This window comes from Tenrec ecaudatus, chromosome 3 (genome assembly GCF_050624435.1).
Source record: "Tenrec ecaudatus isolate mTenEca1 chromosome 3, mTenEca1.hap1, whole genome shotgun sequence".
NCBI lineage: Eukaryota > Metazoa > Chordata > Mammalia > Afrosoricida > Tenrecidae > Tenrec > Tenrec ecaudatus.
The window spans coordinates 40,007,415-40,138,181 of NC_134532.1; the positions used below are offsets into that span (position 1 = coordinate 40,007,415).

The following is a 130,767-nucleotide window of genomic DNA, read 5'->3' on the forward strand; positions in this document are numbered from 1 at the left end:
GAATAAAAACCCTGTTTTGCGTTTCAGACATGTTGGAGGGAGCAAGCTTGTTCAAGTAGTCCGAGAAAGTGGCAATTTCCAGGTGGTCCAACACAAGTCCATGATGTACAGTCCCTCACCCAGCACTCTTTTCCCAGGACTGAGAGAGAGAGGTGAGCTCTGTCCTCCATCCACACCCGCTGTGGAGGACAGTGGAACCACTTCCTCTCCTGTTCCCTGAGAGAGAGTCCCCTCACGAAGAGGCAAACCTGGCTGAACATAGCATGAGAAAGGCTGTGATTTGTTACATCCCTGCATCTCTGTTGCTGTTGTTTGGGGCCATTCAGTCTGTTTCCACTCACAGAGATCCTATGTACAACTGAAGAAATGCTGCCTGCGTGTTGTCCTCTCAATTGTTCATATATTTGATTCCACTGTTGCAGCCTCGATGTCAATCCATTTTGTTAAGGGTCTTATTTTTTACTGCCCTTCTCCTATAACGGGAGTGATGACCTTCTTGAAGGACTGATCTCTTCTGACAACATGTCCAACATATGGGACATGAAGTCTCACCAACCTCGTCTCTAAGGAGCATTCTGGTTGTACTGCTTCCAAGATAGCCCTGGAGTCTGTTAATGGGTAAGCCACACAGTAGTTCCCTGGTTTAGAGGGAAGCTTTCCATTGACATGGGCCCTTGCTGTGACATTCATCTGGGGTGAAGATAAAAGCTCCAGTCCCTCCATTGGGACAGAGGTGGATACCAGGTGGGCAGTTTGAATGTCTCGGAAGTTCTTTTCTTCCTTCTTTGAAGACAATTTTGTAGAAGGCACCATTTGTGTCATTCACTTCCACCTCTGGCAACTACAGAATCCAACCTGAGACTGGGGCTCTGAAGGGAGTTAGGGACCATCTTTAGTTTGTTATCAATTCTTTCTCTGAATAAGTGTGAACATGCAACAGCTACAACATTTGAACTTTCCATAACTACAACTAGTACAAAGGGAATACTATCAAGTCCATTTTCATATGACCAGCAAAGGAGACAATCACAGACATGGGAGATTTTCCAGATTAGAGCTCCTCATGAGGGAGTTCAGAAGAATGATGGTCAGATGTTTTAAACAATTATAGGAATGTTTCCCCAAAACAAGCTACATAAAAACAAAAAATGGCGATAGAAGAAAAAAAATTAAAATATCTAACAAAACCAGTAAAATTTAGGAAGAATTCAACAACTCCAAAAACAAATCCAAAAGAGAAACACTAAGATAGTTGAAATAAATAAGTCTGAAAGATAAAAGTTGTAAAATTGAAACCATGGAAACCTGAATCAATGAACTTAGACAAATCTCTAGACACTAAATTAAAAGAAATATCTATTTTTAAGAACCCTAATGTAAGAATTTTGTGGCACACTTTTAAACGGAACCATTTATATTGATGAACACCTTTGAAGAGAATGGAGAATAAAAGGACACAAAGGATATATAGTAGGGGGAAATGATTTTTTTAAAAGAAAATAAATCTGTTTGAGAACTCAGGGGCATGTGGTATTTTCAATAGCCTCATAAAGCCCACAGGAGAGCTGGGAAACGAGAATCTAAACAATACTAGAAAAGATCAATGAGTAAAAAGTATGAGTAACATTCCATATTTGTGAAAATGACAATGACCTATCTGTCTTGAAGGAAGTATAGCCAGAATGCTCTTAAGAAGCCAGAATGGGGAGATGGCCTGCCATATACTTTGCATATGTAATCAGGAGGGTCAGTTCCTGGAGAAGCGTGTTGTACTTTCTTGCTAGGATTTCTGAAACAGGGGTTCAGGTAAAAAGAAAACAAACAACCCTCCACCGTATTGATTTACATGATCTCTGTAAGAACGGGTTCAAACAGAATGGTTGAGGGAATGCCATAGATCAGGATGTGTTCTGTATTGTCAGAATGAGCGAAATCCAACTGGACATCATCGAACAAGAACAGCAGCAATGAGTAATGTGACTTAATATATTTTGGTCTGCATTTGTTGGCAACTGAATGTATTCTTTAGTGAAGTACCTATTCATGTCCTTTGTCCAGTTTGAGTCTCAAAACTGTACCACATGTTCAGTCCCAACTGATGTTTAGTGAGATGTAAGATAAGGGAAAGAGGAGTGAACTCCCCAGAGAATGTGCTGAGAAATGTGAAAATAGGGTAGACTAAATGTCCACTATCAGTCAGGGTTTCTATGAAATCACATTTTATTTTCTCTATGCTCACTGTGGACCAACAGTTTCTCTGATCTTCAGCTTAAAGCTCTTGATTTCTCAATAAATGAAGACCCATCCCAGGGAAGAGGAGGGCATTAGACTGGACACTTTTCTACTTCTCCCATCCTATCCCCAGGGCTTCACACGTCAGATTTCTTATCCAATTTCCAGGTTAAATCTCAAAACTCAAGGAAAAATCATATGGCGGGCAGAGTTCTTTAGCCTCGACAGAACTTGTCCATAAATCCTGTTTTTATTTTGCATATTCTTCCGTCTGAAGATTACTTCTCTCCGGTAGTGTCAAGAAATTCTAAAAATGGGCTGACATTAAAGAGATTTCCATTATTTGCCATTATTGATTGTTTTCCCCTTCTTAGGTGTCCTGTGACAGGTACGGCATTAGGATTTGAGCCCAGGAGTGATGAGCGCTCCTTAAGGTTGGAAATCTTGGTGACTCTATACTTCCAGAGCTGGATCTGCCAAAAGAGGCAGACGAGGCTGGAACAGCTGTTAACAGTATGGTTTTGTAACTGATAACAATCTTCCATGTCAAAGAGTTGACTCTCAAGCTCTAAAAAATGTCCAGACAGCAGTTTTCCTGCAGCTGACTGAATGAGCACTGAGGGAGCAGCTGTCCATTACTGCATGAGACTGACAGTCAGGGGACCCAGTGCCATCCCATCCACAAACTGCACTGCAATAATGGGTTGTACAAGGCAGAGGACCAGGCTTCTCGGGCAAGGGCAATAGCGGAGTCATGGGAGCCAGGAGCTTCCTCTTCAGTTCTAGGGTTTCTTTCCCTCTAAGATATTTTCTCAATGGATGTACTCTACCTTAGTATTTATGACTACATGCAATGTATTTTATAATATTCATTCATTGATACATTATATACATAATTACATGCATTGTGGTGGCATAGTGATTACTTAATTGGCTGAAAAAACAGAAGGTCAGCAGTTTGAAACCACCAGCTGCTTTACAGGAAAAAGCCTGGGCTTTCTGCTCCCATATAGAGTTAGTTTTGGTGCCGAGAACCCGGGGAATTTACGATCATCTAAGGCACGAGCGGAGACCCCCACCAGGGAGGATTCAGAACCACACGGAATTATAGAGGTAAGTTCTGAGAGATATGAGCCTAAACGATTGCTAAAGCTGCAAACTGTTGTATGGATTCTAATACTTTCACTTTGGGTTTCAACGGCGGACAGCCTGCTGCTTCTTATCTTGCCCATAAACCGTGTGAACCTGTGTGTTAAATTCTTGTCTACATAAGTAGGGAATATGGGGAACGTAGCAATAAACACCATGGTTACAGCGCTTGATGCTTTATTAAGGAAGAGAGGATTAAAAATTTCAGAGCCGACGCTGCGTAAGTTTGTAAAAAATGTGGATGAGATAGCACCGTGGTTTGTATCTACAGGTTCTCTAACTTTGGCGAGTTGGAATAAACTGGGCTGGGATGTAGACCGAGCTGCAAAAGAAGGGAAATTGAAATCGGGAACTAGACCCATCTGGAAGTTAATAAAAGCATGTATTGAGGATAAAGAGTGTAGACAGTCATTACAGCAGGGACAGCAGGCTTTGGAGGATGTTCAGGAAAGCATGTCAGAAACAGAACGGGGCGAGTCCAAAGAGGCTCGGGGCGAGTCCAAAGAGGCTCGGGGCGAGTCCAAAGAGGCTCGGGGCGAGTCCAAAGAGGCTCGGGGCGAGCCCAAAGAGGCTCGGGGCGAGTCCAAGGAGGCTCGGGGCGAGTCCAAGGAGACTCGGGAAAGGCATGCCCAAACAGAAGAAACTGCGCAGGTAGAATTAGGGGAGGAAGTTGATCAACAGAAGAAGAACCGTACCCGCCATTTGGAGCCTTTATATCCATGGTGAGAACTAGACCGTGTCCGCCATTCGGAGCCTTTAAATCCGTGGCGAGAACTAGAACTCTTGGAAATATCAGAGGAGGAGGAGGAGCAGTTAGAGGAGATAGCTGCTCGCTATGAGGAAGGTCGGCATGATGCACTAAAAGCGGCCGAAAGAGGGCGGTATAGTGCTCAGCGGAAGTCAGCTGTGAGCCCATCAGCACCACCTCCTTATAAGGAAGAAAAGCAAAAAGGGTGTGGCTATTCCTTTTGCCCACTCAATATCTGTAGAGAAATTCAACAAATGTATCCAGTATTTGAGGATCAGAATAACGCTCGTTATCATACACCCGTAGAACACAAGCAAGTAAAGGACTTAGCTGAAGCTGTGAGAGCTTATGGAGTAAGTGCAAATTATACTCAATCTTTAATTGAAAGGCTTACAAGTCAAGCTATGACTCCTGCCAATTGGACATTTGTAACAAAAGCAGTATTGACTACAGGACAGAACCTGGAATGGAAATCTTTATGGCAGGATTTATTAACAGCCCAGGCTAGGGAAAATGCTGCAGCAGGACAGCCAGCATGGGATTTTGAAATGCTTACAGGCCAAGGAAGATGGGTTAATAATCAGACAGCATATCCATTGCAAGTATATCAGCAAATAAATTCTGCTGCAAGCAAGGCATGGAGAACTTTACCTAATAAAGGAGAGGTTAGGGGCAACTTAACAAAAATTATACAGGGACCTACTGAACCTTTTTCAGATTTTGTGGCATGAATGTTGGAGGCAGCAGGAAAAATCTTTGGAGATCAGGACACAGCCATGCCTCTCATTGAGCAATTAGTTTTTGAGGCAACGTACTAAAGAATGTAGAACAATTATCACGCCCTAGCACCTGTCAGAGAAAAATTTGGCCAGTTAAAAATTTACCATTACATGGATGATATATTAATAACTGGAGAAGAGGAGCTAGATGTGCAGCAGGGATACAGTGAGGTAGTTAAGGAATTAGAATTCCATCAGTTAGCAATAGCACCAGATAAGGTTCAACAATCTTCAATTGGACAGTTTTTAGGAGCCACAATAAGTCCATGTCATATAACACCTCAAAAATTGACTATACGGAAGGATCAGTTAAAGACATTAAATGATTTTCAAAAGTTGCTAGGAGATATCAATTGGCTCCGCCCATATTTAAAGATATCCACTGCTGACCTTAAGCCATTGTTCAATATCTTGGAAGGAGAAAGCCACATTACTTCTCCTCGAGAAATCACTCCTCAAGCTCAAAAAGTATTAGAACAAGTTGAAAAGGCCATTTCTGAAGCGCAGCTAGATAGAATAGACATAAAATCTCCTTTTCAGCTGTGCATTCTAAAAACTGCCTGCGCGCCTACTGCGGTATTGTGGCAGACTGGACCTTTGTTGTGGATCCATGCTCATTCCTCACCTTCAAAAACTATTGAACACTATCCTTCTATGGTAGCCACAATGGCCTTAAAGGGAGTTAAGACAGCTATTATGCATTTTGGAAAAGAGCCTAGCAGTGTCATTGTCCCATATACTAGTGAGCAAGTTGCTATACTGTGTGCCACTACAGATGAGTGGGCAATTTTTAAATGCAGTTTTAATGGACTAATAGACAACCATTATCCTAAACATTCCTTGTTGCAATTTGTGACTGCACATCCAGTAATTTTTCCCCGTGTCACTGTTAACCACCCCATTAAGGAAGCTTTAGACATTTATACAGATGGCTCTAAAACAGGTAAAGGATGTTATGTGATAAATAACCAAGTGACTACATTACAATTTTTAGCTAATGCACCTCAATGAGTAGAATGTTTGGTGGTCTTAGAAGTTTTTAAGAAATTCACGGAACCAATTAACATCATATCTGACTCCCATTACGTAGTCAACGCAGTATCTAAGCTGGAAATTGCTGGCTACATTAAGCAATCTAGCAAGGTAGCAGACATCTTGTCTCAAATTAGAGAATGTATCTTGCAACGAAAACACCCATTTTATATTCAGCATATACATGCTCATAGCTTGCTTCCGGGACCTATGGTGAAAAGTAATGATTTGGCTGATCAAGCTACAAGAGATTTTCCTGTGTTAACTAAATCCAATTTTGAACTTGCTAAAGACTTTCATGAACTGTATCATGTGCCTGCTGCCACTCTACGCATTAAGTTTTCAATTACTCGTGCAGAGGCTCGTACTATTGTGTTGCAGTGCGCCAAGTGTGCAGAATTTATTTCTAAACCTTCAGTTGGAATAAATCCTCGAGGCGTCCGTCCTCTCGACATCTGGCAAATGGACGTTACCCACATATCTGCTTTTGGAAAGTTGCAGTACGTGCATGTGTCAGTGGACACCAGTTCTGGCATTGTACATGCAACACCCCTAATGGGGGAAAAATCCAGCCAAGTAATTCAACATTGCTTAGAGGCTTGGAGTGCATGGGGCAAGCCCACCATATTAAAAACGGATAATGGGCCTGCATACACTTCCACCAAGTTCCGACAGTTTTGCTTGCAAATGCAAGTAAAACACCTCACGGGCTTGCCGTATAATCCCCAAGGGCAAGGAATTGTGGAACGGTGTCATCGTACTTTAAAACAATATCTATTAAAACAAAAAGGGGGAATAGAGGCCGTCACAGTCACTACCCCTAGAATGGCCTTATCTTTAACTCTTTTTACTCTAAATTTTTAAAATCTGGATGAGAAAGGCCAATCAGCTGCAGACAGACATGGACAATGGCCAAAGCCACCAAAGGAAATGGCCCGATGGAAAAATGTATTGGATAATAAATGGTATGGCCCGGACCCCATATTAATCAGGTCCAGGGGAGCAATTTGTGTTTTTCCACAGAAAGAAGAAAACCCCATCTGGGTGCCAGAGAGACTGGTGAGACTAATTAAGGAGGATGAAGATCGTGGGAGCAGGAAGAATGAAGAAGACGATGATCAACCTAATAATGTTGCTGATACTGATGGTAATATGGACCCCAATAGTTAAAGGAGTTTTTTTATGGGCCATAGCTAAAACTTGGCCTGTACCTATTCCCACACACTCGAATGCGTCAATATTACCCTTATTCTTATCAATGCAATGTGATTTGGGAATACCATGTATTACACCTAGAGGGGAGCCTCCTAAGGTATATAATGCAAGCAATTTTACATTGGCATATATTTTGTGTTTTACTATCATTAATACTAGTGCACCTTGTATACATGTAAGAAATGGATCTTTAGTCAATTGGGTGGATCCTTCTGGAGACTCTGCAGTTAATAATATTATATCTACCCTTACAAAGGTTGTACAAGGTGCTACAGGTGGAAATGGTACCTCTGAGAAAAGAAAAGCGATAAATATTACAACACTTATGGTGATTCGTGAAGGATCCAGGCCCTCTGGGCCCATTAATGGATCAGTAGTGTCACCTAATGTAACCAGACGTGCCATATTACCTAGTTGCTTACCTGAAAAAAGTTTTCCGCCTACTTTTACTCAATGTCAGTCTCCAAATTATCGGAACAAACCTATTATACCAGGTTTTGATATGACTCCGGCTTTAGGTAAAGCAAAATGGAATAGTAATACTAATACCACTGGTCCTGATAATACCTGGCCATGGTATGAATGGATGGTATATAATCAACGTGGAGCATCTACAATAGTGACTCCTTTTGCAAAAATGTTTGGAATTAATGATACTTTATACAATGTCACCGGTGTATACAGTACCACTACAAAGAGGCTGAAAGTAAACACTATGGTTAATATATCAAGAGTGCAATTTCAGCCATCACCTGTTTGTGTCCAGCCCCCATTTTTCTTTCTGTTAACATTCAACATTAGTCATGCAAATGATACATTTTGGGAAGCTTCATGTAATAGCTTTAGCAGTCAGTGTTGGCTTGCTGAATGTTGGAATGGCTCTGAGCCATTTGCCTTGATAGTAAAGATTCCCACTATGATACCTGTACCGGTTGAAGCAGATCCCAATACTTTTCCTATTGCTACACTTTATAGATATAAAAGAGATTTTGGCATTACTGCAGCAATTATTACAGCTATTACTATCTCAGCTGCAGCAGCGGTTACAGCAGGATTGGCTATGTCTAATCAAGTAATGACAGCAAATGTCATTAACAATGTTATGCAATCTACATCAGAGGCTTTATCTACAGTCCATAAGTTGGATGCTCGATTAATGTCTGGTTTACTGTTAGTGAACCAGAGAGTTGATTTATTACAACAACAAGTGGATACTCTTACGAGCATGGTGCAATTAAGTTGTGTTTCTTTAACACCTAATTTGTGCATAACACCTTTAAAATTCTTGAATGAGTCTTCTTTTAGCAGCAAGAATATATCCCAGTATCTTACAGGACAATGGACAGCTGAGCTGGAAGAACTTCAAGAACAACTCCAGATGCAGATTACGACTCTTAATGGCACAAGAATGAAACCCATAACTGTTGGAGATTTTACTTCTTGGCTTTCTACTGCCTTTTCCTACTTTAAAGAGTGGGTGGGGGTGTTTACATTTGCTGCAATAATGTGCTGTGGAGGAGTGTTGTTGCTATGGTTGCTCTGCAAGCTTAAAGCCCAGCAGAAACGTGATAAAGTCATCATCACGCAGGCGCTCTTAGCGATTGAGCGCGGTGGTTCCCATGATCTTTGGCTTTCTTTGTTAAGAGAAAATTAACCCCCATAAGTTGTCAGCTCCTGCACCCCAAGGGAATTGTCCCATTGCACTGGGAAGAGTGACAGAAATTGGATCTTGGTCAGCCCTTGCACCATGTGGAGTTTTGCTCATTGCACACATCTGGGTGACCAGATTTGGGTTTTTATATCCATCTTGATCTCCTGGGGCTGCTGGAGGCTCCGGGATGGATCGATGGACTTTATATCCATCTTGATCTTTTGGAGTTGCTGGAGGCTCTGGAGTTGATCGATGGATTAGGTTTAAAATAAAAAAGAAAAGAGGAGATGTGGGAAGCCGCAGCTCTCGTGAGATTTGGGAAGCTGCAGTTCTCGCCGCCATTACTAGATGGCGCCGGGCAGTCAGGGCGGGGGCCAACTAAGTGGTAAACAACCACTTAGCGCATGCGCGATGCTGAGATGACGTAGTCATAACTCCACCCTGGAATATGCAAACGAAGGTTCTGGCGAACTCACCAATCAATGCATGAGGTTTTGGCAAATGCACCAATCAAGGCACAGCACGTCCCCATAGAGCATATATAAGCAGCAGTAGTTTGGGGTTTCGGGGTCTTTTACCGCATTATGAAAAATAAAACGCCTGTGGAAGAATCCTGTTGTGGCGCGTCTTTTCTTGCTGGCGAGACCTGGTGCGCGACAAGTTTCATAAATACTCAGGGGCCGTTCTCCCCTGCCCTACAGGGTCGCCATGAGTCTGCATTGACTCGATGGGTGTGAGTGAGTGTGAGTAATGCACACATTGAGATGTATGACTTATATCTATGACATGTATTTAATGATTTTTACATCCTGCACGGCTGTATTGGGCTGAATAAAAATAAAACCACAACATTATAACCTGTGGGATTCAACCAAAGAGGACTTAGTGAGGAATTCATAGCCACACACATCTGTATCATATAGAAATATAGCTCTCAAATTAATTACCTCAGCTTCCATTTCATGGAACTAGAAGAAAGGAATTGTATGCCCCAGCAGAGGTAGCAGGGGGAAATAAATAAGTATAAGGACTGAAATAAATGAAATAGAAGACACAACTAGTAAGCTGATTAAACGAAAGCGGCCTCTGTGAGAAGACAAAGTAAGGAGACAAACACTCACTTTTCCTGATCATGACAACAAAAGAAAGACCCAAACCTCAACATCGGAAACCAGACAGCAGACACCATGTTGCATATTTATGGATAACTTCAGGCCCACAGTATAAAATTATCACTTCAATGGAGAAATTTCTTGGAAGGCAGAGGGGGAAATATTCTCATGAAAGAAACAAATAATAGAATCGTCCACTTACCTCACACATATCTACATCTTAAAGGGAGTGAGATAATGCATTGTGAGCTCTCATATCACAAAGATACTGTGTATATAATATAAAGTTTATAAACTGAAAACTACTTTCAAAAATATTGATAATACCTGTGTGATCACGTGGCCCTGAAGGGATCAGTTATCAGGCATCAAAGAACAAAAAATCATATCATTGGCTGCACACCTCCATGATACGATCGCCAAGGACAAACGGGTGCATAAGCAAATGTGGTGAAGAAAGCTGATGGTGCCTGGCTATCAAAAGAGATAGTGTCGGGGTCTTAAAGGCTTGAAGGTGAACAAGCAGCCATCCAGCTCAGAAGCAACAAATTCCACATGGAAGAAGCACAGCAGCCTGTGCTATCACGAGGTGTCAAAGGGATCAGGTATAAGGCATCATCAAAAAATGAAGGGGGAAGTGCAGAGTGGAGACCCAAAGCCCATTTGATGGCCACTGAAGATCCCCTCACAGAGGGGTCTAGGGGAGGAGATGAGTCAGTCAGGGTGGGATGTAGCACCAATGAAGAATACAGCTTTCCCGCAGATCCTAAAAGCTCCTTCCCCCCAAACTACCGCGATTCAAATTGAACCTTACAAGTCTGGATAGAGCAGAGGTTGTACACTGGTGCATATAGGAGCTGGAGGCACAGGGAATCCAGGGAGGATGATACCTTCAGGACCAGGGGTATAAGGGGTGATACTGGGAGAGTAGAGGGTGAGTGGGTTGGAGGGGGGGAACCAATTATAAGGATCTACATGTGACCTCCTCCCTGGGGGACGGACAACAGAAAAGTGGGTGAAGGGAGATACCGGATAGGGCAATATATGACAAAATAATAATCTATAAATTATCAAGGGTTCATGAGGGAGGGAGGAGCGGGGAGAGAGGGGGAGAAAAAGAGGACCTGATGCAAAGGGCTTAAGTGTAAAGCAAATGCTTTCAGAATGATTAGGGCAAAGAATGTACTGATGTGCTTTGTACAATTGATGTATGTATTTGTATGTATTGTGATAAGAGTTGTATGAGCCCCTAATAAAATGTTAAAAAATATTGATAATATACAACAACTAAAGGAATGCTTGATTAACAAGCTGTTTAAAAGCTTTGTTTTCCCTTGAGAGTGCTTGTGTTTCTCTGAGACTGAGGGAGAACTCTTGCCCATATTCTCTTCTCATCTCCTTCTAAATATCAGAGGACATGCACATGCAGCTCTCTGCCTGCTGAGTAACTAGCCACAGCCCCTGATGTGGGGGATCTCCGAGGACAGTCCCAGTCTCTGGGATCTCTGCTGTTTCCATTTTGTACCCAGGAGCTAGTACACAGGACACATAATGACTTTTGTACCAATCTTGGCTTTCATTTTGACCATTTTACATGGTAATCATTGTAGACCCTGCTGTGTATGTGTGTAATTGAAAGTACCTTATTATGTATGTGTGTGATGACTGATCACGGGTCTCTGTGTTTGCAGGTGTCAAGTATGAGGTGCAGCTGGTTGAATCTGGGGTGATCTGAGAAAGCCCGGGGGGGTCTCAGACTCACCTCTTGAGCTTCTGGATTCACCTTCAGTAGCTACGAAATGATCTGGATCCGCCAGGCTCCAGGGAAGGGCCTGCAGTGGGTCTCAGGTATTGATACTGGTGGTAGTGCATACTATACAGACTCCGTAAAGGGGAGATTCACCATCTCCAGAGACAATGTCAAGAACATGCTCCATCTTAAATGGACAGTGTGAAAGCCAAGGACATGGCCATGTACTACTGTGCAAGACACACAGCAAGGGGAAGTCAGTGAGAGCCAAGACACAAACCTCCCAGTCAGGGAGGAGAATGGTCTCTAGGGGGCGCTCAGGACCCACAGAGCACAGGACTTAGACCCAGGAGCAGGTGCAGCTGGAGCTTCAAGTCTGGTTTCCTGTGGGGATCTGCGGATTCTTCTAAATCTGTTTCCCTAAAGAATCCCTCTCTAATGAAAAAAGAAAAAGAAACCATGACTAGACCTTTTATATGTGAATTCAAAAGTTATATTGTAACAGGAAAATAGATTCTGTTCTATAGCAACAATCGGCCTGTTTACCCTAAGGAGAGGAAATGACTCTGCCAGGGGTCTCTGCATCAGAGTTCTCATGTCTCTCAGATAAGTACTTCCCAGTCAGGCTCACAGCCAACTGGGGCCTGGGGCAAAGGGAACTATAAATAATAGGTGTTTGACTACTGGCTGAAAAATGTAACAGTATATTCTTCCCTCATACTTTCTGAGGTATTCTGACAACCATTTAATCAAAATCTAGGCGGTCAGCCTATTTTTATTTGGTTGTTTCTTCAAATTACACTGTTTGGTTTGATTTGGTTGGTTTTCCTAACAATGGTGGCCCAGTATTTTATTTTTTTTGTATTTTCTGGAAACCTATCTGCAAATAAATAAATTCACTAATTTCATTCTGTGGATGTTAGTATTTTCTGTCTGTCCTCCAGACGTTCAGCCCAGGAGGGTCAAGACTGATAAGAACTTATCTGTGCAAATTCTGGATTCAGAGAGCTCACCCGCTCAGTCCCACAGAATTTCAGCCCACTATTTCTGGTTTCACGCAGAGGGTTCACATTTGTCCTTTTAGTCAGCTTACCCTACTTCTGCTTTAGGGTGACATTTACTCTTTCCACACTAGAATGACTCTGAAAAGACATAGGAGTATAGTTGTTGAAGAAAAGTTCTTCATTTTTGGTGACTCACAAAAGCCATTCCTATTAACAGTACACATTGAATTGGAGTCACTTTGGGCTGAATTCACTCAGATTGCTAGAGTTAGCTGATCTTCAAACTTCTGAGTATCTAATAACGTTACCATAATCTAATGCAGAAAAGAAAATGAGTATCTGAGCATTTAAATGTCCTTGGATTTGTTATGAGTGGCTTATAAATATATAAGTCACTGACAACAGAGGAACACAGCCTTTATTCCTAGTCATTCTCAATCCTACAGCCACAGGTACCTCCTCAGCCATACTAATCATCACTTTCTGTGGCCTGGAAACTCTGGTCCTGGTGAATGGAGAAGTCATGGACAGGACAGATTCTGTCCATGATGAAACAGCCAACATTCTCATCCCAGATGAAGCCCTTTTTCACTTTATTACAAAGGGACAACTCACATGCAAATCTGCACATAGTCCATCAGATAGTCTCATCATACATTGTTTAATGTAGGGCTGACTCACTCTGGATAATACACCTGAGAATCAGACCTTGTTCCCAAAATTTTCGGCTTCTTCCTTTTCTCAGGGGCAGCTCTCAGAGGTGAGAAGCTCAGGAATTGAAACCTGAAGGTTTGGGAGTGCTTTACCTGCACACTTGGCTCACTGTCTCCAGGTGCAGCTGCAGGGCTTGAACCAAGCTTGTCAAGCTCACAGATGATGTGCTTCACCTCTTCTGTCTCTAGATTCTCTAGAATCAGCTGTAGGTCGGTATGCTATGGAGTGTTGAAAGCACAGACTATTCTCCTACTCTGATGTCTTCAGTACATGACCCCAGTGACCCCTTTCATAGTCAAATTAATTGAAGGCTGAACTCCATTCCTGTGCAGGCCATTGCCAGGCATCACTGTGAAAGGAGGCTGGGAGAAGGCAGCATGACTCCAGAACTCCAGGTGAAGAAAGGGGTCTGAACTGCACTCTGCTCCATTACCTTCTCTTCTGTGTGGGCCAGATTAGTGCTCCTCTTAAACTAATCAGCATGTTAGGCTACTAGAGAAAAACAAAATTTGCTTAATGCACAGTCATCAAGCATACTTTCAATATAAGGCTCACCATACCACCAAATCTTAAGAACAGGCTTCAACTCAGGAGTCTTATTTTGGTCAGTTGCAGAGAAAGGTTGCCTTCCAGACCCCTCAGTGAGCAACATTCTTAATCTAAGCTCGACTAAGTTCTACCTCCTTCCAGAAAACTGTTAGCTTATGCAAAAACAAAAAGCCAAACCAGAATGGTGATAGTCATTCTATCACCAGTCAAGAGATCAATGGATATGTTTTATTGGATACATAAGCCTTTTTAGGCTTGTTTAGAGTGTTGAAGAGCAGGGATCTTACATTGAGAATCAGGTTCACCTCACCCAAACCACCGGATTGTCAATGGCCTCATATGTGGAAGTTGATCACTGAATAAGGAAGTCTGAAGAAGAATAGGTTTGACTGAATTGTAGTGATGCTAAACAATACAGAAATGACATTGGTTTCCTAAAGCACAAACAAGTCTGTCTTCGAAGAAGTGAGCTCCGAATGCAAGTTAGAGGTAAAGAGTGAGAGCTCATATTACATACTTTGGACAATGTTGTCAGAAGGGAGCAGTCCCTGGGGGACAGTATGTCCGGTAAAGTAGAAGGGCAGTGAAAAATAGAAATCCCTCAACAAAATGGATTGACGTAGTGATGGCAACAATGGGTTCATCCTAAATTGCAAGTCTGTTAAAGGAGAACGCAGTGTTTCCTTCTGTTGTGTACTGGGTCCCTACGATGTGGAATCAACTCAATGGCACCTAACATTGACAACCTCAGAAACCACTAATCAATACACAAGACAGGCGCAAAATACTAGTGTGATAGTTATATTTACAAAAGTTATTTCCATGGTAACGGATACCAAACCTTTCATGTGAACTTTGCCGGAACATAAACTCTCTTATTTAAAAGAAGGAATAGGTTGCCTTTGCTAAAAAAAAAAAAAAAAAAGAACAAAGTGATGATAAAATCACTGAGGAATTCCTGTCACTCATTGATTTACATCATTCTCCTGGAGGTGGGCTGAAAGAAATTCTCTATGATCCACCCAGCATGTCTTATGGCAGAGTATTTCTCATCTTGGGCTCAAGTGTGAGGGTAGCACACAGTCACTCAGGTGTGAGTGACTATTTGTCCATCAAGATTACTGTAAATCATTTATCCCTCTACGCAAGTGGTTCTCAACCTGTTGGTCACAACCCCTTTGGTGGTTGAATGACTCTTTCACAGGGATGCCTAAGACCACCGGAAAACACATATTTATGATGGTCGTAGGAACTGAGACCTTATTCGTCTCCAGGCAGGTTTGTCAACACGCAGATACACCCACATATGATTCCCTGACATGAAGACTGTTACCCATGCTACACCAGGCTTCAAGACAAATTTTCATTTATTTATAATTAGAAAGAAATATTTCACAATATATAATTACATGTTGTTTTTGTGATTAATCACTATGCTTTATTTATGCTCAATTTGTAACAATGGAAATATATCCTGCATATGAGATATTTACATTAGGATTCATAACAGTAGCAAAAATTTCTGTTATGAAGTAGCAACAAAAATAATTTTATGGTTAGGGGGTCACCACAACACGAGGAACTATATTAAAGGGTCATAGCATTAGGAATTTTGAGAAACACTGCTCTACACTGAGGGGTCAGCTGCGAGACCTGAGGATCCCTCCAGAACAAGTGATCTATGAGTTGAGTGGGTTTCAAGATGCACATAGGGTTCAGAATCAATTGAATCACAATTAAACTCCATGAGAAACTTCAAGGCTAAATCTAAAGTAGATTAAAGACCAGAGGATTCACACAGTATGAATAAACACTTTTTTTCTTAAGTTCAAGCTATTGGGTGAAAACATAACAATAGTTGTAAGATACACTTACTAATATTTTCTAGGAGACAGTAATAAACTGTTAACAAGGTCGGATAATGATACTTCAAGAAAACTGTAGACCAATATTTGTAATGGATTCACATGAAAAATGCTTGAAAATATTGGGAAGTGAGTCAGAAAACACACTGAAATAATTATATACCATGATTAATTTGAATCTTTCCGAGTTGAGTTAACATAAGAAAATAAGCTCTGTAATATAGCAATTAATTCAAAAAAGGATTAACTATCTAAATAGACAAATGAAACATACTAAACAAAGTCAAAGGCTTTTCATGTAAAAAAAACTACCTCTGCAAATCTAACATGAAATAATATAGTTCAATATGTGAATATGCTAATACACATTCCTATTTTTAAAAAGTCAAAATGTCAGACTTAGAGGAAAAAGAAAAACATCACTCCACCTTAGAAAAAGACAAACATAAATGTTCACTTTCACCCCTGATATTAAACATTGACTGTATGTTCTAACTACAGCAATCAAAATAAGATTTTTTAAGGAAGAAAAGAGGCTTCCAAAATGAAATAAAATTTCCTCTAATCATAAATTAATGTTTATATTCATAAAACACTCAAAATATGCCATAAATAGCTACTAAATAAAAAACATTATAGGGTACATTTCAACCTGCAAAAATAAGTTTTGACACTTAACCCACTATTAATTGCTAATCAACAACTCCCAAACCATTAACCCTTACACCTTAACACGCTGAGCATCCTTACAGCACACCGATAATATCCTAAAGCACTGAACCCCTAGCCACCTGAAAAGCTCTTTACATCCACAATGTCTATTAACACCCTGAGCATTCCCTGATACCCACAGCCAATTGGGTTAAGAAATCCTAACCCCATACACCAGGGGTCCTCTTTCTGCAGCCCTCAGGCCACATGTGGCCTGCCGAGGATATTTATCAGGCCCACCAGTTATTTTTGCCACTGCTGCCTGTCCTGCTTAGCAGCTGACTGGTCCAGTGTGCATATGAATTTGTTCTTAGATTTAAAAAAATCATAGTCTGGCCCTCCAACGGCCTGAGGGACAGTGAACTGACCCCCTGCATAAAAAGTTTGAAGACCCCTGCCATACACGCTCAAACTAACCTAATTCAATTACCGTAATTGTTTGAATCACAACACAACTTTGAATATATTCTATAACCTTAATCCTAACTTTATGACACAATGTCTCAATATTAGAAACCACCTTCTAAAACTATACTGTTTAAACCATAACTCTATATCTTTTTACCACAACACATAAGCCCCTAAGCAACTCCAAAAATAAGTTGGTAGGCACGACACATTCTAAACATAAAGCCCTTTAATCTGTTCACCAACATCTGAGTCATAAGTCATGACACTTAAATTCTATTTCTATCCAGTGATTCTTGTGAACCAGGAACATTAATCCCAGAACCTAGATTCCAATCTTACGTAGACTCTGATTCTAGCACTCTACAACCCTAAATTGAACCCAAATCTAACCCATCAAGAAACTATAATTGCTAATTATGTATGTGGAACTGTCTGCTCTTTCAGACTTTACCTAAATGTAAGGAACTAAGGTAGGTAGCCAGGCAAAATCAGGAATTACAAGCACATTTTCAGTAAACTTTTAAGGCATTTGCATCTGATTCATGGAAGGTGGCAAAATAAGGTGGTTTATACATGTTTTTATATGAATATTCTATATATGAAATGAAAAGCTCATTAGCAATAAGTATACACGGGAATTCCCACACTGGAAAAATAAATGGATCATGAAGAAACATTAGCAAAAAAGTAAAACAAAAGAGGCAATAGTTAGAAGAAATGCAATTGAGGACTTTCAGGTTTATGACCAATATGTGAAGAGCCCAAAGTCACCACTCAAGTCCCCAGGAAAAAAGGTGACCAGATTGAACTCAGAATACTGAGGTCACAGGGCATGGTTTTGTTCCATTCCCCATTTAAAAAAAAATGAACTGCCAGTGAGTCATTTCTGACTTATAAAGTCTCTACAGGGCAGAGTACAAAAGGCCCTGTGTGTTTCTGAAACTGCAACTCTTTAAGGGACTAGAACGCGTCACCAGAAAATGGTTTTGAATTGCTGAACGTGTGGTTAGCAATCCAACACATAACCCACTACATCCCCACGGGTACATCGTGTTCTTATAAATTGGAGAAAACTAGATGGCAGCTAACAATAAGAAAGGTATTCTTTTCAATGTCTCTAATTAATTAATCTAGTTAGGACCCAGAATAAACATCTGTCCTCAAAACAGGGGGAGGTACACATAGGTACACTCTCAGTTGATTTCTACTGTGAAATCATTCTATGTTCCTGCCTATGGGGCAATTTTGTTTATTGGTGGTTTTCACCCTATACCCTGAATACTCTAATTAATATATTTCATTGAAAACTTTGATTTGAAGGATGTGATGGAATTAACTAAGTGATAGACCAAAAGAATTTGTTCCAGGAGAAAATACCTTCTGAAGTTATCCAGAAAATTCTTACAGAATATAGATTTATTCTGAAACCACATATAGTCACCATACAGAATCAAATGGTGGGCCAAATGATTGCTATTTATCAAATTATTATCTAATTTAAATAAAAGGAGCTCATTGGTAGTTAATCTTTCATGCCATGAATGCACAAGTGGGTTTCAAAAAGATCATGGAAAAATGGAATAAAGATAATGGGATTTATACATGATCCTTTTGAAGCCTCTGCATATCTGTTCCTAATAGATAATGCTAAAGACTGTATTATTATTATGTTAAATAGAATAATGTTATGAATATTTTATAATTCCTCAATTATACATATTAAAAATCTTTTTTTTTCATCTTAAAAATCTTTAAGAAACCTGTTCATCTTCCATGAAAACTCAGAAATTTACATAGAGTGTCTCTCTTGAAGATCTATTAAAGTTGATATTAAATTTATTCTCTAGTTTTGGCAAAGAGACCAGTTAGGTTACAGTATATCTGTATGATTCAAATAGAAAATTGTGAGAGCTGAAAATTAACAGGATGGCTTAATTTTTCTGAGTTCTGCAAATTTTGCATATTCAGAAAGGTGGTTTCTCATGTTATAGTTAAAAATTCAACCTCATTGTATAGTTTTGAGTTTTCCTCTTTGAAAGATTGCCAGGTTCCATAGGTTCTGGCATGTGTGTACATGCACGGATGTGTGCCTGGCTTAGTTTTGATGTCCCTGAGCATTATAATGGTCACCATTGATAGGTGTTCATGGAGAGATTCAAAGTTTCTGTCTACTCAGAGTCTCCAGGAAGAAATCTTGGGTGATGCACTTTGAGAAACCAGTCACTGAAACCCCTCTGCAACATCCCTGTGCAATGAGACACATGGAATCTGCAGGAGGTGGTGTGAGTTTGATGGCATCTGTTTGGCTGGGTTCATTTCTAGGGGTCGGGGAGAATCCTGGCTTCATTTGCTACCCTCAAAGCTGGCAGTTCAACTCCACCAGCAGATCTGTATAAGGAAAACAAGGCTGGTGGTTCCTGTATAGATTTTGAATCTCTGACACCTACATAGGGACACTATGAGTGAGAATTGACTTTGTGGCAGTGAGTTTGCTTTTTGGGGTTAAGGACAATGAAGGTTTGTAGGTGGCACAAACAGCTTGAACTAGACTATTCCACTGAGGGTTGACGGGTTAAATTCAGCCTGCATTACTGTGAAGACAGGACTGCAGACCTGTTTCCACAAATGATACTCCAGAAACGCTATGTAGCTGTTCTGCTCTATAACACATGAAGTTGCCATGAGATGGAATTAACATGACTTGGCACCTAACAAAAGGGAAAACTAAACATGATGAAAGCATATTCACGTCTATGGACACACATTGGTTTTATGTTGAAAACATGGCTAAATCAGAAACACAAAAACAATTTTCATTAAGAATCAATATAGTGAAAAACATGTAAGCCTACTGAGAATTTGCATATCTAAATTACTTAGTGAAGAAGTCCTACTGCTACAGTAAATGTATGGCAGCTCCACGAAATATAAACAGGTGTATCCCATGATGTGGCAATCTGGTTACATTAATTATAGCCTAGAAACCCCAAGAAAGAATTTAAGGTCCTATGGCATCAATGAGTGCACCAGAGTGCACCTGAGAACAATAAAGCAATGAATAAAACAAGTCTTTTATCAAGAATACTTGGATAAAAGGTTTGAAAAATTAAGGATTCCCATGCAGTAGGAGATAGAAAATGGTAACTTTATTTTAAATAAGATGATATCTTACTATATATAAGAATGAAATATCTGACTGTTACCTTGTATTAGGAATAATTGTGACCCATTTTTTTAAAAATGAGGAGCTAACATTAGTAGGACACAGTTCTTACACAGTCAAATCAAACAAATTGAAGAAGAAACAGTTAACAAATGAAATAAATCAAAAGGATTAAATGAATTTGCATCATTAGAATTGGGTTCTATGAAACATTTTCTGTATCCACTAGGATAACTGATAAGTGAACGCTGTAAATATTATGTCACTGTAAAAATAACTCAATAACAACCAAAAAAGTGCTTACCTTGAAGGCATGAGTCAGTAAAAGATAATATTAATGCACAAAACCAAAACACACTGCCATCCTGTCAATTCTGACTCATAGTGACCTTATAGGGCAGTGTAGAACTGCCCTCTGGATTTTCAAAACTGAAATTCTTTACAGTTGAAGAAAAGCTCTTCTTTCTCCAGATTGATACACAAAAGGACCTGAAAACAATAAAATATTTGTTGGATTCTGCAAATCAAAAGGATGATAAAGGAAACCAAAATTCCCTATTAATAAAATGAGTGGACATTAAATCTCAGCCTGAAATTCTCTGAGTCACGAGGGATGATAAGGTGTGTGTGTGTGTGGGGGGTGGCATGGGTGGAAGAGCACAGTGATAAAGAAAGATGAGCCATCAACACATCCAATCTCTGAGCTGAGGTGGTTCTCCACACTCCAAGTAGAAAGGTACAGCATCGGCAGAGACAAAACCCAGGAGCTGTATTAGAGATTAAAGTCTTAGCACCCTAGTTATTAAAGGGCTGTGGATAGCAGTGCATGCCTAAAGTCCATTTGAAGGGTGTCCCCATAAAGTAAATCCTCCACTGAATTCTTTCTGATCATTAATAAATGTCCTTAAATTATATTTGAGATTGGAGTCCCCTTTGGCAATCTAAAACAGAAGCACAAACTAGTTTCTGATGGGCAGAAAGACATAAACAAATCATCTATCTGGATGAGGGAAGCCACCAACAGGAGGTGGAAATGGTTTCCCAGGTTCACAATTGAGATGTGAATTAAAGAGGTTGTGGGAGTGGGGTAGGGCAAAGGAAACTGCCACAAAAGCATGATTGGTAATCAATGAATACATCACAATGACAGACACTTCCATTCTTAGATAACAGGCTTACAAGATGGGTCCAGGGCCTCCTGACCAATGCAGTCAGGGAAAGGCTGATAGGACATGGCTCCTGTCTAGGAGACCCCCTATACTGTTTGGTGACCTCCATCAAGGACACACATGCAGGCAAACCTCCAAGAGAGACTGCCCCTCCCTGGGCTGCCCGGAGAGGTTAAAGTAATCCACTCTCCAAAGTCCTCTGGCTGAGGGCCATATTACCTACAGCCTTGGTTCCTGGGCAGAAAGCACTCAGTCGAGGTTGACTCTATGCGAGGACTTAAACTGTGCCCGTGTTTGGGGCTGTGACTGCTATGGCACCCTTTTGCAAAGCAAGGTGCTGGGAAGTTAAGCTCTAATACAGACCTCAGTCATCAGTGGGGTGGCCTGATGACTGCAAGGCTGGCCTCTCCTTTCAGTAAAGTCTACTCTGGGATCCACATGCTCTCATGCTCAAGACCTGACTTGGAAGGGAAAGGCCCCAGGCAAGAACACCCCACCCCCAACACCCTTTCTGGCTTGAGGGGTGTGGGTGCATGAGGGGTTCTGGGCAAGATAAAGGAGGCAGAGTATTCCGCTGAGTGAATGCACTGAGGCCTGTACCCAGATCAGAAAGGATTTAAATGGAAATATCCCAGGGGATCATGGCGTCCAGGAACAGGGGCAGACAGGGTGCGGGAATTGTAACATCATCAGGAACCAAGATACAGCTGGGGACGTCACCCTGCAGGGGACTCCGCACACGGGATCCACATGGAAACATAGAGACTCACCTACCCTTTTGGGAAACTCACTCGGAACCTTCTCAGCAGAGGAAGTAGATTCAACAGGAAATTGTACCACCTAGGTAAGGGTGGAGTGGTTTCTGTCTGAGGGGGTGTGTTGGATATTGCCATTAGTCTTTTCTGCATCTATTAACATGATCAGAGGGTTCTTATTCTTTGTCCTGTTTATGTAGTTGGTTACATTAATAGTTTTTCTAATGTTGAAACATCCTTGCATCCCTGGTAATAATCCCACTCAGTCAAGGTGAAATATGAGCTCAAAGGCAGGGATAGCTGCTCTCTAATTCAATCCATCCCATTTCCACAAATCTGTACATAAACTGTTAGGGTTTATCATGTAATCATTCTCCTCAATTAATTAGAGCCATGAAATCATCAAATTTGGTACTATGTTGTTAAAACACCAGTATAATATATCCCGTTGTAGAGTGTATTTTTAAAATGATTTTACCACACATTCTCTGAAATTGTTAAATTGTGCATTAAAGTTTCTCATGCGTTGAAATAAAAAAATTAAGTTCTCATGTAAATCTATAGTTTTTCAATATTGTCCTTAACTCTTGATTCATCTTGAGGTTGTATATTTTAAAAGCATGATTATATGTTTTCAACAATTGTTCTTGAATGATTTTACTTTAATGCATATTTTAAAAAAAATCTAACATTTTAGTACTTATACTCAGAGCAAATGTACAATGGAAGTTGTTATTGTTTGGTGTCATTAAGTGAGTTCTAAATCATAGTGACTCTGTGTACCATAGGAAGAAACACTGGCCTGTCCTATACCATCTTCATAATTGTTCTTATATTTGAGCCCATTGTTTCAGCCTTTGTCAATCTAAAAAGTTTTCATCTTGTTTGCTGCCCCTCTACTCTACCAAGCACCAGTTTTAATGTGATATTACTATTTTATTTACCTCCAGTTTTCAAATACACAAACACACTAAGGTTTTACATATATTAATAAGAACATACATTTAAAAGAACAATGAAGTCAGACCTGTCATGTGAATTCTTGACTCATAGAATCTCAGCGAGCAGAGTAAAAGCTTCTTAGGCTTTTGGGTTGTTTTTGTTTTTTTCTTTCCATTTTATAGAACATACTATTTCATCTTTACCACAGCACGTAGCATCCTGATAAACAACAGTCCAAAACTAGACTGGTGATGTTCTGGTTTCTTTTCTCAGTCTCAGACATGAATAAGCACCACATGGAAGTTTAAGTGTACTTCAGTATTCAAGAGATGAAGAAAATATTTAGTTTGTTTTGTATAACATTAATATTGGGTTGATATGGTAGACGTATATTGTTAATTGTTTTACGTGGCCCTGAGCACAGCTGTGAGATTCTGGTTGTAAGAGAATGACATCCTGACCCACTATCACAGTGACTCAGGCGTCACCTTTTACCCTGTGGATACCGTGTCACATAGGGTGGTTGGTGCCTTTAACTCAGTCAGTGCTGTCTATGAGGGATGTCTTTGATCATACATCTGATAATAATCTAACCGTATGTCGGGATAAGAATCTGGGTGTTCGGGGTTTTCTTCCCCACTAAGACCTACACATTTTACATTTTATTATTTCCAATTCATCGCAATCTCTTCCTGTATGGTCAGTGTTATGAAGAACGAACTTTCAAATAATGTTAGTGGGAATGATGTTATATTAATCTCTGCCACATGAAGTAAGATTCTTATTTTCCTGAATGTCTACGCACCTTAATGAAATCTTAACTCCTGCCTGATTTTTCACTTACGTATTTTCAGATAACATTTATGACTAGTCTCCTTCCATTCCTGGTCACGCTGCGACGGGCCGGAAGTGGCGGTGTCCTAGCCGGAAGTGAGGGTCATACCGTGGTCCCAACTTGCTGTGCCTGGGGCGTGGTGCCAGAGAAGCGCCAACAGCCTGAGCACTGTGTAGTCCGCGCCCAGGTAAGGGGTCGCACGGTAACCAGTTTTGGGGTACCCTGGTGCACATAGCAGCCTGCCTGGGGTGCAAGCTCCCTTCTTCCCCCTCCCCGCCCCGTGCAGCGCCCCTTGCGTGGTGAGATGTGGGAGGATGTCCCAGGGGCTGGTTCCATCCCCCATTTGGAGATTGGTTGGGGTTCGTGGGGGAGAATTCCTGTTGGAGAAAGGGGGATCCCGACTGGGGCTTTGGGCGTCTGGGTTCCGGATTCAGTGCGGGAACTTTGCGTGTCTCCCCCCCTCCACTGTTTCCTTTCACACAGCGGTGCCTCCTCCTTGAGACTCCTAGAACGTCTTCCGCTCACAGTTGAGTTCCGGGTCTGTGGCTTCTCTCACCACGAAGTGACTGCTATTCAGTACGCGAGTGGCTGCAGCTGGAACACAAAACGTTAGGGCTTCCTCCTGAGGTTTGCTAAGTATTGTCACCTGTCCTGAGCTGAGAGAGGAAGGGGGAGGGGGAGGGGTGAATTAGGTCCTGAAACTCCCTGGCTCATTCTTGACAGCCAGTAGGGCTGCTGCGGGGAACAGGCTCAGCCTTGAGGGTGTTGAAGTGATATTCCAGCACACCCACCGCGCATTGAGACATGATTGCATTCCCAGGTTGTTAGGGTAAGTCCAAGACTGGGACCTCAAGGGAGGTGACCCAGGTTGGTGTCTATCAGTCAGCAGTCTGGCAGGTGGCAAGTGAAAGGAGAAAGAGACAGGCCCAGCTGTACAAAGATGGGGTTCTGTGTGCAGGAACGCAGCCAAAGAGAGGACCAGTCTTTCTTTGGGAAAGCGTGTAAGTCTCTAAAGAAGGCAAGACCCCTGAAGTACGGAAGATCCCCCGTTCCCACATACACTCTTCAAAAATTTTGCATGTTGTTTCTTTAATTTTTACAAAACCCTGTTTCTGTTTAACAGTAGAAAGAAGCTGGAGGAAAGCTTCTTAGTGGAGGACAGACAGCTGGAGGGAAGGTTTCTTTAAGAGGGACAGGAGAAAATTGCCATCAATAATGAATTGCTTTTCATGCAGAGAAAGTAGCCAGTAAAAGACATCCAGGCAGTTGAACTGGATCCATATTTCTGCAAATTTGTCAGTGTGGGAGCTGCTCCTGCTTGTTGCCCAAAGGGAAATTTCTGTTTCTGTTGCCTCTGAAGAAGTTTCTAGTACCGTGTCCTATGTTTAGATGTATGCTGACTCCATTGTAACTGTGTATTCCCACCTGGAGTCATTTCATCTGTATTCTAATGATTTCCCTGCGTGTGTTGCTTGGTTTGGGGGGTTCTTTTTGGTTTGGTTTTGAATAAGCGATTTTAGTTAAAGTTCCAGCTTTAACGAAGCCATGAACCAGACCCGGGAGCTGAAGGAGGCCGTAGAGTTGCTCAAGGAGACCATCCAGGTGGGTTTTGGCCCTGCCAGTGAGGGACTGAGGGGCTAGCCTGGTGCTCCATGCCATTCCTTGAACACGTGCTGGCATGACAAGAGGCAGCACTCCCCTTAAAACTCACTGCCAGCGATTCTGACCCAAGGACCCTATGGACAGGGTAGAGCTGCCCCTGTCGGTTTCCCAGAGAGTAACTCTTCACAGGAGTAGAATGCCTCATCTTTTTCCAGCCAGTGGTTTCCAGCTGATGGCTTTGTGGTTAGAAGCCCGGCATGCAACCCACCAGACACCAGGACACCTGCTCTCTACTGTAGTCTTCATTCTCCACCTCCCAATCTAGCGGTTCTAGGAAAGCTCATCCCCATGCCACATGGGACTTCCTACAGTCCCCTGGCCAGGGGGGAGTTCTGCTCCAGTCCCTGCCTGAGTGTGGAGGGTGGTTCATGTGCAGAGACCTGCTCTTGTTGATTCCATGAAGGTTCACACTGTACTTTCTAGATGCCATCTCCTGTGTAGAGACCAAAGCCCTCCAGCATGTCTGTGTAGGGTGATAGGCCTTACAGTCAGATTCAGATCAAATTCTAGTCTTCTATTCATTAACTGATTTCCTTGGGAAAGTCTTTGAGCCTCACTGGGCCTCTAGTGGTTTGTCTCTAAAGTGGGCCGGATGTTTGCACTTGAGGGTTAAGTGACTCAGTGAAGGTCTGGCAGGCAGTCACTGGCTGCTGCTGTGATCCGTGCTGCAGAGGCATGCACACACACCCTAATGACTGGACTGAGTGGAAATGAAGGTCATGGGACACGTACAGCTGAGGAGGAAGGTCCAGGAAAATTGCTGGGACCTGTCCTTTTCAAATGCCTCAGAGGCACAGGCATTTGAAAGGACAAGAAGAAGGAGCTGGCACAGGCCTACCAGGTCCTGCTGCTAACCGGCCTCCCAGAACTCATATCTGGCTTCCCGATGGGGGCAAGGAGCATTTGAAGGGAGTTGAGCAGAGCAGTGACATGGCCATGGCAGCATGAGGTAGATCACTGGGGCTTCAGTGTGGAGCCTGGTGCAGGTACTTGGAGAAGGGGGCAGGTGTGGATTCAGGGAGAGCAGTGGGGAGGTTGCTGGGATTGTTCAAGAAGGAGATGTGGCCGTGGCATAGGTATTGTAGTGGGGGGTAGCTGGCAAGATTTGTTAATATACAGGGTCAAGAAATAAAGCTGCCACTCAGCTTTGTGATGTAGCTAAAGCTTGGGGACCTCCTGGATGAGGATCAGGAGGCAGGATGTGGGCATCTTATGCAGGTATTTGCATTCCTTACCTGAGTCAGGACCCCAGGAATAACTTGCTAAGTTGGCTGGCCGTTAATTAATTGGCTGGGTCTTTTCCCTGTGTTGCAGCAAGGGGCAACCTGACTTAAGCTCTCCCAAGATGGCCAAGCAGCCAGACTCCAACCTGGAGAAAATTGACAACAAAGCAGGACCCACTGTAGACATGTTTCCCAATTACCTGCAAGGTGGGGTTGGTTGCAACGTGGTGTGGGTTGTCAGGGCTGGGGAGTGGGTGGGGGTTCTGCAGGCTCCTGAACAAATACAGGTGTTGACAGCAGTGCCTTGAGTTAGTATGGGACCTGGGGGACACCACTCACCCCAGTGTACCATGTCATTCCAGCTTTCAAGAAGGCCCTGGACCTGGTCATGCAGGTGCAAAAGCAGACCAACAAAGGAACCAGAAGCAAGAAAAAGGCCCAGTGATGACTCCAAACAAATCTGAAAATAATGGAAGTTTCCCACAAACTTTTTGAAGCCCCCTTGTATCTATCTCACAACTTCTGTCTGTTCAGTTATTTACAGGTTTAAGCCTTATTGACAGCAATTATAAAAATCTGTTTGAAAGCTAACATTCCATGATCCTTGTAGTTTTTCCACCATCCCTGCCCTCCACTCCCCACTTTCTGCATACTGACCCTATTAACCACCATTAAACTTTGATATCTCAATAGGGGGACGTTCTGTTCCAGTCCCTGCCTGAGTTCGGAGGGTGGTTCATGTGCAGAGACCTGCTCTTGTTCATTCCATGAAGGTTCACACTACTTTCTAGATGCCAGTTCCTGTGTAGAGACCAAAGCCCTCAACATGTTTGTGTTGGCCGATAGGCCCTACAGTCAGAATTGAGATCAAATTCTGGTGCTTCTATTCATTAGCTGATTTCCTAGGGAAAGTCTTTGAGCCTCACTGAGCCCCTCGTGGTTCATCACTAAAGTGGGTCTGGTGTTTGTGGGTTAAGCGACTCAGTGCAGGTCTGGCAGGCAGTCAGTGGCTGCTGCTGTGATCCGTGCTGCAGAGGCATGCACACACATCCTAATGATGCTGGACCGAGTGGAAATGAGGCCATGGGACACTTACAGCTGAGGATGAAGGTCCAGGAAAATTGCTGGGGCCTGTCCTCCCTTTCAAATGCCTCAGGGACACAGGCATTTGAAAGGACAAGAAGAAGTTGGGCACAGGTCAGCCAGGTCCTGGTGCTAACTGACCTCCCAGTACTCATATCCAGCTTCCTGATAAGGACAGGGAACCTTTGGAGGGAGTTGAGCAGAGCAGTGACATGGCCATGGCAGCATGACGTAGATCACTGGGGCTTCAGTGTGGAGCCTGGTGCAGGTACTTGGAGAAAGGATACAGGTGTGGATTCAGAGAGAGCAGTGGGGAGGTTGTTGGGATAGTTCAAGAATGTGGCTGTGGCATAAGGATTGTAGTGAGGGCTGATTGGAGATATCAGAGCCATTTTGGGTTGGGGCAGATGGGGGTGGAGGTGGCTGGCAGGACTTCGTAGCATATAAGGTGAAAGAATGACGAATTCTTTAATACTTTGTCTTCCTGAGATTATCTGTTCAGCTCTTTAACTCCATCATTTCTTCCATTTCCCTTAGCTAAGTAATGAGCAATTTCAATATCTCTTCTGATATCCACTTTGATTTTTTTAATGACCTTTTGCTTCCTTCACATATGATGTTCTTAATATCACTCCCCCCCCCCCACCCCAGCTCATCAGGTCATTAGTGTTCATTCCATTAAGTCTGTTCTTTAAATGTTACCTAAATTCAGAGTGTATAGTCTCAAAATATTATTTTAGCTCTTGTAAACTCATTTTAATATTTTTCAGTTTCAAGCAACTTATAGAAATTTTAGACTAAATCTATAATAGAGATATATAGTTTATGTTTAACATACTTATATCTTTAGAGTAATGATTAACTTCTTGACTAATTTTTAGTTTGTTGAGTTATAGTTGTTGACTTATAACATTTCTTTATATATTCTGAATACAAGATTATTAGGTATCTCATGAATAGTTACTGATGTAGGTTGCCTTTTTCAAATTCTTGATTGTGTTTTTCCAATTATAAGGGACTTTAATTTTGATGAAGTTCTACTTATGTTGAACTTGGGCTGCTTATGTTTAAGATGTCATAATTGCTTAAAATGCAAGATATCTTTTTTTAAACAATTTATTAGGGGCTCATACAACTCTTATCACAGTTCATACATATACATACATCCATCAGTTGTATAAAGCACATCCATACATTCCCTGCCCCAATCATTCTCAAAGCATTTGCTCTCCACTTAAGCCCTTTGCATCAGGTCCTCTTTTTTTTCCCCTCCTTCCCCTCTCCCCCCTCCCTCATGTGCCCTTGGTAATTTATACATCGTTATTTTGTCATATCTTAAAATGCAAGATATCTTAAGAAACCATTTCCTAATCCAGGGTCACAAATATTTATGTATGTTTTCTATTAAGGGTTTTATAGATTTGGCTCTTACATTTAGGTCTTAGATCTATTTTGAGTTAGTGTTTGCCTATGGTGCAAGGTAGGAGTCAAAACCCATTATTTTTTCCTGTATTTAGTTGTATCAACAGCATTTGCTGAAATCACAGTGACTTCTCTGTGCAATCTTTTTGAATCAATTAGCTATGGATGTATGAGGTTGAATTTTTAGACTCAATTATATTCCATCAATATGTCTACCTTTATGTCACTATTACACAGTATTAATTACCACAGCTTTTTAGTAAGTTTTCATATCAGGCAATGCACATTCTCCACCTACATTTTATTGCTTCTCAAGATTATTTTGGCTATACTAAAACTGTCACATATCCATAGAAATTTAAGAATCAGCTTGTCATTATCTGGAAAAACAGACCTTGAGAGGTATTAGGTTGAATCTGTAGATGAGTTGTAGAATATTGTCTCTGGATAATAATCAGTCTACCAATCCATGAAAATGTCAGCTTTGTACATGACTCATTTTTTGCTCAGATCTCAGTTTAAATGTTTAGCCTTCTCACATCTTATGCAAAGTTCACTCCTCTGCTCCACTATAGTACATTATTTATTAACTTGACATTTATTACAGTCTAAATAGTTTGTCTTGCTCAGTAGAGTTTATGTTTCAAGTAAGTCTTTTATTATAAAGATTTTCTAGGGCCAAACACAATGCCTCCTAACAATAATTGTTCTTAATTTTTGTCAGCCCCAGTCTGTGCTGAGAGTGGGCGGATGGAGTGTTGTGGAGTGGGAATACCGCAAAAAGTATGCTTGAGGGAAGGGGGTTTTCGGCACCCCCATAGAAGCATGCACTTAGTGCATGATGGTTCCAGAGGGGTCCAGTCCCCCAGAGTATCTCTCTGGTGGGAGAGCAACTTTCTGGAGAGGTCTCAGATACACCAGAAAATTTTTCTGGCAGTTCCCGGACTCCTAGAGCATCGTTCTGGTTTGACCCGGACCCCAAATAGCATCATTCTGGCGGGGTCATTGATCCCTTAGAGCATCATTCCAGCAGGGTCCCAGAACCCCAAAACATCATTCCACTGATGCTTCCCGTGCTTCATCAATTTGTTGAAACTTTTTTATTGAATTCAGTCAATGCTTGGCAACTGGTTTTGGCATTCCGTCAGGGCAGCTTGAATATCTTCCATTAGTACTGTTGGTTCTTGTTTATATCCTTCCTCTTGAAATGGTGGAATGCAAACTAGTTCTTCTTGGTACAATAATGTGTATTCTTTCCCTCTTCACTTCATGCTTCCTGGATCATTCAATATTTCCCCATAGAATATTTCAGTATAGCACCTTAAAGCTTGGATTTGTTTTTCTTTAGTTATTTTAAGATACAGTGAACATGTTCTTCCATTTTGGTGTTCTCACTCTAGGTCTTTGCACATTTCGTTATAGTACTTCTCCGGCTGCTTTCTGAAAGTTTCTGTTCAGCTCTTTGGCTCCATTTCATATGAAGTGCCTTAGCTACTCCATGATTAAAAGCACATTTCAGAGTCTCTTCTGACATCCAGTTTGATCCTTTCTTTCCTGTCTCTTCAATGACCTTTTGCTTTCTTCGTGTTCTCGGTGATATCTCACGGCTCATCAGCTGTCCTGTCCTTAGTGCTTAGTGAGTCAAATCTGCTCCTGACATCTTAATATTCAGGTGAGATAGACTCAAGGTTGTATTTGGCTCCGGTGGGCTTGTTTTCATTTTCGTCAGCTTGAATCTGAACTTAGCTATGATCAATTGATGGCATGTTCCACAGTTGACTCCTGGACGGATTTTTGCTGCTGACATTGAGCTTCTCCATCTTCTCTTCCCACATATGTAGTTAATTTGATTCCTGTGTATGCCCACTCGGGTATTTGCTATGAAGAAGTTGTTAGCCTTGTAAAATTCTATCATGAGATCTCCAGATTTATTTCTATCACCAAGACCATATTTTCCAATTATTGTTCCTTCCTCTTTGTTTCCAACTTTTAAATTCCAATCACCAAATAACTATCCATGCATTCAGATAGTGTGTTTGATCAATTTCTGACTGAAGATGATGGTCAAATTCATCAGTTTCTTCATCATCAGCTGTAGTGGTTGGTGCATCAATTTAAATAACCGTATTGACTGGATTTTCTTGTATTCAGATAGATAGTATTTTATCACAATACCATTGTACTTCAAGTAGATCTTGAAACGTTCTTTAGGAAGATGAATGTGATTCCTCTTGCATGTGTCATTCCCAGCATAGCAAACTGTTTGACTGTCTGATTCAAAATGGCAGATATCAGTCCGTTTCAGGTCACTAATACCTAGCTTATTGATCTTTATGAGTTCCATGTAATATTTTATGACTTCTAGTTTTTCTCTATTAATACTTAATAATTCTGAGTTTCAATGATTAGATAATTGTCGCTGTTTCTTCTCATATTGAGACATCCTCTATCAGCAAATGAAGGTCTCAACGGACTTATTCCATCCACGTCATTATGATCAACTCTGCTTTGAGCTGGTAGTTCTTCCTTGACCATATTTTGAGTGCCTTCTCTCCTGAGAAAGAGCCCTGGTGGCGTACTAGTTATGCATTGGTCTATGAACTACTATTTTAGCATTTCAAAGCCACCAATGTTCCTTGGGAGAAAGACGGCTTTCTACTCCCTTAAAGAGCTACAGTCTGGGAAACACAGAGGGACATTTCTATCTTGTCGTATAGGGTCACTAAGAGTTGACATTGGCTCACTGGCAGTGAGTTGAGTTCTGGACTGAGGTCTTATTTTTGGCACTATATATGACAGAGTACTGTTGCTATTCATGAGGTTGCAGTGATTAATATTCCATAAGTGGAAAACCTAGTTCTTCATATGAACTGCTTTCAGGAATCACCTTGCTCTCACCTCAGAAGTTTAATTGATTGGACTGTGGTATGATCCACTAGGGTATTTTTTAAAGCTTCATTATAAGTGATTATGCTGTGTAACCAGGCTTGAGAACCACTCCAATATGAGTCAGTTCTCCCAACCCCAATATTCACCAAAAACAAAGAGAACATATCACATGCACCCAAATATTCAAACAGGAGACAGCATTACCTCCCTCAGAAGCCCACTGTGGTGGCTAAATGGTCTCATTTCCAGACTCCCCCCAACCCACCCACACAAAAAATGTTTCATAAGCCCCTTCTTTGGCAAAATTACTTTTGTTGGATCATTTCTCTATATTTGAATAGAGACCAAGATCATTCACCACCTTATTTGTTAGACATCCAGGAAACACAGAACTTCTGTTACAATCCCTGGAGATAGTTCTCACAGAGGCAAGAATGAAACATTGTACCTGTGTTCCCATGTTTTAAAGATTGTGTATCAGGACACGATGACACACTTAGCATTGCAATTTCAGACTACAGTACATTATTCCATTAAAAATAAACAACTACAATCATATTGTGTCAGTCTGGGTACATTAGAGAAACAAATCCACAGAAACATGCATAAGAGAGTTTTATATAAAAAGTAAGTACACATCAAGAAAATATCCAAACCCAGTGCTGGCCAAGCCAACAAGTCCAACATTAGCCCATACATCCAACACCAATCCATAAAGTCCTCCTCCATCTCACAAAACACACGCAATAATGCTGACTACAGGAGGAAAGCCGAATCAGTGAGCATGTAAGCATCTCAGCGCTGGCAGGAGTCTCCACAGAGCCTCTCCAGCACCCAGGGGTGCACCAGGGTAGGTCCATGTGGCTTCTCCTCAGGAATGTCTTTCAGGAATAAGCCTTGCCAGCTGAAGAAGGGAACTGGCTAAGGCAATTGCATCCTGGTCCATCCATCAGAAAGCAAGAAACCCGAGAATTAGAATGGCGAGGCTCACCGAGCCTTTTATCCCTCCATGCTTCAATTAACCCCACACGTGTCAGCCACGTTGGCACAATAAACTATCTCACATGCCAACTAGAAATTTTTCAGAAGTAATTTTTATGTGAGGTAAAATGATACCAGCAAGGGATTCTTTTTATAACTGAATTATCAATAAAATAAGTCAAAACCTATATGCTTTTCTCAAGACAAGATTGCCAAGAAGAAGGAAGCATATGTGGGAACTGGCCACGTGTTAGGAAAACTTGAAAGGGACGGAATCCTTTAATCATAACAGTAAGGACACTTAGGTGAACTTTCCCAGACTTATACAGTCAATAAATACCAAGGCTGAGATTTCATCCTCAGTGTGACTCCAGATGAACCAACCTTGCCGCTGAGACCTGCAGGAGTAGGAGTGAAAACCACACCACCATCAAGTCAATTCTGACTATCAGGACCCTCTAAGACTTAGAAATGCCCCCTGGTGTTTCCGGAGCCTGCAAGTCAGTGTTCCCCAAAGTGGGCAAAAGCGCTCCCCTGAGGGTGAGGTGGGGATCACTGGATTGATGCAGGGAGGTTTCAACAGCAGATAACTATACTTTATCCCAGGTTATGGACTACCCTACAGAAGTTTTCCATTGCCAGAGAAGTGATGAGTGATTATTATTTTATGTAAAGGGCTAGTTAGCCAAATAAGTTTGGGAACCTATGAGATTCTTTTTGTCAAAAGATAGTCTCATTGTTCTCCCATAGAGCAGCTGGTGGCATTGAACTGGTGACCTTGTGTTTATCAGCCCAATACATAACGCACTGTGCCATCAAGGTTCCTTAACTAGCAGCTAGTTAGTCCAAAGTCAAACAACCAGCTGCCGTCCAGGGGATTCCAAATCTCAGAGACCCACGTGTGTCAGAGGAAAGGTGCACTTCTTGGGGTTTTCAATGGTTGTTATATTTTTGAAGCACGGTGCCAGGACTTTCTTCAGGGTGTTGTTGCTTGTGAATTTAAACTGTCAATCTCTTGATCAGTCATGTGCATTGATTGTTCCATCCAAGGACTCCATTTAGGAGAAAAATAAGAACAAAACTCAAACAAATTCACTGCCATGGACTCAAGGCTGACTCACAGCGACCCTTTAGAACAGGCTAGAACTTCCCCTGTGGGTTTCTGGGACTGGGACTTTTCACTGGATTAGAAAGCCTCATCTTTCTCCTGAGAAGCAACTGATGATCTGACCTGTATTTATCAGCACAACACATAGCCACTCTGCCACCAAGGCTTTTCAGGACGATTATGAGGTAGGTAAGAGCCTGGCAATTTTGAGGGAATTAAAGGAGATCATTGTGACTGGAGCTTTGATTCTGAGATGGAGAGGGAAGACTTATGCCTGCATCTTGCAGAAAGATAGACCATTCCCAAAGACAGTGGGAGCACTTGGAACATTTTAGACTGAAGATTGACACAAAATGGTTTTCTCTTTCAAATGAATGTGTCCTAGATATAGCATGGGGAGTAGGTCATGGGAAGCCAGAGTATGTGTGGAGGACGCCCTGATGGCACTACAGTTAAGCAGTTCTCAGCAGCTAACTTAAAGCAGCGCTGTGGAAGAAAGACCTGGCCATTCATTCCTGCAGAGACAATAGCCTGAGAAACCCTGTGGAGCAGTTTTACCCTGCCTCATGGCTCTGCCGTGAGTTGGAATCTGGCTGATGGCACCTACTATGCATGAAGGACTATGCATGGAGACTATGCATGGAGGAGAGGTAATAGCTTGATCTTTTACTTTGTGTTTTAACTATCTTATTGACATTATTTTCATATCATACACACTCCTTTATTGTACTCATATTTTTAGCTTCCTATTTCCCCCAAACCTCCCTGTCATTGTGTGAATAACCAGTATTCCAAATGTATGATGAAGTTTTGAACACAAGGATGTGTCTCATTGTACCCCAGCACAGCTAAAGACATAGAGTCTCCATAATTTACTTCTACGCCTCTATTTATTTATGTTTTCTCTGTTTGTACTATTTATGTTTCTCTAGTGCAGACCTACTACTGCACTGTTCTCAGAGTCCTAGTGATCAGAGTTCTGTGGTAAAAGTATTTTTAATGGGTTATATGACCAAGGAAACACCGTACCTGCTCCCATTGAGTACACCTGTCCCCCTAGGATGTTATTCCCCAAGCCTCACTGGCCCTGCTGAGGGCAGGCAAGCTAGGACGCAGCCAGGAAGGTGGTTTTCTGGCTTGTTTGCTTGCCATCAGCATGGAGGCAGCCATTGGAAAAGCAGGGAGAGGCTCACAGTGTGTGATGTGAGTGGCCAATAAATCAGTCACAGAGAAAATTATTAAGAGGGGTATTTCCAGACTCAATTAACATAAATTTAGAATGCCCAAAATATGTTATTCCTGTGAACCCTGTAAATTCCCCACGTTGCCCCATGAACCAGGCCAAAGGATATGAGACATGTTTAAATTTACATATACAGCATGCATTGCCCACAATTAAATTGTAGTTTACTTCCTGAGTTCTGTTTGTTTAGTGGTTTACATGTATGTTTCTAACTACAGGCTTGACAGTCTACATCAACCAGTCATTTCTTTGGAGAAAGATGAGGCTTCCTGCTCTTTTAAACATTTACTAGTTGGGAGCCTATGGGGGTATGTCTGAAACAAACACACAAACAAAAGCGCTCCACAATCTGCCTTATCTATTTAAATTAGGTTATGCAGTCAAGGTGATTTGGACAGCCTGTCCCCAACTAAAACAGTTAACAAAACAGAACAAATATTTATTTAAGAGTAGAACACAGGATGACATTGTTCATCAAAATCTCTCTCGAGCAACATGGCCGGGGTATTTATAGACACTGCTGAAGGATGATGATGCTCTTGAGCAAGCCAACTTAAAATGGAGTTTTTATTTTCAGATTTTTCTCCTTGTTCGTAGGGGTCTTTCCACATCCCAGTTAAAAAAGTTAGCAACTTCTGTCCTTCAAATCGAAGCGGGCTTAAGTTTTTATTTCAAAGGAGGAATAGCACTGGTGCATCAACACCCTGTGTGCTCTAACAAATTTTCAAATTTGAAATGAGATTAGGAAAGTACATGAAGCCCCAGTGAGGTCCTGTGATGTGTTGCAGCATCAGGAGTATACAGTGCGGACAGCAAATTAAGAAATTTTGTATTCTTGCATTAACTTATAATAAACTGCTATTAAATTGAGTGTAACTTAGGGATTGAATTCTGAGGCCTATGTTTGTGGAAGGCTGAGGTTTGCACAAGTTTCTGTTAGTTGCTTGTGATAGTTAAGGTTTATTGTGCTAACCTGGCCGATAAATATGTGGGATTAATTAAAGGGCAGGGATAAATGGCTTGGTGAGCCTCGCCTTTCTTAGTCTCTGGTCTCTTGTTCTCTGATGGTCTGACCAGTGTGCGGCTGCTTTAGCTAGTTATTTGCCTCAGCTAGCAAAGCTCACTTCCTGGGAGACATCCCTGAGGAGAAGCCACATGGACCTGCCTAGATGCAGACCTGAGTCGGGAGAATAGCGTGGAGACTCCTGCCAGCTCTGAGATGCTTATACACTCACTGATTTGACTTTCCTCCTGCATTCGGCATTATTGCATGTGCTTTGTGAGTTTGAGGAGGACTTTGTAGATCTGTGTTGGATATATGGGCTAATGTCTGATTTATGGGCTTAGACTGGCCTGGGTTGGGATGGTTTCTTAATGTACACTTAACTCTTACATAAAACTCTCTCTTATATACATATGCGTTTTTGTGGATTTGTTTCTCTAATCTACCCAGACTAACACAGTGCTCTCCTGTCAGGTCTGAATCAGTGACCTTATGCTCACAGATTGAAACACTGCCAAGTCCTGCATCATCCTGAACATTGTGGCTACGTCTGAGCCTATTGTTGTAGCCAATGTGTCCATTCATCATCTTGAGCGTTTTCCTCTTTGAGTTGTTGTACAACTTTTCCATCCATGTTGTCCTTTTCCAGGGACTCTCTCACCTGATAACATGTTCAAGGTACATGAGACAAAGTCTTGCCATCCTTGAACCCAAAGAACATCTGGCTGTACTTTTGTCAAGGCAGATTGGTTTGTTCTTCTGGCAATCCATATTACTAGCAGCACCCTTTACTAGTACCTTAATTAAAATGAGCACAACGAGACCACCAAATTCAGTTTGAATCTCACATACTATCAGTCTCAATTGCTTATTTCTGACCACTGACCTGCAATTTCAAAAAAGGCAATGTAAAGGAATTCTGAAGAATGTTGGTAAGTCTCTTCTGGATAGGAGAGGAGAGACTTACTCACTTTAGCACTTTCTCAGGAGCTTACGTATCCTGGATTGCCTTTGACAAGTATTGGAGTATTCACCTAATATTTTGTGAATCACACCTGGAAAACAGAGAGGGCTGTGATCCAATCTTGTAAGGTTTTAAACTGTCATTGCTGTCCCTATCCTAATCATGGTCCTTCTCTTCCTCCTGAAGTCAGAACTGAGGCTGTGTTTACTCAATCTTTCACCAGCCATGATTTTGTGAGTCTCGCCCACCCCCACCTTATTTTTTCCCCTGTGAAGAGGACAAAAGAGCTCTCTTCAAACAAGGATGGGCATCTACAAAAGATGCAGGCCAGATTCCAACTTTTTTTATTTGTATATGATTACTCTTTATTTTGAACTGACTTTTAAAATCAGCAAAGCTCAGGAAACCTCCAGACATCCTCCTTCCTTCTTCCCAGTTACTCTCACAACAGCTATGAAGGAGAACATTCATTCTCACCCCCAATATTTAACAACAAACGAATAAGACTCTTTTAAATTACTCAGTCTTTACAAAGTGACCTCGATATTGCCTTGTCTATTTGAGACAAAAGTAATAAAGATCAAATAAGTGGGATTTTCTTGTATGTTCCAGGATCTTTTTGAATTTATATCTGAAAATATTCTTCACCACAGTACTCTGTGCATCCTTACAATTATTATTGTCCATTCCAGAACTGCTTGGTTCATTAGTAAACTCTTTGATTATTAACTCAAATTTCAGTTTGGTCTTTGGAAGGAGGAGCAGAAAAAGGAAATACCATATACATTACTTGAGAAATTATGTCTACCAATTACTTCCAAATTCCTTTAAAAAGACAGATAGAAAAAACAAACAATAAAGAACAATAGACTTACCATCTCTGGGAAACGTTACCTTTATGCCTTCAATAACATCTTTTGTGTCAAGATTCTATTTGTTGTAAGTATAATAAATAGAATCTGACAACAGAATATGAACAACCGTGAACATTGAGCATTCTGTTTGAGCCCATTCCCCAACTTGCTTAACTTTGTGTCACAATGCAGATCCCACAGCATGTCCAACTTCCCCTTGGATATGGGATGTTGCCACAGGATGTTGAAATACCTCATTTAATGCCTCTACTTATTCTGTATTTTCCTTCCTGAGACCCTGCCTCTGTTGAGCCCTTTCCTCAGAAAAATATCCCATTACACCACATGTGTATCTGTTTTGACTAACCTGGACAGGCTAACATGTACACAATAGACATCCCAACCTTCTGGTCACAGATCATGTAGAACAGAATAACTTTGTTCAAAGGACCAAAAGTCAACATAGATAAGTCACCAGACCAAATAAGACAACATTTGGAATCAAGAACTGTAATGAGCCTTATCTTGTTAAGAATTGCAACCTCACTCTAATTTGTAATCATGACCAGCCCTATGAAATGTGTTAAACATTCATCATCCTATGCTTTGGTATACCAATTTATGGGAATAGTTGTCTACAACTGTTAACTTGGTCCACTATTTTGCTCAGGAGCTTCCCTTGGGGAATCTTCCAGCTCAGTCCTTGTTTGCTCCAAGGAGATCGGACCCCATTCACTTTCATGCAGCTCCTGTCTTTGTTTCTCAGCAAGAGTCGTGTCGGTAACATGTCACACATTTCTTTTTGCTGAGTGTTTTTCAGCATAAAATTATATACTCTGTCTTCTAGAGTCACTATCAGTCAGAATCAGTTCAATGTCAATGAGTTTCACTTTGGTCTTATCCCAAAGAAGATGACGGGGCCATAATTTATTTTCAGCTTCTGAGAAAACTATGAACATCTCCATTTTATTTCACAGGCTCCTAATATGCTGAGCACCTCATCCATTTCCAGGTGAAATTTCAAATTAGTGAAAACGTTGCATCATGGCCAGGGTTCTGTAGGATCCACAAACCTTGTCCATAAGTCATGAAATTCCTGTGGAGAGTCTTCTGGCTAGTGAGTACTTCTCACTAGTCATGTCAAGATTCCAAAAATAGTTTGACATAATTAGGGTTCCATTACTTGTCATCAGTGATTATTTTTCCTGTTACCAGTTGTCCAAGATTTGGGTCCAGGAGTGATGAACCCTTCATAGATCTTCTCCCTAGGCTTCACTGTCTCTTAAGACTCCATATTGCCAGAGCTAGAACTGCCAAAACCTTCAGAAGAGATTAGAGTAGTTGTGAGCAATATATTCTAGTAGAAGAAACCCCGCCCATTCATAAGGAACTGATGCTCAAGCCCCAGAAGAATATCCGCCAAGCAGTTCTTGCTGCAGCTGAGCACAATGACCCTGAGGGCATAGCTGTCCATTACTGTGTGAGAGGAACAGTGAGAGGACTCAGTGCCATCACAAACACAATGTCCCTGCCATAATGACAGTGGTCTATCAGGATCACATGGGTTTTATAGAACACAGGGAAAAGACTTCTGGGGCCATAGCAGTGGGGAAGCACAGGATCATCCTGTTAATATCTAGGGTTTCTGTTCCCTCCAAAATAGTTGCAAAACGCCATAGATATTATAATATTCACTAATTTGTAGATTTTATTCATACACTAAATTATATGTGTACATGTATAACCTTTTTATATATGAATGTTATTTGTAAAATTGTTAGCTATGACATGTATTTAAGCATTTTATATCTTGGATGGGTGGGTGTATAGGACCGAATGAAAATGAAAACACAACAGAAAAAAGTGTTGGATTTAACTGAATAGCATTTCGTGGGCTATTTGTAGCAACAAACATCTATATCATGTAGAAATAAAGTTCTGAAACTAATAACCTCAGTTTTCAACTAATGGAACCAGAAAAAGGTGATTATGCCATAGCATAGGTTAGCAGGGCAGTAGGGCAGGCAGGAATGAATAAATATAAACACTCAAATAAATGAAATAAAAGAAACACAATTAGTGAGCCAATTAAACTAAAGCTGACTCTTTGAGAAGATGAGGACAAGTGATAAACAGCCAATTTTCTTGATCTGACAAAAGAAGGAGAACTGGAATCCGCCAGATCAGAAACCAGAGGAGACACTGCTCTTCAGGTTTGTTGGGCATGTTTTATGAAGAACTTCATGCCCACAGTTTTAAAATATCATTGGACTGGGGAAATTCCTTGGAAGGAAGGAAAGCCAGTAATGTTCGCACACAAGAAACAGGTAAAGAGTCATCCACTATCATCATGTGTATTCACATCTTAAGAGGGAAGGAGAGAGGATGCATTGTGAGCTCTCATAAAGGTTGTTGTGTATGTAATATAAAGTTTATAAATTGAAAACTTTTTGAAAGAATTGGTAATATGTAACAAATAAATGTTTGACAAGCAATGCTTGTTTTCTTTTGAGGGTGCTTGTGTTTCTCTCAGTCTGAGGGAAAACTCTGGCCCATGGTCTCTACTCATCTGTTTCTAAACATCAGGGCACATGCAAATGCAGCCCTCTGCTTGCTGATAAACCGGCCACAACCCCTGATGTGAGAGATATCAGACAACAGTCCCAGTCTCTGGGTCTCTGCTGTTTCCATTTCATGCCCAGGAGCTAGTACACAGGACACTCGTGAACTTTGCACCAACCTTGGCTTTCATTTTGGCCCTTCTACATGGTAGTTGACCTTACTCTGTGTGTGTGTGTAATCGTGAGTGTATTTGTTTATATGTGTGTTGTGTAATCATGCAGCCTCTGTGTTTTCAGGGGTCCAGGGTGAGGTAAAGCTGGTGGAGTCTGGGGGCGATCTTAGAAAGCCTAGGGGGTCTCTGAGACTCTACTCTGCAGCCTCTGGAGTCACCTTCAGTGACTGTTACATGAACGGAATCCCGCCAGGCTCCAGAGAAGGGCCTGCAGTGGGTGCAGACATAACTATGGTGGTAATGAGACAAGCTGCACAGACTTTGTGAAGGGTTGATTCACCATCTCCAGAGACAAGTCCAAGAATACACTGTGTCTTCAGATGAACAGCCTAAAAGCTAAGGAAGCTGCCATGTATTACTGTACAAGTGACACATTGAGGGAACATCAGTTAGAGCCCAAACACAAACTTCCCCTGCAGGGAGGAGACTGGTCTCCAGGGGAAGCTTGGGACTCACAGAGCACAGGAACAGACCCAGGGGCAGGTGCAGATGGTCTCAGTTTGGCGACTCTGCTTCATCTCACAGTTCCCCAGGGAATCTCTCTTATTTTTATTTCATGATTATGTATCCACCCGTGCTATTTCATAATTCAAAAATTGTATTGTAAAAGTAAGGAACATTTTCACACGCAGAAAAAGCATCTGTCCCTTATGCAGGGAAAAAGACCCTGCCAGGCGTCCCAAGCATCAAAGTTCTAATGAAGCTCAAGAGCAGATTTTACATAAGACTCAGGCGAATGAAGTCCCAATAAAGGGATAATTGTGAAGTGTGCACTCATGTCTGAATGGGTGGTGGTTTGAACCCACCCAGTGATGCCTTAGGATGCAAGACTCATGATCTGCTTCTTGTTGACGTTAGCTGCCATCGCATTGCCTCAGGCACAATGGGATCATATGCACAACTGAATCAAACAGTGCACAGTCCCGTGCCATCCTCACAATTATTCCTATGCCTGAGCCCATTGATGGAGCCCCTGGGTCAATTAGCCTCTTTGAGAGCCTTCTTCTTTTTCTCCACCCCACAACTTTCTTGAACATGATTTCTTCTCCAGGACTGGGTCACTCCTGACAATATGTCCAGAATATGTAAGACAACGTCTTGTCTCCTTCTAAGAAGAAATCTGGACTTCCGCTAATACAGGTCTGTTTGTCCTTTTAGCAGTGCATGGTAATTACAATATTCTTCTCTAGCACTACAATTCAAATGCATCTATTGAAATACATGGGCATGTCACCAGCAGTAGCAGAACTCAGCTTTAAATAATCATGACTTTTGAAGGGGTCTCTGGTGACCTGTACTCAAGATATCAGGGTGGAATTACAATTCCACCCCTCCATATTGTAATGACAACTTTCCATCTCTTTAATGGAACCTGGACAATTCTACCTCACAGAAAAGCTGATTGAAGAGCCGCTAAAGAATTCACAAGTGAAAAAAAATTCACAAGTGAAGGACAAGGTCTGTAAATCTCACCACATGTATTAGAAGAGATTCTATAGAGGAACAAAACCAGAACACTTAGGATTAGATAGATAGATGATGATGATGATGATAGATAGATAGATGGAGCACAAAGGAACACAACAGCTAATTAGTCCACATAGCAGTATAGAGGGCTCAGATCAACTCACTTCTGTGGAAGTTAATATACTGGAAGTCCTTCTTCAGCTCATGAGGGCTGCTGGGTCAATGAAGCAGACAACTGAGTCTTCCCTATGGCAATGCAGGGAGTCAGGCCACAAGCAGCAAACAGCAGCAGAGATGGGAGATTGGGTGGGGTGATGTCATCAACAGTCAGCAGCTCAGTAGTTTAGTCAGCAGCTCAGGCCCAGAGGGGATAGTGAACTCAAGCGATGGAAGACAACAGGATCCGACAGCCTCATGATCAAGCGATGTGTACATCAGCAGCATGGAAAAGCAGATCTTGAAAGAACAGCAAGTTCTAGCGACATGATCTACAAATTGCTGCCCCAAGGGTAGTGGAGCTCTCTGCCTTTAGCTAGGCAGAGAACTATCTAAAGCAGCTGCACGCTGGTCCAATCACCAGAAAGCAAGAGAGAAGGGTGGGGGGGGGGGGGCTGAGACATTTATCTCTTTTCCCTCCAAGCATACTGTGATGTTATTACTCCCACATGTTCCTATTGGCCAGGTTGGCACAATAAACCTACATATCACATCAGATCTCGGCCAAATTCTGCATCTGCAGCTGGGACAGGAGACCTCAGGACAATGGAGAATCCAGTGAACCATTGGGAAGGGTGAGACATTTCCAGAACTTTGTGGCTGAATCCCTAAGCTACTTGGATCTGTGTGCTGCCACCAAGAACAAAATGACAAAAACACGTGCCATGCTGTTGTGAATAAAGTCCAACATTGCCATAGTATGACACCGACTTTTAAAGAGCATAAATATAAATGTATCATGAGGTTTCACCTGACGAAGTAAGTGGAGATGTGTCAGTGGCACCTTTGTAATAGAGGTGAGAAGAGGCTCCTCTGTGTGTTGAATGTTGACTGTACCCTCAGGAGAACACAATCCTCCACCTGTGTTTTCCATTCACCAAGTCTGGGGTCCTCTTCATCTAGGCCAAGCTTGATGCTAAAAGAATTGCTCAAAGATGTAGAAAAATCCAAGGGGCAGGATAGCATTAGGAATAAGGTCCATGATGCTCAACTCCTAGGGATTTACAGACTTATAAAACATCCATCATTTCCATGTTTCTATTATCTCATGGTATATTGAATATGTATTCTAAAGTTTGAGGATATTTAAATCCAGAAATTACACTGAATTCTATAGTTTGGGGATCTTTAAAATCTATTAATCACATTGCACTAGGTCCAATTCAAGTCTGCTATATAGCCAAATGACTTTGAGTGAGTCACTAACATGGAAAAATATCACTTCACCTAATATAAATTTATTGTACATATTTGTTGTAGATATTTAACATTTACTGTGGAGTATGAAGGATTCATATCACTAGAAAGCAATTGAATTATTTAGAAAGTTGCCATTAATAAATTTTGGGGATAGTTGTCACCCCTGTTCCTACTTTTTCTCTGCACACAGTGGGATATCTACAGCAGCATCCTTGACCTTCAGACTCTTTCCTTGAAGGAAAATGTGAGGAACATAAACTCTCCTAGGCACACACATGATGACAACTTATATACACAATTTAGTTTAAATTTTCATTAAATGGATTTTGTGCGATTATTACTATTGTCCTGGCTTCTTGGGTCTTTTTCAATGGAATTTGGACAGACAGAAGTAAAAAGGGTAAGATTGCATGAAGGGAAATTAACAATTTGGGGCAGTAGAGTCCCTTCTGAATGTCAGAAGAGGTAAGACCACTGCAGAAATGAACGCTCTGCAGAGGGAGGCGGAAGAAGCTATGGTGGCTGTCTGCTCTTATGAAGATATAAGTCCTGAGAAAAGCAAAGGGTGTTTCAACTCTGCTCTATAGGGACACCATGAGGCAACATCAACTCCATGCAGTGGTTGATTTTAGGGGCTGAGCCAGGAGGCTGATTATACTGAAAAATCATCTGAGCATTCAACAATGATGGTTATGTGTCACTGAATACTGACAGTGTGACTGAGATCAAAGCAGATAAATAAAATATTTCCCTGTCCCTACTCCCAGTGAAATCATGAGGATTTGGGTTACTCCCCTAAGCTCCAGTATGAAAAGAGATACATTGGGACAAATGGAAGTGACACAAGGTATTAATTTTCTAGAGACTATCCTGACTTGAATTAATTGTATAATCACCTTCTAGACCCAAATAAAACTTTCTCTGACAATCAAGATTTACAAGAAACACCTGTGTTAGCCTGGCTCAAATTTGAAGCCATACCTAGGGTTATTGCTTCATCATATATTGAACATCCAGTGTTTAGCACCTAAACTTGACTCACACACTCTTATGTGAATCAAAGGGTGAGAAGTCAACCTCATCCTGCTCAGATATTACTGCCCTTGAAGGGCCCACACTCTTGGTTTTAAACTGGATCCCAGAGAGTTCCATATTGAAGGAATTGAACTCTGTGTCAATCCCTGTGATTAACCCTTCCCAAGCAGATCATGATTCCTGCATTCATCAATGAATGATGTAGGCAGCATCAAAAGAAAGGGGGAAAGAATACACAGAGTCATTATACCAAATATGATTAGTCTATATTCCACCTATCATGAGGTAGCATATGAGCTAGAACCAATGATGCTGAAGGAAGGAGTTGAAACTACACTGCGTGCTTTAGCCAAAAACAAGACTCCAGGACTTGGCGGAATCTCCAGCAAAATGTTTCAGAAGAATCACTGGAAGCACTCACTCAACTATGTAAGGAAATGTTGAAGACAACTTTTTGGCCAGCACACTGGAAGAGATACATTTTTGTACCCATTCCAAAGAAAGGGGATCCAGCAGAATGCTGAAACTATAGAATGATATCATAGATATCATACACAAGGAAAACTTTACTTAAGATGAAAAACACTAGTTGCAGTACTGCACTGACAGAGAACTGCCAGAAGTTCATGCTGGATTCAAAAGAGGATTTGGAACAAGGGACATCATTGCTGATGCCAGATGGATCTTGGTTTGAAGCAGAGAGTATCTGAAAGATGTTTACTTATGTTTTATTGACTACATCGAGGCATTTGACTAAGTGTACCATAATCAACTGCGGATAACCTTGAGAAGAATGGGAATTCCAGAGCATTTCACTGTGCCCATGAGGAACTTTCAAATGGAACTAGAGGCAGCTGTATGAATAGAACAAGGGGATTCTGCATGCCATACAGTCAGGAAAGGGGTGTGTCAGGGCTTTATTTTCTCACCATACTTGTTCAATTTCGATGTTGAGCAAATCATCAGAGAAACTGGCATATATGAAGAAGTGTGGGCCTTGGGATTGGAGAAAGGCTAATTAACAACTTGGGGTATGTGATGCCTCAAATTTACCTGATGAAATTGAGGGATTGAAGCACTTGCTGATGAAGATCAAGGATTTCAGCCTTCAGTATGGATTACAACTCAATGTAAGGAAGACCAAAATGTTCACAACTGATTCAATAAGAAACATCATGGTAAATGGAGAGAAGGTTGAAGTTGTCTTAATTCAGATCCAAAATCAATGCTCATGGAAGCAACAGTCAAGAGATCAAAGCATGGATTGCATACTGATGCACAAGAACTCAAGTACTGAAGAGCAAGGATGATCCCTTGAGGACTAATGTGTTCCTGACCCAAACGATGATATTCTCCATTGCATCATATGCATGTGAAAACTGGACACTGAATAAGGAAGAATGAAAATGAATCAATGCATTTTAATTGTGGTGCCGGAGAAGAATATTCTAAGTACCGTGGGCTGCTTAAAGGACAAACATATCTGTATTGAAAGAAGTATGGTCAGAATGCTCCACAGAGGCAAGGATGGCAAGACTCTGGCCATATTGTCATCAGAGACCACTCCCTGGAAAAAGTCATCGTGTTGAATAAAGTTGAGGGCTGGCAAAAAGAGGAAGGCTCTTGATGAGCTTGATGGACACATGCCTCCATCATGACATGGGAATAATTGTGACGATGGCACAGGATTGTGCAGTGTTTGTTACAGTTGTGATTAGGATCACTATGGGCTGGAGGCAATTTGATGACACCTAATGACAACAAGAAGCAGATCATGAGTTCTGCATCCTAAGGCGTGACTGGATGGGTTCAAACTACCATCCTTTCAGACATGAGTGTATAATGCCCAATTATCCATTCTAGGGACTTCATTTGCCCTGAGTCTCATTGGAAAATCTATTCTTGAGATTTATTAGATCTGTGATGCTGGGGAGGCCTGGTATAGTCTTTCCCCCTCCATAAAGGACAGATACTTTTTTTTTTGGCATGTGAGAATATTTCCTACTTTTACAATAAAACTTGAATTATGAGATATCAGGGTTGGGCACATAATCATGAAAAAAAAAAACCAGAGAGATTCCCTGGTTCACTGTGAGATGAGCAAAATCCCCAAACTGAAATTGTCTGCACCTGCTTTTGGGTTTGATCCTGTACACTGTGTGCCCTGGAGACCAGTCTCCTCCCTGCAGGGGAGGTTTGTGTCTGGGCTCTCATTGACTTCAAATCACTGTGTCTCTTGCACAGGAATACATGGCTGTGTTGTCAGCTTTCAGGCTGTCCCTTGAAGATAGATGGAGTTCTTGGCATTGTCTCTGGAAATGGTGAATTGGCCCTTTACAGAGTTTGTGTAGTATGTGCTACCACCAGCACTACTAATGCATGTGACCCACTGCATCTGACGGACCCAGTTAATTCCATAGCTACTGACGGTGAATCCAGACACAGGAGCGGCTCAGAGATCCTCCAGGCTTTCTCAGATCTCCCCCAGACTCCACCAACTGCACCTCACACTGGACACCTGCAAACACAGAGGTACCATGATTACATGACACACATACAAAGAAATGTACTCACAATTATACACACACACAGCAGGGTCTACAATTATAACCATGTAAAATGGCCAAAATGAAAGTCACGTTTGTAAAATTCATTTTGTGTCATTTATAGCTATGGTATGTATTTAACAATTTTTATATCCTGGATGGCTGTATTGAACTGAATAAAAATAAAGCCACAATAGAACAAACTGTTGGATTCCACCGAAGAGAACCTAGTGAGCTACTTGCAGCAACAAACACCTGTGTAATGTAGAAATGAAACTCTGAAATAACGACCTCAATTCCATCTAATGTAATTAGAGAAGGATGAGTGTGCCATATCACAGGTTAGCAGGGCAGAGGGTGGGTGCTTAACTAATATATATATATATATATATGCTCATATAAATGAAATAGAAGGAACACTCTTAGTAAGGTAATTAAACTAAAACTGGCCCTTTTAGAAGATGAACTCAACTGATACATATCCAGTTTTCCTGATCATGACAAACCAAGAAAGGCCCAGATCTCCCAGATCAGAAACCAGAGAGTAGACACCATTCCATGTGTTTTCTATACATGCTTTATGAACAACTTCATGCACACAGTTTAAAATATTACTAAATGTGAAAATTCTTTGGAGAGAAAAAAAGCACCTTAGTCTTGTCCCCACAAAAGAAACAAAAAAAGTGCTGTCCACTATCATTATGTGTATCCACATTTTTAAAGGGACAAGAGAGGATGCATTATATTACTATCTCTGCATGTCTATCTAGACAAGATTGGAGGGATAAACAATCTGGAGGAGAAAAAAACAGGACTGATGGTTTCAAGGGGAAATGGGAGAGGGGTAGGCAGTGGAGGAAGTGAGTGTTAACAAATCAAGGGAGAAGGGGAAAAGAAGTAATCTAAAATCAGTGGCAAGGAGGGCACTAGCAGGGCTTTATCAAGGGCAATGTAGCTGAGAGGAATTATCGAAACCCAAATGAATACTGAGCATGATATTGAGAGAAGAGGAAATTAAAAGGAAATAGAGGAAAAAACTAGGAGGCAAAAGGCATTTATAGAGGTGGAAATACAGGCATGTACATATGTAAACATTTATATATGAGGATGGGGTGATAGATCTATATACAAACATTTATGGGTTTAGTATTAAAGTAGCTGATGGACATTGAGCCCTCTACTCAAGTACTCCCTCAACACAAGAACAATTTGTTCTATTAACCTGGCATTCCATGATGCTTACCTTCCCAACATGATCACCGAAGACATAGAGAGTGCACAAGAAAATGTGATGAAGAAAGCTGATAGTGCCTGGCCATCAAAAGATACAACTTCTCTGGTCTTAAATGCTTGAAGATACACAAGTGGCCATCTAGCTCAGAAGCAACAAAGCCCACATGGAAGTAGCATACCAGCCTTTGTCATGATGAAGTGTTGAAGGGATCAGGTGTCTGGCATCAAAGAACAGAAGAATCATAACATTGTGAATGAGGGGGAGTGCGGGTTGGAGATCCAAAGCCCATTTGTAGGCAACTGGACATCCCCTGACAGAGGGTCGTGGGGAGGAGATGAGTAAGTCAGGGTTCAGTATGTACCAATGAAAGATACAAATTTCCTTTAGTTCTTTAATGCTTCCTCCTCCATCCCACGATTAAGACCCCCAATTCTACCTTACAAATCCGGCTAGACCAGATTTGAGCTGGAAACACTGGAACTCCAGGACAGATAAACCCCTTAGGATCAATATTGAGAGTAGCAATACCAGGAGGGGAAGGGGAAGATGGGAGAACCAATAACAATGATCTATCTCTAACGCCCTCCCAGGAGTGATGTACAACAGAAAAGTGGGTGAAGGGAGGCATTGATCAGTGTAAGAGATGACAAAATAATAATAATAATTTATAAATGATCAAGGGTTCATGAAAGAGGGAGGGTGGGTTAGGGAGGTAAAAAATGAGAAGCAGACACCAAGGACTAAGCAGAGAGAAAATGTACAAATATGCTTGACATGGATTGATGTATGGATTGTGATAAGAGTTTTACTAGCTCCCAATAAAATGATTTTTTTTAAAGAGAGAGAGGATTCATTATGAGCTCTCATACCACAAAGTTATTTGCATATACAATATAAAGTTTATAAATTAAAAACCACTTTTAAAAAACTGGTAATACACAACAATTAAATAACTTGTTTAAGAGCTCTGTTTTACTTTGAGAGTGCTCGTGTTTGTCTGAGTCTGAGGGAGAACTCTTGCCCATATTCTGTACTCATCTGCTTCTAAACATCAGGGGACATGCAAATGCAGCTCTTTTCCTGCAGATAAACTGGCCATAGCCCCTGACCTAGGAGCTCTTAGAGGACAGTCCCAGTCTCTGGAGTCTCTGCTATTTCCATTTTGTGCCCAGGAGCTAGTCCACAGGACACATAATGAATTTTGCACCAACGTTGGCATTTATTTGCACCAATGTTGGCATATTAATGTAGACCTTACTGTGTATGTGTGTATAATTGTGAGTGCATTTGTTTGTACATGTGTCTGTCTAATCACGGTGCCTCTGTGTTTGCACGTGTCCAAGCCTGGGGGGTCCCTGAGACTCTCCTGTGCTGCCTCTGGATTCGCCTTCAGTAGCTATGCTCTAGGTGAATTGCTCTAGCATGACATGTACTCTTTCCACAGTAGAATGACCCTGAGAAGACATCGGGGTGTAGTTGTTGAAGAAAAGCTCTTCCTTTTTAGTGACTCACAAAAACCATTCCTATTTACAGCACACATTGAATGGGAGCCACTTTGGACTGAATTCACTGAGATTGCTAGAGTTAGCTGACCTTCAAACTTTTTATATTTAATAATGTTACTGTAATCTAATGCAGAAGAGAAAATATATATCTGACCATTTAAATGTTCTTGGATATGTTACGAGTGTCTTATAAATATATAAGGAGAGAATCGCTGCCTGTATTCCTAGTCATTCTCCATCCTAAGCCACATCTACCTCTCAACCATCTCATCTGCCTCATCCCTTTCTGTAGCCTGGAAACACTGGTCCTGGTGAATGGAGAAGTCATGGAAATGACTGAGTTCTCTGAAGAAACAGCCAACATTCTCATCCCAGATGAACCCCGTTTTAACTTTATTACAAAGGGACCACTCACATGCTAATTTCCACGTTGCCCATCAGATAGAGTCTCATTATGCATTGTTTAATGTAGGGTTCAATCACTCTGGATAATACACCTCAGAATCATGGACCTTGTTCCCAAGAAGATTTCGGTTCTTCCTCTTCTTGGGGACAGCTCTCAGAGGTGAGAAGCTCAGGTATTGAAACATGAAGGTTTGTGGGTGCTTTATTTGTGCACCTGACTCACTGTCTCCAGGTGCAGCTGCAGGACTTGAACCAGGCTTGTAAAACCCACAGATGTTGTGCTTCACCTCTTCTGTGTCTAGATTCTCTTAAATCAGCAGTGGGTCGGTGTGCTATGGCGTGGTGAGAGCACAGACTACGCTCTTACTCTGATGTCCTGAGTGCACATCCCCATTAACCCCTTTCATAGTCAAGTTCATTGAACGCTGAGCTCCATTGCTGCATAGGCTGTTTTACTACGTATCACTGTGAAAGGAGGTGGGGAGAAAGCAGTGCGATTCCAGAAATCCAGTAAAAATAAGCAATCTCATCTGCAGTATCTTCCATTATGTTCTCATCTGTGTATTCTTTGTTTTCCTTATGTTAAGTATGATGCTTTCATTTATGAACTGATTATGACCTGGCTCCCATTAGACATATTTTCAATATTGGTGAATAAATATATAGTCAGGGCTCCATGTGTTTTTAACTGTATGCAATCTCCATCACAGATAAAATTAGTGTTTATTAAAAATCCAAAAGGTATCAGATTCCTCTATAAAACATCTTTTAAAAAAATTATGTTTGGGTGTGTCTTCCCTTGAGCTAAATATTGATTTTAACTTCCCTGATGCACTTGATGTTATTTTTACTGGATGATGGTTACATTGTGGGAGGGTTTGGGCCATGGGGCATTTCTCTGGTCTTTTGACTGAGCCTCTTTGTGAGGCAGGCATCATGAACTGGAATCTGAAAAGGTACTGGACTAGAAGCTCTGCCTGCCCTTTCCTGTGGAATAGAGCACCCTTTCTTCCAGGTTATTCATTCCCTTGCTACAGAAGGTTTCTACAGTATCTTCAGCTACAACGTTTTATGTTCTTCCTCTTCAAATTGAAGATTGTATGCCTAAACAAAGCAAAGAGCATTGGTTCTGGACACGATGTCAGACTTGTTCTGTTATATGTAGATTTTGATTAATTTATGCCTAGTCTTTTTGTCATTTTGAGTCAGGAGAGGGAGGTCGGTTTGCATTTGAGCACTGATGACTCTCATCCTACCCTAGCCACTCAAGGAAGAGAAGGAAATCTAGTTTTGTTATCGGCATCTTAAGGGAATGCTCTGCTATAAAACAAGTATTATTTTAAGTCGGTGCTCCTGCGAAATCCTATTCTCTTTAACACAAGAAAGTTCAAACTATTTATTAAATGTTTCAGGCTAACTTTTATAAAGTTTAAATGTCAATCAAAGTTAAGACCATGGTCTTTTTCCTTCTTAATGGCAATTCTCTTTCTCAGAATATGATGTTTGTTGTTGTTGTTTTTAATGCTACTAAGTTTACCATTGTTTGAAGAAAATTTTATAGAATGGCCATGTTTGTTATTGTGAATTAAATATAAGAATGTGAATGCCCTTTCCTCTTCTCTCTTTTTGTTTTTCAATCTGAATAGTAGTTTCATTATAAAACACCCTGAATTTTAAAAAAAAGAATAACACTCTGAATATCCAAAAACAGATAAATAAATTGCGGCATACATGCATTCATGTTCTAAGATGTTGAGCATTAAAATAAATTCACGCTGGTTAGATATTAATTTATAGGTCTATGCCCACATAAACAAAATTAGTTAAGAGACCTAAGCTAAGCAAATGAGCATACATACTGTCTGAAATCATTTAAATAATAAATAACTTATGATATATGAAATATATGAACAGGACTGTGTTCTGCATATCATGATCACATACCAAGAAATCATTCTCAAATATTATTCCCATCAAATCTTTCTAGGATTTCACTTATGCGTACACTCCACATGTCTAAAAACACTGGAGAAATCAAAAAGCTCATCATGACATAGACCTAGAAACATTATGCTGAGTGAAGCGGACAATCTGAAAAGGGCAAATATTGTATGACATCACTATCAACAAAGACAAAAAGGCATACGCTGACAGCTGTTCTCAGACTATGTAATCATTTATTATGAAACCCCAGGCAATGTTGTGACATGACTTGTTAGTGCTAATGTACTGGTTATCACTTGCTCAGTTGTACATCTTAAAAGAAATACACCTCGTATGGGGACATTTTGTCACTTAGCAGGAAATAGAAAAGACCAAATAACTCCTGTCACTCAACAGCATCTCCAGGTTACCCCAACTTAAAAGACTCCCCTAAAATGCTATTATTAAAGGAACTGAACTATTTTGTTAAATTTAAAGCTGAAACTCCCTGGTAGGGGAGGCATAGATGACTGCTACACCAAACTCATGTCCTTCAGAGTATGATCCACGGATTCCAAATGATAAAGCCAAGATCAATGGAGAGATGGTATTAGAGGTTCAATTCTGTGACTATCAGTGTTGAAGTTCTCTCTTTGCATTTCTTGGCTTTGGACTCCACTCTACCACCACCCCCCATCCCCCAAGACACAAACTCCAAAACCCTTCCCCTGATGTTTGAGCACTCTCAGGTGAAATCCAGGGATTATGATATTCGATTATTGTTTGTTATGAAATGGGACTTTCCTAAAGGGAGGAGTGATTAATCTAATTTTCTGACTTTGCATCCTTTTTACGGGGACATTTTGAACCTATTTCTGGGGTGTGGCCTTAAAAGCATCCATGTTTCTCCCTAAGAGGAAATCATGGACCCGCGAGAAATGTCTGACCCTCTTCTAGGATATGGCTTTTCTCTCCCTCTCTTTTATATTTTTAAACCTCATCTGTTTTAAACCTCATCTCTCTCCCTCTCTTTATATGTTTAAATCTCAGCTGCAGTAGTTAACCACGTGTGACCATAACTTGCTGTCTATCTATATATGATAAGCAAGACAAACAACCCTGAGGAGAAAACAATGGGACTGACAGTTCCTGGGGGAAGGAGAAAGTTGGGGGAAAAAAAGTGGGGGCAGGAGTCAACAAACCAAAATCAAGGGAACAACAAGAAATCTAAAAAATTGATGGCGCTGATGGTGTGGAATACCTGGTGGGGTTTGATCAAGTGCAATGTAGCAAAGAGGAATTACCGAGAGCCAGATAAAGGTTGAGCATGATAGTGGGATAGGAGTAAAGTATAAGGAAGTAGAGGAAAGAAATAGGAGGACAAAGACAATTATAAAGGTTAAATATAGGCAGGTAGATATATAAATATATAATGATAGGGATACAGGTCTATTCATATATTTATATGCAACATATATTTATATGTTAAGTACTAAGAAAGCAGACAGACATTGGTCCTTTACTCAAGTCCTTCCTCAAAGCAAGAACACTTTGTTCCAATAACCTGGCATTCTACAATGCCCACCTTCCTGACTCAATCGCTGAAGACAAAATGGATGCATAAGCTAATGTGCTGAAGAAAGCTGATGGTGTGTGACTATTACAAGATATAGCATCTGGGGTCATAAAGGCTTAAAGTTCAACAAGTGGCTATCCAGCAGGGAAGAAACAAGGCCCACATGGAAGAAGCACACAAGCATGTGTGATTATGAAGTGGTGACAGCATCAAATATTAGACACCGAAAGACCCCCAAACAAACAATCATACCTATGAAAACAAGGGGGTTTGGAGTGAAGAGTCAAAGCCCATCTGTAGACAATTGGACATCCCCTCAGAGAAGAGTCACAAGGATGGGACGAGTAAGGCAGGGTGCAGTATAGCACCAATAAAATACACAACACTCCTCTAGTTCTTTAATGCTTCCTCCCCTCCACTATCATGACCCTAGTTCTACCTTACAAATCTTGCTTAGACAGGAGCATGTACACTGATACAGATAAGAGCTCTCAACACACAGAATCCAGGACAGATAAATCCCTCGGGAACAATAATCGAAGTAGGGATACCATAAGGGTAGAGGGAAAGTAGGGGGAGAAAGAAGAGAAAGGGGGAACCTATCACAATGTTTGATGCATAACACACACACACACAAACTGAAACGTGGGTGAAGGGAGACAGCGGACATTGTAAGAGATGAAGATAATAATTTATGATTTATCAAGTGGTCATAGGGATGGGAGGTTGGAAGAGGTATGGTTAAAAAAGGAGCTGATAACAAGGGCTTCTGTAGAAAGAAAATATTTTGAAAATGATGATGGCAACATATATATAAATGTGCTTGCTACAATTAATGTGTGGATTGTTAAAAGAGTTGTAAGAGGCCCTGCTATAGTTTATTGTGCCAGCCTGGCTGATAAACACAAGTGGGATTAACTGAAGGGCAGAAGGATACATGGCTCGGTGAACCTCACCTTGGTTGTTCTGTGCCTCAGTTTAAAGGGGTACACTACCTGTGGGATGCCTAGCCTGTGGAATGTGTCGCTGTAAGTTGAGGTCCCTTTAAGCCCACACGATTGGAATGTTCATCTCTGGAGCTGGGGACTGACAGTTGATGACAGTTGGGGACCTGCCTTGCTGTTTGCTGCCTGGGTATATATAGCCCAGTTCTCTCTACAGAAGGGGACTGGCAAGTGGGAGCTCTCAAAACTTGAAGGTCTGCTAGTGTCTCAGTGCTTTATAATTTAACTGTTAGTTTCTTGTATTATCTATCTGTATATTAATTAACGGTTTATTTCTTGAATTATATATCTATCTTTATAAATATATTTATATATAATTACTAGCAATCTGGTTTGTCTCTCTAGAGAACCCTGTCCAATACATTTTGGTACCAGGAGTGCTTCTAGAGGAATAATCTATAAATATGGGTTTCTTAAATTGATTTTCCAACCTATTTAGTCTTGACGGGGATATGTCTACTACCCGTACTAATCCATGGTGTGAAATACAAATATAATACCTAAAGTAGCACCTAAAGTAGATGACATGCTGGATAAAGGAGATGCTCTAGGCAATCGCATATTTGATATTTTCCAGGAGTTTTGTGATAATGACAAGTATAGGGAAGTTGGTTGGCTGGTCCTTCATACAATGGAAAGTGTTACTAAGGAGAGGGATGATCTCAGAGCCTCAAAAGCACGCCTCAGGCGCAGACTAACAGATTTGAAAACTTCCATCTGTGCTACAAAGGAAAGCCTTCTCTCCTCTAGTAAAAGAGCTGACATTGCTGAGAACCAGGTCCAGAGTCTCATTATATGAGTGGCTGAATTACAACGGCAGCTGAAATGCAGATCTAGAGTAGTATCTGAAACCAAAGTAAGTGCATTAATTGGGAAAAGTTGGGACCTTGAAACATGGGATGGGAACATATGGGCTGATGATCCAGAAGAAGAGGATATTGAGCCCTTAGAAACACCTGGGCAGATTAGCCAAACTATTCAAGTTGATAGGCCAGGTGGGGCTGCATCAGTAGCATTACCTGAGGAAGATGCCTCGCAATATATTGCTGAGAGCACCCAGGAAACACCCTCACCACCCATTATTTCCGCTAGACCTGTCACTAAAATTAAGTCTCAGAAACCTCCTAAAGATGAGGTTGAGAGGATTATCCAAGAAGAAGTGTGCTACACACATAAAGACCTGCTCGAGTTCTCAAATACGTACAAGCAAAAGCCTGGAGAATACCCCTGGGAATGGTTACTAAGGGTGTGGGATACTGGTGCACGAAATGTAATATTAGACCTGTCTGAGTTTCTGGATATGGGACCCCTAAGCACAGACTCTTCTCTCAATGTCTCTGCGAGACAGGCTAAAAACGGATCTAAGTCTTCATTTGGCTGGTTCAATGAAGCATGGACTGCCAGATGGACTAGATTAGACCAACTTGAAGTACCTGACCTACCTTGGTACACGGTAGAGGAAGGCATCCAAAAGCTTAGAGAAATTGGTATGTTAGAATGGATCTATCAAGTTAGTCCCATATATCCAAAAAGGGGGTGTCCTGAAGACATACCCTTTACCACAATCATAAGGAACAAGTTTGTGAAGTGGGCCCCAGCATCTCTTAAGACTCCTGTAATTGCTATTTTGTGTGCATCAGGATTAACAGTGGGCATTTCCCTAAGCGAACTCTGACATTTGCCCACAATGGGGCTGATTGGTCCCCGTGATGGTAGAGGGCAGGTGTCAGCACTGAATCAACAGAGACAGGGTGGGCATGGTTATAATAGACAATTTTTCAGTAATAATCAAAACAACCTGTCTCGTGTGGAATTATGGCATTGGCTACTTAGCCACGGTGTCCCTAGGAATGAAATAGATGGGAAGCCTACTAAATATTTACGTGATCTGTACAGGCAAAAGAATGGTACATCAGGTGAACAGCAGAATAGACAGTCACGATCACTCAATCAATTCCCAGACCTGAGCCAGTTTACAGACCCACAACCCCTTGAATGAAGGGGAGGCCGGGTGCCTTGTAAGGAGGACCCTGCTATGTCACTGAAGGTTTATACTGTTAGTCTTTCTTCTAGCCTTCCCCAAAGGGACCTGCGGCCTTTCACAAGAGTGACTGTTCATTGGGGGAAAGGAAATAATCAAACTTTTCGGGGATTACTAGACACCGGCTCAGAACTGAAACTAATTCCAGGAGACCCAAAATGTTTCAAAGGCCCACCAATCAGAGTGGGGGCTTATGGAGGTCAAGTTATCAATGGAGTTTAGCTCAAGTACGCCTCACTGTGGGTCCTGTGGGCCCCCGGACCCATCCTGTGGTTTTTTTCCCCCAGTTCCAGAATGCATCATTGGAATAGACATACTTAGTAAATGCAGAACCCCCATATAGGATCCCTAAAATGTGGAATAAGGGCTATCATGGTAGGAAAGGCCAAGTGGACACCATTAGAATTGCCGTTACCTAGGAAAATAGTAAACCAAAAGCAATACCGCATTCCTGGAGGGATTGCAGAGATCAGTGCCACCATCAAAGACTTGAAAGATGCAGGGGTGGTGATTCCTACTACATCCCCATTTAATTCACCAATTTGGCCTGTAAAGAAGACAGATGGATCCTGGAGAATGACAGTGGATTATCATAAACTTAACCAGGTGGTGACTCCAATTGCAGCTGCTGTCCCAGATGCGATTACATTGCTTGAGCAAATTAACACTTCTCCTGGTACATGGTATGCAGCTATTGATCTGGCTAATGCCTTCTTCTCCATACCAGTCTCAAAGGATCACCAGAAGCAGTTTGCCTTCACCTGGCAGGGGCAACAATATACTTTCACAACTCTCCCCCAGGGGTACATCAACTCTTCTGTCCTGTGCCATAATTTAGTCCGAAGGGACCTTGACCACCTGTCTATTCCACAAATGTCACACTGGTCCATTATATTGATGACATTATGCTGATTGGACCCACTAAGGAGGATGTATCAAAGACTCTAGATTCATTGGTACAATATCTGCGTACAAGGGGTTGGGAAATTAACCCAACAAAGATTCAGGTACCCTCAACATCAGTAAAATTTCTAGGGGTCCAGTGGTGTGGGGCATGTCGAGATATTCCTACCAAAGTGAAGGATAAGCTATTACATTTGGCTCCCCCAACGACTAAAAAAGAGGCACAAGGCCTCGTGGGCCACTTCGGATTTTGGAGGCAACATAATCCTCACTTGGGTGCTCTACTTCGTCCTATTTATCAAGTGACACGAAAAGCCTCCATTTTTGAGTGGGGCCCAGAACAAGAAAAGGCTCTTCAGCAAGTTCAGGCTGCCGTGCAAACTGCTTTGCCACTGGGACCATATGATCCAGCTGACCCAATGGTGCTAGAGGTGTCAGTTGTAGATAAAGAGGCAGTGTGGATTCTTTGGCAGACCCCTATTGGTGAATCACAGCGTAGACCATTGGGATTTTGGAGTAAAGTCTTGCCATCCTCTGCAAACAACTACTCCCCATTTGAAAAACAGCTGTTGGCCTGTTACTGGGCCTTGGTGGAGACTGAACGCCTCACCATGGGCCACCAAGTCACCATGAGGCCTGAATTACCTATCATGAACTGGGTATTTTCTGACCCACGTAATCATAAAGTTGGACGTGTGCAGCAACACTCCATTGTTAAATGGAAGTGGTATAATCGAGATTGGGCCAAAGCAGGACCTGAAAGAACAAGTAAGCTGCATGAAGAAGTGGCCCAAATTCAAGCAGTCTCCACTCCTGTCACATCACCTTCTTTCTCCCAGTCTGCACCTATGGCCTCCTGGTGAGTTCCTTACCATATTTTAAGTAAAGATCAAAAAAGTCAGGCTTGGTTTACGAATGGCTCTGCACGATATGCAGGTGCCACTCATAAGTGGACAGCAGCAGCACTGCAGCCCCTTGCTGGGATCTCCCTAAAGGACAGTGGTGAAGGGAAATCTTCCCAATGGGCAGAACTTCGAGCAGTGCACCTGTCCGTTCAGTTTGCATATAAGGAAAAATGGTCAGATGTGAGATTATATACTGATTCATGGGCTGTGGCTAATGGCTTGGCTGGATGGTCAGGGAATTGGAAGGACCATGATTGGAAAATAGGTGACAAGGAGGTGTGGGGAAGAGGTATGTGGATATACTCTCTGAATGGGCCAAGAAAGTAAAGTTAATTGTATCTCACGTGAATGCTCACCAAAGGATTACCTCTGAAGAGGAGGACTTTAATAATCAACTGGATAAGATGACACGTGCTGTGGAGACTGGTCCTCCTCTTTCCTCTGCCACCCCTGTTATCGCCCAATGGGCACATGAACAAAGTGGACATGGTGGCAGGAATGGAGGTTATGCATGGGCACAGCAACATGGACTTCCACTCACCAAGGCTGACTTGGCCACTGCCACTGCTGAGTGTCCCATTTGCCAGCAACAGAAACCAACATTATGTCCAAGATATGGGCCAATTCCTCGGGGAGATCAACCAGCAACTTGGTGGCGGGTTGATTACATAGGACCACTTCCATCATGGAGGGGACAGCGTTTTCTTCTTATTGGAATAGACACCTACTCTGGATATGGATTTACCTTCCCTGCATGTGATGCTTCTGCCAAAACTACTATTCGTGGATTTATAGATGCCTCATCCACCGGCATGGCATCCCACATAGCATGGCTTCAGATCAAGGAACTCACTTCACAGCAAATACAGTGTGGCAATGGTCCCATTCCCATGGAATCCACTGGTTGTATCATGTTTCTCATAATCCTGAAGCTGCCGGCTTGATAGAATGATGGAATGGGCTCCTAAAGACACAATTACGGCGCCAAATAGGTGCAACAACTTGCGGGGCAGGGGCAATGTTCTCCAGGAAGCTGCATATACTCTAAACCAGTGGCCAATATATGGTGCTGTGTCTCTAATAGCCAGAATCCATGGGTCCAGGAAGCAAGGGGTGGAAGCTGGAGTGGCAGCACTCACTATTCCTCTTAGTGATCCCCTTGCAGCATTTTTGCTTCCTGTCCCAGCAACCCTGTGTTCCTCAGGCCTGGAGGTCCTGGTCCCGAAAAAGGAACTCTCCCACCTGGAAACACAGCATGGATTCAACTGAAATAGCAGCTGAGAATGCCCCCTGGGCACTTTGGGGTTCTCAGGCCTTTGGATCAACAGGTCAGGAAGAGTGTCACTGTACTGAGTGGTGTGATTGATCCTGATTACCAAGGAGAAATTGGACTGGTACTACATAATGGAGGTAAAGAAGAATATGTCTGGAATCCAGGAGATCCCATAGGCCGACTCTTACTGTTACCATGCCCTCTTATTAAAGTAAGTGGTAAGTTGCAGCAACCCAATCCTAAATGGACTTATAATGACCTAGACCCCTCAGGAATGAAGTTTTGGGTCACCCCGCCAGGCCAAAAACCACAGCCAGCTGAGGTGCTTGCTGAGGGCAAAGGTAATACAGAATGGGTAGCAGTAGAAGGAAGTTCTACCTATCAATTACGACCACATGATCAATTGCAAAAGCGAGGCTTGTAATTGTCAATGTATTTTCTTTGTATGTGATTATTGCGTATATTTCCTTTGTTCAAATATGTTATAACAGATATAATTTGACTCAGTGTGTTTTCATTTATATGTATGATAAATGATTGATGATAAGTATAAGTGTGATTTCATTAATATCTGGAAATTACATAAGTATGTATTGGTAAAGAATTGTGTAGAGGTGCCCGGCTGGCAAGGGGTAGATTGCTATAGTTTATTGTGCCAGCCTGGCAGATAAACACAAGTAGGATTAACTGAAGGACAGAGGGATAAATGGCTCGGTGAGCCTCACCTTGGTTGTTCTGTGCCTCAGTTTAAAGGGGTACACTACCTGTGGGATGCCTAGCCTGTGGAATGTGTCGCTGTAAGTTGAGGTCCCTTTAAGCCCACACGATTGGAATGTTCATCTCTGGAGCTGGGGACTGACAGTTGATGACAGTTGGGGACCTGCCTTGCTGTTTGCTGCCTGGGTATATATAGCCCAGTTCTCTCTACAGAAGGGGACTGGCAAGTGGGAGCTCTCAAAACTTGAAGGTCTGCTAGTGTCTCAGTGCTTTATAATTTAACTGTTAGTTTCTTGTATTATCTATCTGTATATTAATTAACGGTTTATTTCTTGAATTATATATCTATCTTTATAAATATATTTATATATAATTACTAGCAATCTGGTTTGTCTCTCTAGAGAACCCTGTCCAATACAGGCCCCAATAAAATGATTAATAAATATTAAAAAAGAACTTAAAGAGATACACTTGAAGAGTGTGAAGAGTAGGTTATAAATACTTAAAATATTTTCAAAAACTACAAATTTATCTTTAAAAAAAGAAGAGAAAGAAGATTTACTGTTTTTGAAGATTAAGTCAGTTTGTAAATATCCAGGTTTCCTGATCATGACAAAGAAGGAGGACCAGAATCCCCCCCAAACAGAAACCACGTAGGAGGCACCATTCCACAGGGTTTCTGGGCAAGTTTTCTGATCAGCTTCATGCACACTGTTTAAAAATATCCCTGAAATATGGAAATTCCTTGGAAAACAACAACAAACTCTAACAATGGCTCCACATAAGAAACAGGTAACAGATTCGTCTACTATCACCATGTGTATTTACATCTTCAGGGGAATGAGGGAGGATGCACTGTGAGCTCTCATATGACAAAGATTTTTGTGTATATAATATAAAGTATATAAATTAAAAACTCCATTAAAATATTGATAGTATGTAACAATTAAAGCAATGCTTGACAATAACCTGTTTAAGAGCTCGGTTTTCCTTTGACAGTGCTTGTGTTTCTCTGAGTCTGAGGGAGAACTCTTGCCCATGTTCTCTACTTACCTGCTTCTAAATATCAGGGGACATGCAAATGAACCTCTCTGCCTGCTGATAAACTGGCCACAGCCCATGATGTGGGAGATCTCAGGAAAGTCCCAGTCTCTGGGGTGTCTGCTGTGTCCATTTGTTCTCAGGAGCTAGTCCACAGGACATAGTATGAATTTTGCAACAACCTTGGCTTTCATTTTGTCCATTTTACATTGTAATCATTATAGATCCTCCTGTGTGTGAGTATAATTGTGAGTGCAAGTGTTTGTATATGTGTCATCTAATCATGGTGCCTCTATGTTTGCAGGTGTCCAGTGTGAGGTGCAGCTGGTGGAGTCTGGGGTGATCTGAGAAAGCCTGAGGGGTCTCTGAGACTTTCCTGTGCAGCCTCTGGATTCACTGTCAGTGACTACTGGATGATCTGGGTCTGCCAGGCTCCAGGGAAGGGCCTGCAGTGGGTCTCAACTATTAATCCTGATAGTGATGCATACTACACAGGCTCAGTAAAAGGCTGATTTACTATTTCTAAAGGCAACACCAACAACAGACTCTATCTTCAAATGAACTGCCTGAAACCTGAGGACACAGCTGTGTATTACTGTAGGAGAGACACTTTGAGGGGAAATCAGTGAGAGCCAAGACTCAAACCTCTCCTGCAGAGAGGAGACTGGTCTCCAGAGGGCGCTCAAGCCCACGGAGCACAGGAATCAGCCCTAGGAGCAGGTGCAGCTGGAGTTTCAAGGCTGGTTTCCTTTGATGATCAGAGGATGCTTCTACATATGTTTCCCTAAGGAATCTCTCACTAATTTAGAAAATGATTCTGAGCCTGCTCTTGAGATCTGTGAATACAAAAGTTATATTGTAACAGGAGAATATAGTCTGTTACAAAAACAAACAGACTGTGCCTTAAGGACAAGAGGTAATTCTTCCATGGATCCCTGCGGAGTTCTCATGACGCTCAGATAAATACTTCCCAATCAGATTCAGGGGAAATGGGGGCTGGGTAAACATAACTATTAAGTTTTTGACCCTTGGCTCAAGGTTTGAGAGTGTATTTTTCCACCACACTTTGTTAGGTTCTCTGACAATGATTTAGTTACAATCTAAGCAGTCAACCTATTTTTTATTGAATTGTTTCTTCAAATGACACAGATGTTGGTTTTGTCGTTGTTTGTTTGTTTTTTTGTTGTTGTTGGTTTATTTAACCATGGTGGCCATGGTTGTATCTGTCTATGCTGCAGAAACGGTAGCCCATGATTGCCAAGACAGACACACACTTATCTGTGTGAATTCAGGATTCAGGGAGATCTCTAGACCCAAACGGGATAATTCAGTTATTCATGCCAGATGTTGTATCTTCACCTTCACAATCCCACAGAAAGTTATCCCACTGATTTCATCTAGGGGTCCTCATTTGTCCTGTTTCCCTGATTATTTGTCATGATGACCTCACCGTATTTCTGCTGGCTTTGCTACTAATTTATTGTATGATATTGGTAACATTTCCAGTATCTAGTGACACACAACCTTATGTGATGAATTACAGATATTTCAGTATAAGGTTTAAGATTGGATGTGAATGACATTATTATTGACAACTTTCTAGATAAGAAATATCTCTCTGTGTCAAAGGTAAATTGCTCTAGTGTGACATATACTCTTTCCACACTGGAATGACTCTTGAGTAGACATAGCAGTGCAGCTGTTGAAGAAAAGTTCTTCCTTTATATTGGCTCACAAAATCCATTCCAATTTACAACAAACATTGAACTGGAGTCACTTTTGGCTGAATTCAGTGAGATTGCTAGATTTAGCTGATTTTCAAACTTTTGAATATGTAATGTTACCATAATCAAATGCAGAAGAGAAAATGTGAGTCTGACATTTTAAATGTCCTTGGATTGTTGTGAAACTCTTATAAATATACAAATCCATGAGAGTACATGATCACTGCCTTTATTTGTGAAGTCATCCTCCATCCTAATCCATGTCTGCCTCCTCAACCATCTTCCTCATCGCTTTCTGTGGCATGGGAAAACTGGAGCTCGGTCTTGATGAATGGAGAAGTCATGGAGAGGATTGTGTTTTCAGAGGAGACAGTCAACATTCTCATCCAAGATGAACCCCTTTTTAACTTTATTACAAAAGTACCACTCACATCCAATGTTCACATAATAATCAGATAGAGTCTCATGAAGTATTTATTTAAGTTTAGATCTTACTCACTCTGGATAATTCACCTGGGAATCATGGACCTCGTTCCCAAGGCATGTCAGTTTCTTCCTCTTCTTGGGAGTAGTTCTCAGAGGTGAGCAGCTCAGGGATTGAAACATGAAATTTTGATAATGCTTTATCTGAGCACCTGCCTTACTGTCTCCATGTGCAGTTTGCAGGGGTTGATCAAGGACTTGTAGAACTCACAGACATTGTGCCTCACCTTTCTGTCTCTCAATTCTCTTTAACCAGCAGTGGGTATGTATACTATGGAGTGGTGAGAACACAGACTACACTCCTACTCTGATGTTCTGAGTGCACATCCCCAGTGACCGCTTTAGAGTCAAATTCATTGAACACTGAGCTCCATTGCTGCACAGGCCATTGCCATGCATCCCTGTGAAAGGAGGTGGAGAGAAGGCAGTGTGACTCTGAACTCCAGGTGAAGAAAGAGGTCTGAGCTGCAGTCTGCTCCATTATGTTCTCTTCAGTGTATTCTTTGTTTTCCTTAAACATATTTTACAGGATTTTTTAGAAGTGTTCTTCAGGAGGAAAAAAAAGGAAACCGAGCTGATTCCAGGAACCCAAGTGGAAGGCGAATTTTGAGAAGGACGAGGTCAACGAATGTATAAGGGTGCTTTGCTCAATTGATGTATGTATGGATTGTGATAAGAGTTGTATGAGTCCCAATAAAAAGATTTATTCATTTAAAAAAAAAAGAAGTGTTCTTTATTTTTCAATTATAATTGTCTCACCAAAATAAATACCCACTTTATGTTTTTCTTTTCATTAGGTCATCTTGTGACCTTGATTTATGACACATTTATTGGCAATTTCCTTTAGATTTTTTTATATAACACTATTTTAGTTCGTTTCATATTTAACCTTATGTTACCCATCTCTGTGTCAAGTGTCAATCTCATATTGATGTTGTATCAGTTACAACTCATTTCTTACTATGTTGTATTACCCATATTTTTTGTGGATAACTGGGCATGTTCAATATGACTGCACATTGTGTTATGTATGAAGTTTTCTCCTGAGGACTGATTGTAACCTAGGTCCTGCTAGACTTTTATGGTCAAGATTTGTGAAATATAGTTAGGGATCCATTTTTAGCAAACGAGAAGCAAAATACATCACAGTTAAAAATGGATTTTTATTTAAAATACTAAAGGTCTCAGATTCCTCTATAATAATTCATTTTAAAGTTTGTTTGGTTTTGTCTTCATTTGCTCTCTCCCTAAAGAGAATATTGATTTTCACTTCCCTGATGCACCCTGGTGTTATTTTTTCTGGATGAGGGCCATTGTGGCAGGTACTGGGCCATGGGCATTCCCCTGGTGTTTTGACTAAGCCTCATTCCAAGGGACGCATCCTGAACCTGGCATTGAGATATGGCTTTCTAACTGTTCCGTTTCCCCTGCACAATGTCTATTAGTCTAGAAGCTCTGCCTGCCCTTTCCCATGGGACAGAGTACGTTTCCTTCCAAGTTGTTCACTCCCTTGCTGCAAAGGTTTTCACCAGTACCATCAGCTACTAGTTTTTAATGTTCTTTCTCTTTAGATTGAAGACTTCATGCCTACAAAAAGAAAATAAAAGCAAAGAGAGGTGGTTTGCACATGATCTTAGACTTGTCCTGTTAGATATTGATTTTTAACAACTTTATACTGGCCCTTTCAGTTATTTTCTTCTGCTTAGAGTCAGGAGGGGTAGGTCTGAGGTCGTTTGGGTCAGTGACTACCCTCCTTCTACCGTAGCCACCATCAACGGAATAGAAGGAATTTGGTTTTGTTGATTATCTACATCAGGGGTTCTCAATACATCGATCGCAATCTTCCAGTTGATCGCAAATGTAGTATGGGTAGATGGCATGGCATTTTAAAAAATACATGTAAATCTATCATCAATCCAATCACTTAATTGATATACAGCACAGCCAATCAGATGCAATACTAGGTGTCAAACGCACGCACAAACAACTGCACTAAGTGCAGCAAAACGGGCAAGCGAAGTGATCGCCAATTTTTAGACCTTGTTTTTTTCCCTCTTAAACATAAGAAAGGGTATTAAAATGAGTGGAGGAGCTGGACCCAGTAAGAAGACAAAAACGTATCACTTTCCTATGGAATGGGAGACTTTGGCACTGCAAGCTTATATTCAGCTGAAGTCCAGAGCACGTGAATAGTTCTGAAACTTACTTGCTGAGGGAAAGTACCCAAACTTGGGAAAATGTGCTACCACCTTGACTGCATCATTCGACTACTTATTTATATGAGTCAGCCTTTTCCCTCATAAAGATCATTAAGTCCAAGTACTGTTCCACCATGCCTGATGATCATTTGGAAGTGTGCTTGAGGCTGACTGTCAGCGGCTACTGTCCGGACTTAGCATCCCTGATTCATTTCATTCAGTGCAAGTCATCAGAGTAAACTATACATATAGTTAATTGTGTTTTTTTGTGCAATATGGACTCAAACAGTTATGCAAAGTACATAAACATACATTGTACATATAAAGGAACCTCAATGAATTTATGAATAAATGTAATAAATAAGTAAATAAAAATAAATATGTGCTTTGCATTTTTGTAATTGGTAGATCACTTTGACTTAATCATTTTATAAGTAGCCCGCAGGCTGAAAAAGTGTGAGCACCCTGATCTACATCTTAAGGGAATGTGCTGCAATAAAGCACCTATTTTCTTAAGTCTGTGCTCCTGGGAGATCCTATTCACTTTAACACAAGAAACTGAACTATTTATTAAACGTTTCAGGCTAACTTTAATACAACTTAAGTCATCATCCAAGGCATCTTCTCCAGCAAAGGCAAGAATTTTCTCTTTTTACTTCATAATAACAGCTCTCTCTCTTAAAATTCAATATTTACTGTTTTTTTTAATGTTTTAAGTTTACAATTGTGTTTAAGAAAAGTTTACACAATGACCATGTTTGTTATGATGATTTGTGATAATAAGAATGCGAATGACTCTCCCCCCTCCCTTTTTGTTTTCAACTTGAAACTAGAAACCACCGAAATGTCCCCAAACAGATGAATATGACAAATAAATTGTGGTATACACGTGTTCATGCTCTAAGATGTTGAGCATTAAAATCCATTCATGCTGGATAGCTATAAGTTTATGAGTCTATTCTCACATAAATTATATAATTTGAGTGACATAAGCTAAGAAATTGAACATACATACTATCTTAAATGATTTATATATAAATAACTATGGCATATGAAATAATATGAACATGACTATGCTCTATGTATCATGATCCCATAAAAAATAATTCCCAAATATAATTCTCATCAAAATCTTCTAGGACATTCATTTATGTGTATGATATATATGTCTAAAAACACTGGAGAACCACAAAGCTTGTTGAGGTAGTTAGTTTAATGTGCCAACCTGGCTGATAAACACATATGGGGTTAATTGAAGGGTGGAGGGATAAATAGCTCAGCCAGCCTTGCCTTTCTAGTTTTTGGGTCTCTTGTTTTGTAATGGTCGGAGCAGGGTGCATCTGGCTTAGTCAGTTCCCTGTTTCAGCTGGCAAGGCTCACTTCCTGCAAGACAACCCTGAGAAGAAGCCATATGAACCTGCTCCAATACAGCCCTGGGTGCTGGAGCAGCTGTGTGGAGACCCCTGCCAGTGCTGAGATGCTTACACATTAACTGATTTGGTTTTCCTCCTGCAGTTGATGTCATAGTGTGTGTTTTGTAAGATGAAAGAGGACTTTGTGGATTAGTGTCAGACATATGGGTTAATGTTGGACTTGTGGGCTTGGACAGCCCTGGATTGGGATGTTTTCTTGATGTGAACTTACCCTTTATATAAAACTCTCTCTTGTAAATGAGTTTCTGTGGATTTGTTTCTCTATAATACCCAGTTTAACAGACTTGTCATGACATAGATAGACCTAGAGAACCTTATGCTGAGTGAAAGTATGCAATTTCAAAAGGGCATATATTTTGTGACACCACTATCAACCAAAACACAGACAGAGCCTGACACCTGTTCTGAAATTATGAAATCATTTAGTACTATATCCTATGTACTGCTTATCATTTCCTCACTTGTACATCTTAAAAGAAGTAACATTTTCTTATTGGAGACCACATCCCAGACAATTTGGACAATGTGGACAATTTGTCACTTAGTAGGTACTGCAAAAGACCGGATAGCTCTTGGCACTCAGCAACATCTCAGGGTTACCCCAATTTAACAGTATCCTGCAATGGTATCATTAAAAGAACTGACCTATTCCCTTGACCTTAGAGCTGAAACAACCTTGTGTGGGAAGCACAGATGACTGCTCTGCCAAAGCTTTGGGTTTCAGAGCTTCGTCCAAGGATTTCAATGGTAACGCCAAGATAAGTGGAGGGAATAATATTTGAGGTTCAGTTCCATGGATAGCAGTTTTGACATTCTCTCTTTGCTGCTCTTGGCTTTGGACTCTCCAGACCTCATCCCCACCCCACCCCTCAAAAAATAAATCCCCTGATGTTTCAGCACTCTCAGGTGTATTGCAAGGGTCATTATATTTGATCATTGTTTGGTTTTGGGGTGGGGCTTTGTTAAGGGAGGAGTGATTAATTTAATCTGACTGCTCATCCTTCTTAAACAGGCATTTTGAACCTATTTCTGGGGTGTGGCCTTACAAGCAACTTTAGTCTTCCTCAGGGAAATTATAAACCCAGGTGAAATATCTCACTCTCTCAAAGATATAGCTTCTCCTCTCCCTCGTTATATGTTTAACCCTCATCTGTTTCCCCCTGAAACACTCGTTCACCACGTGTGACCATGACTTCTTGTATGGGTATCATTAGCTTGTACACTTAGGTATTTATATGTTGTGGATGAGAGGGGTTATATTCTAATAAAAATCCTTATGGTTTCATCTGTTCCTCATTGTCTTGATTGGGTTTCACCAGTAGAGTAAACTTGTATAATAAGAAATAAAGTATATTTTGAAGGTATTATAATCCTCACCTACTTCTCACAAGACACTCACATATACCCCTCGATATCTTTAAACTACATGGGCACACAAGAGAGCCCATTACTCTGCTGTTGAAAACCAGCCTCGCCTAACCATTCCACTCTAGGATAGAAGGCACAGCCATGGGATGCCCAGCTCTGCCCACTCAGTGAGCGGGTATAAACAATGGATAGATAAACAATGGATATGTGTGATGTATAGATAAACAATGGGTATGTGTGATAGTTTCCTGGCCAGGATATCTTTGTGTTGGCAGATGTCCAGGGCAAAGTGCAGCCAGTGGAGTCTGGGAGAGACTTGAGGCAGACTAGGGCATCTCTCAGGCTCTCTTGTCCAGTCTCTGCATTCACCATGGCTCAGTTACTGGTGCTAATGCTGTTGTGTAAAGAAGAAAGGGCATTTTGGAGAGTGCGGGGTAGTGAAGATACCCTGGTGTGCACCTGATGCTTTCCCCAAACTCAATCCTGTCCACTGTGGCACAGGCATACAGGAGGCCATGGAAGAGCAGGGGCAATGAAGGGCTGGAGGAGAGAACACTGAGTTCATAAATCCTTGGCTTTCCTTTGACATTTCCCACACACATCTTAGACTAATATGAACATGATTTCAAAGAGTTACCCTACAATGAGATCAGAAGTTAGAGGGGATTCTGGTCTCTATCATTCTCTGTTTATAAAGATATGACTCCCTCATATGCAAATCAGTCTTTAGACACTAAGGTAAAATTCACGCTTGGTCTGGGAAAGCTATCAGTTCTCTTCAGACAGGGCTGTGGGTCCCTTGGGAAAGCAGAACTGTGGTCTAAAGATGCTATTGCTGTGTGTTCTCCTGTGCCTGGTGACAGTTCCCCAAGATTGGAGTATTAGATATCTAATCTGGGTCTATGGAGATGGTTGTGACTTCAAGTGACTGACAGGAACCATCTGTTTTATTTGCAGGGAAACTTTCCCAGGTGCAGCTTCAAGAGTCGGGTCCAGGTCTGGTAAAGCCCTCCCAGAAGATGTCCCTCACCTGCACTGTCTCTGGTTATTCCATCACCACTAATTCCTACTGGAGCTGGATCCGCCAGACCTCAGAAAAGGTACTGCAGTGGATGGGATGCATATGGTATGATGGTGATACAAGGTATAACCCTTCCTTCCAAACCCGACTCTCCATCACCAGAGACACATCGAAAAATCCGTTCTCCCTGCAGCTGAGCTCCGTGACTGTTGAGGACACGGCCATGTATTACTGTGCAAGGAGCACAGTGAGGGGAAGTCAGTGTGAGCCCAGACACAAACCTCCCCTGCAGGGGAGACACTGGGAAGCAGGGGGTGCACAGGACCCACTGAGCATAGACACCCAGCCTTAGACAGGCACAGATGGATGACATGGAGGATTTCCTGCTGGAATCTGGCCTCCCTCTCTTAGCTCTCAGCATCCACAGGGACAGTTTGCTTTTCTTTTCTTTTTCTTTTTCTTTCTCAATACTGGCTCGTCTCTTCAATCTTGAGAAGAACTAGCATTCTCTGTTTGCAGTTCAAATATTAAAAATGACTCTGACCCTTCAGTATCATCCCATATGACCCCTTTTCCTTCATCAGAAAGAGATTATCATTCTAATATTATCTGTTACTCAAAATATATTAACAATGCAATACAGGCATGTACAGATTCAGGAGTTAAATGCATGACTTTAAATGTACCGTGGCCATTGATCTATTGCAGCTCAGCGTCTGGTCTCTCAGGAGGTGTCTCTCTGGATTGCTCCCTATGCACTATGGGCAGCAATGGACTGATCTTCTCTGGGTCTGAGAAAATAATGTATAGACTACAGGGGTTAACTTGTGACATGTCCCCAGTGATGTTTCTATTCATTGTCTCCCATGATGCAGAAACTGGGTTTCAGGCATAGAGAGAGCCCTGACTCTGTGAACACATGAACTGGAATGACTCAACTCTGGCTGGAGGACTCGGTTCTGAGATCATTCATTGGGTCACAATGAAGGACACACTCATTGGAAGGACAACTTTGATTCTAAAATAAACAAGTGCACCACAGGGGAGGACACTCCAGGCTTGTATCTCTGAGTGTTCTGTGGAATAGAGAATGGTAAATCTCTTCACATATTTTGAACATGTTATCAGGGGCCAATTTCTGGAGACGTACATCCTGTTTGGTAGAGTGTTAGCAAGAAAAAGGAATATGCTCAACTAGATGCTCAGATAGCGTGGTGGGCAAAATGGTCTCAAACATAGAAGTAAGTGCAAGGATGGTTCAGGACTGAGCCATTTTTCTTTCGGTTCTTTTACCTATGCCATCATTACGAGTAAGAACTGAATCAAAGGCAACTAACAACATCTGCTGAAGTGAGGTGCAGAAAATTGAAATTACTTTTTTTCAGCCAAATGCAATTACCTAAAATAATAATATAGTACCCCTATTCTAAATTCATAAAGGGTTAAGATTATTTAACAATTTTAATTCAATAAATATATCGTCCCTACTGAAGGGTGGTGGGGAGGAGATGAGCCAGTCAGGGTACAGCGTAGCAATGATGAAACATATAACTTTCCTCTAGTTCTTCAATGCTTCCTCCCACCCCCTCCATCACCCCTCCCTCACTATCATGAAACCAATTCTATCTTACAAATCTGGCTACACCAGAGGATGTATATAGGTACAGATAGCAACTGGAAACATAGGGAATCCAGGACAGATGACTCCTTCAGGACCAGTGGTGAGAGTGACTATGCCTGGAGGGTGGAGAGTATGTGGGGTAGAAAGGGGGAACTGATTACAAGAATCTATGTATAGCCTCCTGCCTGGGGGATGGACAGCAGAGAAGAAGGCAGGGGGAGACGTCGGACAGTGTAACATATGACAAAATAATAATAATTTATTAATGATAAAGGGTTCATAGGGTATGGGGAAGTGGGGAGAGAGGGGGAAAATGAGTAGCAGATATTAAGGGCACATGGAGAAGGCAGATGCTTTGAGAATGATGATGGCAACAAGTGTACATATGTTATTGACACAATGTATGCATGTATGGATTGTGATAATAATTCTACGAGCCCCCAATAAAATGATTTATATATATATTCCCAAATTAAGGTATAATTGTATGACTATCAAACAACTAGGAAAGAAAGTGTAATACATAAATAATAAAGACTATGTACAAATAAACACTAGATATAAATTCACTATCCCTAGTGGCATGATGGATACTAAGTGGAAGGTCAGGAGTTTGAAACCACCATTCACCCCAAGGGAGAAAGATGAGGCTGTTTGCTGCCCCCCAAACTTACACTGTCTGAAACCCCAAGGAGCCATTCTACTCTGTCCTATGAGATGCAATTCACTTGGTACCATTGGGTTATAGCAACTGAATTTCTCAATATGTATCTTAATTTGGTTCCTTATCTTCATTAGTTTGTTTTATTCTGTATTTGTTTAATCATATTTAATATTATCATCAGGATCTGTTGTATTTCACCCCATTATTCTGGTCTCCATATAATTTCCTACATCGTGTTTTAATAGGCCATCTTTTTCTATGCCATATTTTATGATACCATTTATAATATATTTATTAACATGTTACTCCTCATAGATGTCAATTATTTTTGTAACTTGCATTTATCCCTATGCTTGTAATCCATGACACAGCAATCCCTGGAGCCACATGTTTAAGACCATGGATGCTATTTGAAAAGTGAGCAATTACCACCCACCAGTTTGTCCCTGTACAAAAACAAAAAAGTAACAATCTGGGTCCAAAAGATTACAGTTTAGGGAGCCCTATGGGGGCAGTTCCAGTCTGTACTATTACCTGAATATAAGTCACTGACAATCATGTCTAGATGTGCCCAGAGGATTTGGGCCTTGGAGGAAGGACAATTCTGACTAGTGACTCAAGTATGATGTGGTCTGGATTCTCCCTAAATATATCACCCACATGTCTCCTCCCTACTGCTTTGTATTCTGAATTCTAGTCTTAGTCAACCGTTTTGGATAATGATACTACTTATGTATCATGAATAATTTTCATTTTGTCTTTAAAACTTGACAAAGTTTACTGGGGCATCTGGCTTTAGGCATTACTTTCTTTTCTTTTTTTAAACATTTTATTAGGGGCTCATACAACTCTTATCACAATCCATACATAAACATACATCAATTGTACAAAGCACATCTGTACATTCTTTGCCCTAATCATTTTCAAAGCATTTGCTCTCCACTTAAGCTCTTTGCATCAGGTCCTCTTATTTTTTCCCCTCCCTCCCTGCTCCCCCCTCCCTCATGAACCCTTGATCATTTATAGATTATTATTTTATCATATCTTGCCCTATCTGGCATCTCCTTTCACCCCCTTTTCTGTTGTCCTTCCCCCAGGGAGGAGGTCACATGTAGATCCTTATAATCGGTTCCCCCTTTCCAACCCACTCACCCTCTACTCTCCCAGTATCACCCCTCACACCCCTGGTCCTGAAGGTATCGTCCACCCTAGATTCCCTGTGTCAGGCATCATTTTCATAATGTTTTCTAAATTGATTAATTTATATTTTTATTTGTTTTATTCATTGCTGCATTTGATTTAGGCTTCTCACTCTTTGTTTGCAGATTTCAATGTGCTCTGCAGAGCATTTGGTCCCACGGTCTCCTCTTCTAGGAAGAAGGGCTCTGTTTCATACAGCACTCCATTTCCAGAACCAAGTGTCCTGCGCACTTCTGTCGGAAAATCTACAGCAATTAGCTAAAGAATACTGATTGGTTGAGAGATTGAAAATAATACTTAGTCCATTTTTCAACATAAAATAAAATTTGGAAGCCTTCAATAAGGTTAACGTGCAATACAGCACCGACGAAACAAACACCTTCCTCTGGTTCTTTAATGCTTCCTCCCTACCCCCACGCCCCCACTTTCATGACCCCAATTCAATCTTTAAAATCTGGCTAGACTAGAACATGTACACTGGTACAGATAAGAGCTCACACACAGGAATCCAGAGCAGATAAACCCCTCAGTACCAATAAGGGGAGCAGCAATACTAGGAGGGTTAGGGTCGGGGGTGGGGAGTGAGGGGAACGCAACGATCAGCATATGGCCCCTCTCACAGGACAGCAGAAAAGTGGGTGAAATGAGACAGCAGTAGGTATAGGACATAAATAAAAGAATAATTTATAAATTATCAAGCATTCATGGGGGAAAGACAGAGGAGGGAAAAAGAGGAGCTGGTGACAGGGCCTCAAATAGAAAGAAAATGTTTTGATAAAAATGATAACAACAGATGTACGGATGTGTTTGACACAATGGGCATATTTATGGGTGGATTGTGATAAGAGCTGTAAAATAAGGCAAATGTGTTCATGTGAGGTGTCACAATTTGATAAAGATTAAAAAATAACTATGCTGAAAATCAATGACCAAGTGAGATTGACATATTCAGATAAGTGAAAATTTGATCTTACTATTTCCTTGAGGTAGAAACATGTATTTGTCCTAAGAGCTAAGTGTTGTGAGAATCTTTGCAAATCTGGCAGGAGTGAGAATGTATGGATGTTTGCTGTATCTCATTTTTTTAGTTCCTCAGAGGAGCAGATTGCTGCCTTTCTCCATTGTAACCCGCGGTCATTATGCTGGGCACATGGATGGTGATGAAGTGAGTGCAGGAAGTGTTCTGTGTGATCTTCTGATTGAGCCTGAAACTTGTTTAGGACCTGGGTGGTGGGGCTCTGACCTTCAGGCCTGTGCTGTGGTTTATATTTCCCCTTGTTCGTATTCTGTTTCTTTAGTGCAGTCTCCCCTTTCTATACATTTGAAATGTTTATACCTGCTGACTTTGGCCCCCACACCCTTAGGTGTCATGGGTAGGAAATGAGGTGTGTGGTTGATAGGGGAAAGGTTTCACCTGCAGCTATGAAAAGTCAATGAAATTGACCTTCCTCTGGTGAGAAATCTTTTGAATTGAGAATAGTCTTCCTCTCCAGGGGTAGGAACACGAGGGCTTGTTTTGAATGTTCCCTTGAGAACCGGGGGGTTTAAAGTCAAAGTCCATAGAATGTGGGGCTCCAGTAATGAGTGTTCGCAGTAGTTTCCCATTGTCATGGGAATCAATACTCAGCCTCTAGAAATCTATCACATTTTAATTCATGTATTTGGTCAAATGCAGAGGTTCAGTGGCTTCTGATCAGATAAGATCGCTGCTGTGTCTCTCTTAATGTACCCCTTTTAAGATTTTGGATAGCATTCCGATATGCTAATTCACTTCAGCTCTCTGTTTGGGGCATGCTGTGACTCTCAGCATCAGTGCACCATGGCTCACATTGCAGAATAAGGAGCAGGTGCCTGACTCAGAGGAGGAGACAGGTCAAGAGAGACAGAGCAGGGGTCCTAACTGGAACTGGAGTGGTAGGGGTCCAGAGAGGGCTCAGGGTGGGTGAGAGTTGAGGTAATCTCCATGTGAATGGACATTATAGGGGTGCCTCATGGCCCAGCATCAAGAAACTGTGACCTACCATATATCAACACTTGTGTTTTGTACCTAGATTCTTCTAGCTGAAAACTGGGAAACCATTGTCCTGGCCTATAAATGAAGAACATCCAAAGGTTAGTTTGTTCTCACGAGCCTTAATCACTTGAGTTGTTTTAGGACCATTTATGAAAGGAAGTATTTTCTTTGAAAACGTGTACTGGGGGGAGGGGGAAGATGGCCGACAGGGACACCCGCATACTCTGAGAGCTCCTCCAAACAAAGCGGGATTGGCGACCAGGTAGCTGAATAGTAAGAGTCTGGTGAGTGAAATATCCCCCCTGGGACAGCACCCCAGTCCTACCCCACGTATTTGTCTGGAGCAGGGGTCTAGGTGAAAGAGGACCGGACTCGTGGGACGTCTCTGGCCACTAAGCTGCCGTGAGCTCACTGGCGACCGGCTTAGGCTCCATCCCCAAACCGGACGCCAGCCCAGAGCCGATTGCCTGCCCTGCCTACTCCAGCGGCCCACTCCCCACTCCCTATCGCGGATCCTCACTGGGAGAGAAGCTTTCCTCTCCCGCGATTCCCCTCTCCCCGCAGGGCAGCGATCTGCCCTCGGGCCCACGTCCCTCCCTCCATTCATCCAAGCTCAGGGGAGCGGACCCACGGGTTGTCTGGCGACCCCCACGGGGACCATCCACCCGCACCGCTGCCGCGGACCTCTCCACCTGCCCTCCGTGCGCCGGCCTCCCACCCCCGCCCGCCCCCGCCAGCCCCTGGCAGCCTAGCGCCAGCTCCACTCCTGGTGGGGACCCTGCGCTGAGCACTTCCCGCCAAAAGGAGCCATAGCCCAACACGCGCCTGTCCCGGACCCTGAGCTTCTGCGGAGCGCCGCGCCCCGCGCTGCTGAGTCTGCCCACCAAGGGCCCCCCCTGCGCAAGGCACAAGAGTAGGTGCCCTCCCCAGGGTGCTGCGGGGACCCCGGCGGCCGCGACTCTGAGCCTGAGCAGAGGAAGGGCGCCATTGCCCCCTGCGGTTTCGCGCCAAGCCTCCTTTGCCGGCGCCATTACCCCCTGCGGTTTCGCGCCAAAAGGGCGGAGAGCGAACACCATTGTTCCCGGCAGTGTCCCGCAGCTGCCGGCACAGCTATCCAAGGGGCCTCCCCGCTCACAGCCCGGGCAGATCAAACACTCCACCTGCAGTAGAGCCTGGGTCTCGGCTTTGCAGTCCCTGAGGAGCCGTCAGTGAGCTCCAGCCAGCTCTCACCACCTGGGGCCCTGTTGGGTCCCCAGTGCTAGCCCTAAGCCTGCCACAGCCCGCCCCAGCCACCCCAGGAGACGGCACAGTGGCCTGAGCCTCCACACAATAAGGTTACTCCTGTCTCCCAGAAGCATGGGGCCTATTAAAGGATCAAGGAAAAATCAACAGACCACATCACTCCCAACAAAAAAATCAGAAAAACGAGGCACTTTAACAGACCTAACGTCACTCATAGAAGAAACAGATATAGATCAGCCACAAAAGGAAATCTTCAGAACTCTGCTTGCAGTAATACAGGAGCTAAGAGAAGCAAACCAAAATAAGGATGCAACGATAGAAGGGATGAAATGCACAATAGAGGGGATGAAGTCCACAATAGAGGGGATGAATACTATCCACCAAAAGGAACTGCAGAAACTAACAGAGGAGGTAGCAGAGGCCACACAAAAGGTCACAGAAGCTATATCTAGGCTTGAGGAGGCTGAGAACCGTATCAGTGAACTCGAGGACGCTCAAACCAAACGAAGCAAGCGAGAAAAACAATCAGATAGGAAAATTAAAGAAACAGAAGACAGCCTGAGATCAATGACAGATGCTATGAAGAGGAATAATATTCGAATAATCGGTCTACCGGAACACAACATAACACACAAATCGACCGCCATGATAGCAAAGGAATTCCTGGAAGAAAATTTCCCCAACCTAACAAAGGAGAATCCGACTCTCATACAGGAAGCAGAGAGGACGCCGGCTAAGCTAAACACCAAGAAGAACACGCCAAGGCATATAATTGTAAAATTATCCAACTTAGAGGAAAAAGAGAAAATTCTACGAGCATCAAGAGAAAGGAAGACAGTCACATACAAAGGAGCGCAGGTAAGGGTATGCTCAGACTTATCAGCTGAAACCATGAAGAGGAGGAGAGAATGGAGCAACATCTTCCAAAAACTGAAAGATAAAAATGCCTCCCCCAGAATCCTATACCCTGTCAAGTTATCCATTAAGATAGAGGGTAAGATAAGGGTCTTCCAGGACAAGGAAGAACTCAAAAAATATACTGCAAGTCACCCGACCCTGCAGAACATACTGGCTGACTCACTATGGCCAGAAGATCAAGCTCCAACTAGAACCACCAGGAGACCACCATATAGCCCATCTCCATCTAGAAGCCAACATGTCAGCAACACGTACCAGGACAACACGGTCTCAGATGGAAAAGAGGACAGGATAGAAACCCTCCACTCAAACGCCGTACACTGATATGAAGGAATATAGGCAAAGACCCAAAACACAAAACAGAATATGGCAACCATGAAGCCAGAGATTGTAATAATCACTTTGAATACAAATGGGCTCAATTCATATGTTAAAAGAAAGAGGCTGGAGGATTGGATTAGAAAACATAACCCATCAATCTGCTGCCTGCAAGAGACACACCTTAAGCAAGCAGACAAGCATATGCTGAGAATAAAGGGCTGGCAGAAAGTTTACCAAGCAAATGGTAACTCCAAGAAGGCAGGAGTGGCTATCTTAATCTCCGACAAAATGGATCTCAAGATCCAAAACATAAAAAGTGGCAAAGAGGGACATTACATAATGCTCAAAGGCTCAGTAAACCAGGAAGCAATAAGCATACTGAATATTTACGCACCTAATAATGGTGCGGCAAATTTCGTCAAACAAACTATTAAAAAAATGACAGAAGAAATCACGGAAACAACAATAATAGTGGGGGACTTCAACACTCCACTATCAGAGAAAGACAGGTCACAGGGAAAGAAGCTCAGCAAAGAGGCCAGAGAGCTAAACAATGTAATTAGGCAACAGGGCCTGATAGACATCTATAGAGCCTTTCATCCAAAAGCAAAAGGTTTCACATTCTTCTCCAATCCACACGGATCTTTCTCAAGAATAGATCACATGCTGGGGCACAAGGCCAGCCTGAGTAAATTCAAACACATAGATATTATCCAGACGTCTTTCTCAGACCACCATGCCATAAAGCTGGAGATTAATAGAAGGGCACCCAGAAAAGCAAGGGCCACCAATTGGAGAATAAACAACGATCTCCTGCGACATAAATGGGTTAAGGTCCAGATCAGAGAGGATATCAGGAAATTTCTAGAAACTAATGAGAACGAGCATACAACATATCAAAACTTATGGGACACTGCAAAGGCAGTTATCAGAGGTAGCTTGATATCACTGAATGCATACATGAAAAAAGAAGAAAGGCGTATGACAGATATGTTAACACAAAACCTCCAACAACTAGAACAGAGTCAACAGAACTACCCCTCCAATAGCAAGAGAAAAGAAATAATAAAAATCAGGGCGGAGTTAAACCAGTGGGAAGACAAAAGAACAATGCAAAGGATTAACGCAACTAGAAGCTGGTTTTATGAACGAATTAATAAAATTGACACTCCCCTGGCAAAGCTTACCAAAGATAGAAAGGAACAATCATCAACAGCCAGGATGAGGGATGAATCGGGGGCAATAACAACAGACCCCAATGAGATAAAAAGGATAATCACAAAGTACTATGAAGGTTTGTATTCTAATGAATTCAGAAACCTGGAAGACATGGATAAATATTTAGAAAAACAATCTATCCCTAGATTATCTGAGACAGAGATCAAGAACCTCAACAAACCCATAGCGAAGGAAGAAATAGAGAGTGTCATCAAAAACCTACCAAGGAAAAAGGCCCCAGGGCCAGATGGCTACACAGCAGAATTTTACCAAACATTCAGGGAAGAGCTGACACCGATCCTCCACAAAGTATTCCAGAACATAGAAAAGAACGGTAAGCTCCCAAACTCATTTTACGAAGCCAGCATTACATTGATACCCAAACAGGGAAAAGACCCCACAAGTGTAGAGAATTATAGACCAATATCTCTAATGAACATAGATGCAAAAATCCTTAACAAAATATTGGCCAATAGAATACAAAGGAACATCAAACATATCATTCACCATGACCAAGTAGGATTCATCCCAGCGATGCAGGGATGGTTTAACATCCGAAAATCCATCAATATCATACACCACATCGAGAAGAAAAAGGATAAAAACCATATGATAATATCCATAGATGCAGAAAAAGCATTTGACAACATCCAGCATCCATTCCTAATCAAAACACTCATGAAGATAGGATTGGAAGGTAAGTTCCTCAAGCTCATACAAGCTATCTATGAAAGACCAACAGCCAACATCATAGTCAATGGAGAAAAGACAAGAACAATACCACTGAAAAAGGGTACAAGACAAGGATGCCCCCTGTCCCCTCTTCTATTCAATATCGTTTTGGAGGTCCTGGCTAACAACATAAGACAGCGGAAGGACATCAAAGGGATCCAGTTGGGAGAGGAGGAGGTGAAACTATCGTTATTTGCAGATGACATGATCTTATACATTGAAGACCCCCAAAACTCCACAGTTGGAATACTTACAGCAATAGAGGAATACGGAAGGGTAGCAGGATACAAGATCAATAAACAGAAGTCAGTAGGGTTTCTATACACATCGGACAGGGCCATGGAAGAGGCGATTAAGAGGGAAGTACCCTTCACAGTAGCCAAGAACAAACTGAAATACCTAGGAATATACTTAACAAAAAATACTAAAGACCTATATAAGCATAATTATAAAACCCTATTACAGGAAACCAAAAGTGACCTTCACAAATGGATGAAGCTCCCCTGCTCATGGTTAGGTAGGCTGAACATAGTAAAGATGACAGTTCTTCCTAAAGCACTCTACAAGTTCAATGCTATACCAATCCAATTACCATCAACCTTCTTCAAAGAATTGGAAAAACTGACCACCAACTTCATATGGAGAGGGAAGAAACCCAGAATTAGCAGAGAACTCCTCAAGAAGAAGGACACAATTGGAGGACTCGCCCTGCCTGATTTTAATGCCTACTACACAGCTACAGTGGTCAAAACAGCATGGTACTGGCACAATGATAGACACTCAGACCAGTGGAAAAGAATAGAAAGCCCAGGAGTAAAATCATCAGCATATAGACAACTGATCTTCGACAAGGGTCCCAAAAACGTCAAGTGGGAAGCAGATGCCCTCTTTAATAAGTGGTGCTGGAAACAATGGATATCCACATGTAGAAAGTTGAAACAAGACGCCTACCTCACCCCATGCACAAGAATACACTCAAGGTGGATCACAGATCTAGAAGTCAAACCCCAAACCATCAGGACCATTAAGGAGGGAATCGGGACTAATCTCAGAGCACTGGCCCAGGGAGCACACAGGCTCACTGCAACAAGGAAGGGGACACACACAGGTGATCTGGAAATCGACAAATGGGATCTAATAAGAATAAAACACCTGTGCACCTCGAAAGACTTTGCCAAGAGGGTGACAAGGCAACCCACAGACTGGGAGAAGATTTTTAGTAATGACACGTCAGACAAAGGGCTCATTACTAAAATCTACAACACCATCATGACCTGCAAAAAGAGGAAAACAGTTAACCCCCTAAGGAAGTGGGCAAAAGAAATGAGAAGAACTTTCACTAGAGAGGAGATCAATATGGCCAATAAATATATGAGAAAGTGCTCGAAGTCCCTTGCCATAAGAGAAATGCAAATCAAAACAACCATGAGATACCACCTAACACCCCTGAGGCTAGCCCAGATCAGTAAATCAGAGAGCCACAAGTGTTGGAGGGGCTGTGGTGAAATAGGAACCCTCCTCCACTGCTGGTGGTCGTGCAGATTTGTACAGACACTGTGGAAAGCAATCTGGCGATACCTAAAGAAAATGGAATTTGATCTACCTTACGACCCAGCCATCCCTCTACTGGGCATATACCCGGTTGAAGCAGCAAATAAAACACGACCAGTCATATGCGCTCCAATGTTTATTGCGGCACAATTCACAATAGCAAAGACTTGGAAACAGCCTAAGTTTCCATCGATAGACGAGTGGATTAGCAAACTTTGGCACATACACACAATGGAGTATTATGCAGCACTAAAAAGCACCGATGAGCACATGAAACACGTTATTTCATGGGAAGAGCTGGAAGGAATTATGCTAAGCGAGGTAAGTCAGTCCCAAAGGGACAGGTACAACATGAGTCCTCTGAGGTAAGTACAATCAGCATGACAGAAATGGGGCATTAATCCACCCAAGGGGAGGGTATGGCTTATATCTCCACAGGGAAAGTGGGACCAGACTTCAACCCAGTGTCGCAAGGTGTGAATGCAATATCCCGGCGTGGAGGACGGAACCGGTGGAGAGGTCTGGGAGGCAGGCCCCAGCACCATAAATTAAGTGGATTCCTGCCCCTCCCCCAAAAAGAACTTGTTCCAAAGGACGACATTGACCCTGCAGCTATGGGAGATGGACATATTTGATCAGAGCACACGGGAGCAGATGAAGGGGCAGGAGGAGAGAGTGGAGCACAGCCTGGCCCACCAGGCCGTGATGATGATGTTCCTGAGTAGAGCAGCCAGTCCACAGAGAGAACAACATGGCTGGCCCTACTATGAGACATGATGCCCCTCAGTGACTAAGGGCGATACAGGGGACAGCACCGGAGACACAGTGTGGGAATTGCACCTGACCTGATCCCACCACACCGAGGCAATGCACTGGGGGAATGCAGCGGAACAGCAAGGGAATGGAGTGGCAAGGTCCCCAGGGAATGCTGAAAGTGGACTTTGGGGCCAGGGCGTGGTGCCCCAACAGACTGGACTGGAAAACGCTCCTAAGGGCCAGCAAAGATCCCTGAACTAACTACAAGCTTTTCTCTTGTGAACTGTTTTGTTCTGTTCTTTTTCAGTGGTTTGTTTTGGTTGTTTTGTTGTCTGGTTGTATACTGTTGCTTTGTGTTCCTCTGTCTAGTTTTCGTGCATGTTAGTGACTCCACAGGTCTGTCTGAATAGGACAGGCTGGATGAACTATCTGGATGAAAAACAACGGGACCGACAGTTCCGGGGGGACTTGGGGTGGGGGGTAGGGGGGGGGTAAGGAAGTGGTGTTAACAAACCCAGGGACAAGGGAAAAACATGGGACCCCAAAGGGTAGAGAAGGGGGAGTGGCAGGCCTGGTGGGAAATGATCAAGGGTAAGGTTGCTTAGAGAAGAGGTATACTCTAGCCCAGGTGGCAATGAAGCATGGTAGTAGGGCAGGAGGAAGGTCAAGGGAGATGGAGGAAAGAGCTAGGAGTCAAAGGGCATTCATGGAGGTCTAGACAAAGACATGTACATGCAAATATATATAGGAGGTTGGGGAAATAGATCTTTGTGTCTATATTTATAGGTCAAGTATTAAGGTGGCGGAAGGACCTTGGGCCTCTACTCAAACACTCCCTCTATGCATGAATACCTTCTTTTATTAAATTGGAACTCTATGATGCTCACTCTCCCGACACAACAGCTGGAGCCAAAATGGGTGAACAAGTAAATGTGGTGAAGAAAGCTGATGGTGCCCGGCTATCAAAAGAGATAGTGACTGGGGTCTTAAAGGCTTGAAGATAAACAAGCGGCCATCTAGCTCAGAAGCAACAAAGTCCACATGGAAGAACACACCAGCCTGTGGGATCGAGTGGTCCCAAAGGGATCAGTTACCAGGCATCAAAGAACAAAAAATCATATCATTGACTGCACACCTCCATGATAGGATCGCTGAAGACAAATGGGTGCACAAGCAAATGTGGTGAAGAAAGCTGATGGTGCCTGGCTATCAAAAGAGATAGTGTTTGGGGTCTTAAAGGCTTGAAGGTGAACAAGCTGCCATCTCGCTCAGAAACAAATAAGCCCACATGGAAGAAGCACACCGGCCAGTGCGATCACGAGGTGCCCAAGGGACCAGATATAAGGCATCATGCAAAAAAAAAAAAAAAGATATAAGTGTGTGTATGTATGTGTATATATGTGTATATGTATATATGTATGCGTATATATATATTATATTAAATGAAGGGGGAAGTGCAGAGTGGAGACCCAAGGCCCAAGTGTCGGCCAATGGAGATCCCCTCATAGAGGGGCTTAGGAAAGGAGATGGGTTAATTAGGGTGTGAGGTAGTATCGATGAAGAACACAGCTTTCCCCCAGATCCTGGATGCTTCCTCCCCCCAACTACCATGATCCGAATTCTACCTTGCAGGGCTGGATAGGACAGAGGCTGTGCACTGGTACATATGAGGGTTGGAGATACAGGGAATCCAGGGTGGATGATACCTCCAGGACCAAGGGCGTGAGGGACGATGCTGGGAGAGTGGAGGGTGAGTGGGTTGGAAAGGGGGAACTGATTACAAGGAGCCACATGTGACCTCTTCCCTGGGAGAGGGACAGCAGAGAAGGGGGGAAGGGAGACCCCAAATAGGGCAAGATATGACAAAATAACGAGGTATAAATTACCAAGGGAATATGAGGGAGGGGGGAAAAGGGAGGGAGGGGAAAAAAAAAAAAAGAGGACCTGATGCAAGGGGCTTAAGTGAAGAGCAAATGCCTTGAGAATGATTGGGACAGGGAATGTATGGGTGTGCTTTATACAATTGATGTATGTATATGTATGGATTGTGGTAAGAGTTGTTGGAGTCCCTAATAAAATGTAAATGAAGAAAAGAGGAGAAAAAAATGATTAGGGCAAAGACTGTACAGATGTGCTTTATACAATTGATGTATGTATATGTATGAACTGTGAAAAGAATTGTATCAGCCCCAATAATTTGTTAAAAAATAAAAAATAATTAAAAAAAAAAAAAGAAAATGTGTACTATACAATTGAAAATTTTCTGAGTTTGTAGTGATATATCCTGATGTATAGGCTCTCTTTCTTTTTACAGCACTGATATTATATTTTGAAATTACAACTTACAACTTCTGTTAATCCTGTTAATGCATCTGTAATATATCTTACAAACTAATTTGATGTATTTGGGAAATAATATATCAAATAATGTGGTGATAAATATAATATTTTCTTATATTTTAAAGATTGTATTGCTTGGCTGTGTATGGTTTTTGAAGAGTTCACATATTTTTTTAATTTTTCTTACTCTTTGTTTTGTGGGCTGGCTTTTATGTGAGGAGAGGAAATGAGTAAAATGTATGCCTGTTAAAAATACATTAAAAATAATTTTAAATGAATAAGAAAATGTAATCTTGTGGAAGATATAGCTGTCTATACATGTAAACCCATTCATTCTATAAACAGTAATAGTGAGGGGGATACAGTAAAGTGAGTAAGACCCCCCTACACACACACACACACACACACACACACACACACACACACTCAGAAATCACTACACCTCATGACAGACACAGAGAATTGGTCCCCTTGAATGGTAAGTATTAGTTCTTCAGACTTTTATTTTGTCAAATCTCATCTACGAAGTCGTTTGTAAGTGGATGCATCTGTACCAATCATGACAAGCTGTCAGCCCGCTTGGTGAGATACACCCACCAGTAGTCATCAGGCTCGAGACCACATTTCAGATGTGCAGTTCAGCTATCCCAATGTGTGGTTCTTTAGCGTTAACTAGGATTCCTATTATTTATACCCGTTGTAGACCAGAAGTACATTCATGAACGTGGATTGTATGCACATATAAGGGTCCGTTAGAGTTGAAAGCTGAAGCCATCTCCCCTGGCACAATATTAAGCAAGGACATTGCATATAGGTTTCACCTAAACCACTGAGACCAAAGTGGGCTGACTATGGAGCTTCATTTTCCCATTGGCTGTTGTAAATTGTATTATTTTCTTGATTTCCTTTTCAGAGCTTTCTAGACTGGTATACAGGATTCAAACTCTTTTTCTATATTGACTTATACCCATGAGATTGCTGAACCTTTCATTTCAATGCAATATTTTCTCATAGGTTCTTTGGGGTTTTTAATATTTCAATTGATAGCAGAAGCAATTAGAGCTTTACTTCTTTGCTGCCATTTTGGATGCCTTTATTTTTATTTGTTGATTGATAGCTGCAGTTAAGACTTGCAGCTCTATGTTAAACAAAATTGGTATCAAATGTATCCTTTTCAGGTTCCTATCTGTAAAGGTAATGCTTTCATTAACTCACCATTGAGCAGAATGCTTGTAATAGGCATTGCATTTTGCTAGTTAAGTCCTATTAAGTTATTCCGACTCACAGACACCTTATATAAAGCAGAATGAAACACAGATGAGTCTTGCTTCATCCTCACAGTTGTCAAGTTTGAGCTCTTTGTTTCAGTTACTATGATATTCTATCTTGTTGAAGTACATCCTTTTTGTTTGTTCTTAGTGACCTTATGCTTCACCATGCATGATGTTCCTTTTCCAAGAATTGATCTTTCTGATACATGTCCAACATACTTAAAATGAAATACTCATGTTTCCACTATAAGAAGCAGTATAAGTGTACATCTTCCAAGATACAATTGACACACTGTCAAATTATTCACCAGCACTATGATTCAAATACATCATTTCTCCTTTAAACTTTCTCATTCATTGTCCAACATTCAGGAGCATATGAGACAATTGAAAATAAAATATCTTAGGCCTGATCCATATTAGTCCTCAAAGAGACATTGTTATTAACCTATAGAAGAGGTCTTGTTCATAAGATTTGTCCAAAGAAATGCGTCATAGGTCTCTGTCTTCTGTTAACATTGATTGTAGATCCAAGGAAGGTGAAATCATTGACAGCTTCAATCTTATCTCCATTTTTCATGGTATTTTCTATTGAACCCATGGTAAGGATTTGGGTATTCTGTAGCTCAACATGAAGGAAGCACTCCTTCTTCTTCTTCTTCTTCTTTTAATAATTTAATCTTATCACAATCCATCCATACATCAATTATGTCAAGCACATTTTTACAATCATTGCCCTCATCATTCTCAAAATATTTGATCTCCACTTAAGTCTTTGGTATCAGCTCCTCATTTCCCACCTCCCTCCACACTCCCTGCTCCCTAGCAGTCCCTGATTGTAGTCAATACGTTTTTCAACCATACTGCCTTATATCATGCAGTATCATATCATCTGCATACTACAGGTTATTATCAAGGCTTGCTCCAACCTTATTTCAATGATCTTCTTTATTTAGGAAAACTACTTAGATTATTTTCTCAGCACAGCATGATGCACAGAAAGTGTGAAACACAGCAAGTCTGCTCTGGTACAGGCTTCCAGAGGTGCGTGTCTTAGGGATTCAGCCATGAAAGTGAGAAGATGCTCCACTTGAACACATGGCCTTTAAAATTTTCCATTATTCTATAACGTTGTCTTGCACAATTAATATTCAAGGAAGTAACAAACATGAAATCACACTTTGGATTGCACTGAGAATATATGCTAAACATGATTCCTAGAAAGTATTGAAAATGCTTTAAGGAAAACATAGCCACACTGTAACCACCTCTTCTAAGAAAAGGTCTTAGGAAAAAAACATTTCATGTAAACAAACAAACAAAACCAGAGAAGAATAAAAACCCTAAAGTTTGAGTTTCCAGGTGAAAGAGAAAACTGAAGCAGACACAGAAATTTCGAGGGAGCAAGTTTATTCAAAGCGCCCAAGAAAGTGGCAAGTCTTAGGTGGTCCAACAAGGCCATGCTGTATAACTCCTCACCCTGCATTCATTTCCTCAGGATTGAGAGAAAGGGAGAGAGAGAGAGAGAGAGAGAGAGAGAGAGAGAGAGAGAGAGAGAGAGAGAGAGAGAGAATGAATTCTCTCCTCCATCCCAACATACTGTGGAGGACAGTGGACCATCTTCCTCTACTTCTCTCTGAGAGAGAGCTCACTCAGAGAGAGGGAAACCTGGCTGAACTTATCACGAGAGAGGCTGGAATTCATGAACCCCTGCAGCTTTGCTGATGCTCTTTGGTTCCATTCAGTCAGTTGCTACTCTTGGAGCGCCTGTGTACAACTGAAGAAATGCCATCTGGTCCAGCACGGTCCTCACAATTGTTCTATATTGGATCCCATTGTTGTAGCCACTGTGTCAATCCATCTTGTTGAGGTTTGTCCTCTTAGTAAATGACCTTATACGGTACCAACAATGACATCTTTCTTGAAGAACTGGTCTCTTATAACAATGCGTTCAACATACATGAGATTAAGTCTCACCAACCTTTGCTTCTAAGGAGAATTCTCGCTGTACTCCTTCCAAGATCGCCCTGGGGTAGCCCACCATCAGTTCCATGTCATAGAGAGAAGCTTACCATTCACCTGGGGCTTTGCTCTGACTTTCATCTGGGGTGAAGATTAAAAGCTTCAGTACCTCCACTGGGACATAGAAGGCAGCTGACTGAATTACAACTGAGGCAGAGCTACCCATTACTGAATGAGAGAAACAGTGAGCGGACTCAGTGTCATCCCACACACAAACTTCACTGCAATAATAGGCTGCACAAAGCACAATGGCCAGGCTTCTTGGGCCAGGGCAATTGGGGAGTCATTGGAGTGAAGAGCTTCTTGATTGCATCTAGATTTTCCTTTCCCTCTAAAATATTTTCTCTATGGATATGCTCCTCCTGAGTATCTGGCACCAAATCTAATAGACTTTATAATATTCATTAATTCATGTTACATGCATATACAAAATTATGCATGTGCATGCATGCATGAGTCCTGGTGGCGTAGTGGTTACTTCCTGGCCTGAAAAACAGAAGCTCAGCAGTTTGAAACCACCAGCTGTTCCACTTTAAAAAGACTCTACTTTCTGCTTCCATAAGGGTACAGTCTCAGAAATCCTCAGGGGCAGTTCTCCCCTGCCCACTAGAGTAGCTCTGTGTCTGCATTCACTCGATGGCACTGGATGAGTGAGTGATGCACACATAGATGTATACAAACAGTATTTGTATCGTTGATAGCTATGACATGGATTGAATGATTTTAACATGCTGATGGCTGTACTGTGCTGAATGAAAATAAAAGGAAACACAGAAAACTGGGAGTTTAACTGAGGAAAACTTACAGGGGAATCCATAGCCACAAACATCTGCAAAATATGGAGATATATCTGTGAAATTAATTACCTCAGTTCCATCTAATGAAACTAGAAGAGATGAGTATGCCATAGCATAGGTAGCAGGAGGTAAATAAATAAATAGAAGAAGTCAAATCATTGAAATGGAAGGAACACAATTAGTGAGCTGATTAAATGAAAAGAGACTCTTTGAGAAGAGGAAGTAGTGTGATAAATATCCAGTGTTACCGGTTATGACAACAGAAAGGACACTAGAATCTCCCACATCAGAAACCAGAGACACCATTTAGAATATGTGATGGACATGCTTTATGAACAATTTCATGACCACAGTTTAAAAATGTCACTGAAAAGAGGAAATTCCTTGGAAGACAGAAAAAAATAATGTTCCCATAAAAGAAACAAATAATAGAGTTGTCCACTATCATCACGTGTATCCACATCTTAGGAGGGGGGAAGAAAGGATAGATGCATGGTGAACTCTCATACCACAAAGATTGTTGTATATGCCACATAAAGCGTATAAATGGAAATCTACTTTAAAAAAAGATAACATAATAATTAAAGAAACACTTAAAACAACCCTGGTAGAAGTTCTGTTTCCCTTTGAGAGTGATTGTGTTTCTATGCGTCTGAAGGAGAACTCTGGCCCATATTCTATATTTATCTTCTTCTAAATATCAGGGGACATGCAAATTCAGCTCTTTGCCTGCTGATAAACCAGCCACAGTCCCTGATGTGGGAGATCTCAGAGGACAGCCCATCTCTGGGTCTCAGCTGTTAAAATTTTCTGTCCAGGAGCTTGTCCAAGGGACACATAAGGAATACTGCATCAATCTTGGTTTTAATTTCAGCCATTTTACATGGTAATTGTAGACCCTGCTAGGTGTGTGCATAATTGTGAGTACATTTGTTTGTCTGTCTGTCTGTCTATCACGGTGCCTTTGTGTTTACAGGTATCCAGTGTGAGGTTCAGCTGGTGAAATCTGGGGGCGATCTGAGAATGTCTGGGGGGTCTCTGAGACTCTCCTGTGCAGCCTCTGGATTCACCTTCAGTGACTGTTACATGAGCTGGATCTACCAGGCTTCAGGGAAGGGCCTGCAGTGGGTGGTAGACATAAACTATGATAGTGATGAGTCATGCTATACAGACTCTGTAATGGGTCGATTCACCATGTCCCGAGACAACGCCAAGAGCACGGTGTGTCTGCAGACTAAGCCTGAAAGTGGAGGAAACGGCCATGTGTTACTGTGCTACTGACACAATGAGGGAATGTCAGTTCCCTACCACAGTTCCCAGACACAAGTCCCCCTGCAGGGAGGAGACTGGTCTCCAGCAGCGCGCAGTACTCACAGAGCACAGGATTCAAACCAACCACCAGGTGCAGATGATTTCAGGAACGGCTTTCTGCTGTGATCTCCAGGTTGTTTTATAGCTCACCATTCCTTCGTGAATCTCTCCCTGTATTTTAAAAGTAATTGTGTGCCTATCCATGATATCTGGGAATTCAAAAGTTGTATTGCAATAGCAGAAAACTGTCTTACAGCAACAAACAGCCTGTCCCCTAAAGACAGGAAGTGACTCTGTCGGGGGTTCCTCAGTATCAGAGTTCTGATGAAGCTCAGATAAATACTCTGCCATCAGACTCAGGGCAGATGGAGCCCTGAACAAAACTCACTGTGTGTGTGCGTGTGCGTGTGTGTGTGTGTTCTTGCTTTCTTTCTGGAAACATATCTGGAAATACAAGTGCTTACTAATTGTATTTTATTCCCTTGGTGCTAATATTTTGTATCAGTCTTTCCTCCAGGATCTTCAGCCCAGGATGAGTAAAACAGATGCTAACTTATCTATACAAATTCATGTTTCAGGGAGATCTCTAGGGACAAATGGGATCATTCACTTTTACATGCCAGATGCTTTGTCTTTACTTTCACAGTCCCCAAAAATGCACACCCGGTTACAGACTTCACATTTGTCTTTTTAATGAAACCGCTCTACTTCTGGGGCTTTGTTATGAGCAAATTCATGCATTGGAATTGTTCCTTATTTCCTTCATTTAATTAGGTTGGATAGTCAATTGGCAGTATGAAGCACTGAAGACTCCATATTTAAAATGATATAGGAGAAAGGACTCGTAAGGGTCACATAGATCTAAATTTGTCAACATAACACTTTAGGTTAACTCAGCATATGATTCAGTATAAAATTTAAGATTAGGAGAGATGAGTCATTTGAACATCATTATTTTTTTTCTTAGTTTTATTGGGGGCTCTTACATCTCTTATCACAATCCATACATTCATTCAGTGTGTAAAGCACTTTTGCACATATGCTGCCATCAACACTTTCAAATCATTCTCTTCCCACTTGAGTCCCTGATGTCAACTCCCCATTCCTTCCCCTATTCTCCCCTTCCCAGCCTCCCTCTGAGCCCTTGATAACTTAAATATTATTATTTTCATATTTCACATCATCCTCCATTGCCCCTAACCCACTTGTCTGTTATTCATCCCGCTGGGAAGGGGTAACAGGTGAATCCTTGTGATGGATTCTCCCTTTCTCCCCAACCCTCCTCTAATCCTCCTAGTATCTCTACTCTCCTTCTTGGCCCTGATGGGTTTATCTATCCTGGATTCCCTGTGTTGAGGTTAGGGAGAAGAAGTCAGTGTGATTCCAAGTCTCCAGTTAAGGAAAGGGGTCTGAACTGCACTATGCCCTCAAGGCCACTTAGGAAAGGGTCATGGTGACAAAGATTGGAAAATGGAAGTTCTTACTGGATTTTCTGGTTTCCACTTTCTGCCCAGTGACTCCTTTAGAGACTCTCTACTACATGTTGTTGATAGGTGCCTTTTAGGCAGTTCTGATTCATAGAAACTACATACACAACAAAGGCAAACACTATCTAGTTCTGTACATCCTCACTGTGGAAAACTTACACTGCGGTAAATATGACTAGGACTGTGTTCCCTAAATTAAAGGGAAACTGGAAAGCTAGTATTCCATGGTAGGAAAGTCACCACTTTGGTGAGTTAGAGATAAAGACCAAGTACATTATCCAGGTTTAAATATCATTCCAACAGCTTCTCCCCTAATAGCTATGCTGCCTTAAAGTGAGCACATTGTTGATTCTTTCTCCCCATAGAAGCAGATATTCTTGCTATCTCCTCCCGCCACAGCACCCATCGCCTACATGCCTTCCCAACGCAGGTATTAGGTTTCCTCAACTGTGAGCCCAGGGAATTTACTGTGGTAACCAACACCATGTGATGTATGTAATTACCAAATAGGCTTGTCGTATGGCAACCTATAAATATCCTAAGATAAATATCTCTGCATAAACCTGTCTGCTGAAATCATGGCTTTCCTGGAGGTGAGCATGCTACTAGGAAAGGAAATGTGTCTGATTTTTTTTATTTTATCTTCTCTCCTATCTTCCTTGATTTTACTATGATCTTTATATATTATAACCATTCAATTGTGCCTACGGACCCCACAGTTGTCAGAGGCTGGGTTACTCTGACAAATGGTGCCCAACGTATGGCTGTAGGAAAATAACTCTTTTGAGTTATACCTCGTGTAACAATTGCATGGTCTCATCAAACGGAGAGGGTGAATTCGGGGAAATTCGAGTGTTTTTTTAGTCCGAGTGAGATATGGGTCAGGCGAAGAGCAAAGGTACTGAATACTGTATCACTCTGAGCAACCTCTTGAAGAAACAAAATGTAGTGGTAACAAATTTTAAAAATGAAAGAATTTCTTCAAATTGTAAAAAAAAAAAATAATTCTTCTTTTCCAGAGTCAGGAAACTTTGATATGGAGATCTGGGGCATAGTCGCTTTTAACTTAGGAAAGGATCACAGTGAAGGACGAAGAACACCCATGGAACCCTCAGCTCTGTGAGTGCAGATTTAACCAGTGCTGGAAGCTCTGTAGGTATAGAAAGCAAAGAAACAAAACCACAGAGCAATAAGCAGCCTATAGGCTACCCAAACTTAAATCTGGTGAAAGGCAGGCAGGCACATTATCAGACAGATGTAAAGGTTTTAGACAGAGCTGAGAAAACTAAGCCTGAATGAGAAGGGGGCATCAGTGTAGAAGCATCTGCCACACCACCAGAATATCGTGTAGAAAAGCCTAGGGGTCATAAGACAATAAAGGAAGCCACTGCAGGAAGGAGAGATGAGATTAGCCCCAAGGAAATGTAAACAAGGAGAGCTAACATAAAAGATGAGGTTTGGGAAGTAGAGTTTAGCAATCTGCCAGTCGAGAAAAACAGCACAAAAAATAGAGGCAACGTGTAGAAAAGCACCTTTAGTTTCAATGGTAGAGGGATTGTGGAAGGCGATTTAGATATTTGGATGACTTTTCCTATTCAAGTCATTAACAGATAGCCTGATGGGCAACACCCGCAAGAAATTCACAGTGTCTTCCCCTTTGAGTTGCTAAAGGATCTCAAGCAGGCGGTCACTGACTATGACTCAGACTCTCATTTTGTAAGGACCATGAAAAGGTCTTTGGCAGAGTCTGAAATTTGGATTTCTGCTGACTGAAGATCCATGGCAAAAGCATTCATTTATCTTTCAGAATTCTTATAATATCAGATAAGGTCAATTAAGCAGCCCATGGGCAAGCTCATAAAAGTACTGAGGTTGGAATAAATAAAGGAATTCATCAGTTGTTGGAGGATGAGAATTATATCACAGTTGAATCACAACTACAATTTACTGAACTGGCATTCCCACAGGTACTCGGGGCCTACCTAAGGGCCTGGGGAATAATAATACCATCGGAGAGCCACGGCCCAGTTACACACTTTAAGGCAGCAGAATAATGAGTCCTACATAGACTTTGGGTCCTGATTAGAGGATTCCATACCCAAATGTGTCAGAAATGCACAACAGTGAAAGATATAGTTAACAACCTATCCTATGACTTTTCTAAAGAGGACTGTAAAAATGCTTTACATCCCTTCAGGAAACAGGGCATATTTTAGATTATCTTAGAATATGCAGGAATGTAGGGACAGATGAATATAAAGCAGACCTATTAGCCACCGCTTTGGCCAATGACATCAGGCATAAAGGTAAATGGTGTAGTTGTGTGAAGATAGGTCATTTTCCAAGGGAGTTCAGCACAGGCCAATCAGCCTGGCCACAAAAAACAGCTGTGGCCTGCACGAGAGAATGGGTTAGGACCAACAAGTTGGGTTTAAAAGAACATGGACTTTGCCCCCGCTGTAGAAAGGGAACTCATTGGGTTAGTCAATGTCACTCAAGATTCAGCAATAAGGGATTGCCATGGGCAAATGCTTCCAGGGAGGGAAATAGAGAATGGAGCTTGATCCAGTCCTTGCCCAACAGAGCACAGAAGGCAAGCCTTCTGCCTAACCCAGCAAAAGAGTCTTCAAATGGCAATCACATGTAACACCCAGCTTCACAGCAAGGGACCAGACCTAGCCAAACTTGCAAAAGCCAAGCCTCTGTTCTTCCTGCAATAAGTTTGACTAAGCAAGAAAACGCCCAAAATCCCTGGAAGCTCTCTGTTGATACCAAAAAGCAGGAGATGCTGCTATAAATTGATACAGCTCTTATCAGGGAAAATTAACCTAAGTACTCAAGGAATGCAAATTGATACTGGAGTTATTCAGAGTTGTGAGGCAAAGCCAAAAACTGTAATTAAACCAGAAATTATTAAGAGTGGTACCTGGGGTCCACTACATAAAAGAACTACATGACGTTTATTAGGAAGGCCCAACCTAAATTCTCAGTGTTCAGATTGTTACTAGAGTTATTGATCAGGATTTAGGAAGAAGAAATCGGGACAGTGATAAATCTGATATACCATGGTTTATAAATAAAGATAGTTTAAGCCAATTCCTGTTTCCTTGCATTTCTAGAGTTAAAGTTTATACCTACCAGGAAAGAGCATCTTAGAAGTCTGACCACCCTATGAATCAAGGTGTCTTTTGGAATGCTGTTGTGGGGAAACAACAGTGCCCTCACGTGGAATCAGAAATTGAGGGAAAATGTTTTTTCAATTCTGGATATGGGGTCTGTTCCCTAGGGCATTCCTGAGGGTATAAGACCCGCCTACTACCCCTACCCCTAAATCCAGCATAGAGGGAATGAGAAAATTTACCCAAAACAGAATATTGCAAGACTATAAAATACTACAGTGTAAAAAGCTACAGGGACAATACGGTTTATTAGAGGCTGTAGCCTTACTGGCAAACTTATAGAAAAAATGTCTATTAGGTATGTTAGTTCAGAAACAGCTATACAAAATTATTAAGATTCTTTTCAGTCTTTCAAGTTATCCTGAGTATGTTAAGAAGGTCTCACTTCAACTAAGAGCTCTCTTGATTCCCTAAGAGCTAATAGCCGAAGTTCACATAACAATAAGGTCTATCTAACAAGTTTCACTGTCTTGGAACCGGGAGAGTTCTGGGTTTCTTCTCACTCCACATGAAATTGGTGATCAGTTTTTCCAATTCTTTGAAGAAGATTGTTGGTATTTGAATGAGAATAACATTGAACATGTAAAGTGCTTTGGCTAAGATTGTCATCTGTACTATGTTAAGCCTTCTAATCCATGAGCATGGGCTGTTCTTCCATTTGTGGACGTCGCTATTGGTTTCCTGTAGTAGGGTATTGTAGTTTTCCTCATATAGGTCTTTAGTTTTTTTGTTAAATATATTCATAGGTATTTCAGTTTTTTCTCAGCTACTGTGAAGGGTACTACCTTCTTGATCTCCTTTTCCATGGTCCTGTCCAATGTGCATAGCAAACCTACCAAATTCTCTTTGTAGATCTTGTAACCTGCCACTGTTCCATATTCCTCTATAACTGTAAGTACTCCTGTTCTGGAGCTTTTGGGGTTTTCAATGTACAGGATAATGTCATCTGCAAATACCAATAGTTTCACTTCCTCCTCTGCCATTTGGATCCCTTTGATGATTTCTGCTGTCTTATGTTGTTAACTAGAACCTCCAGAATGATATTGAATAAAAGTGGGGACAAGGGGCATCCTTGTCTTGTACCCTTTTTTTCAGTGGGATTGTTTTTGTCTTTTCTCTATTAACTATGATGTTGGCTGTTGGTCTTTAATAGATAACTTGTATCAGCTTGAGGTATTACCTTCCATTTCTATCTTCATGACTGTCTTAATTAGGAATGGGTGTTGGGTGTTGTCAAATATTTTTCGGCATCTATTGATAGTATCATGTGGTTTTTATCCTGTTTCTTCTCGATGTGGTGTATAATATTGATGGATTTTCAGATGTTAAACCATCCCTGCATCCCTGGCATGCATCCTACCTGGTCGTGGTGGATGATATGTTTTGTATACTTTTGTATTCTGTTGGCCAATATTTTGTTAAGGATATTTGCATCTATGTTCATTAGAGATATCGGTCTGTAATTCTCTCTACCTGTGTGGTCTTTTCCCTGTTTGGATATCAAAGTTAGGCTGGCTTCGTTAAATGAGTTTTGGAGTTTGCCATCCTTTTCTATGCTATGAAATACTTTGTGGAGGATTTGGGTCAACTCTTCCCTGAATGCTTGCTAGAATTCTGCTGTAAAGTCATCTGGCCTGGGGGCTTTTCTTGTTGGTCGCTTCTTGATGACTCTCTCGATTTCTTCTTTCACTATGGGTCTGTTGAAGTTCTTTACCCCTGTCTGAGGTAATCTAGGCAGGGACTGTTTATCCAAGTATTTACCCATGTCTTTCACGTTTCTGAATTCATTTGAATACAGACCTTCATAGTACTTTGTGATTATGCTTTTAATCACATTGGGGTCTGTTGTAATTACTCTTGTTTCATCCCTTATCCTGGCTGTTTATTTTTTGCTCCTTCCAATATTTCATTAGATACACCAGCGGTCTATTTTGTTGATCCTGTTATAGAACCAGCTTTTAGCTGAATTTATCTTTTGCATCTTTCTCTTGTCTCCCCACTGGTTTAATTCTATCTGATTTTTATTATTTCTTTTCTCTTTCTATTGGAGGGGTTGTACTGATGACTCTGTTTTAGTTGTTGGAGGTTTTGTGATAACGTATCTGTCATAAGCCTCTTTTCTTTTTTCATCTATGCATTTAATGATATCAAGCTACCTGTGATAACTGCCTTTGCAATGTCCTACACATTTTGATGCATTTTTTTCTTGTACTCATTAGTTTCTGGAAACTTCCTAATATCCTCTCTAATCTGGCCCTGTAACCATTCATGTCACAGGAAATCATTTTTCATCCTCCATTGTTTCCCTTGCTTTTCTGGATGTCCTGTTATTAATCTCTAGCTTTATGGCATGATGATCTGAAAAAGACATCAGAGTAATATCTATGTGTTCGAATTTACTCAGGCTTGATTTGTGTCTCAACATGTGATCTAGTCTTGAAAATGATCAATGTGTGCTTGAGAAGAATTAATTTTTCAGCATTTAATGGAAATTTGTATAAATATCTATGAGGCCCAATTGTCATCTATTGTGGACTTCATCTCCTCTATCATTGCATGCTTATTCTGCATTGCTTCCCTCAGCTCCTGTATTACTGTGAGCAGACTTCTGAAGATTTCCTTCTTTGACGGATCCAGATCTGATTCTTCTATGAGAGACATTAGTTCTGATACTGAGTTTTGTCTCTCTGGATTTTTTTTGTTGGGAGTGATGTGGTCTGTTGATATTTCCATGATCCTTTTATAGGTCCCATATTTCTGGGAGACCAGGAGGCCCTTCAGGGGGCTTCCGATGGCCCACTATAGCGATGGGTCAGACTGCTGTATAGGCATAATTCCTCGACAGCTTAGTGGTCAACAGTGGTGAGAAGTTTCAGTGACTGGAGTGTGGGCTGGAGCCTCAATGCATGCTCCTAGGCTCCTTTGACCTAGTCTGTCAGGGCACACTTAGATGTCTTTTTTCTTGTTTAATTAAAAAAATTAGGGAGAAAAAGAAAAAAGAGAGATGGAGGAAAGGAAAGGGAGAAAAGAGGATAAAAAAGTGATAATAATAATGAAAAAAAGGAAAAAGAAAAAAGGGAGAGAAAAGAAAAAACACAACAGAAATTACTTCTCCCCTCCTTTTCCCTCCAATTTCTAGAGATGCCTTATAGAAGGCAGAGGTGGGGGAGGCCTCGCTGCCCGGGAAAGTGGTGTTGATCTAGAACTATGGAGCCAGGCTATGTGTGTGGGAGAATTCACTTCGGATGGAGCATGCACTCTCCTGGTCCCTATAGGCCTGTAGTATTAAGCCGGTAGGCAAAGGCTACACTGGCAGGAGATGCACCTCAGCAGCGAGCCTCCATCGCCTGCTGGAAAAGGTTGGGGCAGCAGGGGTGCTATGGGAGACACCAGCCTCAGAGCTGCCTCCTATGCCATCAGGAAAAGGCTGGGACATGCAGGCTTCGAGCTATGGCAGCTGGCACTGGATACCCCACGCCGCAGCACAGTGGCGTGAGCCAGCCTGCACATACAGAGATGGCTCTGGCAGGAAATGCATAGCCATGTCATTAGCCTTCTTAGTAAGCAAGAATGATTATTTGACTGCCTGGAAACAGAGGGCAAGGGTCCCCACCCTCCACTCTGGGTGGAACAGGCTGTGGCAGATAGGCTTAGCTCTCGGATCTGCAGGTGCTGAGAACCCCACAAAGCTACGGAGTGGCATGGGCTGGCGGTAGCAGACAGAGACAGCCCTGGTGGGAAACAGAAAACCGTGTCGTTAGGCTTCTTAGTAGGCAGGAATGCTTATTTTTCGGCCGCCAGGAAACTGGGAGCAATGGCGCTGACCCTTTGCACTGGGAGAAACAGGCTGGGGCAGGCCCGCTTAGCACTCAGGGTTGCGGACACAGGACTCTGCGGTGGCTCAGGGCAGCCTGAAGTGGCTCTGGCAGAAACGCAGGGCAATGGTTAGAAGAGGGATATGCCCTGGTAGTGGGCTCGCACCAGAGGGAAGTGCCCAGCGCTGGCGGCTGAGCGGTGCTGCAGCACAGCCTCCCAGGAAGGAAGCAGGAGTGGGAGCTAAAGTGACAGAAGTGGCGGACAAACGAGGGTGCTGGTGGCAAGGTCCCAGGCAGCAATGGGGATGGATGGTCCCTGTGCAGGTCCCCCAGCCAGACACCGGTAGATTGCAGGTCATTTACCTGGACCCTGGGTGAATGGAAGGAGGGATCTGAGCCCAAGGCTGCCACATGCGGAGAGCTGAAATATAGGAATGGGAAACTTCTTTCCTTTTGGAATGCCACGAATGGGCAGCTGCTATAGCGGTCTCGCCACAGCTGTGCCTCTTGGCAGTGTAGCCAAGCAACTCCTGGCACGGAGGTCCGGTCTGAGGATGGTGTGGGTCTATCGCTAATTGTGCTGGGGTCGCTCAACCTGATGAACTGAGATGCCCCAAGAATCGGATCCTGGATCACTGAGGCCCCAGCTCAGAACAAATGAGTGAAGTGGGGGTGGGGTACTGTCCCAGGTGGATCTTTCACTCACCAGATCCTTTTCATTATGTCCATAGTGTGTTTATACTTTGTATTACTGCTCTCAAATTTGTCCCTATATTTTAATTGTTTGGCTGTGTGGTCTAGGGTTTATATGTAGGTACATGATCTAGCTTAAGTTCTTTTTTGTATATGGTGTGAGGTATGGACTTTGTTCCATTCCTTTGCACTTGGAAATCACGTTTTTCCAATACCATTTGCTGAAAAGAATATCTCCTCTCCATTTAATGTGTTTTAGTCCTTTATCAAAGGACTAAAGGTACTTGGTAGTGTTTCTAGATTCTCAAATCTAATCCATTGATATTCATATATACCATTGTACCATGCTGTTTTAAATATCATGGCTATATAATACATTTTTAAATTGTTTTACATTTAAAATGTTTTATTTATCCTTTGTCTCCTTCCTTTCCATATTAACCTTACTAATTTCAAAGGCTGATGTCTATTCCCCAGGGATACTGTGGCAGAAAACCACATCAAACATCTTGAAGGGAGCCTGACTAGGATAGCTTCCTGACACCTGTGTCAGCAATGCAGGTGGAGGGCACAATCAACAGTTTTGGAGCTTATTGGTCAATCTAAAATCTAGTGAAAATGTTTAAAGAGCTGTTTGAAGAACTCTGAGATGGAAGGACATTTTGTGTCTTTGACCTCTTACTTAGCAATTTAGGGATAAGGCATGTAACATTGATAATAAACGAGATCTTTTGAAGGATGTGTTCCTTCTGAATGCAATCCCATGACGCTAATGCTAATACAGAGATCATGTAAAATTATCTGAAAATTATCTAAACTATTTGTCAAGATCAGAATCTATTATTATTATTTCTAATTTGCTGTTATTGTTCTTAACCTAAGACCCACACTCCATGCCATGTCAACACATCTGAAGGTGCCATAGTTCCATGCAGCTTGGACTATGGTAAGTTATAAATGGTTGTGCCTAAAAAGGGTTGTTTGTTTGAAACAAACTAAATAAAAACTAAATACTCCATATATGGTTCAGTTTTACTTTTTCTCTTTATAGTCACTCAGAGTAATGTTTAGCTCTTATGAATAATAAATATGGGGAATTTCTAAGGTGAGCTTTCTGTTAATTCTTTTCACTACGCAGTTTTGGGGGGATAGGGCATGGGTTCCTGTACAGAAAATTTTAAAGAATCTCCCAAGAAAGACATAGAAAAATTTTGCCCCACTAGCCTCCATGTCTGGCTCTCTGGTGCTTATCTTTCTGCCTGTCCACCTGTAAATAGGCTTTTAAATATTGAGTCAAAAAGAAACTACCAATAGGGGTAGTAATAGTTTCTGGGAAATGTAGACCCAAGTCAAGGCTGACTTGTGATTTAATTGAAAGGTGATTGCAGGATTAATTTCACTTCAAAGATTTTATGTGTACTTTGGGCAGTAGCTCTGCCTGTCATTTGACGTTTAATGTTTTGCTGTGTGGTGCTTTGTTGTGCAATTTTCTTCATTCTCTCATGGACCCACTACTATGGGTACAAGGACAGAATGTGTGGTGGGCTCATCAAGTCCTGCCTACTTCTTATACTCTGGCTATGTGATTACTCACATTGTTTTTGACATATCTCTTATATGTCAAAATTTCAAAATATATTTTAAGGTATTTTATTAGTCTCAGATACACACTAAGTACAATGAAATTAATAAACATGAATACATATAAATAATCCCCAAACAGTAACAGACTTCATTAGTTCAAAGCTGCATTTTCTACGTGAGAAATTGCTTGGTTGGTGGATTGAAGGGTGGCCATGTCAGAATTTCTGGAGTATGTTAAGGCTTGGATTTCATTAGAAGGTGTAGTTTCATCCACTGGTAGAAGACTGGGTCAGTGCTTCAGAAGTGCAACAGCTGGATTAAGAGCCTAAGATTCTGAGCATCATCCAAAGTTGGCTCAAATTTTTGTGAGAGCTAAAGTTTGGCAGTTTGAATCCACCTCTTCCATTTCCAAAGAAGGACTTGGGAATGTGCCTCCTTAAATATTAGCCCCAAGTCAAACTTTGAAATAGTGGGTCTTGATCATGGCCATGTGGTTGCCATGTGGTGAGATAGACTGGAAAGCAATGGATTTAAAGATATCTGGCCAGGGTAGTTCTTTTCCAGGACAGCGCCCAAGTCTAGGAAGAATCAAGGGACGGGCGGCAGAATTCTAAAGCTCAATCATAGCCAAGATTAGAGCCCGGGACCTTCGCGGCAAGAAGAAGGAAGTGCTGCTCAAACAGCTCAACGACCTGAAGGTGGAGTTATCGCAGCTGCACATTGCCAAAGTGACTAGCAGTGGACGTCCAAGCTCTCCAAAATCCGAGTTGTCTGCAAATCCATTGCTCGAGTTCTCACCGTCATCAACCAGACTCAAAAGGAGAACCTCAGGAAGTTCTACAAGGGTAAGAAGTACAAGCCCCTGGATCTGCGGCCCAAGAAAACGCGAGCCATGTGCCGCCGCCTCAACAAGCACGAGGAGAGCCTGAAGACCAGGAAGCAGCAGCGGAAGGAGTGGCTGTACCCACTGCGCAAGTACACAGTCAAGGCCTGAGCCTTGCACATCAATAAAACAAACTGACTGAGCGGTTAAAAAAAAAAAGAATCAAGGGACACATGTATTTCCAGGTGGTCTGAGAGTTCTTAGAACACACAATAGTGCTCGTAGATTTTAGGAGTCCAAAGGTTGAGCAAGTATTAGGCAACCTGTTAATATGACAATTTTGAGGGGCAAACAGATCACTAGAGGAGATTAAAATTTCCTCATTGAAGATTGTCTAGGTGCTTCTGTGTTTCCTGAGGCTGGGGGAGTCCAAGGCACAATCACATTTGACAAGAACTTCAGTTTAGCTAAACTCTCAGCAAGAACACCTTTGCTGGTGACAACCTTCCAGGATTTAGGAAGGGAAGCTCCATGGAGTCCGTCCCCAGTGATCATAGTCTGAGAGCAGGATTTTAGAAGCATAAGAGTGGTCCATAGCAATAGCGTTGAGGAGGTCAGAAGGGACCATACTGTGCTCAGCAGCATAGCTGGAGAATGTTCTAGAAGTCAAAGACTCGTTGGGAGGACTCATCACAAGTATGTCCAGCAGATTCACTGAGATTTTGTCCAGTGACAGCAGGCAGGGTCCAGGGTGCATTGGAGAATCAGGATTCAGTGGGGGTCCCAAGGGCTGAAGATCAGGGTCACAGCAGCACCCAGATGCTTTAGCAGGATGCTGGATCTCAAAACTAAAAGGGGCAGGGTCATCTATTGATGGACAATCCTCAGGCAGTGGCTGTGTGGGCAGGTGCACAAGTGGGAGTGCTTTGTGCCTCTTGCCTCTGGGTTCCATGGACTGCTGTTGGGCATCCAGGTCCCGGTGATGCCTAGCTGGAGTCTCCTTTGGTGGAGGCTGGAGATACTGGGCAGATGGAACTGAGGTGAGAAGTGGGGAGATGCTGGACTCCGCAGGAATGCTGTCCATGAAGACAGGTGTCTCAGACCGAACTGCAGAGCTGCCCTCCCAGGAGGGGTGTGTGGGACGAGGACACACCCGGGCACAACCCCCGAGCCCACTGTCTGCAGCCAGTGTCCGAGAGCAAGGCCTGGCCCTGCGGGGTTTAACGGACCGGAGATGCCCATGAACCATCACACATGCCCGGGCTTCCTTCCAGGCCATCCACTCTGGGCTGGTTAGTGCTGTGGGCGCCACGTGGTCCACGGAGGTGTGGTCCCTGCCCTGTTTCCACAGCTCATAGTGCCCAGGTTGCAGAATGCGCACAAAGGCGTCCATGGGAAACATGACCCTGGCTTCGCCGCAGCTACATTGAGAAGCCGCTTTACCATAATTAACCCAGCGCAGGGTGGCGAAATTGATGGATTCCGCGCAGTTGAACCCGTGATTGAAGCCAGCGTGGTAGCTGTATGGGAATGTGACCATGAACTCGCCTGCTTCCTGCGTGATCCGATCAAAGGGAATGCCGTTCGCCCTGAGGACTCTGGGTGAGATGAGGGCCACCTTGTGCCGTAGAAAGTTCGCACAGCCACTGGAAGTGCCAGGGAAAAGCTCCCTGGCCAGTCTCTCCAGGCAGGCTCCGTGCTCAGGGGGCACCGCATACCACGTTTTGGGGTCCCCGAAGTGCAGGTATTTGATGCTGTACAGATCCATGGCCTCAGTGTGCCAAGTGGAGGTGGTCTTCCAGAGGCCAAAGTACAGAGAGGGGGTGTTGACGCCTTTGATGACAACTCCACACTCCTGTTCCAGCAGATCCTGGATCGTTCCCAGTTGCCTGAGGTTCCAATGCTCAGTCTTTTCACTAAACAAAGAGCCGCATACCCCAGCCCCATAAATGGGAGAATCGTACGGGCGTGTCTTCCAATATGTTCGTTCCAAATCCTCAACATCCAGGTGTGTGGGAGTGCGATATCTGTCAGTGTTGGACAAGTGGCGATACTCCTCCACGGTCATGGATTTCTTCGTTTTATGATACTGCAAAAAGACACCTGCCTGCCCCGTAACTACCTGCTGCACCGGACTGGCTATGAGGATGTCATCCACATCATCATAGTTCTGTCTAGCTGTCCACTGCTTGGGTGGGATTACCTTAGCCAAGCCTGCACGGTGGGCACCTTGGGATTCCATATAAACTATGTACTTGTTGAAATCCTTAAATTCTTCCATGGTAGGCTGAAAAGTCATGACTTTAAAACTTGAGTTCTGGCTTCGATAATCCTGAGACTTCATGGCTGCAAAATAAAAAGGGCAGAAAACCTGGTTCTCATGGATGCTCTGTGTATCTTGGAATGCTGTGCTCTTGTTTCTTTATCTCTCAGAAAATTTCTTGCAGTGTATTGATTTATCCGTGAGAGCAAATGCACTCTCTCTCCAGGTGTGTTGATTCACCAATAGAATTCTACTATGGCAGACAACTATTGTTTTCCCTCAAAGAGACAGGACTTGTCCACATGGAGTGGGTTTTCCCAGATTGCTCCTGGCTCAGTATGCTGCTCTGGAATTGACTCAATTGGAAGGGTATCTCTATTTTTTAATACTTAATTTCAGTTGCAATCCTAGGCAATTTCCAATTTCACTAACAAGAAGTGTCTCATGGAATTTTTAAAAAGTAAATATAATGACAATAATTCAGAAGCATTCAACAAAAGTCAGGGGTGTCAAACTCAATTAAAGCATGGGCCATTTGGTGCAACAGGCAAGATTGAAGTGGCCACATCACATTTACAAATTTTGGTCAATTTTTATTTTGAAGTGAGGATTTAGGAATATGGATAGGATAATTAAAACCCTATATAAATGTTTTTATTTAAGCATATATTTTATTTAATGCATTTATAAAACGAAAATTATTCTTTTTAACCTGAGACTTGTTAGCGCTGTCCTCCTACTAGTTTTTACTTAGCTCTTATGTTGTGACTGGAAATTATAACAAAGTAACAAATAAAAAACCCAGAATGTTGTACAGCTGAGAAATGTGATGCACAATCATAATGGCTTTCCTTTAAAAATGTTAAGTAGTGCTGCCACTAGGTATGATTCAGAACAGCACAACATAGAGTCCTCTTTTTAACCGTTTTGAAATTGGGATCTGTTTATATTAAGCACTGAGAATGGCAGACATATCGCTTTCAAACTTCACTGGAAGTGAGCATGTTTAGACACATCCACCGGTGCCCACCCAGGAAAGCCACTGGGCCACCTGTATAGTGGTCTTCAGTAGTTAAAAGGTTAAAGAGGGAACTGTGTGTACAGTATTGCCTCAATTTCTCCCAAGCACTATTTTCTTCGTAATAAATTTTTCTGTTTTCATTTTATTTCAGAGCATCATGGGCCACAAAATATTACCTGAGGAGCTGCATACAGCCTGCAATCCACCCATTTGACACCACTGAAATAAGTGAATGTTTTAAGAAGTGCTGGGTAATGTAACTAAGAGGTATAGCTGAAACCCAGGTGGGAACGGAGCATAATAGTGGGACAAAAGGAAAGTCAAGGGAAATGGAGGAAAGAGCTGGGAGTCAAAGGGGATTTATAGAGGTATAGACAAAGACATGTACAAATGCAAATATATTTATATATGCACATATATTCATAGGTTTAGTATTAAGGTGGCAGAAGGATATAGGGCCTTCAGTCAAGTACTCCCTCATGCAAGAATACCTTCTTCTATTAAAATGGCATTCTATGATGCTTACCCTCCCGACACAATTGCTGAAGACAAAGCGGGTGAACAAGCAAATGTGGTGAAGAAAGCTGATGGTGCCGGCTATCAAAAGAGATAGCATCTGGGGTCTTAAAGGCCTTGAAGGTAAACAAGTGGCTATCTAGCTCAGAAGCAACAAAACCCTCATGGAAGAATACACCAGCCTGTGTGATCACGTGGTCCCGAAGGGATCAGTTATCAGGCATCAAAGAACAAAAAATCACATCATTGGGTGTGAACCTCCAGGATATGATCGCTGAAGACAAACGGGTGCATAAGCAAATGTGGTGAAGAAAACTGATGGTGCTCAGCTATCAAAAGATATAATGTCTGGGGTATTAAAGGCTTGAAGATAAACAAACGGCCATCTAGCTCAGAAGCAACAAAGCCCACATGAAAGAAGCACACCAGCCTGTGAGATCACAAGATGTCGAAGGGAGCAGGTAAAAGGCATCATCAGAAAAAAAGAAATCTTCCATAGTGAATGAAGGGGGGAATTCAGAGTGGAGACCCAAAGCCCATTTGTCGGCCACTGGAGATCCCCTTGGCAGAGGGTTCTAGGGGAGGAGATGAGTCAGGCAGGGTGCAATGTAGCACCAATGAAGAATACAGCTTTCTTCCAGTTCCTAAATGCTTCCTCCTCCCCCTACCCCCAACTATCATGATCCGAAATCTACCTTGCAATTCTGGATAGAGCAGAGGATGTACACTGGTGCAGATAGGAGCTTGAGGCACAGGGAATCCAGGGCGATTGATACCTTCAGGACCAGGGGTGTGAGTGGCTATACTGGGTGAGTAGAGGGAGAGTGAGTTGGAAAGAGGGAACCGATTAGAAGGATCTACATGTGACCTCCTCCCTGGGGGGTGGACAACAGAAATGGGGGTGAAGGGAGATGTCAGACAGGGCAAGACATGAGAAAATAATTTATAAATTACCAAGGGCTCATGAGGGAGGGGGATGCGGGGAGGGAGGAAAAATAAAGAGGACCTGATGCAAAGAGTTTTAGTGGGGAGCAAATGCTTTGAAAATGATGAGGTCAAAGAATGTACAGATGTGCTTTACACAATTGATGTATGTATGGATTGTGATAAGAGTTGTATGAGCCTCTAATAAAATGTTAAAAAAATAAGTGCTAGTAAAGGGTCAAGTAAAGAAAATAGCATGATGATGCTAATATCAACAATAATACTTACCGTATATACTCGTATAAGCTGAGTTTTTCAGCACAAAAAAAATGTGCTGGAAACGGTTAGCCTTATACATGGGTCAGTGATACCCCAGCGAGGTGTAACACCTTGCTGTGGCTCCCTGAGGTAACGGGGCAAGCGCTGTTATCTCGTGGGTGATTTCCATTTCTCCACGGTTCATTCAAAGCCCCGCTGACACTGCAGGCCTTTGAATGTTTATTTACTCACATCTAACCTATGGGAGCTATCCTATGGTGTGGGTGGCTCCAATTTGCAGAAGCACCCATAGTGATTCACATACTCCAGCAGCTGAACTGGTAAGGATGTGTCTGTGGCTGTGCTCCATCTCTCCTCTCCGGTCTCTATGTTAATTCACATCCTGCATCCCCAGCCCGCACGCACTCCCCCGCCTCCTCCCGGCTAACATGTTGAGGGTATGTTGGGGGGGGGGGCATTACCATGGAAGTTCCTTTTCAAAGTCTTGTTTTTTTTTATCTTGTTTTTTTTATCCTGTTAACCTGTTAGAAATGGCTACTCTTGAACCAAAACAAAAACACCGGTCATATGAGGCTGGGTTCAAAATGAAGGTTGTGTCAAGAGCAGAAGAGAGCAATAACAGTATTGCAAGTAGGGAATTCTGTGTTGACGAAAAGCAAGTGAGGGAGTGGTGGAAAATAAAGGCTGACTTGGAACAGATTCTTAAAACTAAAAAAGCTCGTCATGGTTTAATGTCTTTTTATTGGGCTCTAGAGAGTGAATTGCATAAATGGGTTATGGAGTGTCGTCAAAATGATTACTGCATAACACACATGGGAACCCGCATACGTGCTCTACAAATGGCTAAGGATGACAAATATAAAGCACCAGGCATTGAAAATTTTGTGTGTTAGCAGAATGGTGTACCCATTTCATGAATAGGCTTGACCGACTATGTCTGAGATAAAGAACAAAGATTTCCCAGAAACTGCCACAAGACCTTGAAGAAAAAATTATGTCATTCCAGTGATTTATTATAAAATAAAGAAGGATTTTTAATTGAGACCTAGCAGATATTGGGAATATGGGATGAAACTGCCATGACTTTTGATCTCCCAATCAACAGAACTGTGGCAAGTTTAGGGAAAAACAAAACAAAACATTTTTCTCAAAAACTACAGGAAATGGAAAAAAAACAACACTTACAGCTGTTCTATTATGTTTGGCTAATGGAATTAAGCTGCACCCTGTCATTTTTTAAAAGGAAGTACCTTGCCTAAAAATATCAATTTCCCACCGAGAATTATTGTGCGTGCACATTTTAAAAGTTTGATGGATGAAGACGTAACAAAAAAAAAATTGCTGGAAGAAATTTGGAACCGACGACCAGGAGCAGCCTTAAAGAAAAACCCATCATTACTTGTTTGGGATATGTTCAGAGCCCACCTATCGGATGACATTAAAAAAATTGGCAAAATCTAGTAAAGTTACTTTAGCTTTTATTCCAGGTGGGCTTATATCTGTACTGTAGCCTCTGGATGTATCTTTGAATAAGCCTTTTGAAGACTGTGTGAGAAAGATGTGACATGAATGGATGTCAGCTGGTCTAGCCCGACTAACAAAAGGAGGAAATGTCATGAAGTGGATTCGAGATTCATGGGAAGACATTCCAGAAGACATGGTGTGACATGCCTTCTAGAAATGTAGTATTCGTAATGCTATGGATGTCAGTGATGGCATCAGTTCGGCCCTATAGGACATAGCGGAGATGTCTTTGTGTTTTTCTCAGGCTCTAACCCTTGATAAGTGTTAAAAGCCTTGTCTTTCTCCATGGAGCACCTGGTCACTGGAACTGCTGGGTTGGCAACCCAATGGGGCTCCCACAGGGCTCCACTATGGGACAGAAAAAGTGAAGATTTCAGTGAACTTAATAGGAAAAATAAAATTTACGTAGAATTACTTCAACACTCAATTTATGATGAATTATCTTAAAAAAATTAAGCAACACAAAACAGATTATTCATCAAGCACTTAAAGAGAAACATGCAATAGCCATCCTGATTAAAGCTAAAAGCCGAACCTTGGAAAAACCAGTAGAACTACAGAAAACATTAGCTTTGAAAGATGTTTTTGTAACCCTATGTGTTAGACATAACCTGACAGTAGTGTAAGCTCTCTAATATTATGTGGCCATTGCACCTTAAGTACATAGTATTTACAAATAATGACCAGGAGATGTGAAACTCAGTATTAACCATCCTAGGCAGTCCTATCCAGTTCTGTCTTTCTTATCCTGCCCACCCCCACGCCCCTTGCTATAAGCTCAAAAGTAACACAAAAAATGGGTGAAACAAAACAATTCAGAAGTTGTGAAATCTGTGTTATATTATAATTTTAGTCCAATTCCTAAGTTATACCACCTTTAGAGATATTTTATATATCCAATTCTCTTTATAAAAGTGAAAGCCTAACTTAAGGAGCCCTGAGTGGGATGGAGGTCAATGATCCACAGCTTCATATGTAACACGGAACCTGGCAGTTCAAACTCCGCTTAAGTTGCATCATTGAAAAATACACTCACCTCATTTTACTAAGACAAGCAAGGTAACGCTATCACAAAATAAACACCCCATAGAATACAGTAGCACTACACCAGAGCATTATCTTTAAGGCTGTAAACTCTGTGGAGTCTGACTGTGCTATTTATCTCTAGGCATACCTTTCTAAGTTTCTCCAAGAAACAACTGGTGAGGTTGAACCAATGACTTTTATTTTTCATCTAAGAGCTTAAAATCATTGCCTCTCCTGATTCCATATGCATGAGAATCAGAAAATTGAAACAGAAAGCCAAACATGTTTATGTCACAAATAATTTGCATCGTGGATGCATTTATCCTCAGTAGGTGAACATTAGAGAGAGTCAAATTAAAATTTAATTATGACTTGCAATCAGAGGCAAACTATATTTCACTGAACTCAAACTAAAAGCTTTTCTTAGAGAAAACAAACAAAAAAAACTGGTTACTGATGTGAAATTATATTGTTATGGTTACTGATGTGGAATTATATTGTTTTACTATTTTATTATTTGAAGGAAAAAATATCAAGGAAATGGCATTGACCTCTACTAGACTAACATATCAGTCCTTGGAAAATAACAGGCTTGGTAAATACAAGGTTCAGAGAAATTATAGGAAAATGTTCACTTATATGAATTGTCATGGTAAGTGCAGGAAGCAGCTGCAACATAACAATTGTGAGGATGACCATCGATTGGACAAAATTTATTCCATGTTGATATAGACTAACTATGAGTCAGACCTGAGGGTGAGTATGAGTCAGAACCAATTCCAGGGCCTTTAACAGCCTACAACAGCCTGTCAAAGAAAGACATTTTAGGATCCATAAATATAATTTAATTCATGAATTATAAATCCCAGTGAAATATTCTCAAAAAAGAAATGCAAATCTCCCAACACAATTCTCATTGGCTTAGCCCCACCCTGATTCTACCATGAAATTCCTGTTATAATCTTCCATTTATTACCAGGTCACCTCCATCCACTTACTAACTGATGTGGTCTTATGCCATACCTAGCAATCCTCTCAGAGAAACAGCAAACTAAGAATTTTACCCAAAGCCAAGTAAAACAAAATAAATACAAACCCAAATTCTTCAGAAAAGTTATTTAAATATGTAAATGTGCTATAATCCCCAAAGATATATAAACATCACAATGTGTCATTTTCCTCTATGAATAAATGTAAAATTTATAGTAATTCTTTGAACTTGAAGTCCTTAAGAGACGCAGATAGTTAATATGGTTAGCAACTAACAGAAAATTTGTCTTCCTTGAGAGACAGGCTTGGTGACCTACCTTAGAAAAATCAGACCTTGAAAATTCGATGAGGCTTTTTCTAGGGAGACAAAGAGTCTCCCTAAATTAAGATGCACTGAAAAGCAAGTGCTCTCTTAAACTTCTTCAAACCTGAATGTTAATAGTGCTTGGCTATCAAAAGACATGGCATCTGGGATCTTAAAGCAGGAGTCCTCAAACTTTTTAAATAGGGGGCCCGTTCACTGTCCCTCAGACAATTGGAGGACCGGACTATAGTTTAGAAAAAAAAAAAAAAGATGAACTATGAACAAATTCCTATGCACCCTGCACTTTTTTTAAAGGGTGGAGACAGACCCAGTCATGGACATGGCAGCCTGCTGGGTCTCCTTGTTTATTAATTTACAGCCAATCAGTTCAGAAAGCTGGAGAGAGTGAAGCGGGAAATGGTGAGGATGCCACCAGGAGCTCTGGACATACTCTTCTGGGGCAAGCTTGGCAGGTACAGACTGTCGACAAGACCTCCCAGGCCCCACCAGGGACTGGTAGGAAGACCATGGATCAGTGGCTGCTCTCTCACACAGATGGAGACCTGGAATTCAGGGGTGGTGCCATGGGCCTGCATGCCCCAGCAGGTCATAGAACATCAGTGTCCTGGTGAGCCTAGAAGGATTTGACCAGAGTGATTCATGGGGTGACTGGGATGGAGCCCCCGAATGGGACATGGCCTTGTACTGGTTGCAACTGCTCACACAACTTAGGGGTCAGCATGGGCCCTGGTGAAGGCTGGAGCCCTTTGGGGAATTGGGGCTCATAAGGGTGAGACCAGACAGGCAGGGAGGGGGGCTGCCAGGCTGAGGAGAGAAGTCAAGGGTGTTATGTCTTTCAAGACACAGACACCCTAAAAGCAGAGTCTCAGCCTCCAGCCTCGGAGGCCAAGATGAACTAGCCCTTGGCCCCATCCTGGCACAGGGCGTAGTGTCATCAGGAAACACCGTTCCCCACCACCCCATCCAGCCCTCTCTGCCTGAAGGTCTGTAGGCTGTAGTTCTAAAGGAGGGTGACCAATACCTGTGGCTGTTGGGGGGGTTGGAGGTTGGGCTGCACGTTTACTTCCTCTGGGAGGCAGATTTGTTGCCTTCAGAGATGTACTTCAGGGAGCTGCTGAATATTCAGAAGTGGGATTGCCCATGCTTGGGGACATCATTGAGCAACTCGTGGCCAAGCCCGTGGCCAGCCTCATTTACCGCAGGGCATCTTAAAGGCATCAGGCTGATTGCGCTCGGGCCGCTTGGCCACGCTATCATTGTGGATGGTCTCTGTGAAGGCTGGCCACGGCAGCAAGTGCTCCTACTTGGAGCCCATGGAGAACAGCTCGTAGCCGGACTTGGCACACACATTGTGGGTTATTCTGGAAAACCTCGCCCCCAGAGAAGCTTCAGAAAGACAAAGTGCTACCGGGTTCCTATCCTGCTCTCACACTCTGACAGCTCCAAGTGCACTGACCCCATCAGACATATCTTATTTTGAAGTAAAAAAAAAAAAAAACAGGCAAAAACACCCGGCGGGCCAGATAAATGCCTTTGGCTGGCTGCATGTGGCCCGCGATAATTTCTTTGAAGAACATGTAATTGAACCAGATGAAAGGTTAGATGAAATTACGATAATTTCTGTGAAAGAACACTTGCACATGCTTGCAGATGAAATTTTCTAGTGCTTTCCAAATCTACCTGACACCCCATTTACACTTCCCAGAAGCCCATTCACAGTCAAAGTTGAAGATGCTCTTGAGACAGCACAAGAGGAGTTCATTGAACTTATTAACAGTAATGCAGCAAGAACTGATTTCTCTACAATGTCAGTTATAAAATTCTGGATCATGTGTGTGCAGTCATATCCTATTCGGTCTGAGACTGTGTTGCACCTTTTTCTTTCATTTCCAACATCATATCTTTGTGAAACAGGGTTTTCCAGCTTGTTGGTTATCAAGTCTAAATACATAAGTACACTTGTTATGAAAGATGATCTTTATTGGACTCTTGCAAAGATTGCCTGAGAATTTCTGATCTGGTGAGAGAGAAGCTATCTCAACCTTCACACTTACAGTTGGCTTTTTACGCACACTGTTGCTAAATGTAACAATGTCATTTACTGTTGTTATATTAAGACTGTTACCAATGCTACACCATGCTTCAAGACAAAATTTCATTTATTTGTAATTAGAAATAAATATTTCACAATACATTAAAAAATAACTTCAAACTTACACTATGAAAGCAACTGTCACTCACAAGGTAAAGTTACGGTGAAGTAAATCTATTTTTGTGCACCAAGCAATATCTTGATTCCACAGGGGACTTTTCAATCCCAGAGAGTGTATCCTGCTATCCACCAATAAAGCCTCACACCTTTAGGCTTTAGATTTCATATTCTGACAGTATTCTAGTCCAATCAGCCTTCGTGTGGTAGGATACATTGTTTCATAGAATCTGAATATGTCTTCCAGTGAGACCAGTCTTGAATAGAACATCTTGCTAGGTTAAGCATAAGACCCAAAGGAGGCGCATCCACACAGTGACTGCAACAACAGGCTAAAGCATAACCACTGTGAGGACCTTATAGCATATCTGTGTGTCCTAAAGGAGGGCCAATATTATGCAGACCAATTTGAGAGCCTCTAATAACACCAAAATAAAGGATCATGACCCCCCTCAAAAAATCATATTTTGGGGAAGAGACAAGAAACATCACAGGATTGGCATGAGAGAAGGTCCAGTAAATGTCATGAGTGGGTCATGCCTATGTCAGACAGAAAGATCATGCCCAGGAAAATAACTTACTGGCGGAAGGAAGGGATAAAAGATGTCTTGATACAAGGCATCAAGTAGAGAGATCATATTTGCAAAATAATGATGGCAGCATGTGTACAATTTTGCTTAATGTAGTTGACATGGATTGTTGCAATATGTGTAAGAGCCCACATTAAATTATTTTTTTTTTAAGAAAAAGAACTTACCAGTAACAGCAGTTGGCAGGTTCTAAATCCTTGAATCAGACTTCAGGGGATTCACCAGTCTAGAGTTGGCACCCTGGGAAGCAATCCGACTGCAGGACCTAAAATGATTAGAATCCAGATATGAAAACCTGTCTGGGCACAGCCTGATGCCACGCTCTCTCAGTTACATTATGAGGCAAATTTATCAGGTTTGTAATGGGGTGTGCTACATAACCTTTATATAATTATTTCAATGTAATTTTCACTGGATTTTAGAAGAAACCAATCTAGTTCTAAAGCTAATCCTGTAAATGTGGAAGATAGAAGAATCAATCCATTTGAATTGTGGTGCCAGCCAAGAATTTGAAGGTACCATAAACTGCCAATAGAACACCCACTGTCTTGAAAGTAGGAAGACCCATATGCCTTTAGAGACAAGCAAAGCCAACATGGGCATGTCATCAAAAGAGAATAGTCTCTGGAGAGCACAGCATATTTGACAGAGTGAAGGGTCTGGAGAAAAGTGAAAAGCTCCCAACATGATGGAATGCACACACAACAAGATGGATGGACACAGTGGCTGCAACAATGGAATCAAGCAAAATAAGTGTGAGGCTGGCACAGGACTGGGCAGCATTACGTCTTGTTTTATCTGGAGTTACTATGCTTCAGAACACACTCAATGACACCTAGTAACAACACAAAGATGCATCGAGGGCCAAGCACAAAACTGTAAAAGTGTGGACAGCTAGGAGATAGTTTATAGCCAAATTTCATGATTCCGGGAATTGGGTTTCATATAGTGAATTGCATATTTAAGATGAAAATATCAAGTTGAATGATTACATCAATGGTTTTATAGCACTGATTAGTATAAACATTTATTTGAGCAGGATTGACATGGTAACTGCAGCAAGGATCTCCAATATAACAACTGTGAGAATGGCCATGGATTGTGCAGTATTCCCTCCATTTTGACATAGAATAACTATGAGTCAGTCCTGAGGGTAAGTATGAACCAGGAACAATTCCATAGCCCTTAAGAACAACAGCCTAAGACTTACAGTCAAAGTCAGACATTTTAGGATCCATAAATAGAATTTATGAATTTTGCATCTAAAAGCCTCAACACAGAAAAGCAAATCTCCCAGCACAATTCTTAATGGGTTAGACCTACCCAGATCCAATGTGAAAATCCTATCGCAGTCTCTTATTTAGGCCTGTGTTATCTCCACCTGATTTCTAATTGATCCACTCTTATGCCACGCCTAGTAATCAACTCAGAAACACCAGTAGCAGCAAACTAACTGCAATGCCCCTTTTTCCTAAAAGCTTGGAGAATTTTACTAAAAAATGAAACAAAACAAATATGAATGTCAACCTAAAAATCTTAAATGGAAGAATTAGGAAAAATTCTTTAAAACCTCCAAAATAAAAACATCACCGTGTGCCATTTTTCTCCTTGAATAAATGTGAAATTCATGGTAACTTCTTTAAAGTTGGAACTCCTAATAATTCAAACAGATAAAATGATTAGCAGCTAACTTAGAAGATAGTTGGTTTCTCCTCAGAGACACTTTAAGAGCGAGGCCTGGTGACTTACTTTTGAAAAAGCAATCTCTGAAAACACTATGAGGCACAGTTCTTCTCCGGAAAACACGGGCCACCATAAATTAAAAACAACCAATTATCACATGTTATCTAAATACTCTTGAAACTTAGAATATGAAGACAACTGCCTCTCACAAGCAAAAGATGTCCTGTGAGATTGTCACTAGAACAACCAGGGGCAGCGAGATGAAGGGCCAGCTCTCCACCATGATTTTCACTGTCTCTCGATATATCTGGGCAACAGCTGCCAAGAACAATGGTGGGGAAATTTCTATTTTAGAGAGGCCATCGGTGAAACCTCACTTAGCAACAAACTCTGGATGGAAAACTCCAAAATACTGTGTGAGTCCCTGAGCTCATTCTGATCAATCTGCTCCAAAAGGCATCCTGGACTATGAATGATAAGTCATCTGCTCAAACCTCAGGGAGAGCCCAGCCCTCCACATCCTTCGTCCCAGAACCCTTACTCACTGGAAGGTATGGAGTCAATGCTGACTCCTAGAGATCCTATAGGAAAGGGGAGAATTTCTCTTGTGGAGTTTCCAAGATTATGCACTGTACTAGACTGGGAAGTCCAGTTTTTCTCCCATCCTGCCACCTGTGTCAGAAATAGTTAGAAAACATTCTAGTCATACTACTCACCTTTTCAATTCACAGTTGTAGAGGCTGGCAAGGCTCAGATATCAGTCTGGACCCTTCTCTTGACTCAAGTAGGTCAAATGCACGATGAAATAAGAAGGGAAGGTCAGATGGTAGGCTCCTTCCTCATGGCTGTGCAGATTGATGAATCCAAGCTATATATGAAATATGTCAAGATGCTCTCTCACATCTGGAGATCCACACGTCTAGGAAGTCCCCAGACCTGGACAAAAGCTGCAGATAGAATGTACTTGAATTTATACGGGGAAAACCACACCCAACAGGATAACACCTCCCACTACTTGGCTGCTGACAGCAAATCTCTTCATGGAAGTGATGGCATTATATCGAACACTGTCACCTAAGCTCATTCATAATTCCTAAACTTCTGAGAATCCTGGCCCAGCCAAGTCAGCATAAAACCACAGCCATTAAACATTATCCACTGTGCCACCAACCCAAGTGATTTCAGTAACAGAAAAGTGTGAAAGGGAAGGAGGAACGAGCAAAACCCTTCCAGAAATAGCTTCATCAAACTGGATCTCTTATACGCCATAAGATTTTGACATTTTGAAAAGTCAACTCTGGCTCTGGCGCTTAGCACAAATTCACTACCATGATGCCTATTGCTACGCAGAGCAGCTTTATAGAAAATAGGGGAAGTTCCCCTTTGACTTAACAAGCAGACTCAGACTCACTGCTTTCCATTCAGTTCTCAGGCCAGACAACCTCATAGGAGGAATGGCGCCTGTGGGATTCTGAGACTGTAATTCTTTTTATTTATTTATTATTTTTAAACGTTTTATTAGAGGCTCATACAACTCTTATCACAGTCCATACATATACATACATCAATTGTATAAAGCACATCTGTACATTGTTTGCCCTAATCATTTTCTTTTCTTTCTTTTTTTTTCCCTTTTCTTTTTTTACATTTTATTAAGGACTCATACAACTCTTATCACAATCCATAATATACATACATCAATTGTATAAAGCACATCCATACATTCCCCGCCCCAATCATTCTCAAAGCATTTGCTCTCCGCTTAAGCCCTTTGCATCAGGTCCTCTTTTTTTTTCCCCTCCCTCCCCGCTGCCCTCTCCCTCATGTGCCCTTTGTAATTTATACATCGTTATTTTGTCATATCTTGCTCTATCCGGAATATCCCTTCCCCCCTTCTCTGTCGTCCCTCTCCCAGGGAGGAGGTCACATGTGGATCCCTGTAATCAGTTCCCCCTTTCCAACCCACTCACCCTACGCTCTCCCAGCATCGCCCCTCACACCCCTGGTCCTGAAGGTATCGTCCACCCTGGATTCCCTGTGCCTCCAGCCCTCATATGTACCAGTGTACAACCTCTGCCCTATCCAGCCCTGCAAGGTAGAATTCGGATCATGGTAGTAGGGGGGATGAAGCATCTAGGAACTGGGGAGAAGCTGTGCTCTTCATCGGTACTACCTTGCACCCTGACTGACCCATCTCCTCTCCTAAGCCCCTCTATGAGGGGATCTCCAGTGGCCGACACTTGGGCCTTGGGTCTCCAATCGGCACTTCCCCCTTCATTCAATGTGGTATATATATAAATATATACATATATATATATATATATATACACTTACACACACACACATATTCTTTTTTTTTTTTTTGCATGATGCCTTATACTTGGTCCCTTTGGCACCTCGTGATCGCACTGGCTGGTGTGCTTCTTCCATGTGGGCTTTTTTGCTTCTGAGCTAGATGGCCGCTTGTTTATATTCAAGCCTTTAAGACCCCAGACACTATCTCTTTTGATAGCCGGGCACCATCAGCTTTCCTCGCCACATTTGCATATGCACCCTTTTGTCTTCAGCGATCCTATCATGGAGGTGTGCAGTCAATGCTTTGTTTTCCTCTGTCTTGTTTTCGTGCATGCTAGTGTCTCCATAGGTCTGTCTGAATAGGACAGGCTGTATGAACTATCTGGAGGAAAAACAATAGGACAGACAGTTCCTGGGGGACAGACACATCCGGGTGGGGGAGGGGGAGAAGGGTAAGGAAGTGGTGTTAATAAACACAGGGACAAGGGAACAACATGGAACCCAAAATGGTAGTGAGGAGGGAGTGGCCAGACGGGGAACGATCAAGGGTAAGGTTGCGTAGAGAAGAGGTATAGCTGTAGCCCAAGTGGGGATGGAGCATGGTGGTGGGGCAGGAGGAAAGTCAAGGGAGAGGGAGGAAGGAGCTGGGAGTCAAGGGACATTTATGGAGGTCTAGACAAAGACGTGTACATGCAAACATATATATGAGGATGAGGAAATAGATCTAATTATCTACATTTATAGGTTTTTTGTTTGTTTGTTTTTTAATTAATCAATTTATTTATTTATTTTAAATTTATTTATTTATTTACTTTTTATTAGGGGCTCATACAACTCTTATCACAATCCATACATATACATATACATACATCAATTGTATAAAGCACATCCGTACATTCTTTGCCCTAATCTTTCTTTTTTTTTTAAATCTTTTTATTGGGGCTCATAAGGCTCTTATCACAATCTGTGCATACATCAAATGAGCAAAGCACCCTTATACATTCGTTGCACTCATCACTCTCATAATTCAACTTCCACTTGGGTTCCTGGAATCAGCTCGGTTTCCCTTTTTTTCCCCATCCCCCTCCCAACCCAATCCCACCCCTGGTCCCTTGATAGTTTATAAATAATTATTATATCTTATCTTACACTCCCCGGTGTCTCCCCTCACCCGCCTCCCCCTTGACAATCTCCCAGAGAGGAGGTTACACATAGATCTCCGAGATCGGTTCTCCCTTTCTACACCCCCTTCCCTCCTGGTGTTGCCACTCCCACTGCTGGTGTTGAAGGGTTCGTCTGTCCTAGATTCCCTGTGCCTTCAGATCCCCACTGCACCGCTGTACAACCTCTGGTACAACCAGGTCCGCAAGGCAAGGTAGGATTGGGTTCATGATGATTGGGAGGGGAGGAAGCGTTCAGGAACTAGAGGAATGTTTTGAGTTTCATTGTTGTTACACTGAACCCTGTGTGGCCCATCTCCTCCTCCCTACCCCTCTGGAAGGGGTGTTCAGCTCTCTACAGGTGGGCATTGGGTCCCCATCATGCACTCCCCCTCTTTCACGGTGATGTGATTCTCACCACCACCCCACCTTTGATATTGGAGACCTGGTCTCCTCTGTCCTTCATGGTCACCTATGTTGGTGTGCTGCTTCCGTGTGGGCTCGGTTGCTTCTGGGCTAGATGGCCGCTTGTTTGCTTTCAAGCCTTTAAGTCCCCAGACGCTATATCTCTCAGTAGCCGGGCACCATCCGCCTTCTTCACCACACTTGCTTATGCACACTTTCGTCTTCAGCCATTATGTGAGGAAGGTGATCACACAATGATTGTTTTTGTTCCTTTGTATCTGCTACATGGTCCATTCAACACCTTGTGTTCGCTTAGGCCGTGTGCTTCTTCTCTGTGGGCTTTGTTGCTTCTGAGCTAGATGGCCGCTTACTTGCCTTCAAGGCTTTAAGACCCCAGACGCTGTATCTTTTCTTGATAGCCGGGCACCATCAGCTTTCTTCACCACATTTGTTTACACACACGTCTGTCTTCAGTGATCATGTCGGGAGATGGGTATCCTGCAATGACTGCTTAGCAGGGCGAGGTGCTATTGTATTGGGGGATTATGCATGAGGAGGCCCAATGTCCATCAGCTACCCTACTACTGAACCTATAAACATATGCATATAAATCTATTGCCCCCATAAACATAAATATATTTACATATGTATATGTCTGTATTTAGGCTTCTCTGTATGCACTTTGCCTCCTACTCCTTTCCTCTATTTCCTTTCGCTTTCCTCCCGACCCATTACCATGTTTGGCCTTCATTCTGGATTCAGTAGTTCCTTTCAGTTACCTTGTTCTTGGTCACTCCCTTCCAGTCCTCCCCTCCCCTCCCTCCTCTGGTTTAGAACCATTCGCTGTTCCCTTGTTTCTGTGTTGGGCGACACCTCCTCCCTTCCCCGACCTCCCACGCTCTCATGTCCCTCCAGGACCGTTGGTCCTGTTGTTTTCTTCTCTCATTATTTGTCCAGCCTATCTTGTCTAGGTGGACCTGCTGACATAGTAATATGTGCATACAAATGGATATGACTTTGACTGTACCCAAGTGGCCCATAAGAACATGGCTTTGACAGAAGCAACATCGACACGCTGATAAGCAGAAAAGCCACTAACATACAAAATTTACAAGGTAAAAAACAAAACAAATTAAAAAAGACTAAGCAAAAAGATAGCAAATATTAAAAGAAAAATTGCTAGTAGTTCAAGGTCCTTTCGTTGGCCTGTAGACCATCCTTTATACTCCCTCGGGCTCCCTGTGCTCTGCTTCCTCCGCTGCTCCATTGCACGCCCCCAGTGTTTGCCTCAGTGTGGCGGGGTCAGCTCAGTCGCCCATCCCCCATTGTGTCTCAGGTGCTGTCCCATGTAGGGCCATGTGTTGGTGCAGGATGTCGTATCTCGTAGTGTGGTCAGCTGAATGGTCCTCTCTGTATGACGGGCCCTTCTAGCTGGTCTATCGACTTTGGGCTTGGTGGACCCAGGTGTACTCCACTACGTCCTTTCTCCTTCTTTTGTTTCAGGTTCCTTCTGGATGTGGTGTGGTGGGTCAGTCCTTTCCCACTCCAGACGATCTATTTTTGTTTTCTGTGGTATTCCCTTCGAGTTGGGGGTCGGCCTAATTCTGGTTTGGGCCGGCTTGTCGTCCAGCCTCTTTGTGTAGACCTCTGTACTTTGCGTTGCCCTCCTTGTTTGGTGTGTCGTGTTGGGGTCCGTATGCATGTTCCAGATCTGTGGGGACACAACCGATACTCTCCCCGGGTGGGTTAGTACCCTGCCCCCCCCATCCCATCCATTCAGATTCTCCCCCCGCCGGTTCTCCCTCTCTCTACCCCACTACTCCTTTATGCTGGGCTCTCATGTACCTCCCTAGGTGTGGCCTGTCCTCCCTCCAACTATCTATGCTTCCTCCCGTTTATTGTGGGATGGATGTTTATTCTTCTATTTCTGTCATGCTGATTGTACTTACCTCAGGGGACTCATGTTGTACCTGTCCCTTTGGGTCTGGCTTACCTCGCTTAACATAATTCCTTCCAGCTCTTCCCATGAAATAACGTGTTTCATGTGCTCATCGGTGCTTTTCAGTGCTGCATAATACTCCATTGTGTGTATGTGCCAAAGTTTGCTAATCCACTCGTCTATCGATGGAAACTTAGACTGTTTCCAAGTCTTTGCTATTGTGAATTGTGCCGCAATAAACATTGGAGCGCATATGACTGGTCTTGTTTTATTTGCTGCTTCAACCGGGTATATGCCCAGTAGAGGGATGGCTGGGTCGTAAGGTAGATCAATTTCCATTTTCTTTAGGTATCGCCAGATTGCTTTCCACAGTGTCTGTACAAATCTGCACGACCACCAGCAGTGAAGGAGGGTTCCTACTTCACCACAGCCCCTCCAACATTTGTTGCTCTCTGATTTACTGATCTGGGCTAGCCTCAGGGGTTTTAGGTGGTATCTCATGGTTGTTTTGATTTGCATTTCTCTTATGGCAAGGGACTTCGAGCACTTTCTCATATATTTATTGGCCATATTGATCTCCTCTCTAGTGAAATTTCTTCTCATTTCTTTTGCCCACTTCCTTAGGGGGTTAACTGTTTTCCTCTTTTTGCAGGTCATGATGGTGTTGTAGATTTTAGTAATGAGCCCTTTGTCTGACGTGTCATTACTAAAAATCTTCTCCCAGTCTGTGGGTTGCCTTGTCACCCTCTTGGCAAAGTCTTTCGAGGTGCACAGGTGTTTTATTCTTATTAGATCCCATTTGTCGATTTCCAGATCACCTGTGTGTGTCCCCTTCCCTGTTGCAGTGACCTATGTGGTCCCTGGGCCAGTGCTCTGAGATTAGTCCCGATTCCCTCCTTAATGGTCTTGATGGTTTGGGGTTTGACTTCTAGATCTGTGATCCACCTTGAGTGTATTCTTGTGCATGGAGTGAGGTAGACGTCTTGTTTCAACTTTCTACATGTGGATATCCATTGTTTCCAGCACCACTTATTAAAGAGGGCACCTGCTTCCCACTTGATGTTTTTGGGACCCTTGTCGAAGATTAGTTGTCTATATGCTGATGATTTTACTCCTGGGCTTTCTATTCTTTTCCACTGGTCTGAGTGTCTATCATTGTGCCAGTACCATGCTGTTTTGACCACTGTAGCTGTGTAGTAGGCATTAAAATCAGGTAGGGCGAGTCCTCCAATTGTGTCCTTCTTCTTGAGGACTTCTCTGCTAATTCTGGGTTTCTTCCCTCTCCATATGAAGTTGGTGGTCAGTTTTTCCAATTCTTTGAAGAAGGTTGATGGTAATTGGATTGGTATAGCATTGAACTTGTAGAGTGCTTTAGGAAGAACTGTCATCTTTACTATGTTCAGCCTACCTAACCATGAGCAGGGGAGGGTCATCCATTTGTGAAGGTCACTTTTGGTTTCCTGTAATAGGGTTTTACAATTATGCTTATAAAGGTCTTTAGTATTTTTTGTTAAATATATTCCTAGGTATTTCAGTTTGTACTTGGCTACTGTGAAGGGTACTTCCCTCTTAATCGCCTCTTCCCTGGCCCTGTCCGATGTGTATAGAAACCCTACCGACTTCTGTTTATTGATCTTGTATCCTGCTACTCTTCCGTATTCCTCTGTTGCTGTAAGTATTCCAACTGTGGAGTTTTGGGGGTCTTCAATGTATAGGATCATGTCATCTGCAAATAACGATAGTTTCACCTCCTCCTCTCCCAACTGGATCCCTTTGATGTCCTTCCGCTGTCTTATGTTGTTAGCCAGAACCTCCAAAACGATATTGAATAGAAGAGGGGACAGGGGGCATCCTTGTCTTGTACCCTTTTTCAGTGGTATTGTTCTTGTCTTTTCTCCATTGACTATGATGTTGGCTGTTGGTCTTTCATAGATAGCTTGTATGAGCTTGAGGAACTTACCTTCCAATCCTATCTTCATGAGTGTTTTGATTAGGAATGGGTGCTGGATGTTGTCAAATGCTTTTTCTGCATCTATGGATATTATCATATGGTTTTTATCCTTTTTCTTCTCGATGTGGTGTATGATATTGATGGATTTTCAGATGTTAAACCATCCCTGAATCGTTGGGATTAATCTTACTTGGTCGTGGTGAATGATATGTTTGATGTTCCTTTGTATTCTATTGGCCAATATTTTGTTAAGGATTTTTGCATCTATGTTCATTAGAGATATTGGTCTATAATTCTCTACACCTGTGGGGTCTTTTCCCTGTTTGGGTATCAAAGTAATGCTGGCTTCGTAAAATGAGTTTGGGAGCTTACCGTTCTTTTCTATGTTATGGAATACTTTGTGGAGGATCGGTGTCAGCTCTTCCCTGAATGTTTGGTAAAATTCTGCTGTGTAGCCATCTGTCCCTGGGGCCTTTTTCCTTGGTAGGTTTTTGATGACACTCTCTATTTCTTCCTTCGCTATGTGTTTGTTGAGGTTCTTGATCTCTGTCTCAGATAATCTAGGGATAGATTGTTTTTCTAAATATTTATCCATGTCTTCCATGTTTCTGAATTCATTAGAATACAAACCTTCATAGTACTTTGTGATTATCCTTTTTATCTCATTGGGGTCTGTTGTTATTGCCCCCGATTCATCCCTCATCCTGGCTATTGATGATTGCTCCCTTCTATCTTTGGTAAGCTTTGCCAGGGGAGTGTCAATTTTATTAATTCGTTCATAAAACCAGCTTCTAGTTGCGTTAATCCTTTGCATTGTTCTTTTGTCTTCCCACTGGTTTAACTCCGCCCTGATTTTTATTATTTCTTTTCTCTTGCTATTGGAGGGGTAGTTCTGTTGACTCTGTTCTAGTTGTTGGAGGTTTTGTGTTAAAATATCTGTCATACGCCTTTCTTCTTTTTTCATGTATGCATTCAGTGATATCAAGCTATCTCTGATAACTGCCTTTGCAGTGTCCCATAAGTTTTGATATGTTGTATGCTCGTTCTCATTAGTTTCTAGAAACTTCCTGATATCCTCTCTGATCTGGACCTTAACCCATTCATGTCGCAGGAGATCATTGTTTATTCTCCAATTGGTGGCCCTTGCTTTTCTGGGTGCCCTCCTATTAATCTCCAGCTTTATGGCATGGTGGTCTGAGAAAGACGTCTGGATAATATCTATGTGTTTGAATTTACTCAGGCTGGCCTTGTGTCCCAGCATGTGATCTATTCTTGAGAAAGGTCCGTGTGGATTGGAGAAGAATGTGAAACCTTTTGCTTTTGGATGAAAGGCTCTATAGATGTCTATCAGGCCCTGTTGCCTAATTACGTTGTTTAGCTCTCTGGTCTCTTTGCTGAGCTTCTTTCCCTGTGACCTGTCTTTCTCTGATAGTGGAGTGTTGAAGTCCCCCACTATTATTGTTGTTTCCGTGATTTCTTCTGTCATTTTTTTAATAGTTTGTTTGACGAAATTTGCCGCGCCATTATTAGGTGCGTAAATATTCAGTATGCTAAGAGCTTCCTGGTTTACCGAGCCTTTGAGCATTATGTAATGTCCCTCTTTGTCTCTTTTTATGTTTTGGATCTTGAGATCCATTTTGTCGGAGATTAAGATAGCCACTCCTGCCTTCTTGGAGTTACCATTTGCTTGTTAAACTTTCTGCCAGCCCTTTATTCTCAGCATATGCTTGTCTGCTCATTTAAGGTGTGTCACTTGCAGGCAGCAGATTGATGGGTTATGTTTTCTAATCCAATCCTCCTGCCTCTTTCTTTTAACATATGAATTGAGCCCATTTGTATTCAGAGTGATTATTACAATCTCTGGCTTCATGGTTGCCATATTCTGTTTTGTGTTTTGGGTCTTTGCCTATCTTCCTTCATATCAGTGTACTGCGTTTGAGTGGAGGTTTTCTATCCTGTCCTCTTTTCCATCTGAGACCGTGTTGTCCTGGTACGTGTTGCTGGCATGTTGGCTTCTAGATGGAGATGGGCTATATGGTGGTCTCCTGGTGGTTCTAGTTGGAGCTTGATCTTCTGGCCATAGTGAGTCAGCCAGTATGTTCTGCAGGGTCGGGTGACTTGCAGTATATTTTTGAGTTCTTCCTTGTCCTGGAAGACCCTTATCTTACCCTCTATCTTAATGGATAACTTGGCAGGGTATAGGATTCTGGGGGAGGCATTTTTATCTTTCAGTTTTTGGAAGATGTTGCTCCATTCTCTCCTCCTCTTCATGGTTTCTGTTGATAAGTCTGAGCATATTCTTACCTGCGCTCCTTTGTATGTGACTGTCTTCCTTTCTCTTGATGCTCGTAAAATTTTCTCTTTTTCCTCTAAGTTGGATAATTTTACAATTATATGTCTTGGCGTGTTCTTCTTGGTGTTTAGCTTAGCCGGCTTCCTCTCTGCTTCCTGTATGAGAGTCGGATTTTCCTTTGTTAGGTTGGGGAAATTTTCTTCCAGGAATTCCTTTGCTATCTTGGCGGTCGATTTGTGTGTTATGTTGTGTTCCGGTAGACCGATTATTCGAATATTATTCCTCTTCATAGCATCTGTCATTGATCTCAGGCTGTCTTCTGTTTCTTTAATTTTCCTATCTGATTGTTTTTCTCGCTTGCTTCGTTTGGTTTGAGCGTCCTCGAGTTCACTGATACGGTTCTCAGCCTCCTCAAGCCTAGATATAGCTTCTGTGACCTTTTGTGTGGCCTCTGCTACCTCCTCTGTTAGTTTCTGCAGTTCCTTTTGGTGTATAGTATTCATCCCCTCTATTGTGCATTTCATCCCCTCTATCGTTGCATCCTTATTTTGGTTTGCTTCTCTTAGCTCCTGTATTACTGCAAGCAGAGTTCTGAAGATTTCCTTTTGTGGCGGATCTATATCTGTTTCTTCTATGAGTGACGTTAGGTCTGTTAAAGTGCCTGGTTTCTCTGAATTTTTTGTTGGGAGTGATGTGGTCTGTTGATTTTTCCTTGATCCTTTCATAGGCCCCATGCTTCTGGGAGACAGGAGTAACCTTATTGTGTGGAGGCTCAGGCCACTGTGCCGTCTCCTGGGATGGCTGGGGCGGGCTGCGGCAGGCTTAGGGCTGGCACTGGGGACCCCACAGGGCCCCCAGGTGGTGAGAGCTGGCTGGAGCTCACTGACGGCTCCTCAGGGACTGCAAAGCCGAGTCCCAGGCTCCACTGCAGGTGGAATGTTTGATCTGCCCGGGCTGTGAGCGGGCGCAGGGAGGCCCCTCAGACAGCTGCGCAGACAGCTGCGCGACACTGCAGGGAACAATGGTGTTTGCTCTCCGCCCTGCTCTGAGCTCAGAACCCCGCGGACCTTAGTGATTTGGCGCGAAACCGCAGGGGGTAATGGCGCCGGCAAAGGAGGCTTGGCGCGAAACCGTAGGGGGCAATGGCGCCCTTCCTCCTCTCAGGCTCAGAGTCGCCGCCGCCGGGGTCCCCGCAGCACCCTGGGGAGGGCACCTACTCTTGTGCCTTGCGCAGGGAGGGGCCCTTGGTGGGCAGACTCAGCAGCGCAGGCCGCGGCGCTCCGCGGAAGCTCAGGGTCCGGGACAGGCGCGGGTTGGGCTATGGCTCCCGTCAGCGGGAAGTGCTCAGCGCAGGGTCCCGGCCAAGAGTGGAGCTGGCGCTAGGCTGCCAGGGGCGGGCGGGGGCGGGCGGGGGTGGGAGGCCGGCGCACGGAGGGCAGGTGGAGAGGTCCGCGGCAGCAGTGCGGGTGGATGGTCCCCCGTGGGGGTCGCCAGACAACCCGCGGGTCCGCTCCCCGGAGCTTGGATGAATGGAGGGAGGGACGCGGGCCCAAGGGCAGATCGTTGCCCTGCGGGGAGAGGGGAACCGCGGGAGAGTAAACCTTCTCTCCCAGTGGGGATCCGCAAGTGGGCCGCTGGTGCAGGGGAGCATGACCTGCTGCGCCTGTCTAGGCAGGGCAGGCAAGCGGCTCCTGGCTGGGGTCCAGTTTGGGGATGGAGCCTAGGCCGGTCGCCAGTGAGCTCATGGCAGCTTAGTGACCAGAGATGTCCCACGAGTCCGGTCCCCTTTCACCTAGACCCCTGCTCAGGACAAATACGTGGGGTGGGACTGGGGTGCTGTCCCTGGGGGATATTTCACTCACCAGACTCTTACTATTCAGCTACCTGGTCGCCAATCCCGCTTTGTTTGGAGGAGCTCTCAGAGTATGCGGGTGTCCATGTCGGCCATCTTCCCGGACTCCCATTTATAGGTTTAATATTAAGGTGGCGGAAGGACCTTGGGCCTCTACTCAAGCACTCCCTCAAAGCATGAATACTTTCGTTTATTAAATTGGTACTCTATGATGCTCACTCTCCCGACACAACTGCTGAAGCCAAAGTAGGTGAACAAGTAAATGTGGTGACGAAAACTGATGGTGCCCGGCTATCAAAAGAGAAAGTGACTGGGGTCTTAAAGGCTTGAAGACAAACAAGCGGCCATCTAGCTCAGAAGTAACAAAGCCCACATGGAAGAACACACCAGCCTGAGTGAGCGAGTGATCCCAAAGGGATCAATTATCAGGCATCAGAGACTGTAATTCTTTACAGGCTCAGATAGCACTGTCTTTCACCCTTGGGACAGCAGGCTGTTGGGAACTGTAGACCTCGGGGTACACAGCCCACATGTTAACCACTCTGCCACGAGGGCTACTGTTGGTCTTATGATATTGTAAATCATTCCAGGTGTATATGACCCCATATCTGCCCTGGGTATTGGCTGGTAAATTCAAAGCACTGACCTTGTGATTAATAACCCAATACCTAATCAACTCTGCCTTGACTGTGTATTAAAAGCCCAATACCTAATGAAAAGAGCTCCATCTCTCTATAGTACAGTAACCATTACTGCATCCCAAACCAGATGTGTTTAGATTATTGATCTCTGGAGAAGATTCCAGCACATTTCCTTAGTTATTAAGTGTGTTTATGAAGGAAGCATCATTAACTGTTTTTTTTTTCATTCAAAATTAACTTTCTTATAGATTAGGCGGGTCGACTTTCATATATTTTGTTACATATCCCATCAGTCATAGGATAAGGCTCTCTTATTCTGTTGTGTCTGGGCAAGGTCCTTGTCTGCTTGCAATGTCTGTGGGCTTAATCTGCCCCAGACAGCACCGTAGATGTATGCTTCAGCATTACCTTGAATCTGGGAGGTTCACTGCATAGAGACTGCTAGTCCACAGAGCTCTGATCCAGGTCTCCTTTCTTTCTGTAATCAGATCAGAGATGAAATGTTCTGGAGCCACACCTCAGGAAAATCCCCTTACATCTAGGTCAGAAAAGATTATGAAGCCATAAAGGATTTGCTATCATAGCCTGAATCCTTTTACCACGGAATGTGATCATACATGATCCCATCCCAACTGATCCATTCTCTGAGGCCACATTATACCAGAAATGTAAAATAAACTAAAACCTAGTAATATGGTGTCCATTCTCCCTCACAGCCAACCTATGAACAGATTAGAACCGTTCCCTAGAACTAGTGCTGTCAATCATATGCTCCCAAAGTTAGTGGCCCTTTTGCATGCCCCCTAGCAGGAAAATGGAAAAATTACCCACATCCTTGCTGACTATTGAAAACGTTTTTACTATAGCCCATAATCCAGAATAAAGTATTACAAAAAATCTCACTGCCCCTTGTCGGAGCATACTAATAGTGACTATTTAGGACAGGGTAGAACTGCCCTTGAGTTTCTAAGTTTGTAATTCCTTATGGGAACCACATATTTCTCCCATAAAATACACGTGCACCATTCTATTTCCCCTCAAGGGGCAGTATCAGGTCCTTCAGTAAACACTGCACTATGCCTTTGTAGGAGCAGACTTCTTATCTTTCTCAATTAGAGACCTACTCAATTTGAAGCTGTCAACTCTGGATTAATAGACAAACTCTGCCCACTACTCGACCAGACTTCAAAATTGACACAATTACAAAACTTTCACACCACTGAGAATTATGATCCCAGCTAGTTGATACAGTTAATGTATCTCTGTAAATCAGTAAGATATTAAAACACACCGAGGACCCAGAAAAGGTATTGAGATGTGAAAGAGATAGAGGGTGAAAATACATCCGAATCTGCTTGCCCTGTTTATATTGAATAGAGCAATAAATCCATATCTTCAAAATCCAATATAGAACACACTCAATTCACGCAAAAACAGACTTGCATATCTTATGTTACTTATGCTCATTATTCAAGAAATAAATACAACATATATAATGCTTTCACATGCAAAAAATGTCTATTCCAATTTTGGTGGGTAGAAAGATAAAGTTTTAGGTGACTGGCTGTAAGGGATGGCATTATCTGTTTGCTGTCCCTGAGACAAGGTCCTTGTCTCTATTGCACATTTAGAGTCTTAGTTTTCATCTTCCTGGTCCCTAAAGAAATGTGTCAAGTCCAAGATATTTCCAGAGAATCTGAGACATCTCAGAGAAACCATCTGGCCCAAATAATGAGAATGCCGTTTGAGGTTGAGCAGATTTCAGCTGAAATCCACCACCACTTCTAGGACATACCCAATTTTTTCAGATATACACATCAGTGGGAGGTTAGGAAACAATAAATTTCAGCTACCTACAACACAGGAGCCATGTGGTTTAGAACAAACTCTGGATGGCCTTGGGAAGAATGGGCATTAGAGAACACTCCATTGCACCCAAGAGGAACCTGTCCGTGGATCAAGAGGCTGCTGTGCAAACAGAACAAGGGAATACAGAATGGTTTAAAATCAGGAAAGTATGTTACAAGAATTTTTTAAAATAATTTTATTGGCAGTTCTTACAGCTTAAAGATAATCCATACATACATCCATTGTGTCAAGCACATTTGTGTATATGTTGCCATCTTCATTTTCAAAATATTTTCTTTCTACTGGAACCCTTGGTATCAGCTTCTCATTTCTCCTTTCCCCGCCCTCCTTCTCTCATGAAACCTTGATTATTTATAAATTATTACTTTTTGCATGACTTGCACCAACCGCTGTCTCCCTTCACCCACTTTTCTGTTGGTCCTCCCCCTGGGAGAGGTTTACATGTACATCACTGTGATCGCTTTCCCCTTTCTACTCCCACCTTCCCCTTCCCCTCCTGGTATAGCTACCATCATTATGGGTCCTAAGGGGTTATCTGTCCTGGATCCCTGTGTTTCGAGCTCTTATCTGTATCGTGTACATGCTTTTGTCTAGCTGGATTTGTAAGGTAGAATTGGGGTCCTGATAATGGGGAGGAGGAGAAGAAGCACTGAATAACTAGAGGAAAGTAGTATGTTTCATTGGTGCTATATTTCACCCTGACTGGCTCATCTCTTACTTGTGACCCTTCTGTGAGGGGGTGTCCAATTGTCTACAGATGGCCTTGGGTTTCACAGTGATATGTTTTTTTTCTGGGTCTTTGATGCCTGATAGTTGATTCCATTGACACAACATGATCACACAGGCTGGTGTGCTCCTTCCATGTGGGCTTTGTTGCTTCTCAGCTAAATGGACACTTTTAAAATTTTCAAGCCTTCCTGACCCTAGATGCTATATCTTTTGATATCTGGGCAGCATCTGCTTTCTTCATCACATTTTTTAATGTGCCCATTTTGCCTTCAGTGATTGAGTCAGGAAGGTGAGCACCAAAGAATGGCAAGTTATCAGAACAAACTATATTTGCATTGAGGGAGTACTTGAATAGATCTATTTACTGATCATTATATATAAATACATACCTCTATTTAGACCTCTCTACGTGTCCTTTACCTCATAGTTCTTTTCCCTATTTCCTTTTACTTTCCTCTTGTCCCACTATCATTTTCAACCTTCATTTGGTTTTC

The 130,767-nt window shown here is 42.2% G+C and overlaps 1 protein-coding gene and 1 pseudogene across 1 annotated transcript; one reads left to right on the top strand and one right to left on the bottom strand.

Annotated features, from left to right (window-relative positions):
- The first annotated feature begins 25,331 nt into the window (after positions 1-25,331).
- Positions 25,332-101,960, top strand: LOC142442227 (large ribosomal subunit protein uL29-like; annotated as a pseudogene).
- Positions 101,961-102,303: 343 nt separating this feature from the next.
- On the bottom strand, positions 102,304-104,133 carry LOC142442228 (lysine-specific demethylase 4D-like). The gene has a single exon (XM_075543507.1). It carries the CDS (start codon positions 104,131-104,133, stop codon positions 102,304-102,306), a length of 1,830 nt encoding a protein of 609 aa, XP_075399622.1.
- Between the last annotated feature and the right edge of the window lie 26,634 nt (positions 104,134-130,767).

Bases quoted from the DNA above. Each gene is read 5' to 3' on its own strand.
- LOC142442228 (XM_075543507.1), bottom strand. From the start codon at position 104,133: ATGAAGTCTCAGGATTATCGAAGCCAGAACTCAAGTTTTAAAGTCATG.